Source organism: Nomascus leucogenys, chromosome 10 (assembly GCF_006542625.1).
Source record: "Nomascus leucogenys isolate Asia chromosome 10, Asia_NLE_v1, whole genome shotgun sequence".
Lineage (NCBI taxonomy): Eukaryota > Metazoa > Chordata > Mammalia > Primates > Hylobatidae > Nomascus > Nomascus leucogenys.
The window spans coordinates 51,128,710-51,256,956 of record NC_044390.1 but is presented as its reverse complement, the minus strand read 5'-3'; the positions used below and the strand labels follow the sequence as shown (position 1 = coordinate 51,256,956).

The 128,247-nt window shown below is 40.3% G+C and overlaps 1 protein-coding gene across 3 annotated transcripts; it reads left to right on the top strand.

The window, feature by feature from the left end:
* Nucleotides 1–11,497: 11,497 nt before the first annotated feature.
* Nucleotides 11,498–97,054, top strand: ZNF253 (zinc finger protein 253). 3 transcript variants are annotated; one of them, XM_030820307.1, is made up of 5 exons: nucleotides 11,498–11,578; nucleotides 24,213–24,339; nucleotides 24,841–24,933; nucleotides 39,171–40,473; nucleotides 94,561–95,805. In XM_030820307.1, the coding sequence occupies exons 1-5, from the start codon at nucleotides 11,576–11,578 to the stop codon at nucleotides 95,543–95,545; spliced, it is 2,511 nt and encodes an 836-aa protein (XP_030676167.1). In that variant the 5' UTR covers nucleotides 11,498–11,575; the 3' UTR covers nucleotides 95,546–95,805. The 3 variants fall into 3 exon arrangements, with proteins under 3 accessions (XP_030676167.1, XP_030676166.1, XP_030676165.1); XM_030820306.1 differs by lacking the exons at nucleotides 24,841–24,933; nucleotides 39,171–40,473 and adding an exon at nucleotides 82,017–82,112 and having other exon boundaries at nucleotides 94,272–95,805; XM_030820305.1 differs by lacking the exons at nucleotides 11,498–11,578; nucleotides 24,213–24,339; nucleotides 24,841–24,933; nucleotides 39,171–40,473 and adding exons at nucleotides 68,794–68,947; nucleotides 81,386–81,512; nucleotides 82,017–82,112 and having other exon boundaries at nucleotides 94,272–97,054.
* Nucleotides 97,055–128,247: the final 31,193 nt, after the last annotated feature.

Here is a 128,247-nt window from a genome sequence, read left to right as displayed (position 1 = left end):
TGAGCCACCACGCCCAGCCACAAGTTCTCAATTCTTAAGGGACATGGCGATAATTCATGCTCAAGAGGAACTCTACAAACCTGAAAGATGCAACAGTGCTTTTACCACCACCTCCAACTTTTCTACACATAAAAATAAATTATACTAGTGTGAAACCATAGAAATGTATGAAATGTGACAAAGCCTTTATATGGTTGCCACACTTGATTGTAGGTAAGATGATTCATACTGCCAAAACTCCTACAAGTGTGAAGAATGTGACAAAACTTTTAATCAGTGCTTATACCTTATTTCACAGGGAAGCTATTATCTTTGAGAAAAATTGTACAAATATAGAGTATGGAAAAACCATTAATGCCCATCACATCTTACTCAACAGAAGGTTCATAGTTCATAAAAGCATTAAAAGTGCAATTACTGTCAAAAAATCTTTCAGAAAACATAAGTGAAGAAGAGTATTTATTCTGAAGACAAGCATTACAAATATAAAGGGGGTTGTAGTACCTTTACTTGTATTTGCAGATCTTATTGCACACATTTTGTATTAGAGGAAACCTGTAAAGCAGTTGCTCAAGCTTTGTTCAACATCTGGAAATGTATATTGAAGAAAAGTCCTGCAAATGTAATGAATTTGGAAACACGTTTTTTTGTTTTTTTTTTTTTTCAAAAACTACAGCTTAGGAAACACCAGAAGTTTATACCAAAATATATTTTTGCAGATGCAGTAAATTAAAAAAAATTTAATTCAAATTTGATCGTATGTAAATATCAGAGAATTTATGGTAGAATAACTAAGGTACTGACACTTCAGAAATTACACTAAATCAGAGTGCTGAGTATAAAAACTAATCTACAACTAAAGTTGTTAGATAAATTATTTGTGGCCGACTGCAGTGGCCCACGCCTGTAATCCCAGCACATTGGGAGGCGGAAGCGGGCGGATCACCTGAAGTCGGGAGGTGAGACCAGCCTGAACAACATGGAGAAACCCCATCTCTACTAAAAATACAAAATTAGCCCAGCATGGTGGCACATGCCTGTAATCACAGCCACTTAGGAGGTTGAGGCAGAATAATTGCTTGAACCTGGGAGGCAGAGGTTGCGATGAGCCGAGATCATTGCACTTCAATATGGGCAACAAGAGCAAACTCCGTCTCCAAAAAAAAAAAGAAAAATAAAAATTATTTGTATGTAACTTTAAAAGGAGTAGATTTTTGGAAGCACTGTGATTACATTGAAAGTATACTTGTTCTCTGGCTGGGCACAGTGGCTCCCGCCTGTAATCCCAGCACTTTGGGAGGCCAAGGTGGGCGGATCACAAGGTCAAGAGATCCAGACCATTCTGGCCAACATGGTAAAACCCCATCTCTACAAAAAATACAAAAATTAGCTGGGCATGGTGGTGCACACCTGTAGTCCCAGCTACTCAGGAGGCTGAGGCAGGAGAATCACTTGAACCCAGGAGGCGGAGGTTGCAGTGAGCAGAGATCATGTCATTGCACTCCAGCCTGGTGATAGAACAAGACTCCGTCTCAGAAAAACAAAACAAAACAAAACAGTATATGTGTTTCCTTGAAAAACAATTTTTGAAAAGTGAATAATGATGTAATACAGCTTTCAAATTACTTTATGCTGTTTTTTTATTCCTATTGTATTCACATGTGAAAGCATGTGATCAATTGTTGCTGCATCAGAGATATTAGAGATACCTTTTTATTAGTTAAGCATTATTTATGACCTTTTCTATAAAAGTAAGGACATTAAAATGTAAGATGCGGCCGGTAGCAGTGGCTCACACCTGTAATCCTAGCACTTTGGGCGGCTAAGGCGGGCGGATCACCTGAGGTCAGGAGTTTGAAACCAGCCTGGCCAACATCGTGAAATCCTGTCTCTACTAAAAATACAAAAATCAGCCAGGCATGATGGCAGGCACCTGTAATCCCAGCTACTCAGCAGGCTGAGGCAAGAGAATCACTTGAACCCGAGAGGTGGAGGTTGCAGTGAGCCAAAATCATGCCATTGCACCCCCGCCTGCGGGACAAGAGCAAGACTTCATCTCAAAAAGAAACAAACAGAAAAATGTAAGATGCATGATGAAAATATAAGTGGAGAGGCTCTTTGTAGTTAACCTACATTGAGTAATGTATAAGGTAGGTGTTCAGAATAATACTTTTCTACATTATAGTGAGAGAAATTATAGTTAAAAGTATATTAAAATAAATTAGTATATTATTTTGCTAATTGTACTTTTACGTAATAAAACGCAGTACGTTTAAATATTGTTGGATTATGTGTAAACATTATTTTATTTTATTTTTTACCATGTTAAAACTATTGTGTGTTTAATGAAGCATTTTTATGCCTCTGCCTTTAACCTATCCCATCTTACTCAAGGGTGTAGGTAAAAGATGGTAGCAATATACTATTTGGTACATAGTGGAATAACATCTCTAGTAATCACTTTGCCAGTGGGTTTAAACTGCAAATGCATTTAAGAATATTGTTCCCATAGGTTAAATTTTTATTCTTTTTCCTTATTGAAATTTATTATTAGTATTCGTGGGTATATTGTATGTGTATATATTTATTCCTTATATGGCATATTTTGATTCAGGCCTATAATATGTAGTAATTACATTAGGGTAAATAAGGTATCCATCTCCTCTAGCATTTGTCCTTTGTATTACAGTGTAATTGTACATTTTTAGTTATTTTTAAATGTACAATTAAATTACTATTGACTACCGGGTTATTTTTATGGTCATAATAATTATACAGAAATATAAATAGAATACGGCCAGGCCCAGTGGCTCATGCCTGTAATCCTAATACTTTGGGAGGTGGAGGCAGATGGATTGCCTGAGGTCAGGAGTTCAAGACCAGCCTGGCCAACATGGTGAAACCCCATCTCTACTAAAACTACAAAATACAGCTGGGCATGCTGGCACATGCCTGGATACTGAGGCAGGAGAATCGCTTGAACCCGAGAGGTGGAGGTTGTAGTGAGCAGAGATCACACTGCTGCATTCCAGCCTGGGCAACAGAGTGAGACTTGATCTCAAGAAAAAAAGAACTAGAAATCCATACATACTCCTGAAAGATTATTAATAAATATTTGTTATATAGTTTTCTTTGAACATGTGGTCCCTCTGCCTGCAAACATATAGACTTTTAGTGTTAATTTACATAGAGTTTAATATACACATATTACTCTGAAGATAAACCTTAGGTGTAAAAAAATTATGAAGTCAGTATTTTTGTATGAGTTTGTATATATTTTCAGAAGAAAAGAACAATTATTGGAACAAAACAAATTATTTTAATAAGATGGCTAACAAAAAAACGAAACACCTCATGAATGCTGAAAGCAAATCTATACTTTCTGCTTTATCTTGAATTTATTAATGTAAAATTTTATGGCTTATGGTTCAGATTCTCCCCAGAATCTGCCTATTAAAGCACAGCAGCTTTGTCTCCAGAAATAACGCTCTTGAGTACAACAATAAAAGCCCTCTTCAAACAGAAAACAAATAATCATTTTTAACACTTATTATAATGAAAATTTAACCAAAATTGAATAATTGGATATATTTTTATTCTATGTGTGTGAATGTATAAAATGGCGCATAAAGGAAAAATAATTTAAGCCAGAAAAAAGATGTTAATATTTGTAATGAATAAAACTGGAAAATAATTATTATTTCCAGATATCTTTATGTAGATAACAAAAGCCAGCAGAAATACTTCTTCTTTTTTTCCTGATATGGAGTCTCACTCTGTCTTCCAAGCTGGAGTGTAGTGGTGCAATCTTGGCTCACTGCAACCTTTGCCTCTTGGGTTCAAGCAATTCTCCTGCCTCAGATTCCTGAGTAGCTGGGATTATAGGTGTGAGCCACCATGCCTGGCTAATTTTTGTATTTTTAGTGGAGACGGGGTTTCACCATGTTGGCCAGGCTGGTCTCAAACTCCTGACCTCATGATCTGCCCACCTCAGCTTCCCACAGTGCTGGGATTACAGGTGTTAGCCACCATGCCCGACAAAAGACTATTTTAAAATTTTATTCAGGTGGGTAGGCAACATTCTAAGATAATACGCTGGATCCCAATCTGTTGCACACCTGCTGTGTAATACTTTCCTCTTGAGTGTAAAAACGTGTGACTGTGGTGGGAAATCACTCATGAAATTAGGTTACTTATGTGTTGACTTTGTGTTATCAAAATGGAGATTATCCTGATTGTGCTAAACTTAATCAGAGGTGTTTCTAAGAGAAAGAGACACATCATAGAAAAACACCCCTGCTGGCCTGAAAGTAAGTGACTTCTAGGTGGGCCATGTTGTAAGCTGCTTATGGTGGCCACATGGCAGGAAACATATTTGTATATTGTCGTTCCTGCCTCCTGCATGTTACTTCTAGTAGGGAGAATAAGAGGATCCTATGGCAGAGGGAAAAAAAAGGGGATCTCATTCATGCAAGAAATAATCACCTCTCATCTGGGATAGCTGAAAAGAAGCAGGAGATCCCAACAGGACCACATTAATAGAGGAAAAGGGTAACCTGGGTAAAAGTCCTCACTGTCATTATGGAACAACATTTAGTAAACTGTAGTGAATGACCAGCTCTGGGATACCAATAGTCTACCAACAAGGCTGAACTCATTCTAATTCAATCAGCATGTCTGCACAATTCTGGTGACCCAGGTTTACACTATTCATTACAGAAATACCATAAGGACCAGTGGGTAATATCCTAGAATTGAACTTATTTCAAAATGCATACCTAATTGTTTGTTTTCACATTTGAAAAACCTTAAAAACAATGAATTTATAAATAATTAACTTCTAATTATAGAGGATTCTACCGTACTATAATACAAGATTAAACTGTAAACACCTTAACATGAATATTGAATGCATGATTAGTTATGTAGATAGTTTCTTTTAGATTAACATGACAAAAGTAACAATTAGAGAAAACATTTGAAATGGAATAAAATTAATCAAAATCACATCTTTTCAATGGCTTGGCATAACTGCCGTACTTATGGAAATGGCCAGATGACTAACAAGAAACAAAGAGAAGATTTTGGCTTTGCTCAATGATTGTTTTTGACCTTTTGAAATCTAAAATCCTGACTAAAGTATTCAAAGGGAATATTTTATAGGTGGCTTCCCAGGGTTTCCAAGGCAATGAAAGAAAAATTTTGATAGGCAGGAAAATGCACACTATACACACATATTGCTCTTCTCTGATTTGCTTTAACACTGAAAAAGATTGTAAATGTAGTCTCAATTTAGAGTAACAAAAGATTTGTTTTTCAAAAAAGCAAATGTATAAAATTAATGAGTAACAGATGCCACTAGCTTCTAAAAACTAGTATGACTAAATTCAGTAATTATCTAGCCATGCAAATAACAGCCCAATTAAATGAAGACCCTAATAGGTGCATGTGGAAAGCATTGCTGTGCAGTGTGGTGCCTCCACTCAGCATTGTCTTCTGCCTCTTTACAGAGAAACCAATTTCCCCTGAGTGACTCAGGGTGCATACTGGGAACTGAGAATGCTGTGCTCAGAGTGATTACTGAAAACATGGTTAACACACCTCTTCCATATGATAATAAAATGATATAAATCTTACTCTGCCTCAGAAAAGCTTTTAGTAAAAGATTATAGTATTCAATTTAGGTTCATGGAAAATTTAATATTCCAGATAATTCAGACACTTAAATGTCAATGAAATCCCATAAAACATATTTGAATAAGGTAAAGTCTTCTTAGCTAAGAATTTTATATTACTGGTAAAGTTAGAAAACCAGTACTTTAAACCAATTAACAGTATTTGACACGTGAGTAGCACCTAAACAAGTGCTCTTCATCATCATTGTTCATGTTCCTTTTTTTTTTTTGAGACGGAGTCTCGCTCTGTCTCCCAGGCTGGAGTGCAGTGGTGGGATCTCAGTCACTGCAACTTCCGCCTCCTGGGTTCAAGCGATTCTCCCGTCTCAGCCTCCCGAGTAACTAGGATAACAGACGCGCACCACCATGCCCGGCTAATTTTTGAATTTTTAGTAGAGATGGGGTAATAGAGTAGTAGAGACTGCAAAGACAGAAAGATGGTCACCGAAATTAGTCCACAAGTAGAAAAATTTCCAGCACCATGTCATACATAGTTCATCCTAAATCCACCTGGATATTGAAGAGGCCATCTGTGTATGCTAATTGCTTATATTCAATGGCAAATAAACTTTTCACATCTTCATAACAGAAGGTAGTTTAGCAGCTGGAAGCGAGGTGCCTGCTGAAGGTAGGCTTTCACTCTGCTACAAAAATGGTAGAATAGGGTTCTTTCTTTATTTGGCTATTTACATTTTAGAGCAGAGGCCCTGTGCTCCCAGGGATTGGGCTACAGCACTCCTGCTTGCTTTCTCCTGGTTGCTAGTGTCCTCTGTTGACCTCTACCATCTCCCACTGAGGCACAGCCCGTAACACAGCTCACAGTTTACGTGAACCCCATTTGCCACAGCAGCACTCTAGTGTCACATCAGAGAGTGAAGCCTGAGCTGTAGGATGAGAGCCTGCAAACCTCGTGGGTAGAATTACACCTTCACAAGAATGGGAATGTTAGTGTTTCAGCCTCAGTTTCTAGTTATAATGGTGACAAGGAAAAAATACTGCTGAATTTCCAGCATGAGTCCAGATAGAGATAGCTCCAAAAGTTCTCACTGTGACAGCCCACCCCATTCAGAAACCATGGGATACTAATAGGTTTTCTGAAACAGACACCCAAAGCATTGGAGAGAAAAACAGATCTCCATCTAAGCAAGATTATTTTGAGATAAAAAAGTTAAAATGATCTTAAGAAAAAGCTCAGATTAGCCGGGCGCGGTGGCTCACGTCTGTAATCGCAGCACTTTGGGAGGCTGAGACGGGTGGATCATGAGGTCAGGAAATTGAGACCATAACGGCTAACATGGTGAAACCCCGTCTCTACTAAAAACACAGAAAATTAGCTGGGCATGGTGGCAGGCGCCTGTAGTACCAGCTACTTGGGAGGCTGAGGCAGGAGAATGGTGTGAACCTGGGAGGCAGAGGTTGCAGCCAGCGGAGATTGCACCACTGCACTCCAGCCTGGGTGACAGAGTGAGACTCCGACCTCCTCCCAAAAAACAAAAAGCTCAGATTAGATATCAGATTGATCATGTCAGCCAGAAAATATTTTCCTAAAAGCAATTTATCTCTAAATACCCAAAGTGCACACCTACTCTGAGCATGAGAAATATGAGCATTATGAAGAAAGGGATATATTTTCAGAAGAATTTTATATACTTTTCAATCTCCACTGTTTTCTCATCTCCTAGTCATTGAATGGGGGTTCTGTATTGAAATACATCTGACAATTTCCAACAACCCTTTTTGATGAAGAAATAAAATCTGACTGTGTTTATATAGTGGAATATATTAGAATTTGCAACATAATTAACTGAAGAGCTATTATGGTGTTTGGGTGGCCACAGCACCTGTCTTTATTTGTCCTGTAATAACAGCATAGCAATTTAATGAAATAAAAGATACTAAAATTGTGTTTACTCATAGTTATCCCTATCGAATAAAGTAATAAACATGTCAGACTAATATCTACTGTAACAATTTGGTAGCAAATTTTTTTTGTATATTACATTTAAATATCTAACTATGAATAATTTTAATAAACTAACCATAATATATGTAGCTTTTTTTTTTGAGACAGAGTCTCACTCTGTCATCCAGGCTGGGTGTAACACTAATATCTACTTACTGTAAAAATTTGGTAGTAAATTTTCTTTGGATATTAGATATAAATATCTAAGTATGAATAATTTTAATGAACTACTCATAATGTATGTAGCATTTTTAAAAACTAAAACTAGAGTTCAGTTAAAACACTTTATATTTTGAAAGTATAAATAACAACATTAAAATAACCATTTAAGTGATTCATTCAAACTAAGTAGTGCAGCTTTATAGTCATAACATTGTAGAAAATACTGTTTATGGCTTATGCCTGTAATCTCAGCATTTTGGGAGGCTGAGGCAGGTGGATCACCTGAGGTCAAAAGATCAAGGTCAAACTGGTGAATATGGTGACACCCCATCTCTACTATAAATACAAAACTTAGCCAGGCATGGTGATGCACGCCTATAATCTCAACTACTCGAGAGGTTGAGGCAGGAGAATTGCTTGAACATGGGAGGCAGCAGCTGCAGTGAGCCGAGATTACGCCACTGCACTCCAGCCTGGGCAACAGAGTGAGACTCTGCCTCAAAAAAAGAAAATACAGTTTAATTGATATGAATGCAGGTTGACTACAAACATTACACATAACTATGTTAATTATTCTGAAGTAATAAATAGAAAGCAAGGTACAGACTCCACTGTTCAGTGTATAAACTAAACTGTTCTTGCTTTTGCAGTGTAAGTACTTTAGCCTGCAAACATTGGATAATTTTCTTGGATAATCAGGTTTCTGCCAAATAAACTTAGTATCTTTTTGTGTTTATCATTCTGTATTACTAAATTTAGTCCTATCTTTGTGCTAAACTTCTGTGTGCTCTTAAAATTAGCTTTTATCGGCTAGGCACGGTGGCTCACGCCTGTAATCCTAGCACTCTGAAAGGCTGAGGTGGGCAGATCACATGTGGTCAGGAGTTCGAAACCAGCTTGGCCATCATGGTGAAACCCCGTCTCTAGTAAAAATACAAAAAATTAGCTGGATGTGATGGTGCGTGCCTGTAATCCCTGCTACTCGGGAAGCTGAGGCAGGAGAATCGCTTGAACCTGGGAGGCAGAGGTAGCAGCGAGCCAAGATCGTGCCACCACACTCAAGCCTGGGTGACAGAGTGAGACTCCATCTCAAAAAACAAACAAACAACAACAAAAAAGCTTTTATCTAAACAAATCTGTGTCTACTTTGATGGACTAAGAATGAAAAAAATTAATTTTTTGGAAGCACAAGCAAAGCAATAAATCTGAAGTACTAGATAAAGATAACCTGGAGTCAGAAAAAATGACAAAAGTTTTATTTAGCTGTTAATATGATTTACATATATTTCAAAAAAGCAGAGAAAGATAACTACATATAACCTAAATCCCTGAACAAAAGAGAGAATAGCAAAATATTTTTTGGAACATTTTAAAGAGTTTTTGAACTCTTGGACATCAGAATTTTGCAACACTGCATGCACTTGAAAGAATGTTTATGGGGGAGAAACCAGAAGAGAGAAAGATGTTATATAAAATCCATGAGTGCACAAGACCAATGAAATAGGATAGAGAGCCCAGAAATAGTGCCACCTTCCTACAACCATCAAATTTTTGACAAAGCTGACAAGAGGAATGCTGAATTCTTTCTTTAATAAATGGTGCCGGAATAACTACCTAGCACTATGTAGATGACTGAAACTGGACCCTTTCATTATTACACTATATACAAAAATCAACTCAAGATAAAGACTTAAATGAAAAACTTAAAATTATAAGAAATCCTGCAAGATAACCTAGGAAATACCATTCTAGACACAGAAACTGGCAAAGACTTCATGATGAAGCTACCAAAAGCAACTGCGACAGAAGCAAAAATTGACAAATGGGACCTATTTGAACTTAAGAGCTTCTTCACAGCAAAGGAGACTATGAATACAGCAAACAGACAACCTACAGAATAAAAAAATATTTGCAAACTTTCCCTCTGACAAAGGTCTAATATCCAGAATTTATTAAGAACTTAAATAAGTTTACAAAAACAAACAAACAAATGAGGAGAGGTCTCAGGAAGCTTCGGTGCAGTCTGGGACCCTAGCTCTTTTGTAATGAGTTGTTCGGCATGAGGCTTAGTCACGAGGGCCCTTCGCAATTGGGCTCAAGGAACACAAAACGATCAACTTGTTTTTATGATTGTCCATTGATTTCAATATCGAATGTATAGGAATAGATTGAAATAGAGATTTCTATGAAACAGTGCTGAATGAACGCCTCAAGTGGCTCACACAACCTGTTCCGGGACTTGGTGACCATTGTGTCCATGTTCAACGAGTTCAAATTTAATATTTAACTTTTCCTCCACACCAGACTATGGAGGACTCACCACCAGACCAAGAAGCAACAGGCTGGGCTCCAGAGTCGGACACCACACTCATCCGACTATGGAGGGTTCACCACTACACTGGGAAGCAACAGCCTGGGCTCCAGAGTCGGTCACCCATCCGTGCACAGATGAGGAGAGGTCTCATGAAGCTTCAGTGCAGTCTGGGAACCCAGCTCTTTTTGTAACAAGTTGTTTGGCATGAGGCCCAGTCATGAGGGCCCTTCCCGACTGGGATCCAGCAACACAAACAGGTCAACTTATTTCTTTTGTGATTGTCTATTGTTTTTCAGTAACTTATAGGAATAGATTGAAATAGAGATTTCTCCAAAACAGCGCAGGATGAACACCTCAAGGGGCTCACATAACCTATTCCCGGACTTGGTGACCATTGTTTGTGTCCAAGTTCAATTGAGTTCAAATTTAATATTTAACTTTTTCTCCACAAATTCCCCTGTCTTGATGAATTGGTTCTGTTTAGGCAAAGGGCAAGGTGAACCTCTTGGGCCTTACATAACCTCCGCCTTCTGGGTTCAAGCGATTCTCCTTCCTCAGCCTCCGGAGTAGCTGGGACTACAGGTGTGCACCACTACGCCTGGCCAAGTTTTCATATTTTTAGTAGAGATGGGGTTTCACTATGTTGGCCAGGCTAGTCTTGAACTCCTGACCTCAAGTGATCCACTCACCTTGGCCTCCCAAAATGTTGAAATTATAGGCGTGAGTCACCGCGCCTGGCCCTAAATGATTTCTTTCTACCACCTGTAGCAGTTTGAAATTACTTAGTTTCAATTGGAAAAATAAAAAGAATGTGGATAAAAATAAAATATAAAAAGTTAAAAAAAATTACAAGAGATTACAAAATATATATGTAAATCTAGAGTGGTCAAAAATGACAAATTTGATTTATTTATAAGGTTTTATTAAAATTAGCTTTAATTGACAATACACTATTACCAAAGTTAAAGTTGATTTTCTCTGGAACAAAAATTTTAGGTATTATTAATATAACAGGAAAATACTTCTGTTCACCTTTTGCATACATTCAAAAAGAGAGAGAGTAAAGAAGAGATAGAATTTTCCCATGCTCTGTGGTGGGTCTGGCTCAGCTCAAGGAGGAAGTCCTGTCTGAAAAGGCTGCAGCTTAGGCTGTTACTCTTTCTTCACTCAGCCCTGCATCTGATCACATGTACTGTCACTCAGGGCCTGAGGGGGCGGGGGATTAAGCATTATCCAATCAGGGACGCTGGGCTGGAAACCGTCCAATCAGGCAAGCAGCTGGAGCGAAGAGGACGGCTTCCGGGTTTGGCGGGGCCTTTGTCTCCCTGCTGCCAGAGCTCTAGGTCTCGTGTTCACTGCTGTGTGTCCTCTGCTTCTAGAGGCCCGGCTTCCGTGGCCCTGTGTCCTGCAGGTATTGGGAGATCCACAGCTAAGACGCTGGGACCCCCTAGAAACCTAGAAATGGTGAGAGTGCCGGGTCCGACATCCCGAGAGAGGGGGAGGGGCTGGGGGGAACGGGTGGGAAGTGGCTGTGGCAGGACTCAGGCCTCCCCTCAGTCAGCTCCACAATCTGCGCCCCGAGTTCCCCTTGCCCACCTCCGCCTCAGCCATAAGATGGCGGCTGCGCTGACAGTCGGGCTCCCGGGCGTCCTGTCTCTTCCTTGTGCAGTGACTGTGCCCTGGCCTGGAGCCCTGCCCGGGCCGCTCTGCACCCACAGGTCTCTCCCAGATTGTGCAGGGACCAGGGGAGCGTAGTCAGGAGAGATTCCTGACTCGGGGTGCGGGTTCGTGAATGGGAAGAGCTTTGGTCCGTGGGGTTCGTAGTGTCTCTTTTCTCCTATTAAAAATTCGTGGGGCCGGGCGCGGTCGCTTGTGCCTGTAATCCTAGTACTTTGGGAGGCCGAGGCGGGCAGATCAGTTGAGGTCAGGAATTCAAGACCAGCCTGGCCAAAATGGCGAAACCCCATTGTTATGTGCGCGTCCGTGTGAGAGACCACCTGAGCAGGCTAAGTGTGAGCAACAAGGCCGTTTATTCACTTGGGTGCAAGTGGGCTGAGTCCGAAAAGGGAGTCAGCGAAGGGTGGTGGGAATGGAACTGGTTTTATAGGTTTGAGGTAGGTAGTGGAAGGTTACAGTTAGGGGCAGTTTTTTCGGGCAGGGGAAGAATGTCACAAGGTGCATAGTCAGGTGGGGGGAGGTCACAAGGCACAATATCACAAGGTGGATTGATTAGTTAGGGTAGGGCAGGAACATATCACAATGGTGGAATGTTGCAAGATGGGTTAATCAGTTAAGACAGGAATTAGCTGTTTCTTCTTCTTTAGTGGTTCTCCTGTTGCTCCAGGCTTTGTGACTCCAGGAGACCTGTACGTGTGGCTCACAAAGGGGTCACAGTGGCTGGACCATGGTGTAGTCCGTTCAGAGGACCTTACATTCCTGTCTTTTTATGTTTAATAAAGCAAAATGAGAAAGAAAACGAGAAAGAATAGTGTAATGTTGGGGTCAAAATTTTGGGGGTGGTATGGAGCGGTGATGGGTGATGTTTTGGGGTGATGGGCAATGTTCCTCAAGGCTACTTTGAGCGGGGTGAGGGGTGGTGTGGGAACCTAAACTTGGAGAGATTAAACTGAAGAAAGATCTTGGGGTAGGGGGTGATATCGTGGGGTTGTCAGGAGGAGCATTTGCCGTATTGATTGATTAGTAATAGCTTAAGTGCGATTTTGTATAAACTGAGAGATTAGCCTGAAAAGACAGGGTCCGAACAAGAGGAGGAGAAGGATGAGTGCGAAAAGGCCTGTTAGTGGAAGGAGCCGTGAAGCTAGGCTAGAGAATGGCCAGGTAGGTCCAGAGTAATTATTTGCCTCATTTGCAAGTTTTTGAGCTCTGTCTTTAAGTTTTTTGATGTTATCGTATACGAGGCCAGATTGATTTAAGTAAAAGCAGCATTCTTCATTAAAGAATAGGCAGAGTCCTCCTTTTTCAGCAGTAAGCCGATTGAGGCCTCGGCGATTTTGGAGGACAACTGCACCCAAGGAATCGACCTGGGCTGGAGGGCAGAAAGTGTTTGAGTTATATCGGTAAGGCTAGCGGAGAAGTCATTGGAGAGACTGCGAAAAGTGGTGATGGAAGTTGTAAGGCCTGCTACTCCTGTTCTGATTGAAGCGGCAGAGACTCCTAGTCCTACAAGCAGGGGAATTAATGGAATGACTGTTTTGTCATGCTCAGGTTAAGAGGGGAATGGGTAGATGTTCGCTACCATTTGCAAACTGGATTTCGGGAGTAAGAAAAACTAGAGTACAGGTGCCTTTCCAATTGGCACGGAGGCACATGTAGGTGGAAGAGCCACAGAGAAAAAAAGAGTCCTTGAGGCATGCAAAACTGGAAGTACAGAGTAAAAAGGTGAGAGTGTGTTTTTGAAGTGGGGCCCTGTACCCAGACCCCTAGGGATCCAGCAAGGGCAGCAGCTGTTAAAGGTTGTAGTGGGGTTTGGTAGGGTAGTTGTGTAGAGGGAAAAGTTCTGTGTTCATGGTGTATGAGGAAGCGTTTGGTGTCCATAAGCAACCATTCGCTGTTGTTTATAAGACTAGGTATAAGCAAGCAAGAAGAAGGACCTGGAGGGGAATCTGACGAACAGGGGGAGAATAGCCAAGGATAGAGCGAGAGGCAGGGTGGGTGTCTTCCTAGACAAAAGTTGCTACTGATGTGTTTTAGACCATCAGTGCTGAGGGAGGGTTTTTCTGTAATATGAAGCTGGAATGCGCCAATGTTTTGATTAATGCGTGTAGTAGGACCTTGGAGGAGAGAGTAAAGGAGCATAAGGAAGATGGGAAGTTACCTAAGGGAATTCCAGCAGGCAGTTGTCTGGAGATGCATAAGGGAGCAATAATGGGGATAGTTGTCTGTGTAGTGAGGGGTCCAAAGACAGGGGGTGTGGAATTGACATAGGAGGACAGATTTTTTTAGGTATGTATGGAGGAGAGCAGCAGCCTGTTGATATGAAATATCTGGGGAGTGTTTACTGAATTTTTACAGGAAGTAGAGAAGTTGTTCAGGAGGGTAAAATGGGGGTCATTAAAAGGGGTTTGGAGGTGTAGGGAGATGGAGGAGGTTGCCCAGTCAGCTGGTAGGGCAGGGAGAGCTGTGTAGTAGGAAGAAGAGAGGGAAATGCATAGCCAACAATTTTTGGCCAAGGAAGGAACAGGTTGGGTGGGAAGGACAATCTGATTAATGAAGTGAAGGTCTTGGACTAGCCTGTAGGATTTATCTGGTTTTTGAACAAGTAGGATGGGAGAGTTTTAAGGGGAGTTGGTAGGAACTAAGTGGCCACGCTGTAGTAGACAGGTAATAACAGGCTTTAGGCCCCTTAAAGCCTGTCGTGGGATGGGGTATTGGCATTGAGCAGGAGAGGGGTGGTTATGTTTTAATGGGATGATAAGGGGTGAATGGTCAGTTGCAAGGGAAGGAGCAGGAGCAGAGGTATCCCATACTTTAGGGTTGAGGTGGGAAGATGAAAGGGGAGGTTTCCAGGGAGGGTTGGAGTTGGATAAAAGGGTAGCTCTGAGATGTGGCTGTGGTCCAGGAATAGTCAGGGAGGCAGATAATTTAATTAAAATATCTCAGCCTAATAAGGGGACTGGGCAGGTGGAGATAACTAGGAAGAAGTGCGTAAAGGAGTGTTGCCCGATTTGACACCAGGGTTGGGGAGTTTTAAGAGGTTTAGAAGTCTGGCCGTCAATACCCACAACAGTTATGGGGGCAAGGGAAACAGACCCTTGAAGGTAATGTGGAGTGGGTAGCCCTCATATCGATTAAGAAGGGGACGGACTTACCCTCCACCATAAGAGTTACCTGAAGCTCGGCGTCCATGATGGTCCAGGGGGCTTCCGCGGTGAAGCCCTTGAACTAGGCAAGAGATCATATAGTCCCACCTGGCTATGCCTTGGTCCCCTGCCTGGTAAGTTCATCAGGGATCTTCACAGGGTACTGCCCTAGCACCTTCTTGGAGGCCAGGCTCAAGGCACCAGCGGTCATCAGCATAGGATTGAGCTAGGGTCCAAACCTGCTCTCGCTCTTCAGGAGCAAGTGTAGAGGTGAGGATGACATTTAAGTCATTCCATGTAAGATTATAGGACTGGGTTAAGTATTGGAATTCCTGAATATATTTGGTGGGGTCTGATGGAAAAGAACCTAGACGTTGACTGATCTGGGAGAGGTCAGACAGGGAGAAAGGGACATGAACCCGGACTGTTCCTTCGGCTCCTACCACCTCTTGAAGGGGAAATTGCTGGGCAGGGGCAGGGTGCCCAGTCGTGGGGCCAAATTGCAAGCCAGACTGGGTGTGAGGAGGGGTGGTGGTGAATGGGGGATAAGGGGGGTGGGCTATGGGTAGAAGAGGAACTAGGTTCAGAGGGGGAATTAGGGCCAGGTTCAGATATGTGGGGGAGGGAAGATCGGAGGGGTCAGCATCGTGGGTGGAAGAAGAAGGGGCAGACGCAAGGGAGATAAGGAAAATTTGGGAGGGCTCGCGTTGGGAGCAGAGGCTAGGGAGAGATCATACTGTAAAAACTGCCTGGACATAGGATACTTCAGACCATTTGCCCATTTTGTGACAGAAATTGTCTAAGTCTCGCAAAATAGAGAAATCGAAAATGCCATTTTCTGGCCACTGAGAGCCATTGTCTAATTTATATTGGAGCCAGGCCACGCTACAGAAAAAAATGAGACATTTAGGTTTAGGTCGGGTGAAAGCTGAAGAGGTTTGAGGTTTTTGAGGACACAAGCCAGAGGGGAAGTAGGAGGGATGGAGGGCGGGAGGTTGCCCATGATAGAATAGGGAAAGATTGAGGGGAAAGAAAGAGACAAGGAATAGAGCAACCACTGGGATCTTCAGTAGGTGTCCCCAGTGGAAGTCCTGGGTTGTACGGTGGGTGAATGGCCAAGGCAGGTGTCCCCAGCATTGACCAAACACTGAGGGAAGACTGTCTTCCCAAGGAGAGTCCGTGACGAATGTTGGATTTCAGAAACACGGACAAAAGGAGGTTCCTTGTCTGGAAGAAAGAGAGAGATGAAGAGAGACTGAGGCAGCTTACCAGATCTGTAGGCAGGAGTGGGGTCATTTGCAGGGGCGGGTCTGAAGTCCCAAGGTCGAAGGGAGTCTCTTTGAGGGAGAGCCCCGGGGGAATAGGGCATAGGTCTCCTGGAGGACATCCCCTATCCCCGGCCTTCAGCAACAAATGTTATGCATGCGTCCGTATAAGAGACCACCTGAGCAGGCTTAGTGCATTTTTTGGTAAGTTACTACATTAAGGGAAACAATTCAGGCTTAAGCAACTATAAACTGCCAATTAAACTCTGATTACATAACCAGGAAATTTCCACCTAGATTGTACAAATTCAGAAGCTATGTACTATACCTAACCAATTATTGATTTTGGTTTTCTTCATCATACATTTTATAAATGTCTTTTCTTCAAGACACTAAGCCTAAGTCATAATGGAAAGGGTGTTTTTTTCTATAAACTGTTTCTGTAGCACACAAAGGATGGAGAATTGTATTAATCACAAATATTTTCCAGGATTATCTATGTGTTTCATCTTCCCCCATCTCTTTTCTTTGTTCTATGCATTTCTTCCATTTGGCTTTTCCTGGGCTGCATCTCACATATTAAACTAGTAAACATAACTACAGTGTTTTGCTGAGTTCTGTGAGTAGCTCTACCAAATTATTGAACTTCAGGGTGGTTATGGGACTCCCCAGTGTTTAAATAGTAGCTCAGAAGCTTAAATGAGCCCATGGGGTTTGTGACTGGCATCTGCAGTGAGGACAATATTGTGGGACTGAGCCCTGAATCAGGGTCTGTGTTGACTGTGGGTGGTGTCAGAATTCAAATGTTAGACAATAAGTTGGTGTTGGAGAATTGTTTGATGTTCAGCAAACTACAGATTTGGTGCCAGAAAAAGATATCACGGAGGCCTGGCCTGGAGTAAAACTCTGGGTGTTTGGGAATGGGAGGCTCTGCTCTCCTGTACACAGGTTGTCACACTGCCCATTGTCCTGTGATTTCAGGTCTTCTCCCAGGGTGACAGAGGACCGAAAACTTAGAAGAAAGGAGCTCTGATGACAGACTCCCTTTTCCCACAGCTGCCACCACAGGATTCCCACCCACTCACGAACACACACACTAGACATTGATGTGTCCACACACCTCCCAGGACTAGAAATAGGCACCACCCTCAGGAACTTCATTATGGCATTTTTGATGCTAGTATTTCTTGTCAAGAACCCACAGTGTCTACAAGTGTCCTGGCATTTCCCCACCCCCAGACACTGAATCTGCAGCATCAACTTGTTTTCTTCACCATCCTAAGGTTCTGGACCACCTGTTCATAATCTCATCTGCCTGCGTGCACAAAGAAATGAATCAGGGTACAGCCCCACCTGGGCCACTATCTGTAGCAAAAATCAGTCCTTTCACCTTCATTGCACTCTTTCCCATCCAGGGATTTTTTTTTCTTTTAGCTTTTATTTTTGGTTCAGGGTACACGTGGGTGGGTTATACAGCTAAAATTATGTCATGAGGGTTTGGTGTGCAGATTATTTTGTCACTGAGATACTAAGCATAGCACCAAACAGGTATGATTTCTGATCCTCTGAGTCCTCCCACCCTCCACCCTCAACTAGGCCTCAGTGTCTGTTGTTCCCTTCTTTGTGTTCATGTGTTCTCATTATTTAGCTCTTACTTGTAAATAATATGCATTTGGTTTTCTGTTCCTGCATTAGTTTTATAAGAATAATGGTCTCCAGCTTCTTTGATGTTATTGCAAAGGACATGATCATTGTTTTTTAATGGCCATAGGGTCTTCCGTGATGTTTATGTACCGTATTTTGTTTTTACTAAATCTTTTATTTTATTTCACTTTATTTTTGGAGACAGGGTGTCACTTATTGCCCAGGCTAGAGTGCTGTGGTGTGATATTTCCTTACTTCAGCCTTAACCTCCCAGGCTCAAGCAATTTTCTCCTACCTCATCCTTTCAAGTAGCTGGGACTACACGCGTACATTACCGTGCTTGGCCAATTTTTCTTTTTGTATTTTCCATGAAGACAGGATTTTGCCATGTTGCCTAGGCTGGTCTCAAACTTAAAAGCTCAGGCAATCCGCCTGCCTTGGCCTCCCAAAGTGCTGGGATTACAGGCATAAGCCACTGCGTCTGACCATACCATATTTTCTTTATCCAGTCTACCATTGATAGGCATTTAGTGCCTGTCCATGTCTTTGCTATTGTGAATAGTGCTGCAATGGACATGCATGTGGATGTGTCTTTATAATATAATAATTTATATTTCTTTGGGTATATACCCAATTCTGAGATTCCTCGTTCAAATGATAATTCTGTTTTTAGTTCTGTGAGGAATCGCCACCTGCTTTTTACAGTTGTTGAACTAATTTACACTCCTGCCAGCAGAGTATAAGCATTTCCTTTTCTCTGCAACCTTGCCAGCATCTGTTATTTTTTGACTTCTTAAAAATAGCCATTCTGATTGGTGTGATGTGGTATCTCATTGTGGTCTCTCTTTTAATTTCTCTATTGATTAGTGATGAGCATTTTTTATATGCTTGTTAGCTACATGTATGTCTTCTTTTGAAAAGCATCTGTTCATGTTTTTTTTTTTGCCTACCTTTTAATGAGATTGGTTTTTTCTTGTAAACTTATTTAAGTTCTTAATACATTCTGGATATTAGACCTTTATCAGAGGCAAAGTTTGCAAAAATTTTCTTTTATTCTGTAAGTTGTCTATTTACTCTCTTGATAGTTTTCTTTGCTATGAAGAAGCTCTTTAGTTTAAATAGGTCCCATCTGTCAATTTTTGCTTTTGTTACATTTGCTTTTTGTAGCTTCATCATGAAGGTTTTGCCAGTTTCTATGTCTAGAATGGTATTTCCTAGGTTATCTTGCAGAGTTTCTTGTAATTTTAAGTTTTATATTTAAGTCTTTAATTTATCTTGTTGATTTTTGTATATGGTGTAATGAAGGGGTCCAGTTTTAGTCTTCTACATAGTGCTAGCTAGTTATTCCAGCACCATTTATTAAAGAGAGAATTCTTCCCACATTTGTCTTGTCAGCTTTGTCAATAATCTGATGATGGTAGGAGGGTGGCAGTATTTCTGGGTTCTCTATTTTGTTGCATTGGTCTTGTGCACTCATAAATTTTTTATAACATCTTTCTCTCTTCTGCTTTTTCCCCCATAAACATTCTTTCAAGTGCATACCGTGTGTAAAATTCTGATATCCAAGAGTTCAAAAATGTTGAACTAAATGTTCCCAAAAAGGGGGTTGGGGGGCTAAGGGAGGGACAGCATTAGGAGAAATACCTAGTGTAGATGATGGATTGGTGGGTGCAGCAAACCACCGTGGCACGTGTATACCTATGTAACAAAACTGCAAGTTCTGCACATGTACCCCAGAACTTAAAGTGTAATAAATAAATAAAAAGTTTCAAAAAAATTTTGCTAATCCCTCTTTTCTAAAGGGATTTAGATTATATGTAGATGTTTTTTCTCTACCTTTTTGAAGTATATGAAAATCATATTAACAGCTAAATAAACCTTTTGTCATTTTTTTGGGTCCAGATTATCTTTATGTAGTACTTCAGATTTATTGCTTTGTTTTGGCTTCTGAAAAGTTTATTTTTTTTATTTTTATTCCTTTAAATTAGACACAGATTTGTTCAGATGAAAGCTCATTTTAAAAGCACACAGAAGCTTAGCAAAAAGATAGGATTAAATTTAATAATACACAATGATAAAGACTAAAAGATACTAAGTTTCTTTGACAGAAACCTCATTATCCAATGTAATGATCCAACATTACAGACTGAAGTACTTATACGGTAAAAGCAAGCACAGATCAGTGCATAAGCTGAATAGTGGAGTCTGTAGTTGTACCTTGCTTTCTATTTATTCAGAACAATTAGCATAGTTATGTGTAATGTTTGTAGACAACTTGCATTCATATAAATTAAATAATACTTTCTGTTTTTTTGAGACGGAGTCTCACTGTTGCCCAGGCTGGAGTGCAGTGGTGTGATGATCTTGGCTCACTGCAACCACTGCCTCCTGAGTTCAAGCGATTCTCCTGCCTCAGGCTCCCGAGTAGCTGGGATTACAGGCATGCACCACTATGCCCGGCTAATTTTTTGTATTTTTAGTAGAGATGGGATTTTGCCATGTTGGTCAGGCTGGTCTCAAACTCCTGATTTCAGGTGATCTGCGTGCCTCAGCCTCCCAAAGTGCTGGGATTACCTGTGTGAGCCAAAAACATTATTTTCTACAATAGTATGAATATAGAGCCACAATTTTTACTTTGAATGAATCACTTAAATGGTTATTTTAATATTGTTATTTATATTTTTGAAATATAAAGTGTTTTAACTGAAGGATAGTGTCAGTTTTTAAAAATACTACATACATAGCCAGGCGCGGTCACTCACACCTGTAATTTCAGCAATTTGGGAGGCTGAGGCAGGTCGATCACCTAAGGTCAGGAGTTCGGGACCAGCCTGGCCTACTTGGTAAAACTTAATCTGTACTAAAAATGAAAAATTAGCCAGATGTGGTGGCACATGCCTGTAATCCCAGCTATTTGGGAGGCTGAGGCAGGAGAATCACTTGTATCCAGGAGGTGGAGGTTGCAGTGAGCCAAGATCACACCATTTCACTCCAGCCTGGGTGACAGAGTGAGACTCTGTCTCAAAAAAAAAAAAAGCTACATATATTATGACTAGTTTATTAAAAATATTCATAGTTACATATTTATATGTAATATACAAAGAAAATTTACTACCAAATTGTTACAGTAGATATTAGTTTGACATGTTTATTAGTTTATTCAATGGGGAAATTATGAGTAAACACAATTTTAGTATCTTTTGTTTCACTGAATTGGAATGCTGCTATTACAGGAAAAATAAAGACAGGTGATGTGGCCACCCAAAAACCATAATAGCTATTCTATTAACTATGTTACAAGTTCTAATATATTCCACTATATGAACACAGTCAGATTCTATTTCTTCATCAAAAAGTGTTGTTGGAAGTTGTCAGATGTATTTCAATATAGAACTCCATTCAATGGCTAGGAGATGAGAGAGCAGCAGAGATGGAAATAAAACTTTATTAAATTCCTCTGAAAATCTGCCACCTTTTTAAATAATGCTCATGTTTCTCATACTGAGAGTAGCTGTGCACTTTGAGTGTCTAGAGAGAAATTGCTTTTAGGGGAATAGTTTTTGACTGACTTGATCTATCTTATATCTAATCTGAGCTTTTTCTTAAGATCTTTTGAACTTTTTTCTCTCAACATAATCTTGCTCAGATGGAAATCTGTTTTTCTCTCCAGTGCTTTGGGTGTCTGTTTCAGAAGTGCTATTAGTATCCCATGGTGTCTGAATGGGGTGGGCTGTCACAGTGAGAACTTTTGGAGCTATCTCTGTCTGGACTCATGCTGGAAATTCAGCAGTATTTTTTCCTTGTCACCATTATAAGTAGAAACGAGCTGAAACACTGCTCCCATTCCAATTATTGTGAAGGTGTAATTCTACCCAGGAGGCAATGAGCCAAGGAGAGCAACATCCGCATTGACAGGGAACTTGTTTAAAACACCCAATCATGGACCCTTTTCAAACCTCCAGAATCACATTATATAAAGTGGGGCCAAAATTACCAAGTGATTTGTAAGCTGGTTAAAGCTTGAGAGGCAATGCTTAGCTTAGTGGTTATCAGCCCAGGCTTCTCATGAGGATCACATGGCCAATTTGCAGAAATGTCTTGTGCTCTCCCCACAGCTTCTGTTTATTGTTGTGGGTGGAAGCATCCATGTTGTTTTAATGAAGGGCCTCATGTGACTCTAAGGTGAGGCCAAAATCAAGTATGAGGGCTTCAAAATACATTCATGAGAGTTAAGTTCCACCTTTTCACTAAAGGGTGGTTACAGGACCTGTTCTGTTTGAGTTTGGTAGGAACACGTCAGTGTGGTGCATATTTCCATTACTGTAGCAGAAATTGCTGGTGTCTGTGGCAGGCGAGGGTACCTGAGGGGACAGGAAAGGATAAATTTATATTTTTATCTGCGTGGAGCAGATCATTGTTCCTGAATCACTTCTGTTTTAAAGGACAGAAATGGTTGGACTTTTTTTTTCTGCCAGTTGATGTCATGCTAGCAGGTAAACATGTGGTGCTGACACCTTTAAGGGCATATTCTCCAGATGCAGGTGTAATTTGTCCAGAGAATCTCATCTGAGAAGGAATTCCATAGAAGCAGGAGAAAGCAAAAAAGTGGCTTTTCTGTCTCAGATCAAGAGCTGTGTCCACTGTGCCTCCTCGAATGCTATGCACTTAGTACTCAAAAACATTTACTTCTCTACTTCTGTTTTTTCTTTCTAATGAGTTTGGTTTAAGTACTTGGGTTTTTTTGTTTGTTTGTTTGTTTGTTTGCCCAGGCTGGAGTGCAATGGCCTGATCTCCAGCTCACTGCAAACTCCACCTCCCGGGTTCAAGCAATTCTCCTGCCTCAGCATCCCGAGTAGCTGGGATTACAGGCAATGTGCCACCGCACCTGGCTAATTTTGTATTTTTAGTAGAGACAGGGTTTCTCCATGTTGGTCAGGGTGTTCTCGAACTCCCAGCCTCAGGTGATCTGCCCGCCTCAGCCTCCCAAAGTGCTGGTATTACAGGCATGAGCCAGCGTGCCTGGCCGGTTTAAGTACTTCTTAAAATTCTTATGAAGTCAAGGGTCTCTGATAAATATTTCCTTCCTATACCTTAGAGCCTTCTCAACATTCGCTATGTCATAGCTTCTTATATGCCATGCAGAATTCTCAGCAAGAATTTATGATCTGCAATATTAAAAATGTTCCCATTATGGCTGTTGAACATTGAAAGATGTGGATACTCAAGATTTCTATTGGAGAAAACCGTGGTCCTTAGTAAGGATGGAAAACATACAATGTTGAGGCTCCATCTGTGTGTTCCATTAGCTCTGTTGCAGAACAGGATTAGGGAAATGCTTATTTAAATGGGATGGCATTTATTATCCAGAAAGTTCTAAAAAAAAAATTATTCGGAGATACCTGCCCTCTAGGATGCTAAATGAAGCCTATTACTATAAATTACAGAACATAAAAGTTATATGTATTTTGACGTTTGCATAAAACATGTTTCTTTACGGTTTAATTCAGATTTTATTTACTTTCTTTGGGAGGAATATTTCAACAGTGATACTGTGTTCTTCTGTGTGTATTAGTACATCATAAAAATTTGGCCTGGTGCAGTTAATAATTAACGATTCGCTTGGAGAAATAGTTCTCTGACGGATTTTTTTTCACTATACACTTAATTATTTTTGTCTTCATTATTAAGTGACTTTATGCAGCTGATGTGCATAAACCATCACCTTTAATCTGGCAGCTGTCCTTTTTCCTTATTTTTTTTACTACATATTTTTCTTCAGAAAATGAAGGCTCTTATCTTCATTTACAGGCCAGAAAAACTGGGAAAAACAGTTACTGGATGTTTGACAAAATATCGTTCTTGGGCCAAAAACATGGGCATTATTGATGAGCTTATTAGAAATTCAAAAAATCAGACTTTATTCCAGATCTTCCAGAGAGAAAAAAAACCTGCATAATAAAGTCTTCAGCTTATTGTGTATATTAAAATTTGAGAGACACCTTTTAACTCAAGATGTCTTTTCCATCTAAAAAATATTCACAACTCATTTTGTATGATGTAAATATAGCACTCAAAAATGTACATGTTTGTGTTCTTGGCCTTAATTTTATACTTTATTATCTAGAAAAATATATATGAAGTGATGTTGTGGATCTTGTGCTGCTCTTTTTTCTCAGAGTTAGAGAATACATTAGAGAATATTTCTGTGTTAAAAATTATTTTATTGGATAATTTTAGTCAGTCCTATAAGTCAAAATCAGTTCTCTTTACTCTCTCATTTCACCTTTAATCAAATTAAAAATTCTGCTCATGGCCCTTTAGTAAAAATGTGTGTGTGTGTGTGTGTGTGTGTGTGTGTGTGTTTTTCAGGAACCTTTGCAATTTAGAGATGTGGCCATAGAATTCTCTCTGGAGGAGTGGCATTGCCTGGACACTGCACAGCGGAATCTATATAGGGATGTGATGTTAGAGAACTACAGACACCTGATCTTCCTTGGTGAGGATAACTTTAATACATAATTTGTAATATACCCTAAAGGTTTCATTTCTCTTTTTTGTAGAATGTTTTTTAGTAATTTATTATTGCATAAAAGAGTTTCAGATGCCCTTTTTCCAGAAAATCTTCAGAGTTTGTTTATTTAGAAAACAATTTATTCAAGATGTTTCTTCTGAATCCAAACTTTCCACGTTCCTGAGTTGAGCTGTATTTTTCACTCTAAATTAATGGTAATTCCAGAAGTTAGTGGCATAAAATATTGTTGCCCCCACCTGAAAATCTCATTGCTTCCACCAATATTTGATTCAGTGGTACCAGGTAATAAAATTAAGAAACCTAAAAAGTGGAAGTATTTTCTAAATATTTAGAAACTTCTGTTATAACTTAGTATTTTGGTATTAATTTACTAGAATATTTTATTACATCCTCTGCTGAGCACATTACTAGCTTGTAATTGGAGTATATGAGCAAGATTCATGTTACTTATTTTTAATAAAACAGGTATTGTTGTCTCCAAGCCAGACCTGATCACCTCTCTGGAGTATGGAAAAAAACCTTTGACTATGAGGAGACATGAGATGATTGCCAAACCCCCAGGTAGGTGCGAGTGAAAATGAATACAACAGATGATACAGGTAAGAGGTCCCAAGGTCAAAGAGAAAGCCAGTCCTTAAAATGTGATTTGAGAAGCTGTTTTCCAAAGGAAATAGTTCCTGGGCAGCTGTTTTTTTTGTTTGTTTTTTAAATTAAATTTTGCTTCCACAAAGGAACATCTTCTGTCTTATGCTTTTAACTTCTCTAAGGATTCTACTTTTCTTTCTTCAAGCTCACAGTGACAGCCAAAGTCCTGTTCATGACATAAAAGAGACTGCACAGGCTGGGCGTAGTAGCTCATGCCTGTACTTCCAGAACTTTGGGAGGCTGAGGCAGGTGGATCACCCTGAGGTCAGAAGTTCGAGACCAGCCTGACCAATATTATTTTGAGGACACACACATATCTGCATGATTTTGAGAAACGAAAACTATTTTTTAATTTCTCTTTTTGCATCAGCTCTGAAAGGTGTGAAAGTAGTAGTTTCTGTTGCATTTTTTTTTTTGTTCATTTTTCTGCACAGTTTATTCTGTTTTTATTACCATAAAGTCTTGAAATGTAGTTTGAAATTATACATATGGCCTGGGCGCAGTGGCTCATGTCTGTAATCCCAGCACTTTGGGAGCCGCGGCGGGCAGATCACCCGAGGTCAGGAGTTCGAGACCAGTCTTACCAACATTGTGAAACCCCGTCTCTACTAAAAATACAAAAATTAACTGTGCGTGGTGGCAGGTGCCTGTAATGCCAGCTACTCAGGGGGCCGAGGCAGGAGAATCGCTTGAACCTAGGAGGTGGAGGTTGCAGTGAGCTGAGATCACACCATCACACTCCAGCCTGGGGGGTAAGAGTGAGACTTTGTCTCAGAAAAAAAAGAAAGAAATTATAAGTATGATATTCTTCTGCTTTGTTCTTTTCCTCAAGATTGCTTTGGCTATTCAAAGTTTGTTGTAGTTTCATATAAATTTTAGAATTGTATTTTGCATTACTGTGAAAAAAATACCACTACAATTTTGATAGGAAGTTTATTGAATCTATAAATCACTTTGGATAATATGGCACTTTATTAATATTCTTTCAATCCATAGACATAAAATATTTTAAAACTTACTTGGATCTTCTCTAATTTTTTAATTTTTTTTATTATAAAGATTTTTTACCTTCTTGGTTAATTTTTTTCTCAGAAATTTATTATTTACTGCTATAGTAAATGAGATTTTTTTCCTCTATTTTATCAGATACGTTGTTTTAAGTGTATAATACTTCTAAGTGTATAAGACGACGTATCTGATACTATAGCTGGGCACGCTCACGCCTGTAATCCCAGCACTTTGGGATTACAGGTGGATGACCTGATGTCGGGAGTTCGAGACCAGCCTAACCAATGTAGAGAAACCCTGTCTCTACTAAAAATACAAAAATTAGCTGAGTGTGGTGGTGCATGCCTGTAATCCCATTTACTTGGGAGGCTGAGGCAGGAGCATTGCTTGAACCTGGAAGGCAGAGGTGGCAGTTAGCTGAGATTGCACCACTGCACTCCAGGCTGGGCAACAAGAGTGAGACTCCTTCTCAAAAAAAAAGTGTATGAAACCCTACATATACTTGTATGTTAATTTTATATTTTGCTAATTTACTGAGTATATTTATTAGTTTACATAGGGTTTAATATACTTTTTACAGTTTTTTAAATATACGATTGTATGATCTTCAAACAGCAACTTTTTACTTATTTTTTTTCAATTTCAATAGTTTTTTTATTTCTTTGACTAATTCTTCTGTGACATACTTCCTGTGCTACATCAAAATAGATACATTGGCCAGGCTCCACGGCTCACACCTGTAATCCCAGCACTTTGGGAGACCGAGGTGGGTGGATCACCTGAGGTCAGGAATTCAAGACAAGCCTGACCAATATGATGAAACCCCATCTCTAGTAAACATACAAAAATCAGCCCGGTGTGGTGACATGCGCCTGAAATCCCAGTTGTTTGGGAGACTGAGACAGGAGAATTGCTTGAACCTGGGAGGCGGAGGTTGCAGTGAGTGGTTAATATAGTTTTGTATTGGTGTCTGAATTTGATGGAGCAAACACCTCTTCAAGTTTTCATAAACTGATTTCAAAAGGTAAAGATCTTCTTTTATTGGTCCCTTAGGGTGATGAGATGCCCTCTGAGTTTGTAGTGAAGAGGGGTTATAGCTTGTTCACAAGGCTGCTGGGTTTGCACTAGTGTCCACCCTTAGTTGGCTTGTTACAGGGGCTTGGGTTGTTGTAATTCTCATTTTATTTTTGGACAGACTGAATATCCTTCAGGACTTTGCTCCATAGGGCAGACACTAGGGCCTGTTTTTGCAGTCGGGTCTGCATATGGTGGGCCTTGTATCAGGATGTAGATGAATATGGCTTTCAGTGAGTACCAGAGAGCATTTCCTCAGATAACTGTGTCCATTTCTGTTAGGCAAAGCTGACCACAAACTGTGGCTCAGGTAACTGAAACTGAGTCATTGAACCGCTTTGGGGACCCCAGTAAAGGCCAAGATCTGCAGTTCTGCCTGCATGGCTGTAAATGGGTGCCTTCCTCCAGGTCTCTGGAATGGCATGACCTCTCCCAGACTGTGGCTGGGAGGAGTTTAGGATAGTTACAAAGTAAGTTCAGAATTCTCAGTGGGACCAGATTGGATGAACCTTATCTGGTCTATAGACAAGAAAAGGGGTCCTGTAGTTTCCCATCTGAATGAAGGCCTGCCTTTTGAATATAACACTTCTCAATCTCAAGCTTTAATAGCGTTTCACAACTCCCTCCTTGGATCTCAAATATCTCTTAGAGGCACTTATTTTGGTGATGGCATCTTGCTACATAACACAGGCTGGTCTCAAGATCCTGACCTGAAGCAGTTCTCCACCCTTAATGTACCATGTAGCAGTCATTACAGGTGTGAGCCATAATGCCTAGGTTTCTAATAAAGGCATTTTTGTCAGGGGTGGCTGGCATTTTGTTGCTGTAAGGGGATATGAAAATAGGGCACTTTTAGTCTTTTCATCTTACTGATATCACTCTCTCTATACATTTTTGCTTTCTATTTTCTATTTCAAATTTGTCTGTTTTCTATTTCAAATTTTAGATTCAGATATTTAGGACAATATACTAGAATTTGCATGTATGCCTGAAGTAAATTAGATAATTAGTAGGCACTCCATATTTAGCAAAATAGTTACTTAGAAATTTAAGTTTGCTGCAGGCAAAAAGGAATTATAAGATTTTCATCTATTTTCTTCAGCCTATATCTAAATAATAACATAGTTTATTTCCTAATATTTATTTTGCATACAGAAGGCCTAACCCTATTCTGCACTATATATATATATAGGTCCAAGCAATTCGCATGCCTCAGCTTCCCTGTAATCCCTGGGACTACAGGCATGAGCCACTGTGCCCAGCCTCAGCTGATATTCTTAGCTGATATTTGATGGTAGTTTTATCTTGTCTAAGTGAGTAGTCATGGAGATAGTTTTACCACATGTTTGATGATGAATATATATTTCCTTTTGTGAGAGAAATACTTTTGTGATTTGAAGGTAATTTTCAAAAAGATTTATAATTCTGTATTTTTTTCAGTTTTTCTTTAAAAGATTGTTTTAAAAACACATAACATAAATTTTATCATCTTTAATCTACTGAAGTGTACATTTCAGGGCCAGGCATGGTTGTGGCTCTCATCTGTAATCCCAGGATTTTGCGAGGCCAAGGCAGGAGGATCCCTGGAGCCCAAAAGTTTGAGACCAGCCTGGGCAACATATGGAGACCTCTCTCTATAAAAAAAAAATTAATAATAGCCAGGCATGGTGGTGTGCACCTGTGGTCACAGCTACTTGGGAGATTGAGGGGGAGTCAAAATTGTGCCAGTACACTCCAGCTTGGGTGACAGAGTGAGACCCTGTCTCAAAAAAAAAAGCTGTTCATTTTAGACATGTTAAGTATATTCACATTGTTTTGCAAAAGACTTCTAGAAACTTTACATCTTGTAAAACTAAAACTCAGTACCCATTAAGAAACAACTGCTCATTTTACCCTCTGTCCAGCCCTTGACAAGACAAACTTTCCACTTTCTAAGATTTTAACTACTAAAGATACCTCATATAAGTGGAATCATACAGTATCCATAATTTAGTTACTTAATTCAGGTGACATAATATTCTCAATGTTCATCTTAAAATGTGACAAGACTGTTATTTTTAAGGTGGAATAATATTCCATTGTATGTATATGTTACATTTTTTGATACATTTATAAATCAAGAGATATCTGGGTTGCTTCAGCCTTTTGACTTTTGTAAATACTGGTATAATAAACATGGATTTTCAAATACGTCTTCCAGGTCCTGTGTTGCATATTTTGTTTCTTTTGTTGTTTGTTATTTTTATTTTTATTTTTTTCTGAGATCTAGTCCCACTCTGTCACCCAGGCTGGAGTGTAGTAGTGCGATCTCGACCCACTGCAACCTCTGCCTCCTGGGTTCAAGCGGTTCTTCTACCTCAGCCTCCCACGTAGCTGGGATTACAGGCGCATGCGACATCACCCAGCTAATTTTTGTATGTTTAGTAGACATGGTGTTTCACCACATTGGCCAGACTGGTTTTGAACTTCTGACCTCAGGTGATCTGCCCACTTCTCCCTCCCAGTGTGCTATGATTACAGGCTTGAGCCACTGTGCCTGGCCTGTGTTACATATTTTGGATGTAGATTTATAAATGAGGAACATTTCAAACATTTTAAAATAATGGCTGCATCTTTGTTTTCCACCAGTAATCAACGGGGGATTCATTTTTATTACATCATCAACAGATTTCTTTTTTCTTTTTTTTTTTGGAGACGGAGTCTTGCTCTGTTTCCCAGGTTGGAGTGCAGTGGCGCAATCTCAGCTCACTGCAAGGTCCGCCTCCCAGGTTCATGCCATTCTCCTGCCTCAGCCTCCCGAGTAGCTGCGACTACAGGTGCCCGCCAACATGCCCGGCTAATTTTTTGTATTTTTAGTAGAGACAGGGTTTCACCGTGTTAGCCAGGATGGTCTCGATCTCCTGACCTCATGATCCGCCCGCCTTGGCCTCCCAAAGTGCTGGGATTACAGGCATGAGCCACCACGCCCGGCCTAGATTTCTTGTTTTTAAAAAAATTTGTAGTGGCCATTATAATGGGCATTAGGTGATTTTGTTTGTCATTGTGTTTTTTTTCTTTCTCTGCAAATTAGTAATTTTGTGTGTCCTTTCAAATGCATTTTCCCATTTGTGTTTTTTTTTGATGAAAACTTTGTCCATTTCTAAATCAAGTTATTCAACTATACTGTTTAGTTTTAAGAGTTGTTTGTATATTTTGAATATTAACTCCTTTAACATGTAATATACAAATGTTTTCACCCATTTTCTAAGGGACGTTGTCACTCTTGAATTTTTTTTTTTTTTATTATACTTTAAGTTTTAGGGTACATGTGCACAACGTGCAGGTTAGTTACTTATGTATACATGTGCCATGTTGGTGTGCTGCATGCAGTAACTCGTCATTTAACATTAGGTATATCTCCAAATGCTATCCTTACCCCCACCCCCTTGGATTTTTTTTTGATGTGCAGAAATTTTGAAGTCTATTGTAGTTAAACTTTTATTTGTTACTTAGGCATTTAATGTCATATCTAAGAAAATAATGCCAAGACCAGTGTCATGTCTTTTTCTTGTATTTTTCCTAAACAATTTGTTAGTTTTTTATGTCTAAGTATTTTATTTAAAATGTTTTTATATCATTCAAGGAAATAATGCAACTTTATTTTATTAGTGTTGATACTGTAGCTTTTAACTGTTGGTTGTATTGACATCTTTGAAAAATGAAATTTTTTGACCCCTGAGCAAGAATATGTTGAAGAGTGTATTTTATATTCACATATTTTTTAATTTGCCAGTTTGACTTTTGCCTTTAATTCCTAGTTTTATTCAGTTTTTGTTAGAAAACACACAGTGTATAATTTTAGTATTTTTAAATTGATTTGTTGTTGTTTGGAGACAAGATCTTACCATCACCCAGGCTGGAGTGCTGTAGCATAATTTTGGCTCACTGTAGCCTCTGCCTCCTGTGTGCTTGTTTGTAGTGTTAGGATCTCACTGTGTTGCCCAGGCTGGTCCCAAACTTTTGTCCCCAAGGGATCCTCTTTCTTTGGTCTCCCAAAGTGTTAGGATTATAGGCAAGAGCCACTGCACCCAGTCAGTATTTTTAAATTTAATAAAACTTGCTATGTGTCCTAACAGAATACACTAGATGACATTAAGAATATTGTATATTAATTTGGTTTTGATTGGAATGTTTTGTATGTGTCTGTGAAGCATAGTTGGTCTATAATATGGTTTGGATGTCCATGTTGTCCAAACCTCATGCTGCAATATAAATCCTCAATGTTAGATTTGGGACCTGGTGGGACACATTCGGATAATGGGGGTAAATTTTTCATGAATGTCTTGGTACATCCTCTTGGTAACCAAAAAGTTTACACTGTGAATTCAGATAGAGCTGGTTCATTAAAAGAACCTGGCTCCTTTACCTCACACTTGCTCTCTTACTGTATAATATGTCCAGTTACTCTTTACCTTCTACCAAGATTGTAAGTTTCCTGAGACCTTCACCAGAAGCAGATGCTGGCACACACTTCTTATACAGTCTGCCAAACTGTGAGCCAAATAAAACTTTTTTCTTTATAAATTATGCACTCTCAAGTATTCCTCTGTGTGCAAAATAATTAATATAGTCGATAATGTTGTCTGTTTTCTCTTTCTTATTTTTTCTCTGAATTTTCTATTATTGCAAATGGAGTCTTGATGTCAACAATCATTATGTTGCTATGTATGTCTTGCTTCACTTTTGTCAATATTTGCTTTATATATTTTGAACCCTGATGTTATACACACATATACATATAGATAGATAAATGTTATAATTATAGATTCCTGCTAAGTCAACTCACTTTACCATAAGATATCAATCTTTGTCTCATGGTAGTGCTTGACTTAAGGCATATTATGTATAATATAATTATGACAACGTCACTCAATTGTGGTTACTATTTTTATGAAATATACGTTTTTTTCATTCTGTTACTTTCAGCCTATTTGAGTCAATGCTAAAATGAGTCTCTTGTAGGCAGCATACTGTATGCTTTTTAAAAACCACTCAGGCATTTATTTATTTTCTTTTTGTGACGGAGTTTCACTCTTGTTGCCCAGGCTGAAGTGCAATGGCGCGATCTCAGCTCACTGCAACCCTCTGCCTCCCTGGTTCAAGCAATTCTGCCTCAGCCTCCTGAATAGCTGAAATAACAGGCACCTACCACCACACCCAGCTAAATTTTTGTATTTTTAGTAGAGACAGAGTTTCATCATGATGGCCAAACTTGTCTTGAACTCCTGACCTCAGGTGATCCACCCACCTTGGCCTCCCAAAGTTCTGGGATCACAGGCGTGAGCCACCGCACCCGGCCTCATTTATTTTTGAGATAGGGTCTTGCTCTGTCGACCAGGTTGATCTGCACAGCTCACTGCTGCCCGAACCTCCCAAGCTCAGATGATCATCTCATTTCAGCCTCTCAAGTAGCTGGGTTACAAGTATGTGCCATCACACCCGGCTAGCTTTTTTGTATTTTTTTTTTAGAGGCAGAGTTTTGCCATGTTGCCCAGACTGGTCTTGAACTCCTGGGATCAAGTGATCAGCCCACCTTGGCCTTCCAAAGTTTTAAGATTACATTTCATTTTATTAAGTTTTTAAATTAATTTATATTTTAAATGATTTGTTAAAGAAATGAAGTTGTTATTGCTAGTTATATTATTGTTTTATGTGTTTCTAGTAGTTATATTTTTCTCATTTCCTGTTCTACTGTCTTAATTTTCATTTAGTTTTTTACTGGCATGCTTTGATAATATTTTCTTTTGCGTACTTTCTATAAATATTATCTTTGTAAACATCTTGAAAACTGGAGATTACACACATCTTAAAACAATATATTTTAATCTCCTAAAAATTCCATTGAATAAAAAAGTATGCCTGTTTATTTTCCAGTTTGTTATTGATATTAAAATTATTATATATGGTATATCTATGAACAGATTTATACAGATTTCCATATTGTGTTTTATAGTCTATAAAAGAACTTTAGAGGTTTTATATACCATTTGCGCTTCCCGGGTTCAAGCAATTCTCTTGCTTCAACCTCCCAAGTAGCTGGGATTACAGATGCCTGCCACCACTCCCAGCTAATTTTTTGTATTTTTTTTTGTACTTTTTTTTTTTTTTTTAAGGAGACGGAGTTTCCCTCTTGTTGCCCAGGCTGGAGTGCAATGGTACGATCTCAGCTCACCACAACCTCTGCCTCCTTGGTTCAAGCAATTCTCCTGCCTCAGCCTCTCAAGTAGCTGAGATTATAGGCACCTGCCACCACACCCGGCTAATTTTGTATTTTTAGTAGAGACAAGGTTTCACCATGTTCGTCAGGCTGGTCTTGAACTCCCAACCGCAGGTGATCTGCCTGCCTTGGCCTCCCAAAGTGCTGGTTTTACAGGCGTGAGCCACTGCGCCTGGCCTATTTTTTTTTTCTTTTGAGATGGAGTCTCGCTCTGTCACCCAGGCTGGAGTGTAATGGCATGATTTTGGCTCACTGCAACCTCCACCTCCCGGGTTCAAGTGATTCTCCTGCCTCATCCTCCTGAGTAGCTGGGACTACATGTGTGTGCAACCATGCCCAGCTAATTTTTGCATTTTTAGTAGAGACGGGGTTTCATCACATTGGTCAGGCTGATCTCGATCTCCTGACCTCAGGTAATCCACCCGCCTCGGCCTCCCAAAGTGCTGAGATTACAGGTGTGAACCAGTGCACGCAGCCCCATGTGGTGTATTTTGTAGGACTGTGCTACTGGCGCCCGGCCATGGCACTTTTCAAACACCAGTCTTTTCTGTTTCTAAGAATATAACTGCTTTATATATCTATACAATCAGCCGGGCGCGGTGGCTCACGCTTGTAATCCCAGCACTTTGGGAGGCCGAGGCGGGCGGATCACGAGGTCAGGAGATCGAGACCACGGTGAAACCCCGTCTCTACTAAAAATTAGCCGGGCGTGTTGGCGGGCGCCTGTAGTCCCAGCTACTCGGAGAGGCTGAGGCAGGAGAATGGCGTGAACTGGGGAGGCGGAGCTTGCAGTGCGCCGAGATCGCGCCACTGCACTCCAGCCTGGGTGACAGAGCAAGACTCCATCTCAAAAAAAAGAAAGTATGTCTCAGTTGGGTGCGGTGGCTCATGCCTGTAATCCTAGCACTTTGGGAGGCCAAGGTGGGCGGCCACCTGAGGTCAGGAGTTTGAGACCAGCCTGACCAACATGGAGAAACCCCGTCTCTATTAAAAATACAAAAAATTAGCTGGGCGTGGTGGTGCATGCCGGTAGTCTTAGCTATTCTGGAGGCTGAGGTAGGAGAATCACTTGAACCTGGGAGGCAGAGGTTGTGGTGAGCCAAGATTGTGCCACTGCACTCCAGTCTGGGCAACAAGAGCGAAACTGCGTCTCAAAAAAAAAAAAAAAGTATGTGTCTTGATTGGAAAGATGATTATATATATATTTAAATAGTTTTCTGAAGGAGAAAAACTTACTAATGTTATTTATTTATTTGTTTATTTATTTATTTAGAGACAGAGTCTCACTGTGTTACCCAGGCTGGAGTTCAATGGCTTGATCTTGACTCACTGCAACCTCTGCCTCCTGGGTCCACGGGATTCTTCTGTCTCAGCCTCAGTCTGTTGCTGGGATTGCAGGTGCCCACCACCATGCCCAGCTAATTTTTGGTATTTTTAATAGAGACGGGTTTATGTCATGTTGGCCAGGCAGTTCTTGAACTCCAGACCTTAGGTGATCTGCCTGCCTTGGCCTCCCAAAGTGCTGGGATTACAGGCATGAACCACTGTGCCTGGCCAATGTTACTTTATTAATTGTTTTATTTGATTCTTATATCTTTGTCTCCCATGTTCTCTTTCTGTCTTTTTATTTTTGTATTGATTTGCTTTCAATTTTTTTATTTTCTTTATGTATCTATACAAATATATATATATATATATATATTTTTTTTTTTTTTTTAATGGAGTCTCACACTTTCACCTGGGCTGGAGTGCTTTGGTGTGACTTCGGCTCACTGCAACTTCTGCCTCCCAGGTTCAAGAGATTCTCCTGCCTCAGCCTCTTAAGTAGCTGGTATTACAGATGCCCGCTGCAACACATGGCTAATTTTTTTTTGTATTTTTAGTAGAGACGGGGTTTCACTATGTTGGCCAGGCTGGTCTCAAATGCCTGACCTCGTGATCCACTCACCTCAGCCTCCCAAAGTATTGGGATTACAGGCATGAGCCAGTGCACCTGGAAATATACAGATACTTTCTTAGTGGCATCTTGGGGATTACATAAAACCTCTAAAAGATCCAACAGTATATTATAATGTAAAAAATTAACTTCAGTTGCATGCAAAAATTCTTCATCATTACATCTGCCTTCAACTGTTACTGATTTTACTAATTGTATTTTTATGTTATATATTCATTAACAGATGTTTATAATTTCCCTACTTTTAAATTTTAGGGAATAAAAGTCTTTTCTGCACCATTATAATGATAAGTAAGAAATACCTTTTTTTATATGTGCATATCTTTTCCGGAAAGTTACGTATTTTCATTTGATTATGTGTTTTCTTGCATTATGTTATTTTCAGTGGAAGAAACTTCTTTCAGCATCTTTGATATGTAGGGCATATGCAGTGCCAATATACTTTCTCAGGATTTGGTTATTTTTGGAAGGACTTCTTTTTATTTGGTAGTACAATTTTGCTGATGATATTCTCACTTGACAGCTTTTTAAATTATAACTTTAACAATATCAGTTTTTCTCTGACCTGCAAAATTTTTTTTGATAAATTCACTGGTTATTGTGACAGTTTGGCATGGTTACTATTTGAGACCATGATTACGACAGTTACTGTTACCACTTGAGACCCTCATTACAAGACTGAAAGAAGGGGGATGAACGTAGAAATGAAAACTTAAGACCAAAGAAACTGTTTTAAAGAAGGGGAACTGGGAACCAGGGAAGAAGAGTGCTCCCTGCTTCTAGTGAGCAAAGGCAGCCCCGGAGCTTCCACAGCTTTTCGTATTTATTGGGCAGAAAGATCAGGGAGGAGGAGGTAATGATTGGTCAGCTGCTTAATTGATCACAGGTTCACATTATTGCTAACAGGCTTCAGATGTACCTAATCACAAGAAACACTGAGCTTGGGGCGTGACTGCTCTCAACATTCCTTCTGGATGGCAGACACAGTTTGTGTGTTTGCCAATATTCTGCATTTATGAGAACAGTTTGCTGTTTACTCACATAGCTTCCAGTGATATACTGAGTTGATCACGACCCTCACTCTTTCGGCCTGCAACAAGTTATCTCATGAGACTATGCTTATAAATGACACAGCATTTTTATCTTGCAGCTCCCAAAATTCTCTTCTGTGATTTTTGAAATTTTGCTTATAGGTGTGTTTGTGATAAATATCTTTATGTGTATCCTAGTTTGCTTGTTCAGGTTTTTCATGTTTACATTATCTTTTAAGAAAATTTTCAGTTATTTTTGTATTTTTTATATCCACAATTTTGTTTTTTGGCATTTTAATATTTTTTCTTGTTATCCTCATTTTTCTGATCTTCAGTAGTTGTCTGTTTTCCTATTTCGCTTACTGAATATTATTCAATTTATTTTATTTATTTATTTACTTACTTATTCATTCATTTTCTGAGATAGTCTTGCCCAGGCTGGAGTGCAGTGGTGCGATCTTGGCTCACTGCAACCTCTGCCTCCTGGGTTCAAGTGAGTCTTTTGCTGCAGCCTCCCAGTAGCTGGGATTACAGCTGTGTGCCACCACACCCAGCTTATTTTTGTATTTTTAGTAGAGACGGGGTTTCACCATGTTGGCCAGGCTGATCTTGAAATTCTGACCTCAAATGATCCACCCACCTGGGCCTCCCAAAGTGCTGGGATTACAGACATGAGCCACCGGGCCCAGCCTATTTCATTTTACTTTTGAGACAGTCTTGCTCTGTTGCCCAGCCTGGAGTTCAGTGTACAATCTTCACTCACTGCAAACTTCCCCTCCTGGGTTCACCAATTCTCGTGTGTCAGTCTCCCAAATAGCTGGGATTTCAGGCACATGCCACCACACCCAGCTAATTTTTGTATTTTTAGTAGATACAGGGTTTCACCATGTTGGCCAGGCTGGTCTCAAACTCCTGACCTCACGTGATTTTCCCACCTTGGCCTCCCAATATGTTAGAATTACAGGAATGAACCTCCAAGCCTTGTGTGTTCAATTTATTCTGAATTTTTAAAATTACTTTATACATTTTTTGAGGCTGCTTTTGAAAATTTTATAATTTTTTTGATGGGGCTATGTTGCCCAAATATTTTGTATACATTGTAATCTTTGAGTGAGATTCAGATATTAACAAAAAGGGACCTGTTACAATCTTTATAATATAGCTTTGTCCTGGCATAGTCTGAAATCAATTGTCTTGACTAGAGAGTCTGGGAATTTCTCAAATACGTTTTTAGGATGTGTCTTGTCTAAAATGTTGTGTTTATTGTTTAGTTAAATTGGCTTATTCATATTTCTTCTTAATAATCAGTAATCACTTGCTACAGCCATTCCCTGTTTGGGTTACTGCAGTTTCTCTGCTTCTGTAACATTTACCTTTAGACTCAGCAGACTCAAACTGTCATTCCAACATATATCACTATTTCTTTCAGTGTTTTATGTCATGGGAGACATTAACCAGTGTCTAAAAAATTTCCCAGGAGCCAAAAATAAAGATGTATGTGCCAATTTTTTTCTTTTTTTAAAAAAAAAGAAACCAGGAGTTGGCAATTTGTGTGTGTGTGTGTGAGAGAGAGAGAGAGAGAGAGACAGTCTCACTGTTATGTAGGCTGGAGAGCAGTGGCATAATCTTGGCTCACTACAATCTCTGCCTCCACAGTTGAAGCAATTCTCCTGCCTCAGCCTCCAGGTAGACAGGATTACAGGTACCTGTTACCATGCCTGGCTAATTTTCTGTATTTTTAGTAGAGATGGGGTTCTTCATGTTGGTCAGACTGGTCTCACACTCCTGACTTCAGGTGATCCACCTGCCTTGCCTTCCCAAGGTGCGGTGATTAAAGGCATGAGCCATCATGCCTGGCTGGCAATTTACTTTTTTTTTTGTGAGATGGAGTCTCGCCCTGTCACCTAGGCTGGAGTGCAGTGGTGCAATGTCGGCTCACTGCAAACTCGGCCTCCCTGGTTTACACAATTCTCTGCATCAGCCTCCCAAGTAGCTGGGATTAAAGGTGCCTGCTACCATGCCTGGCTAATTTTTTGTATTTTTAGTACAGACAGGTTTCATCATCTTGGCCAAGCAGGCCTTGAACTCCTGACCTCATGATCCACCCACCTTGGCCTCTCAAAGTGCTGGGATTACAGGTGTGAGTCATCACATTCAGCCAGCAATTTACTTTTAAAAGCACAATGTTGTCTGGGCGCGGTGGCTGACGCCTGTAATCCCAGCACTTTGGGAGGCCAAGGCAGGTGGATCATAAGGTCAGGAGATTGAGACCATCCTGGCTAACACAGTGAAACCCTGTCTCTACTAAAAATACAAAAAAATTAGCTGGCCGTGGTGGTGGGCACCTGTAGTCCCAGCTACTTGGGAGGCTGAGGCAGGAGAATGGCGTGAACCCAGGAGGCAGAGCTTGCAGTGAGGCAAGATCACGCCACTGCACTCCAGCCTGGGCAACAGAGCAAGACTCCGTCTCAAAATAAATAAGTAAATAAATAAGTAAATAAATAAATAAATAAATAAAAGCACAGTATTATACTGGACAGTAGGAAGAGCTGTGTTGGATATAACAGAGCTTTTTCTTCTATGTGGCTATTTCATTCTGCTCACGTGGGGACCTTCACACACTTAACTCATTTATAAATTATTTTACACATGTATTTTGGTCAGTACGTTTTTGTTACATTTATGTGTCCAGGAAGAAATTAGAGCTGGTGGTTTTTTGCTATGTCATCTTGCTCATGTAGTTTGTATAATTTTATAGGTTAGATTTGTAAAGTATATTTATCTGAGTCTAGCAATTGAAGTAATGTGATTTTACTGTTTCTTTCTGTTATGTGTTCTCATTTTGCCCAAGACCTTTGGCCAGAGCGGAGCATAAAAGATTCTTTCCAAAAAGTGATACTTAGAAGATATGAAAAATGTGGACATGACAATTTACAGTTGAAAAAAGGCTATAAAAGTGTGGATGAGCATAAGCTGTGCAAAAGAGGTTATAATGGTCTTAACCACAGTTTGACAACTACCCAGAGAAAAATATTTCAATGTGATAAATATAAGACAGTCTTTCAGAAATTTTCAAATTCAAACAGACCTAAGATACGACATACTGGAAAAAAATCTTTCAAATGTATAGTATGTGGCAAAGCTTTTAACTGGTCCTCAAACCTTACTACACATAAGAAAATTCATACTGGAGAGAAACCCTACAAATGTGAAGAATGTGGCAAAGCCTTTAAGCAGCCCTCAAACCTTGTGACACATAAGAAAATTCATACTGGAGAGAAACCCTACAGATGTGAAGAATGTGGCAAAGCATTTAAACAGTCCTCAAACCTTACTACACACAAGAAAATTCATACTGTAGAGAAACCCTACAGATGTGAAGAATGTGGCAAAGCCTTCAAAAGGTGCTCACACCTTACTGTACATAAGGTAGTTCATACTGGAGAGAAACCCTACAAATGTGAAGAATGTGGAAAAGCCTTTAAGCACCCCTCATACGTTACTACACATAAGAAAATTCATACTGGAGGGAAACCCTACAAATGTGAAGAATGTGGCAAAGACTTTAAGTACACTTCTACCCTTACTGCACATAAGAGAATTCATACTGGAGAGAAGCCCTACAAATGTGAAGAATGTGGCAAAGACTTTAAGTGCACTTCTAATCTTACTACACATAAGAGAATTCATACTGGAGAGAAGCCCTACAAATGTAAAGAAGGTGAAAAGCTTTGCCACATATCCTCACACCTTACTACACATAAGATACTTCATACTGGAGAGAAACCCTACAGATGTAAAGAATGTGGCAAAGCTTTTAACCATCCCACAATACTTTTTTCACACAAAAAAATTCATACTGGAGAGAAATTCTACAAATGTGATGAATGTGGCAAAACCTTTACCTGGCCCTCACTACTCTCTAAACACAGGAGAACTCATACTGGAGAGAAACCCTACAAATGTGAAGTGTGTGGCAAAGCCTTTACTGCATCCTTAACTCTAACTGAACATAAGAGAATTCATACTGGAGAGAAACCTTACAAATGTGAAGAATGTGGCAAAGCTTTTAACTGGTCCTCATACCTTCATAAACATAAGAGAATTCATATTGCACAGAAACCCTACATAGTGAAGAATGTGGCAAATATTTTAAATGTTCCTCCACTTTTAATAAGCATAAGATAATTCATACTGGAGAGAAACCAGATGAATATGGGAAAGCCTTTAACCAGCCCTCAACTCATTACTAAGTATGAGAATTTATATGGAACATAAACTCATACAAATATAACAAATATAAAAAATGTGACAAAGCTTTTAAAGGAAGTTCTCAACCCTTATTACATGTAATTCATACTGGACAGAAACCCTACAAGTGTGAAGAATGTGGCACGGCCTATAAGAAGTTCTCAATCCTTTTTTTTGTTTTTTGTTTTTTTTTTGAGATGAAATTTCAGTCTTGTCACCCAGGCTGGAGTACAATGGCATGATCTTGGCTCACTGCAACCTCTGCCTCCTGGGTTCAAGCCATTCTCCTGCCTTAGCCTCCCAAGTAGCTGGGATTACAGTTGCCCACCACCACGTCTGGCTAATTTTTTGTATTTTTAGTAGAGATGGGGTTTCACAATGTTGGCCAGTCTGGTCTCGAACTCCTGACCTCAGGTGATCCACCCGCCTTGGCCTCCCAAAGTCCTGGGTTTACAGGTGTGAGCCACCATGCCTGGCTACAAGTTCTCAATTCTTAAGAGACATGGTGATAATCAGTGCTGAAGAGGAAATCTACAAACCTGAAAGATGTGACAGTGCTTTTACCAACACCTCCAAATTTCCTATACATAAAAATAAATTACACTAATGTGAAACCCTAGAAATGTATAAAATGTGACAAAGCCTTTATATGGTTGTAACACTGATTGTAGGTTAGATAATTCATACTGCCAAAACTCCTACAAGTGTGAAGAGTGTGGTAAAACTTATAATCAGTGCTTACACCATATTTCACAGGAAAGCTATTATCCTTGAGAAAAATTGTACAAATATAAAGAATATGGAAAAGCCATTAATGCCCATCACATCTTACTCAATAGAAGAAGGTTCGTAGTTCATAAAAGCATGAAAAGGGCAATTACTGTCAAAAAATCTTTCAGAAAATATAAGCCTTTAGAGTGAAGAATATTTATTCTGAAGACAGCCATTACAAATATAAACTGGGTTATAGTGCCTTTACTTGTGTCACACATCTTATTGAACACATTTTGTACTAGAAGAAAACCCTGAAGCAGTTGCTCAAGCTTTGCTCAACATCAGAATTTATATTGGAGAAGAGTCCTGCAAATGAATTTGGAAAGCCTTTTTTTTTTCAAAAACTACAGCTTAGAAAACACCAGAGAGTTTACACTAAAATATATTTTTGCAGATGCAGTAAATATAAAAAAATATTTAATTCAAAATTGATTCTATGTAAATATCATAATTTACAGCAAAATAACTAAGGCACTGACACTTCAGACATTACACTAAATCAGTGTTGAGTATAAAAACTACAGCTACAGCTGTTAGATAAATTATTTGTATATAACTTCAAAAAGAGTAGATTTTTTTGAAGCATTGTAGTTACATTGAAAGTGTAGTTGTTTCCTTGAAAGAACAATTTTGAAAAGTGAATAAGTATGTAATATAGTTTTCATATCCTTTTACTTTATGCTGTTATTTCTGTTGTGTTCACATGTGAAAGCATGTGATCAATTGTTGCTGCATCAGATTAGAGATTGTTTACTAATTGGGTGTTACTTAGAACCTTTTCTATAAAAGAGTAAGAACATTAAAATCTACGACGGATGATGAAAATGTAAGTGGAGCACCTCTTTGTAGTTAACTTATACTAAGTAATGTATAAGGTGGGGGTTCATGTTCTCATTTGTATTATCGTACCCTATAACTTCATGTTGACACTTTGCTTTGTCTTTTGGATGGCCTAACCTATGTTAACATGTACGCAGAACATCTTAAAACTTCTTTTTCAAAAGTTATAATGAATTAGTTTATTAGTAACAGATAAAAAAAAGTTGGGGTTCAGAGTAATATTTTTCTACATTATAGTGAGAGAAAAATTATTATAGTTAAAAGTATTAAATTAGTATATTTTACTAATTGTACTTTCATGTAATAAAATGTAGTACACTTAAAAACTGTTAGATTGTATGTGAACTTTATTTTTTTACCATGTTAAGACTATTGTGCATTTAATGAAGCATTATTATGCCACTAACTTTAACCTATTTAACCTTACTCAAGGTTGTACATAAAAGATGGTAGAAATATACTATTTGGTTCATAGTGGAATAACATCTCTAGTAATCCCTTTGCCAGTGGCTTTAAACTGTAAATCAGCTGAAGAATATTTTCCCACTGGTTAAATTTTTATTCTTTTTTCTTATTGAAATTAATTATTAGTATTTGTGGGTATATAGTATGTGTATATATTTATGCCTTATATGGCATATTTTGATTCCAGCATACAATATGTAGTAACTACATTAGGGTAAATAAGGTATCCATCACCTCTAGCATTTATCTTTTCTGTTACAAAGAGTGTAATTAACACTTTTAGTGTATAATTTAGTGAGGCGGGTGGATTGCCTGAGGTCAGAGTTCAAGACCAGCCTGGCCAACATGCTGAAATCCCGTCTCTATTAAAAATTCAGAAATTAACCAGGCATGGTGGTGCAAGCCTGGAGGCTGAGGCAGAAGAATCGCTTGAATCCCTTAGGTGGAGGTTGCAGTGAGCTAAGATCATGCCACTGCACTCTGGACTGGGGAATAGAGCGAGACTCTATCTCAAAAAAAAGTGAAAGAAATAAAATCCTTACATTCTTAGTCCTGAAAAATTATTAATAAACAATTGTTATTTAGTTTTTTTTGAACATGTGGTCTCTCTGCCTGCAAACATATACACTTGTAGTTTTAATTTACATAGAGTTAAATATACACATGTTACTCTGAAGATAACTTTAGGTGTAAGAAAATTATGCAATGAGTAAGTGTGTTTGTGTGAGTATGAGTTTGTACATATTTTCAGAAGAAAAGAGCAATTATTGGAACAAAATGAATTATTTTAATAGGGTGACTAATAAACACCTTGAAAATGCTGAAAGCAAGTCCACACTTTCTGCTTTGTCTTGAATTTATTAATGTAAAATTTTATGGCTTATGTCTCAGATTCTCCCCCAGAATCTGCCTATTAAAGCACAGGCAATTTTGTCTCCAGAAATAACACTCGACTACAACAATAAAAGCCCTCTTCAAACAAAAAATCATTTTTAATACTTATTTTAATGAAAATTTAACCACAATTGAATAATTGGTATATTTTTATTGTTCTGTATAAAACAGTACATAAAGAAGCCAGAAAAAAAGATGTTAATATTTGTAATGAATTAAAACTGGAAAGTAATTAATTATTATTTGCAGGTGATATCTTTGATTATGTAGATAAGAAAAGCAGCAGAAAGACTTTTAAAAGTTTATTCAGGTGGGTAAGCAACATTCTAAGATAATACCCTGGATTCCCAGTCTGTTGCACACCTGCGGTGTAATACTCTCAAGTGTAAAAATGTGAATGTGGTGGGAAATCACTCATGAAGTTAGGTTACCCATGTGTTGACTTTATGTTTATCAAAATGGAGATTATCCTGACTGTGCTAAACTTAATCAGAGGTGTTTTTAAGAGAAAGAGACACATCATAGAAAAACACCCCTGCTGGCCTGAAAGTAAGTGACTTCTAGGTGGAACATGTTGCAAGCTGCTTATGGTGGCCACATGGCAGGAAACATGCTTGTATATTGTCATCATTCCTGCCTCTTGCATGTTTCCAGTAGGGAGAATAAGAGGATCCTATGGCAGATGGAAAAAAAGGGAATCTCATTCATGCAAGAAATAATCACCTCTCATCTGGGATAGCTTAAGAGAAACAGGAGACCACAAAAGGACCACATTAATGGAAGGAAAAGGGTAACCTGGCTAAAAGTGCTCACTGGCATTAAGGAACAACATTTAGTAAGCTGTAGTGAACGATCAGCCTCTGGGATACTGATAGTCTACCAACAAGGCTGAACTTATTCTAATTCAATCAACATCTCTGCACCATTCTGGTGACCCAGGTTTACACTATTCATTACAGAAATGCCATGAAAACCAGTGGGTAATGTCCTAGAATTGAACTTACTTCAAAAGGCATACCTTTTTGTTTTCACATTTGAAAAACCTCAAAAACGCCAGGCGCGGTGGCTCACGCTTGTAATCCCAGCACTTTGGGAGGCCGAGGCGGGTGGATCACGAGGTCAGCAGATTGAGACCACGGTGAAACCCCGTCTCTACTAAAAATACAAAAAAATTAGCTGGGCGTATTGGCGGGCGCTTGTAGTCCCAGCTACTCGGAGAGGCTGAGGCAGGAGAATGGCGTGAACCCGGGAGGCGGAGCTTGCAGTGAGCCGAGATCGCGCCACTGCACTCCAGCCTGGGCGACAGAGCAAGACTCCGTCTCAAAAAAAAAAGAAAAAAAAAGAAAAACCTCAGAAACAATGAATTTATAAATAACTTCTAATTACAGAGGATTCTACTATACTATAATAGATTAAACTGTAAACAACTTAATATGAATATTTCTTGAATACATAATTAGTTATGTAGATAGTTTCTTTTAGATTAACATGAAAAAACTATCAGAGAAAACATTTGAAATGAGATAAAATTAATCAAAACCACAAGTTTTCAATGGCTTGGCCTAATTGCCATGCTTTTGGAGATGGCCAGACGACTAACAAGAAACAGACAAGATTTGGCTTTGCTCAATGATGGTTTTTCACCTTTCGAAATCTAACATCCTGGCTAAAGTATTCAAAGGGAATATTTTATAGGTGGCTTCCCAGAGTTTCCAAGGCAATGAAAGAAAAATTTTGATAGGCAGGAAAATGCACACTATATACACACATTGCTCTTCTCTGATTTGCTTTAATACTGAAAAATTGAAGATTGTCATCTCAATTTAGAGTAAATTAACAAAAATTTGTTTTTGAAAAAAGCAAATGTATAAAATTAATGGGTAACAGATGCCATTAGCTTCTAAAAAGTAGTATGACTAAATTCAGTAAGTATCTAGCCATGCAAATATCAGCCCAATTAAATTGAGACCCTAATAGGTGCATGTGGAAAGCATTGCTGTGCAGTGTGCTGCACCTCCACTCAGCATTTTCTTCTGCCTCTTCACAGAGAAACCAGTTTCCCCTGAGTGACTCAGGGTGCCTACTGGGAACTGAGAATGCTGTGTTCAGAGTGATTACTGAAAACATGGTTAATACACTTCTTCCATATGATAGTAAAATGTTATAAATCTTACTCTGCCTCAGAAAAGCTTTTAGTAAAAGTTTATAGTACTCAGTTTGGGTTCATGGAAAATTTCAATATTCCAGATAATTAAGACACTTAAATGTCAGTGAAATCCCATAAAACATATTTGAATAAGATAAAGTTTTCTTTGCTAAGAATTTTATATTACTGGTAAATTTAGAAAACCAGTACTTCAAGCCAATTAGCAGTGTTTGACATGTGAGTCGCACCCAGACAAGTGCTCTTCATGATCATTGTTAAAGCAGCAATAACACCACGTGCTTTCCTGGGAGCTGCTGGCCTGTTTTCCACTGATATAAAGTGGAGAAGGCATTGAAATGGCAAAGGAGTGTGATGTAAGTTGAATACTTATATGAAACGAAATTTTAAATAAAAAATAGCACTTGATGTTGTACAACTATAGGTGAGACTATTAGTGTGAGGTCATATTTTTACTTATATTGACAAAATAACCACAATGTTCTTATTTAGAATAATATTGCTTTTCTGCTGTATATTTGCTAGCTTTTGATAAAATACTATGGGAGCTCCATAGAAATCAACAAAATGAAACATTTTACCAGAAGCATTACTGATGCCTATTAGCTTTCTATGAAAGATTTATACTTTTTTTCAGTGTCTTATTTATTGCTTAGAAGTGGCTCTCCTGCCAGAAAACTGTTGTCAGCTGTACCCATGTTGACTAATAGTGAGTAGAAGTGAAGTGGATAAAAAGCAAATGTGTCTTCTCTGTATCATTTTTCATCCATTGGTTGAAGAACAGAAGGATGCAGAAGATGAAAGAAAATATAGTATCTGAAAAATCATGAAGCTCTGTTAACCAGACAAAAATCCCCATAGTGGATGCGTGTTTATTTTGTTTTTTTTTAAATGTACTGTCTACTTCTATGAGTTGAATTTTTTTTTTTTTTTTTTTTTTTTGAGATGGAGTCTCTCTCTGTTGCCCAGGCTGGAGGGGAGTGGCACAGTCTTGGCTCACTGCAACCTCCAAATCCCGGGTTCAGGCAATTCTCCTGCCTCAATCTGTTGAGTAGCTGGGATTACAGGCACGCGCCACCACCCCCAGCTAATTTCTGTGTTTTTAGTAGAGACGGTTTCTCCAGGTTGGTCAGGCTGGTTTTGAACTTCCCATTTTGTGATTTGCCTGCCTCGGCCTCCCAAAGTTCTGGGATTATAGGTGTGAGCCACTGCACCGGGCAAGTTTAATTTTTTTTTTTTTACACTTTATATGGAAATAGGATTATGTGGGCTGGGCCCGGTGGCTCATGCCTGTAATCCCACCAGTTTGGGAGGCCGAGGTGGGTGGATCACTTAAGGTCAGGAGTTCGAGACCAGCCTGGCCAACATGGTGGTAGGAGCCTGTAATTTCAGGTACTGAGGCGGCTGAGGCAGAAGAATCGCATGAACCCAGGAGGCAGAGGTTTCAGTGAGCCAAGATGGTGTTACTGCACCATCGCCTGGGCAATAAGAGCTAAACTCCGTCTCCAAAAAAAAATATAGGATTTTTGTGTGTGTGTTTTTCTGTGCTGGCTTATTTTACTTAGCATAATATTTTTTAGGTTCATGAATGTTGTAGCAAATAACAAGACTTTCTTATTTCTAAGGGCTGAATAGCATTTCATTGTGTACATACACCACATTTTCTTTCTCCACCTATTGATGGACACTTAGGTTGGTTCCATACCTTAGCTATTGTGAGTAATCCCTTCCTTCTTTTTTTGTTTTTGGTTTTGTTTTGTTTTGAGACGAGTCTCGTTCTGTGGCCCAAGGTGGAGTTCAGTGGCTTGATCTCGGCTCACTGCAACCTCCACCTCGCAGGTTCAAGCCATTTTAGTGCCTCAGCCTCTGCGCCTGGCCAAAAATATATTTTAAATAAAATACTTATGACAGGGCGTGGTGGCTCACACCTGTAATCCCAGCACTTTGGGAGGCCAAGGTGGGCAGATAATCTGAGGTCACGAGTTCGAGACCAGCCTGGCCAACATGGTGAAACCCCGTCTCTACTAAAAAATACAAAAAAAATTAGCCGGGTATGGTGGCAGGTGCCTTAATCCTAGCTACTTGAGAGGCAGAGGCAGGAGAATTGTTTGAACCCGGGAGGTGGAGGTTGCAGTGAGCTGAGATAAAGCAATTGCACTCAAACCTGGGGGACAAGAGTGAGACTTATCTCAATAAATAAATACTTAGATATAAACTAACATCTTGTAGAAAAAAAAAGAGAAAAAGACATGGCATTGGTCTTGGCACCATTTCCCTAGATACCACATTAAATGCATGAGCAACAAATAAAAGTTTAATTACACTAGACTTTAAAATTTCTGCACATCCAAACAAAATTGAAGAGTGACAACGTCCCTTAGAAAATGGGTGAAAACATTTGCAAATTACATGTGAAAAAAGTGAATATTCAAAATATATAAACTCAAAACTAAACAATAAAGTTAAATAACTTGATTTAAAAATGGAGGAACAAAATTTTCATCAAAAAGATACCAAAAAGGACACACAAATTGGGTACATGGGCTCACGCCTGTAATCTCAGCACTCTGGGAGGCTGAGGCGGGTGGATCACCTGAGGTCGGGCATTCTAGACCAGCCCGAGCAACATGGAGAAACGCCGACTATACTAAACACAAAATTAGCCAGGCGTGGTGGCATATGCCTGTAATCTCAGCTACTCAGGAGGCTGAGGCACGAGAATCGCTTGAACCCAGGAGGTGGAGGTTGCAGTGAGCCAAGATCACACCACTGCACTCCAGCCTGGGTGACAGAGTGTGACTTTATCTCAAAAAAAAAAATTTGTTAGATAACTGCAATATTTAACTGTTACTGTGTACTCATCAAATGCAGATATTTTGAATCATTGGCATGAACTGTGTGGCAGTAAGATTTCAGAGAATATGGAGTATAATTATAATATTCTAATGAGAAACTTTTAATAAGCATTTAAAAGAAACGAGTTACTTTTTATGTTTTAAATATATGCTATTCTTACACAGAATGAAACTGCTGTAATCCAACTTCAGAAGCAAAGAATAGCCTTACATTGTTAAATACAGAAAATACATAGATACATACATGTGTATATATATATATATATGTATTTGGCAGAATAGGGTTAGACCCTCTGATATGCGAAACAAATATTAGGAAATAAACTATGGTATTATTTAGACACAGGCTGAAGAAGGTAGATGAAAATCCTATAATTCCTTTTTGCTTGCAGCAAACTTAAATATATAAGTAACTATTTTGGTAAGTGTGGAGTGCCTCCTAATTATATAATTTACTGCAGGCATATCCTACAAATTCTAGGATATTGTCCTAAATATCTGAATCTAAAATTACAAATTTGAAATAGAAAATGGAAAGTAAAAATATTTAGGGAGAATGACATCAGTAAGATGAAAAGATTAAAAGTGCCCTATTTTCATATCCCATCACGGCAAAAAAAAGTCAGCTATTTCTGACAAAAATGCCTATATTGGCCAGCCGGGGTGGCTGATGCCTTTAATCCCAGAAATTTGGAGGGTCAAGGCTGGAAGATCACGAGGTCAGGAGTTTGAGACCAGCCCAGCCAACATGGTGAAGACCCATTTCTAATAAAATACAAAAAAATTAGCCGGTTGTGGTGATGCATACCTATAATCCTAGCTACGCAGAAGGCTGAGGCAGGAGAACTGCTTGAACCCAGAAGGTGGAGGTTGCAGTGAGCTGAGATTGCCCCACTGCACTCCAGCCTGGGTGGCAGAGCGAGACTCCATCTCGGAGAGAGAGAAAAAAAGACTTTATTCGAGAACCAGGCATTATAGTTCACACCTGTAATGACAGCTACATGGTACATTAAGGTTGGAGAACTGCTTCAGGCCGGGATTTCGAGACCAGCCTGGGTTATGTAGCAAGGTGACATCTCCAAAATAAGTGCCTGTAAGATTTGAGATCCAGGGAGGGAGTTCTGAAACACTGTTAAAGCTTAAGGCTGAGAAGAGTTCTATTCAGAAGGCAGGCCCTCATTCAGGTGGGAAACTACAGGGCCTACAGGTCTTGGCCTTTACTGGGGTCCCCAAAGCAGTTCAATGACTCAGCTTCAGTTACCTCAGCCACAGTTTATGGCCAGTTCTGCCTACGTAGAAATCCACACAGTTACCTGAGGAAATGATCTCTGGTACTCAGTGAAAGCCATACTTACCCACATCCTGATACAAGGCCCACCGTATGCAGACCTGACTGCAAAAACCTGCCCTAGTGTCTGCCCTACAGAGCAAAGTCCTAAAGGATATGCAGTCTGTCCAAAAATAAAATGGGAATTACAACTACCCAAGCCCCTGTAACAAGCCAACTAAAGGTGGACCCTAGTGCAGGCCCAGCAGCCTTCTGACCAAGCTACAACCCCTCTTCACTGCAAATTCAGAAGGCATCTCATCACCCTAACGGCCCAATGAAAGAACAACTTTACCTTCTGAAATCAATTTATGAAAACTTGAAGGAGTGTTTACTCCATCAAATTCAGACACCAAGACAAAACTAGATTTTGCCCATTGTCAATGGCTCTATTTTAATGTATCACGGGAAGTATGTGGCAGAAGAATTAGAGAAATAAAAAAATGCATTTAAATTCAAGAAAAATAAGTAAAAGTTGCTGTTTGTAGATCATAATATATATATATATATATATATTTTTTTTTTTTTTTTTTTTTTTTTTTTTGAGATGGAGTTTTGCTCTTGTAGCCCAGGCTGGAGTGAAATGGCACGATCTCAACTCACCACTACCTCTGCCTACCGGGATTAAGCGATTGTCTGGCCTCAGCCTCTCGAGTAGCTGGGATTACAGGCATGCGCCACCATGCCCAGCTAATTTTTGTATTTTTAGTAGAGATGGGGGTTTCTCCATGTTGGCCAGGCTGGCCTTGAACTCCCGACCTCAGGTGATCCACCCACCTCGGCCTCCCAAAGTGCTGGGATTACAGGCATGAGCCACTGCACCCAGCCCATACAACTTTATATTTGAAAAAGCATAAACAGTATATTAAAACTTGTCTAAACTAATAAATACACTCAGTAAATTAGCCAAATACAAAATTAACATAAAAGTATATGTATGGTTTCATACACTTAAACTATCTGGTAAAATAGAAGAAGAGGCTGGGCAGAGTGGCTCATGCCTGCAATTCCAGCACTTTGGGAGGCCGAGGAGGGTGGATCATCTGAGGTCAGGAGTTTGAGATCAGCCTGGCCAACATGCTGAAACCCTGTCTCTACTAAAAATACAAAAATTAGCTGGGTGTGGTGGCAGGCACCTGCAGTCTCAGCTAGTCGGGAGGCTGAGGCAAGAGAATTGCTTGAACCCTGGAGGTGGAGGTTGAAGACAGCAATAGTGCAAGACATCATGTCAAAAGAAAAAAAAAAAAGGAAAAAAAATCTTATTTACTATAGCATTAAATAATAAATTTGTGAGAAAAAATTAAGGAGGTAAAAAAATCCTTACAATAAAAAAAACGAAAAAATTAGAGATCACAATAAATTTTAAATTATTTTATGTGTATTAATTGAAAGAATAAGTATTGTTAAAGTGCTATGTTATCCAAAGTGATTTATAGATTCATTAAACTTCCTATAAAAATTGCAGTGGTATTTTTTTCACAGTAATGGAAAATACAATTCTAAAATTTACATGAAACTAAAATAAACTTTGAATAGCCAAAGCAAACTTAAGGTAAAAGAACGAAGCAGGATATCATACTTACAATTTCAAACTATATTTCAAGACTATATAGTAATAAAAACAGAATGGACTGTGCAGAAAAATGTACAAAAAAAATGCAACGGGATCTACTACTCTCACACATTTCAGTCCCAATGCAAAAAGACAACTTAAAAAATAGTTTTAGTTCTCGAAATCATGCAGATACTTGTGTGTCCCAAAAACAATGAATAATAAGCCAGTGCCGTCTTTTATATGCCATTAAGAGGACTTTGACTTTCAGTGTAAACTTGAAGCTCACCTAAAGAAAAGAATCCTTAAGAGAATTTAAAAGTGTAAGACAGGGCTGGGCGCAGTGGCGCATGCCTGTAATCCCAGCACTTTGGGAGGCCAAGGCGGGCAGATTGCCTGAGGTCAGGAGTCCCAGGCCAGCCTGACCAACATGGAGAAACCCCTTCTCTAATAAAAACACAAAATTAGCTGGGCATGGGGGCACAGGCCTGTAATCCCAGCTACTCGGAAGGCTGAGGCAGGAGAATCACTTGAACCCAGGAAAGGGAGGTTGCAGTGATCTGAGATCGTACCATTGCACTCCTGCCTGGGCAACAAGAGTGAAACTCTGTCTTAAAAAAGAAAAAGCATAGTCGGGCACGGTGGCTCACGCCTGTAATCCCAGCACTTTGGGAGGCCAAGGCGGGCGGATCACATGTTTTGGAGCTGGAGACCAGCCTGGCCAATATGATGAAACCCCATCTCTACTAAAACTACAAAAATTAGCAGGGCATGGGGCGGGCTTCTGTACTCCCAGCTACTCGGGAGGCTGAGGCAGGAGAATTGCTTGAACCCGGGAGGTGGAGGTTGCAGTGAGCAGAGATTGCGCCACTGCACTCCAGCCTTGGCGACAGAGCGAGACTCGGTCTCAAAAAAAATAAGAAGATGCCCTGTGTGAGAGCAAAATTTAAGAAAAGAAAAAAGAAAAACTGCCTAGGAACTATTTCCTTTGGAGCACAGCTTCTCAAATCACATTTTTTTTTTTTTTTTTTTTTTTGAGACGGAGTCTCGTTCTGTCTCCCAGGCTGGAATGCAGTGGTGCAATCTTGGCTCACTGCAAGCTCCGCCTCCCGGGTTCACGCCATTCTCCTGCCTCAGCCTCTCCGAGTAGCTGGGATTACAGGCGCCCGCCACCACGCCCGGCTAATTTTTTGTATTTTTAGTAGAGACGGGGTTTCACCGTGGTCTCGATCTCCTGACCTCGTGATCTGCCCGCCTTGGCCTCCCAAAGTGCTGGGATTACAAGCGTGAGCCACCGCGCCCGGCCCCAACTCACATTTTAAGGACTGGCTTTCTCTTTGACCTTGGGACCTCTTATGTGTGTTGTCTGTTGTATTCATTTTCACTCGCACCTACCTGGGGGTTTGGCAATCATCTCATGTTTCTTCACAGTGAAAGGTGTTTTTCCTTCCTCCAGACAGGTGATCAGGTCTGGCTTAGAGACAACAATACCTGTTTTATTAAAAATAAATAACAAGAATCTTCCTCATATTCTCCAATTACAAGCTAGTACTGTGCTCAGCAGAGAGGATGCGATAAAATATTCTAGTAAATTAATACCAAAATACTAAGTTATAACAGAAATTTCTAAATATTTAGAAAATACTTTCAATTTGTAGATTTCTTAATTTTGCTACCTGGTACTACTGCATCAAAAATTGGTGGTGGCAATGAGATTTTCAGGTGGGGGCAACAATATTTTATGTCACTAAATTTCTGGAATTACCACTAATTTAGAGTGAAGAATACAGCTCATCTCAGGACTGTGGAAAGTTTAGATTAAGATAAAACCTCTTGAAAAAACTATTTTCTAAATGACCAAATTCTGAAAATTTTCTAAAAAAAGAGGATCTGAAACTCTTTTTTTTTTTTTTTTTTTGAGATGGAGTTTTGCTCTGTTGCCCAGGCTGGAGTGCAGTGGCACGATCTCGGATCACTGCAACCTCCACCTCCTGGGTTCAAGCAATTCTTTGCCTCAGCTTTTTGAGTAGCTGGGATTACAAGTGCCTGCCACCACGCATGGTTAGTTTTTTTATTTTTAGTAGAGACACGGTTTTATCATCTTGGCCAGGTTGGTCTTGAACTCCTGATCTCGTGATCCACCTGCCTTTGCTTCTCAAAAGTGTTGGGATTACAGGTGTGAGCCACCACACCCGGCCCTGAAACTCTTTTATGCAAAGAATAAATTACTAAAAACATTCTACAAAAAAGAGAGAATGAATTATGTATTCAAGTTATCCTCATCAAAGAAGACCAGGTTTCTGTAGTTCTCTAACATCACATCCATATAAAAATTCTGCTGTGCAGTGTCCCGGCAATGCCACTCCTCCAGAGAGAATTCTATGACCACATCTCTAAATTGCAGTGGTCCCTGAAAAACACACACACACACATTTTCACCAAGTGGCCATAGGCAGAATTTTTAATTTGACTTAAGGTGAAATGAGAGAGTAAGGAGAACTGGTTCTGACTTATAGAACTGACTAAAATTATCCAGTAAAATAATTTTCAACACAGAAATATTCTCTAATGTATTCTCTCACTCTGAGAAAATAGATCCACAACATCAGTTCATCTATTTTTCCATATAATAAAGTATAAAATTAGGGCCATAAACATGAACGTGCATTTTTGAGTGCTATATTTTCATCATACAGAATGAGTTGTGAACATTTTTCAGATGGAAAAGACATGTTGAGTTAGAAGGCACATCTCAAATTTTGTTTTGTTTTGAGATGGAGTTTCAATCTAGTTGCCCAGGCTGAAGTGCAGTGATGTGGTCTCAGCTCACTGCAACCTCCCCTCCCCGGTTCAAGCGATTCTCCTGCCTCAGCCTTCTAAGTAGCTGAGATTATAGGCATGCACCACCACACCTGGATAATTTTGTATTTTCAGTAGAGATGGGGTTTTCTCTATTTTGGCCAGGCTGGTCTCGAACTCCTGACCTCGGATGATCTGCCCACCTCGGCCTCCCAAAGTGCTGGGATTACAGGCATGAGACACCGGGCCAGGCCAATTTTTTTGAATTTCTAACAAGCTCACCAGTAATGCCAATATTTTGACCCAAGAAGAATATTTTGTCATACATGCAGTAAGTGGAACAGCCTGTGTTTTTCCCAGTTTTTCTAGCCTGTAAACAAAGATAGGAGCCTTCATTTTCCAAAGAGAAATATGTAGAAAAAAATAAGAAAAAAGGACAGCCACCAGATTAAGTGTGATGCTTTATGCACATCAGCTGCATAAAGATACTTAATATCAAGAGAAAAATAATTAACTCTATAGTGAAAAAAATCCATCAGAGAGCTATTTCACCAAGTGAATCATTAACCATTAACTGCACTAGGACAAATTTTTATGATGTACTAATGCACACAAAAGAACACAGCATCGCTGTTGAAATATTCCTCCCCAAAAAAGTAAATTATAGTCTGAATTTAACCATAAAGAAACATGTTTTATGCAAACTTCAAAATAGAGATAACTCCTATGTTCTGTGATTTTAAGTAGGCTTCATTTAGCACCCTAGAAAACAGGTATCTCCTAATTATTTATTTCAGAATTTTCTGGGTAATAAATGCCATCCTGTTTTAATAAGTTGTTTGTTTTTTTTTTTTTTTGAGATGGAGTCTCACTCTGTCACCCAGGCTGGAGTACAGTGGCACGATGTCCGCTTACTGCAACCTCCGCCTCCCAGGTTCAAGAAATTCTCTGCCTCAGCCTCCCAAGTAGCTGGGATTACATACGCCTGCCACCACACTCGGATAATTTTTGTATTTTTAATAGAGACGGGGTTTCTTCATCTTGGCAAGGCTGGTCTTGAACTCCTGACCTTGTGATCCACCCACCTTGGCCTTTCAAAGTGCTGGGAATATAGGTGTGAGCCACCGCGCCAGGCCTAAATAAGCATTTTGTTAATCCTGTTCTGCATAGAGCTAATGGAACACACTGTTGGAACCTCAACATTACATGTTCTCCATCTTTACTAAGGACCACAGTTTTCCCCAATAGAAATCTTGAGTATCCACATCTTTCCATGTTCAACAGCCACAAAGGGAGCATTTTTAATACTGCAGATCATAAATCCTTGCTGATAATTCTGCATGACATATAAGAAGCTATGATGTAGAGAATGTAGAGAAGGCTCTGGGATATAGGAAAGAAATATTTTTCAGAGACCCTTGACTATCATAAGAATTTTAAGATGTAGTTAAACCTAACTCATTAGGGAGAAAAACACAAGTAGAGAAGTAAAGTTTTGTTAAGTACTAAACACGTGGCAGTCCAGGAGGGAGAGTGGACAAAGCTCTTCATCTGACACATGTTTACCTGAAGAAAAGCCATTTTTTTCTTTCTCCTGCTTCTATGGAATTCCTTCTCAGATGAGATTCTCCAGACAAATTGCACCTGCATATGGAGAATATGCCTTTAAAGGTGTCAGTACCACATGTTTACCTGCTAGCATGACATCAAATGGCAGAAAAAGACAGAAAAATTTCATTCTTTTCTGTCCTTTAAAACAGAAGAGATTCAGGAACAATGAGCTGCTCCATGAAGTTAAAAATATAAGTTTCTCCTTTCCTGTCCTGAGGTGCCCTCCCTTGCCACAGACACCAGCAATTTCTGCTACAGTAATGGAAATATGGAAATATGCACCACACTGACCTGTCCCTACTAAACTCAAAAAGAACAGGCCCTGTGACCACCCTTTAGTGCAAAGGTGGAACTTAACTCTTATGAATGTATTTTGAAGCAATCATACCTGATTCTGGCCTTACCTTAGAGTCACATGAGGCCCTTCATTAAAACAACATGGATGCTTCCACCCACAACAATAAACAGAAGCTGTGGGGAGGGCACAAGACATTTCTGCAAATTGGCCATGTGATCCTCATGAGCAGCCTGGGCTGATAACCACTAAGCTAAGCATTGCCTCTCAAGCTTTAACCAGCTTATAAATCACTTGGTAATTTTGGCCCCACCTTATGTAATGTGATTCTGGAGGATTGAAAAGGGTCCATGAATGAGTGTTTTAAACAAGTCCCCTGTCAATGCTGATGGTGCTCCCCCTGGGCTCATTGTTAGCATTAGTTAGAGAAGCAGGCACAGCACAGGGTTCCTTACACTCAGCACTCGTGTCACAACCTAATATTTCTGGTACAAATAAGGACAATGCATGTCCATCCTAAAGTTTTATATTCTTTGCTGGCTCTTTAAAGTTTACAGAGAAAACAGAAGGCAGCAATGTCTCAATAATTCTGTATTTAAAGAAAAACATGGGTCGGGCCCTGTGGCTCACACCTGTAATTTCAGCACTTTGGGAGGCCAAGGCAGGTGGATCACAAAGTCAAGAGATGAAGCCCATCCTGGGCAACATGGTGAAACCCCGTCTCTACTAAAAATACAAAAATTAGCTGGGCGTGGTGGCAGGCATCTGTAATCCCAGCTACTCGGGAGGCTGAGACAGGAGTATCGCTTGAATCTGAATGGCAGAGCTTGCGGTGAGTCGAGATTGTGCCACTGCACTCCAGAATGGGTGACAGAGTGAGACTTCATCTCAAAAATTAAAAAGTAATTAGAATAACAATTCTTCTGTTCATAAATATCCCTCATGTGTAGATGTCAGAAATCACAACAATATAAAGAAAGTGGCCCAAATAAAGCTTAAGATTATGGACACATCTATTTATTGTACCAACCATATGATGCACACTTCAATTATTTATCCAGTTGCTAGTCTAGACTAAAAGTTTCTGGGTTGTAGGAACCATGACTACTTCATGGTTTTTTTTTTAATGGCCATATGAAATGGAAGCAACTAGTTTATCTATTTGGGTCTCCAGATCTCCTCCTTCTTTATCATCCAAGTACCAGGAAACTGGATAAACTCTTATCTGGGTACCAACCAAAGACACCTCTTGTATGAGGGGATGAACAAACACATATGACTCATTTCTCTAACACTGAGACAGAAGCAGAATTAACCATTTTTGTCAGCCTGACACAATTCTGTTCTGGACATCCTCAAATGCCTCAAAGACACACACCTAGGTTATTATGAGATTATTAGATATCATTGGGCTGATGGCCCAATGATAAGCCAGGCTGCAGACTCAGGCTGTTTCTGAATAGAAAATGGAAATGCGCTGGTGGAGCTCCAGAACCTGGATCACCTGTTCTGCTTTGCTACCTGTTGGGTAGAAGAAAGAACAAAAATACTCTACTCCAGTATCACATTTTACAGGTCAATATAGTTGTGGTCATGGCTCTGTATACTTTGTGGCCTTGTTCTCTCACTCCTAAGATGCTTATTTACACTTATAGATTCTTCCATCAGATTCTAGTTCCTCCTGGAGCCTCTCACATAACTGTAGCAGGTCAATGAACAAGATGTGAAAAATCTCACAGAGCCACCTTCCCAAATGGGAGCTGTAAGTTGTCTATGCTGACATCTCACAAGGCACAAAATGCCTTTTGTTAGTTTTCCGCACATTCACAATCTAAAGTCCGGCCCTTTTTAGTAAATCCCAGGCAGAGGCCAGACCTTATCTGCAGATTCTAGGTAGGATCCACCTGGCTCTGCATCCTTTGGTGTTACAGCAAGTGGAGTACAATCCGAGGAGATCCCCTCATAGAGGCTGCTCTAGCACATTCTAAATGATGAGTCTACATGAAAGAAAAAAAGCTGACACAACATGAATATAAGTAGACAGTTTATTTGGGTCAAGCTTAAGGATAATCTGGGAGCAAAGATTCAAGTTGTCTGGAATCTACACTTTGATTGGCATCAGTTACAAGACGATTTGTAAAGACAACGAGAGAAGAACAGATGGTAGACACAAAGTTGTTTGTCAGAAATTTTTATGTATTTACAGAAATAGCATTTATTATTGATTAGATATATATAGTTATGGTTTAGCGTATGGGATATAATGTCCAATGTGTCATTATTAGTTTAATTTATAGCTACTTGTGGCAATCATGAACAGTTTCAAGAGATGAATACATAGTTCAAAGGAGGGAGAAATAACTGCATTTTCATTTTCATGTCTCTGAGTTTGGTAACCAAAGGACTTGCATTTTTTAGATTAAAGTTTTTTATTTCCCAAATCTCAAGACCTAAATTCAAAATTTGGAGCTGCAGATTTAGGGTCTGAAGGGCTGGAGTAGCAGCAGATGTTACCTGAATATTTGTGAGCACTTTAGCAAGAGGAGAAAGGGGAACGTGGAGATTCTCATGTCTCTATGTCTACTAATGCACATGTTACTTTGATTGGGTTTCTGGGCTACATAGTTTTTGTATCAGTTTCAGGCCTGAAGATACAAGTCATTGATAGAGGTAAAATGGTTGATTGCTCCCCTGTGAAGTCTGTAGAAATGTGGTCTAGCCTCTCTAGAAGTGACTGTAGAGGACTATAGATACCAAATAGGCTGAGACACAATTCTGCCTGCATATTTAGGGAACAGCATGCACTTTGCTGCACAAGTGTGAGTTGACTGGAAGCCTGAGAGGGAAAGTCCCCTCTAGAGTAAATTCTGGTTGGCACCTTATGTGTTTATATCATGTCTGGTAATTCTAGACAGTGTTTGGAAACAATAATTAAAAGAAAAATTTTCTCCACCCCAGAGAAACTCCACAATAATAGAACAGAAAGAAAATGGTTTCATTACACAACTGAACTTAAATGTGACATGGATCATCATCAGTCTGCTTAAGGGATCGCAAAGACAGAAAGATGGTCACCATAATTAGTTCACAAGTAGAAGAACTTACAGTACCATGTCATACATAGTTCATCCTAAATTCACTTGGAGATTGAAGAGGCCATCTGTGTATGCTAGTTGCTTATATTCAATGACAAACTTTTCACATCTTCATAACAGGAAGTAGTTTAGTAGCTTGAATCCAGGTGCCTTCTAAAGGTAGGCTTTCATTCTGCTACAAAAATGGTTGAATAGGGTTCTATCTTTTTGGCTATTTACATTTTAGAGCAGTGGCTCTGTACTCCCTGGCATTGGGTTACAGCATTCCTGCTTGCTTTCTCCTGGTTGCTAGTGGCCTTTTTTTTTTTTTTTTGAGACGGAGTCTCGCTCTGTCGCCCAGGCTGGAGTGCAGTGGCACAATCTCGGCTCACTGCAAGCTCTGCCTCCCGGGTTCACGCCATTCTCCTGCCTCAGCCTCCCGAGTAGCTGGGACTACAGGCGCCTGCCACCATGCCTGGCCTGGCTAATTTTTTGTATTTTTAGTAGAGACACGTTTTCACCATATTAGCCAGGATGGTCTCAATCTCCTGACCTCGTGATCTGCCCATCTTGGCCTCCCAAAGTGCTGGGATTACAGGCGTAAGCCACCACGCCCGGCCTAGTGTCCTCTCTTGACCTATAACATCTGCCACTGAGGCACAGCCTGGAGCACAGCTCATATTTTATGTGAACCCCATTTGCCACAGCAGCACTCTAGTGTCACATCAGAGAGTGAGGCCTGAGCTGCAGGAGGAGAGCCTGCAAGCCTCATGGGTAGAATTGCACCTTCACAATCATGGGAATGTGATTAGTGTTTCAGCCCCAGTTTCTACGTATAGTAGGGACATGGAAAAAATACTGCTGAATTTCCAGCATGAGTCCAGATAGAAATAACTCTAAAAGTTCTCGCTATGAAAGCCCACCTCATTTAGACACCATCGGATATGAATAGGGCTTTTGAAACAGACACCCAAAGCACTGGAGAGAAAAACAGATCTCCATCTGAGCCAGATTATTTTGAGAGAAAAAAGTTCAAAAGATCTTAAGGAAAAGCTCATATTATGTAATCCCAGCACTTTGGGAGGCCGAGGTGGGCGGATCACAAGGTCAGGAGTTCGAGACCAGCCTGACCAACATGGTGAAACTCCGTCTTTACTAAAAATACAAAATTAGCTGGGAGTGGTGGCACACGCCTGTAATCCCAGCTACTCGGGAGGCTGAGGCAGGAGAATCGCTTGAACCCAGGAGGCAGAGGTTGCAGTGAGCCAAGATCGTGCCATTGCACTCCAGCCTGGGTGACAGAGCAAGACTCCATTTCAAAATCTCAAAAAAAAAAAAAAAAAAAAAAAAGAAAGAAAAAGCTCATATTAGATATAAGATTTATCAGCCAGAAAATATTCCCCTAAAAACAATTTCTCTCAAAACACCCAAAGTGCACAGCTACTCTCAGCATGAGAAACATGAGCTTTATGAAAAAAAAATGCTTCCAGGTGCGGTGGCTCACACCTGTAATCCCAGCACTTTGGGAGGCCAAGGTGGGCGGATCACGAGGTCAGGAGATTGAGACCATCCTGGCTCACATGGTGAAACCCTGTCTCTACTAAAAATACAAAAAATTAGCCGGGCGCCGTGGTGGGCACCTGTAGTCCCAGCTACTCAGGAGGCTGAGGCAGCAGAATGGCATGAACCCGGGAGGCGTAGCTTGCAGTGAGCCGAGATAGAGCCACTGCAGTCCGGCCTGGGTGAAAGAGCGAGGCTCCGTCTCAAAAAAAAAAAAATGCAGTTTTTCAGAAGAATTTTATAGCTTTTTTTTCCATCTTTGCTGGTCTCTCATCTCCTAGCCATTAAATTGGGGTTCTATATTGAAATACATCTGACAACTTTCAACACACTTTTTGATGAAGAAATAGAATCTGACTGTGTTCATATAGTGGAATATATTAGAACTGGCAACATAGTTAACTGCAGAGCTATTATGGTTTTTGGGTGGCCACATCACCTCTCTCCTGTAATAACAGCATTTCAATTTAGTAAAATAAAAGATACACAAATTGTGTTTACTCACAATTTTCCCTATTGCATAAAGTAATAAACATGTCACACTAATATCTACTGTAAAAACTTGGGAGTAAATTTTCTTTGGATATTAGATATAAAGATCTAAGTATGAATAATTTTAATGAACTGGTCATAATGTATGCAGTATTTTTAAAAATTGCAACTACATAGCTGGGCATGGTGGCTCACGTCTGTAATCCCAGCACTTTGGGAGGCTGAGGCATGTGGATCACCGGAGGTCGTGAGTTTGAGACCAGCCTGACCAACATAGAGAAACCCTGTCTCTACTAAAAATACAAAATTAGCTAGGCCAGGTGTGGCACATGCCTGCAATCCCAGCTACTCAGGAGGTTGAGGCAGGAGAATCCCTTGAACCTTGGAGGCGGAGGCTGCAGTGAGCCGAGATTGCACCATTGCACTCCAGCCTGGGCAACAAGAGCGAAACTCCATTTCAAAAAAAAAAATGTGCAACTACAGTTAGGTGCAGTGTCTCACACTGTAGTCCCAGCACTCTGTTAGGCTGAAGCATGTGGATCACCAGGTCAGGAGTTCAACACCAACCTGGCAAATATGGTGAAACCCCGTCTCTACTAAAAAGACAAAAAAAATTACCTTGGCGTGGTGCAGCGTGCCTGTCATCCCAGCTACCCGGGAGGCTGAAGCAGAAGAATCGCTTGAACCCAGGAGGCAGAGATTGCAGTGAGCCAAGATCAAGCCACCACACTCCAGCCTGGCTGAAAGAGCAAGATTCCGTCTCGAAAGAAAAAAAATTGCAACTATACTTCAGTTAAAACACTTTATATTTCAAAAGTATAAATAAAATAACCATTTAAGCGATTAATTCAAAGTAGTGTGGCTTAATATTCATAGGATTGTAGAATACAGTGTTTATGGACGGCCGGGAGCGGTGGCTCACGCTTGTAATCCCAGCACTTTGGGAGGCCGAGGCGGGCGGATCACGAGGTCAGGAGATCGAGACCACAGTGAAACCCCATCTCTACTAAAAATACAAAAAAGTAGCCGGGCGTGGTGGCGGGCGCCTGTAGTCTCAGCTACTCGGAGAGGCTGAGGCAGGAGAATGGCGTGAACCTGGGAGATGGAGCTTGCAGTGAGCCGAGACTGCACCACTGCACTCCAGCCTGGGCGATAGAGCAAGACTCCGTCTCAAAAAAAAAAAAAAAAAAAAAGAATACAGTGTTTATGGCTCATGCTTGTAATCCCAGTACTTTGGAAGAGTGAGGCAGGTGGATCACCTGAGGTCAAGATCAAGCTGGCCAACATGGTGAGACCCCATCTCTACTGAAAATACAAAACCTTACCCAGGCTTGGTGGTGCATGCTTGTAATCCCAGCTGCACGGGAGGCTGAGGCAGGAGAATCACTTGAACCCAGGAGGTGGAGGTTGCAGTGAGCTGAGATCAAGCCACTGCATTCCAGCCTGTGCAACAGAGGGAGACTGCCTAAAAAAAAAATTGAGGTCAAAATAAGTAAACAAATCTTTTCAAGGTACAGATCCAATCACCCACCCCATCCTGTTCACTTACATGTGCAATAACCACCCTTCCAGGAGACACTGCACTATGCCCCAGTGAGTGCCCCAGGTGCATTTTACTTTGTAAGTTATTTACGCCATCTCACTGGGGTCAGTTTTTTTTCTTTTGGAGTGTTTTTTCACTATTGTTTTCACTATTTTTCTGCCCCTCCCACAAGATAATCCAGAAGACAGAAATTATTTGTTTTCCCCTCAATACCAGCATCTGATTGACTGACTAGCAATGTGTCTCCAAGAAATGGAAGCTAGGTTGGGTGAAGAAAATCTTCAGGTCTCAAGGATTTAGCTTTTCAAAAAAAAAAAAAGTGCACCAGAAGATGCCTTTCAGCCCCAAGGCTGCCACCTGCTCCCTTGAAAGTCTACACTCCATACTTCAGGTGGTCCTATGGGAGAAAATGACCCAAGAGATAATAGTCACTAGACACATAGCCATAGCCATGGTGGGTATCTTGGTTTATTCCCAGAAAGTACTAAAACCCAGGACCAGAAAAAAACTGAAGGATAGCTGAGGACACGTCATCCTACAAAGTTTCCAAAGGGTAATCTTGGCCCAAAAACATTCCGGTAAGTTCTCTGGAAAAATAAAAGAAAAAGAGGAGCCAGGCGTGGTGGCTCACACCTGTAATCCCAGCACTTTGGAACGCGGAGGCGGGCGGATCACAAGGTCAAGAGATCGAGACCATCCTGGCCAACATAGTGAAACTTCTCTAGCTGGGCATGGTGGCATGTGACTGTAGTCCCAGCTACTCAGGAGGCTGAAGCAGGATAATTGCTTGAACCTGGGAGGCGGAGGTTGCAGTGAGCCCAGATCGCCCGACTGCGCAACTGCAGGACCTCACTCCAGTCTGGCAACAGAGCGAAAACTCCATCTCAAAAAGCAAAACAAAAAAAAAAAAAAAAAAAGAAAAAAGAAAAAGACACAAATATTTTTTACAATACAGTGTCAGGGGATTATTCTGTGCTTTCTTCTCCTGGGAAATATTTACAAACGGAAAACAAATCTTTTCAATAGTGTTATGCCATGCTTTTTAAAGAATGATTAATTGAGGTACATGGGGTACAACTCGAGGCCCTGCTTGGGACACATGTGAAAAATGCCAGGGAAAATCAGTCCCCTGTGAGGTGTGAAAATAATTAATTGCACTTTTTGTTAAATTACTACATTAAGGGAAATAAAATTCAAGGTTAAACAACTATAAACTGCCAATTAAGCTCTGAATACATAACCAGGACATTTCCACCTACGTAACTATACCTAACCAACTACTGAATATGGTTTTCTTCATCATGCACCTTATAAATGTCTTTCCTTCAAGCCCCTACCATGGACCACAGACTACAAACTATAGCTGGGTGCTCTACAATTCTTGAATCACTCTTTGATTAAACGTTTGATATTTTTGCGGTGACTCGTAATTTTTTTTTTTTTAGACAGAGTTTTGCTCTGTCGCCCAGGCTGGAGTGCAGTGGTAAGATACCAGCCCCTGCAACCTCCGCCTCCTGGGTTCAAGCGATTCTGTCACCTCTGCCTCCCGAGTAGCTGGGACTACAGACATTCGCCATCACACCCAGCTAATTTTTGTATTTTTAGTAGAGATGGGGTTTCCTCATTTTGACCAGGCTCGTCTTCAACTCCTGACCTCAAGTGATCCGCCTGCCTCGGCCTCCCAGTGCTAGGATTCCAGGCGTGAGCCAACGCGCAAGGGCCCGTACGTTCTTAATAGGAGAAAAGGGAAACTGTGAAGACCACGCACCAAAGCTCTTCCCATTCATGAACCTGCATCCTGTGTCAGGATTCTCCCCTGAGGACCCTCCCGTGGTCCCTGCACGATCCGGGAGACACGTGGCGTTGTGGGTGCACAGCTGCCCGGAGAGGGCTCCAGGCCAGGGCACAGTCACTGCGAGGGGAAGAGACAGGACGCCCGGGGGCCCAGGTGTCAGCGCAGCCGCCATCTTACGGCTGAAGGGGACTGAGGCCGAGCTAGGCAAGGAGAACTTGGGGCGCAGATTGTGGAACTGACTGCGGGGAGGCCTGAGTCCCACCACAGCCACTTCCCACCGGTTCCAACCAGCCCTTCCCCTACTCTCGGGATGTCGGACGGCACTCTCACCATTTCCAGGCTTCCAGGAGGACCTGGCGTCTTAGCTGTGGATCTCCCAAAACCGTCAGGTCACAGGGCTGGGCCTCTAGCAGCAGAGGACACAGAGTAGTGAAGATAAGACTGGGAGGTTCAGGTGCAGCGAGAGACAAAGGCCCCGCCAAACTCGGAAGTCGACCCGTTCGCTCCAGCTGGGTGTCTGTCTGATTGGACGGTTTCGAGCCCAGCCTCCCTGATTGGATGATGCTTAAGGCCTCGCCCCCTCAGGCCCTAGTGAAAGAAGATGTGATAAGATGCTGGGCTGAGTATGAAAGAGTCACAGCCTAAGCTGCATCTTTTTCAGGCAGGGCTTTCTCCCTGAGCTGAGCCAGGCCCACCCCAGAGCATGGGAAAATTCTCTTTTTTACTCTCTCTCTTTTTGAATGTATTCGAAAGGTGAACGGAAGTATTTTGCTGTTATATTAATAATACATACAATTTTTGTTCAAGAGAAAATCAACTTTTACTTTGGTAATAGTGTATTATCAATACTAAAGCTAATTTTAATAAAACCTTATAAATAAATCAAATTTGTCATTTTTGACCTCTCGAGATTTGCATATATATTTTGTAATCTCTTGTAATTTTTAAACTATTTATATTTTATTTATATCTACATTCTTTTTATTTTTTCAATTTGAAACAACCTTTAAGTAATTTCAAACTGCTATAGGAGATAGAAAGAAATCATTTAGGGACAGGCACGGTGGCTCACACCTGTAATCCCAGCACTTTGAGAGGCCAAGGTGGGCAGACTACTTGAGGTCAGGAGTTAAAGGCCAGCCTGGCCAACATGGTGAAACTCCATCTCTACTAAAAATACAAAAATTTAGCCGGGCATGCTGGTGCACACCTGTAGTCCCAGCTACTACAGAGGCCGAGACAGAAGAATCGCTTGAACCCAGAAGGCAGAGGTTGTGTAAGGCCCAAGGGGTTCACCTTGCCCTTTGCCTAGACAGAGCCGATTCATCAAGACAGGGGAATTTGTGGAGGAAAAGTTAAATATTAAACTTGAACTCAATTGAACGTGGACACAAACAGTGATCACCAAGTCCAGGAAGAGGTTGTGTGAGACCTTTGATGCATTCATCCAGTGCTGTTTTGGAGAAATCTCTATTTCTTTCTATTCCTATACTTCACTTATTGAAAAACAATAGACAATCACAAAAACAAGTTGAACTTTTTGTGTTCCTTGAGCCCAGTCGCTAAGGGACCTCGTGACTGGGCCTTATGCCAAATAAAAGAGCTGGGGTCCCAGACGGTGCCGAAGTTTCATGAGACCTCTCCTCGTCTGTGCGTGGACGAGTGGCCGACTTTGAAGCCCAGGCTTTTGCTTCCTGGTCTCGTGGTGAATCCTCCACAGCCTGGGGAGTGTGGTGTCTGACTCTGGATCCCAGCGCTGGAAACTCAAGGACTTCCCATATCCCAGTTCTCCCCCTTGTCATGCTCCATCTGGTGAGTTTTGGGGGAACTCATGACCCAAGTCATAATAGGAATTTCAGGCCTCATAAAGACATCGTGGTTGAAGCAGAGGAATTCTGTTTCCAGCAAAGCGCTATAGCAAGCTGACAATTGCTTCTAGAAAGAGCTATAAGCTTTGCTGGCCTATGACAGTTTCTGGGTCCAAAACCTGAAATGTACCTCTTTCCATCTTGTTTCTGTCTAATGTTCCAATTAGCAGGTTGATCTAGGACAGTTACTTGCAGTTCTACTGGCCCATCCCATATGGACCATAGATCCAAGGCCAGCTGCACCACTTGTTTAGCTTGTTCAAAAGCCACACTCTCCTTCTCTCCCCAGTGAAAGTCATAGCGTTTTCTAGTGACTGCATGCAGAGGTTGTAAAATGTTACCCAAGTGGGGAATATGATGTCTCCAGAATCCAAACAAGCCAATAAATTTCTGAGCCTCCTTTTTAGTGGTAGGGGTTTCAAATTCTAGTATTTTAGCCTTAGCCTTTGATAAAATGGACTATTTCCCTCCATTCCAGATGAGGAGAGGTCTCATGAAGCTTTGATGCAGTCTGGTATCCTAGGTTTTGTGTAATGAGTTGTTTGGCAGGAGGCCCAGTCACGAGGGCCTTCCGCAACTGGGCACAAGGAACACAAAAAGGTCAACTTGTTTTTGTGATTGTCTATTGTTTTTCAATAGCTAATGTATAGAAATAGATTGAAATAGAGATATCACTGAAACAGCTCTGAATGAACAACTCAGAAGGCTCACACAACTTGTTCCGGGACTTGGTGACCATTGTTTGTGTCCACGTTCAACTGAGTTCAATTTAATATTTAACTTTTCCTCCACAAATTCCCCTGTCTTGACGAATCATCTCTGTCTAGGCAAAGGGCAAGGTGAACCCCTTGGGCCTTACACAACCTCCACCTTCTGGGTTCAAGTGATTCTCCTGCCCCAGCCTCTGGAGTAGCTGGGACTACAGGTGTGCACCAGCACGCCCGGCTAATTTTTTGTATTTTTAATAGAGATGGGGTTTCACCGTGTTGGCCAGGCTGGCCTTTAACTCCTGATCTCAAGTAGTCCACCCACCTTGGCTTCCCAAAGTGCTGGGATTACAGGCGTGAGCCAACGCACCTGTCCCTAAATGATTTCTTTCTATCTCCTACAACAGTTTGAAATTACTTAAAGGTTGTTTCAAACTGAAAAAATAAAAAGAATGTAGATATAAATAAAATACAGTTAAAAAAATTACAGGAGATTACAAATTATATATGTAAATCTTGAGAGGTAAAAAATGACAAATTTTGTTTATTTACAAGGTTTTATTTATTTATTTATTTATTCGTTTTTGGAGACGCAGTCTCACTTTGTCACCCAGGCTTGAGTGCAGTGGTGCGATCTCGGCTCACCACAACCTCTGCCTCCTGGGTTCAAGCCATTCTCCTGCCTCGGCCTCCTGAATAGCTGAGACCACAGGTGCATGCCACCACACCCGGCAAATTTTTTGTATTTTTAGTAGAGACAGGGTTTGACCGTGTTAGTCAGGATGGTCTCGATCTCCTGACCCAGTGATCTGCTTGCCTCAGCCTCCCAAAGTACTGGGATTACAGGCCTGAGCCACCGCACTTGGCTTTACAAGGTCTTATTAAAATTAGCTTTAGTATTGATAATACACGATTAACAAAGTAAAAGTTGATTTTCTCTTGAACAAACATTTCATGTATTATTAATATGACAGCAAAGTACTTCTGTTCACCTTTTGAATACATTCAAAAAGAGAGAGAATACGAGGTAGAACTTTCCCATGCTCTGGGATAGGATGCTCAGCTCAGGGAGGAAGCCCTGTTTGAAAAGGCTGCAGCTTAGGCCAGGCGTGGTGGCTCACGCTTGTAATCCCAGCACTTTGGGAGGCCGAGGCGGGCGGATCACCTGAGATCGGGAGCTCGAGACCAGCCTGACCAACATGGAGAAACCCTGTCTCTACTAAAAGTACAAAAAATTAGCCGGGCGTGGTGGCGCATGCCTGTAATCCCAGCTACATGGGAGGCTGAGGCAGGAGAATCGCTTGAACCTGGGAGGTGGAGGTTGCGGTGAGCCAACATCGTGCCATTGCACTCTAGCCTGGGTAACAAGAACGAAACTCCGTCTCGGGGTGGAGGAAAAAAGAAAGAAAGAAAGAAAAGGCTGCAGCCCAGGTTGTCACTGTTTCTTCACTCAGCCCAGTATCTGATCACATCTGTCACTCAGCGACTGGGGAGGCGGGGCCTTAAGCATTATCCAATCAGGGACGCTGGGCTGGAAACCATCCAATCAGGCACGCAGCTGGAGCGAACCGCACGGTTTCTGGGGGCCTTTGTTTCTCGCGGCAGCCGGAGCTCCAGGTTTATCCTCTGTGTTCTGTGTCCTGTGCTTATAGAGGCCCATCCTCTGTGGCCGTGTAACCTGCAAGTATTGGGAGAGCCACAGCTAAACCCCGGGACCCCTGGAAGCCTAGAAATGGTGAGTGCCAGGTCCAACATCCCGGGAGAGGGGAGAGGCTGGCTGGAACCGGTGGGAAGTGGCTCTGGCAGGGCTCTGGCGGGACTCTGCCTCCTCACAGTCAGCTCCGCAATCTGCCGCCGGAGTTCTCCCTGCCCAGCTCGGCCTCAGTCCCCTTCAGCCATAAGATGGCGGCTGCGGTGACATCCGGGGCCCGGCACAGTGACTGTGCCCTGGCCTGGAGCCCTCTTTCAGCAGCTCTGCACCCGCAGCACCGCGTCTCTCCCAGATCGTGCAAGGACCACGGGAGGGTCGTCAGGGAAGAATCCTGACTCGGGGTGCGGGTTCATGAATGGGAAGAGCTTTGGTCCGTGGGGTTGTTAGAAACAAGCGCTTGGTGCCGCAAAACAACACAAAACAAAAAACTACCCAGCACTTAGAAAAGTTCACAGGAAGGCACATTTACTTCTGAAGAAGGGTGCTGCTCGCGTCCGTCCAGATCGCAAGAGCACACCGAAGAAAGGAAGGTGTTTTTTTTTGTTTGTTTTTTTGAGGCAGAGTTTTGCTCTTGTTGCCCAGGCTAAAGTGCAATGGCGCGATCTCGGCTCACTGCAATCTCCGTCTCCCGGGTTCAAGCGATTCTCCTGCCTCAGCCTCCCGAGTAGCTGGGGTTACAGGCATGCGTCACCACGCCCGGCTGATTGTGTATTTTTAGTAGAGATGCGGTTTCACCATGTTGGTCAGGCTGGTTTTAAACTCCCGAACTCAGTTGATCCGCCCGCCTCGGCCTCCCAGTTTGAAAGGGATTTTTAACCGTAAACGCCGTTATTGTCTCTGTGTCCTTCCCCCATTGGCCGGGGTCTGACCTCACAATCTAGGCTGACCCGATTGGCTACTTTCCAAATAAGGAAGAGGTTCGGGTCGCAGATTGGAACTGGCGGTTTGGATTGCAAAGAGGTACAAAAAAGTTGGTCCTAAGAACAAGGAACAAGAAAGTTAGGCCTTTGAAGAGGAATCTATTATATCTGCCAGGGTTCACAGTTTCTCTTTTCTCCTATTATAAATTTACGGAGCCGGGCGCGGTGGCTCACGCCTGTAATCACAGCACTTGAGGAGGTCGAGGTGGGTGGATCACGTGAGGTCAGGAGTTGAAGACCCGCCTGGCCAAAATGGGGAAACCCCATCTCTACTAAAACTACAAAAATTAGCTGGGTGTGATGGCGAATGTCTGGTTTTCTGTTTCTGCATTAGTTTTCTGAAATAATGGTCTACAGCTTTATTGATGTTATTGCAAAGGACATGATCATTTATTTTTAAATGGCCAGAGAGTATTCCATAATGTTTATGTACCATATTTTGTTTTTACGAAATCTTTTATTTATTTTATTTTATTTTTGGATACAGAGTGTCACTTATTGCCCAGGCTAGAGTGCTGTAGAGTGATATGGCCTTATTTAGCCTCAACCTCCCTGGCTCAAGCAATTCTCTCCTACCTCATCCTTTCAAGTAGCTGGATCTACACGCTGGTGTTACCACGCCTGGCCAATTTTTCTCTTTGTATTTTCTGTGGAGACAGGATTTTGCCATGTTGCCCAGGTTGATCTTAAACTTCTAAGCTCAGGCAATCCACCTGCTTAGCCTCCCAAAGTGCTGGGATTACAGGCATGAGCCACCGCATCTGACCATACCATATTTTCTTTATCCAGTCTACCACTGATAGGGCCTGTCCATGTCTTCGCTATTGTGAATAGTGCTGCAATGAACATACATACGAATGTATCTTTATAATACAATAATTTATATTTCTTTGGGTATATACCCAATTATGAGGTAGAGTATAAGCATTCCCTTTTCTCTGCAACCTTGCCAGCATCTGTTATTTTTTGACTTTTTAAAAATAGCAATTCTGACTGGTGTGATGTGTTATCTCGTTGTGGTTTCTCTTAATTTCTCTAATGATTAGCAGTGAGCATTTTTTTCCATATGCTTGCTAGCCACATGTATATGTTCTTTTGAAAAGCATCTGTTCATGTTTTTTTGGCCTAATTTTTAATGAGATTTTTTTTTCTTGTAAACTTGTTTAAGTTCTTAATAAATTCTGGATATTAGACTTTTGTCAGAGGCAAAGTTTGCAAATTTTTTTTATTCTGTAAGTTGTCTGTTTACTCTGTTAATAGTTTCCTTTGCTGTGAAGAAGCTCTTTAGTTTAAATAGGTCCCTTGTCAATTTTTGCCTTTGTTGCAATTGCTTTTGGTAGCTTCATCGTGAAGTCTTTGCCAGTTTCTATGTCTAGAATGGTATTTCCTAGGTTATCTTGCAAGGTTTCTCACAATTTTCAGTTTTTCATTTAAGTCTTTAATTAATCTTGAGTTGATTTTGTATATTGTGTAATGAAGGGGTCCACTTTCAGTCTTCTACATAGTGCTAGCTAGTTATTCCAGCAACATTTATTAAATGGAGAATTCTTCCCACATTTCTCTTAACAGCTTTGCCAAAAATCTGATGATGGTAGGAGGGTGGCATTATTTCTGGGCTCTTTATTCTGTTGCATTGGTCTTGTGCACTCATGAATTTTTTTTATAACATCTTTCTCTCTTCTGCTTTTTCCCCCATAAGCATTTTTTCAAGTGCATAGAGTGTGCAAAATTCTGATGTCCAAGAGTTCAAAAACTGTTTTAAAAGTTCCAAAAAAGGGGGTTGGGGGGCTAGGGGAGGGACAGCATTAGGAGAAATACCTAGTGTAAATGATGGTTTTATGGGTGCAGCAAACCTCCATGGCACGTGTACCTATGTAATAAACCTGCACGTTATGCACATGTACCCCAGAACTTAAAGTATAATAAATAAATAAAAAGTTTAAAAAATATTTTGATATTCTCTCTTTTGTTAAGGAATTTAGGTTATATGTAGATACTTTGCTTTTTTTTGCAATATATGTAAATCATATGAACAGCTAAATAAACCCTTTGTCATTTTTTCGGGTCCAGATTATCTTTATGTAGTACTTCAGAATTATTGCTTTATTTTTGCTTCTGAAAAGTTTATTTTTTTCATTTTTAGTCCTTTAAATTAGACACAGATTTGTTTAGATAAAAGCTCATTTTAAGAGCACACAGAAGCTTAGCAAAAAGATAGGATTAAATTTAACAATGCAGAATGATAAAGACTAAAAGATATTAAGTTTCTTTGACAGAAACCTGATTATCCAAGGTAATTATCCAATATTTGCAGGCTGAAGTACTTATACTGCAAAAGCAAGAACAGTGCATAAACAGTGGAGTCTGTAGTTGTATCTTGCTTTCTATGTATTACTTCAGAACAATTAGCATAGTTATGTGTAGGGTTTGTAGGCAACCTGCATTAATATAAATTAAACTTTTTTCTTTTTTTGAGGCGATGTTTTGCTCTTGTTGTCCAGGATGGTGAGCAATGGTGTGATCTTGGCTCAGGCAAACTCTGCCTCCCAGGTTCAAGCAATTTTCCTGTCTCAGCCTCCTGGTAGCTGGGATTACAGACATGAGCCACCAGTCCCAGCTCATTTTGTATTTTTAATAGAGATGCGGTTTCTCCATGTTGGTCAGGCTGGTCTTGAACTCCCGACCTCAGGTGATCTGCCTGCCTCAGCCTCCCGAAGTGATGGGATTACAGGCATGAGCCACCATGCCTGGCCTTTTTTTTTTTTTTTTTTAAAAAAAAAAAAAACAGTCTCACTCTTGCCCAGGCTGGAGTGCAGTGGTGTAATCTCGGCTCACTGCAATCACTGCCTTCTGGGTTCAAGTAATTCTCCTGCCTCAGCCTCCCGAGTGGCTGGGAATACAGGCGTGCACCACCATGTCCGGCTACTTTTTTGTATTTTTAGTAGAGACAGGATTTTGCCATGTTGGTCAGACTGGTCTCGAACTCCTGACCTCAGGCGATCCACCTGCCTCAGCCTCCAAAAGTGCTGGTATTACTGGTGTGAGCCAAAAACAATATTTTCTACAATAGTATGAATATAAAGCCACAATACTTACTTTGAATGATTCACTTAAATGGTTATTTTAATATTGTTATTTATACTTTTGAAATATAAAGTGTTTTAACTGAAGTATAGTTGCAGTTTTTAAAAACGCTACATACATTGCCAGGTGCAGTGGCTCACACCTGTAATTCTAACACTTTGAGAGGCTGAGGCAGGTTAGTTACCTGAGGTCAGGAGTTTGACACCAGCCTGACATGGTGTAACCCCATCTCTACTAAAAATAAAAAATTGGCTGGGTGTGGTGGCACGCGCCTGTAATCCCAGCTACTTGGCAGGCTGAGGCAGGAGAATTGCTTGTTCCTGGGAGGCAGAAGTTGCAGTGAGCTGAGATCGCACCATTTCACTCCAGCCTGGGTGACAGAATGAGATTGTGTCTCAAAAAAAAAAAAAAGCTATATATATTATGACCAGTTCATTAAAACTATTCATAGTTAGATATTTATATCTAATGTCCAAAGAAAATTTACTACCAAATTGTTAGAGTAGATATTAGTGTGACATGTTTATTACTTTACTCAATAGGAATAATTATGAGTAAACACAATTTTATTATCTTTTATTTCACTAAATTGGAATGCTGCTATTACAGGAAAAATAAAGACAGGTGATGTGGCCACCCAAACACCATAATAAGCTATTCAGTTAGCTATGTTGCAAGTTGTAATATATTCCACTATATGAACACAGTCGAATTCTATTTCTTCATCTTAAAGTGTTGTTGGAAATTGTCAGATGTATTTCAATATAGAACCCCCATTCAGTGGCTGGGAGATGAGAGAGCAGCAGAGATGGAAATAAAACTTTATAAAATTACTCTGAAAATCTGCCCCCTTTCTTCGTAATGCTCATGTTTCTCATGCTGAGAGTAGCTGTGCACTTTGGGTGTTTAGAGAGAAATTGCTTTTAGGGGAACATTTTCTGGCTCATTTGATCAATCTTATATCTAACCTGAGCTTTTTTTAAAGATCTTTTTTACATTTTTCTCTCAAAATAATCTGGCTCAGATTGGAGATCTGTTTTTCTCTCCAATGCTTTGGGTGTCTGTTTCAGAAGCCCTATTACTATCCCATGGTGTCCAAATGAGGTGGACTGTCACAGTGAGAACTTTCGGAGCTATCTCTATCTGGAGTCATGCTGGAAATTCAGCAGTATTTTTTCCATGTCACCATTACAAGTAGAAACTGGGGCTGAAACACTGCTCCCATTCCCATTATTGTGAAGGTGTAATTCTACCCACAAGGCCTGCAGGCTCTGCTGCTGCAGCTCAGGCCTCACTCTCTGATGTGACACTAGAGTGCTGCTGTGGCAAATGGGATTCACATAAACTGAGCTGTGCTCTGAACTGTGCCTCAGTGGCAGATGTCATAGGTCGAGAGAGGACACTAGCAACCAGGAGAAAGCAAGCAGGAGTGCTGTAGCCCAGTGTCAGGGAGTACAGAGCCACTACTCTAAAATGTAAATAGCCAAAAAGATAGAACCTTATTCAACCATTTTTGTAGCGGAGTGAAAGCCTACCTTCAGCAGGCACCTGGCTTCAAGCTGCTAAACTACCTCCTGTTATGAAGACGTGAAAAGTTTGTCATTGAATATAAGCAGTTAGCATACACAGATGGCCTCTTCAGTCTCCAGGTGAATTTAGGATGAACTATGTGTGACACGGTGCTGGAAATTCTTCTAATTGTGGACTACTTATAGGGATCATCTTTTTGTCTTTGGAGCCTCTTAAGCAGATTGACGATGATGCATATCACATTCAAGTTCAATTATGTAATAAAACCATTATCTTTCTTTTGTCTTATTGTGAAGATTTTCTGGGGCTGGAGAAAATTTTTCTTTTAATTATTGTTTCCAAACACTGTCTAGAATTACCAGACATTATACAAACACATAGGGTGCCAACCAGAACTTACTCTAGAGGGGACTTTCCCTCTCAGCTTACTTCTAGTTGGCTCAGAGTTGTGAAGCAAAGTGCAAGCTGTCCCCTAAATATGCAAGAAGAATTGTGTCTCTTCCTATTTGGCATCTATAGTCCTCTACAGTCACTTCAAGAGAGGCTAGACCACATTTCTACAAACTTCACTGGGCAGTGATCAATTGTTTTATCTCTCTTAGAATGACTCTTGCATCTTCAGACCTGAAACTGATTCAGAGATCATGGAGCTCACAGACCGAATCAGAGTAACATGTGTGCATTGAGTAGATGTGTAGACATGAGAATCTCCACTTTCCCCTTTCTCTTTTTGCTAAAATTCTTACAAATGTGCAGGTAATACCTGCTGCTACTCCAGCCATTCAGGTCCTAAATCTGCAGCTCCACATTTTGAATCCAAGTTTTTGAGATTTGGGAAATAAAAAACTTTTATTTGACAAATGCAAGTCCTTTTGCTTATCAAACTCAGATGTAAAAAAAAAGTGCAGTTATGTATTTCTCCCCCCTTTGAACTGTGTATTCATCTCTTGAAACTGTTCACTATTGTCACAAGTAGCTATAAATTAAGCTAATAGTGCCACATTGGACACTATATCCCATACCCTAAACCATAACGATATATATATATATATATATATATAAAATCAATGTTATTTCTGTTAATAAATAAAAATTTCTGGGCCGGGCGCGGTGGCTCACGCCTATAATCCCAGCACTTTGGGAGGCCGAGGTGGGCGGATCACGAGGTCAGGAGATCGAGACCATCCTGGCTAACACAGTGAAACCCCATCTCTCCTAAAAATACAAAAAATTAGCCGGGCGTGGTGGCGGGCGCCTGTAGTCCCAGCTACTCGGGAGGCTGAGGCAGGAGAAGGGCGTGAACCCCGGGGGACGGAGCCTGCAGTGAGCCGAGATCGCGCCACTGCACTCCAGCCTGGGCGACAGCGAGACTCTGTCTCAAAAAAAAAAAAAAAAAAAAAATTCTGACAACTTTGTATCTGCCCTCTGTGTCCCTGTTTTGTTGTCTTTACAAATCATCTTGTAACTGCTGCTAATCAAACTGTAGATTCCAGACAACTTGAATCTTTGCTGCCAGGTTATAATCCTTAAGCTTGACCCAAATAAACTGTCTACTTATATTCATGTTGTGTCAGCTTTTTTTTTCTTTCATGTAGACTCATCATTTAGAATGTGCTAGAGCAGCCTCCATGAGGGAATCTCTCCTCTGATTGTACTCCACTTGCTGTAACATCAAAGGATGCAGAGCCAGGTGGATCCTACCTAGAATCTGCAGATAAGGTCTGGCCTCTGCCTGGGATTTACAAAAAAGGGCCGGACTTTAGATTGTGAATGTGCGGAAAACTAACAAAAGGCATTTTCTGTATTGTGAGATGTCAGCATAGACATAGCCCCCATTTGGAAGTGTAGCTCTGTGAGATTTTTCACATCTTGTTCATTGACCTGCTACAGTGATGTGAGGGGCTCCAGGAGGAAATAGAATCTGATGGCAGAATCTGTAAGTGTAAATAAGCATCTTAGGAGTGAGAGAACAAGGCCACGAAGTATCCAGAGCCATGACCACAACTATATTTACCTGTAAAATGTGATACTGGAGTAGAGTGTTTTTGTTCTTTCTCTTACCCAAGAGCTAGCAAATCAGAACGGGGGATCCAGGTTCTGGAGCTCCACCAGTGCAGTTTTTTATTTAGAATCAGCCCGAGTCTCTCCAGCCTGACTTATCATTGGGCCATCAGCCCAGGGACACTGGGAATTCTCTCACAATCTCTTAGGTGCATTTGAGGTATTTGAGGATGTCCAGAGCAGAATTGTGTCAGGCTGAAAAGTGTGGTTAATTCTGCTTCTGTCTCAGTGTAGGAGAAATGAGTCATCCTGTGTTTGTTCATCCCCTCATACAAGAGGTGTCTTTGGTTGGTACTCAGATGAGAGTTTCTCCAGTTTCTGGTGCTTGAATGATAAACAAGGATGAGATCTGGAGACCCAAATAGAAAAAGTATTTCCTTACATTTCATGTAACCATTAAAAAAATTAAGCAGTCATGGTTCCTACAATCCAGAAACTTTTAGTCTAGATTAGCAACTGGATAAATAATTGAATTATGTGTCATATGGTTGGTACAATAAATAGATGTGTCCAAAATCTTGGGCTTTATTTAGGCCACTTTCTTTATGTTGTTGTGACTTGTGATGTCTACACCTGTAGGGATATTCGTGAACAGAAGAATTGTTATTATAATTAATTTTTGGTTTTTTGAGATGGAGTCTCTGTCGCCCAGGATGGAGTGCAATGGCGGGATCTCAGCTAACTGAAACCTTAGCCTCCCGGGTTCAAGTGATACTCCTGTTTCAGCCTCCAGAGTGTCTGGGATTACAGGTGCCCACCACCACGCACAGCTAATTGTTTGTATTTTTAGTAGAGATAGGGTTTCACCATGATGGCCAGGCTGGTCTTTAACTCCTGACCTCAGGCGATCTGCCTGCCTCGGCCTCCCAAAGTGCTGGGATTACAGGCGGGAGCCACCGCGCCCGGCCACATAAGTTTATTTTTTAATAAAATTACCCTACAAAGGCCTGGTGCAGTGCCTCACACCTGTAATTTTAGCACTTTGGGAGGCCGAAGTGGGCGGATCACAAAGTCAGGCGTTCCAAACCAGACTGGCCATTATGGTGAAATGCTGTCTTTACTAAAAATACAAAAATTAGCTAGGCATGGCGGCACACGCCTGTAGTTTCAGCTACTCGGGAGGATGAGTCAAAAGAACAGCTTAAACCTAGGAGGCGGAGGTTGCAGCGAGCGGAGATCATGCTAGTGTGCTCCAGCCTGGGCGACAGAGCAAGACTCTGTCTCTGAAAAGAAAATAAAAATTACCCTAGAAAACCTTTGGGGATTTGTTTAAATTGCATAGTAGTGTATAGTATAAAGTTGACAGGGCCGTGGCTAGAAAATATAAAAATTACAGAAACAGGCCAGGCGCACTTTGGGAGGCCGAGGCGGGCGGATCACGAGGTCAGGAAATCTAGACCATCCTGGCTAACACGGTGAAACCCCGTCTCTACTAAAAATACAAAAAAATTAGCCAGGCATGGTGGCGGGCGCCTGTAGTCCCAGCTACTCGGGAGGCTGAGGCAGGAGAATGGCGTGAATCCGGGAGGCGGAGTTTGCAGTTAGCTGAGATCACGCCACTGCACTCCAGCCTGGGCAACAGAGCGAGACTCCATCTCAAACAAACAAACAAAAAAATTACAGAAACTCTGAGATTTAAGTTTCTTTTAGGTAAGCTTAGAAAAAACAAAGCTGGAAGTACCGTAGTGGCATAGAGAACAGAATTCTACATAGGGTTCTCACCCTATCCTAGATCTGTTAAGATTCACCCTTTTTGGAGGCCTTATTTAGGTCTGACCATACCCTGGAGTCTTGCCTCACAGAACTGATTAGAAGAGACCAGAGTTTTGGTTGGTGAATCCTGCTGCCTTTCTAGAGCTGGTGCTTAGAATTTACTGAAACTCAAAAGCAGATAAATCAGAAAAACAAAGTATGCATTAGAGGGTGTTAGCTTTTAAGTTTTCTGTGAATCCAGTGCTAACAGAGACATTCTATTTAGCAACTTGGTTTCTATTCCTGCAGATCCAGTAGTTGCTCCACAAGTCACAAAAAAAGTAAATATAAACAGAATAAAATTTTCTCTAAAGTACATTAAACTCTCTCTTTTTTTTTTGAGACGGAGTCTCTCTCTGTCGCCCAGGCTGGAGTGCAGTGGCGCGATCTCGGCTCACTGCAAGCTCTGCCTCCTGGGTTCACGCCATTCTCTCACCTCAGCCTCCCGAGTAGCTGGGACTGCAGGCGCCCGCCACACGCCCGGCTAATTTTTTTGTATTTTTAGTAGAGACGGGGTTTCACCATATTAGCCAGGATGGTCTCAATCTCCTGACCTCGTGATCCGCCCACCTCGGCCTCCCAAAGTGCTGGGATTACAGGCATGAGCCACCGCGCCCGGCCATTAAATAAACTCTTTCTTTATCTTGAAATCTGTCTACATTTAGCTTTTATTCTATATAATTTTTTTAAAAAGTTGATGATGGAGAAACAGAAGAAGAAATAAAAATGCTGGGCCCTTTATCTAAATCCTGGAAATTATTAAACCCTTAGTACCAGGTTCCAGGGTGTTATGAGAACTAAATCACATAATGTGTTATGCCCAGCACAGTGCTCTGTATCATACTCTTGAGCACATAGTACCTGCTCAATAAACATTGCATTAGTACATGGGTACATGTTTTTTAAATATAGACCTATTCAGACATTGCTGCTTTCTGTTTCTTCTGTAAACTTTAAAGAGCCAGCAAAGAATATAAAACTTTAGGGTGGAGATTAGTTGTCTTTATTTGTACCAGAAGTATTTGTGTTGTGACAAGAGTGCTGAGTGTAAAGGACCCTGTGCTGTGCCTGCTTCTCTAACTAATGCTAATAATGAGCCCAGGGGGAACAACGTCAGCATTGACAGGGAACTTGTTTAAAACACTCATTCATGGACCCTTTTCAAACCTGCAGAATAATATTACATAAAGTGGAGTCAAAATTAACAAGTGATGTATAAGCTCATTAAAACTTTAGAGGCAATGCTCTCATTCATGAGAGTTAAGTTCCACCTTTGCACTAAAGGGTGGTCACAGGGCCGGTTCTGTTTGGGTTTGGTAGGGACAGGTCAGTGTGGTGCATATTTTCATTACTGTAGCGGAAATTGCTGGTGTCTGTGGCAGGGGAGGGCACCTGAGGACAGGAAAGGAGAAACTTATATTTTTATCTTCATGAAGCAGCTTATTTTTCCTGAATCTCTTCTATTTTAAAGGACAGAAAAGGGTGGACTTTTTCTGTTTTTTTTCTTTCTTTCTGCCATTTGATGTCATGCTAGCAGGTAAACAGGTGGTGCTGACACTTTTAAGGGCATATTATCAAGATACACGTGTAATTTGTCCAGAAAATCTCATCTGAGAAGGAATTCCAGAGAAGCAGAAGGAAAAAATGTGGCTTTTCTGTCTCAGATCAAGAGCTGTATTCACTCTGCCTTCTCGAATGCTATGCATTTAGTACTCACAAACATTTACTTCTCTATTTTTGCTTTCTTTTTCTAATGAGTTTGGTTTAAATACTTGTTAAAATTCGTATGATAGTCAAGAGTCTCTGTAAAATATTTATTTTCTATACCTTAGAGCCTTCTTTTTCTCTACATTTGCTGCATCATAGCATCTTTATATGTCATGCAGGATTCTCAGCAATAATTTATGATCTGCAATATTAAAAATGTTCCCTTTGTGGCTGTTGAACACGGAAAGATGTTCTATTGGGGAAAACTCAAGATTTCTATTGGGGAAAACTGTGGTCCTTAGTAAAGATGGAAAACATATAATGTTGAGGCTCCATCTGTGTGTTCCATTAGCTCTATGCAGGATAGGATTAGGGAAATGCTTATTTAAAAGGGATGGCAGTTATTACCCAGAAAGTTCTGAAAGAAAATTAAGATACCTGCTCTCTAGGGAGCTAAATGAAGCCTACTTAAAATTCCTACTAAAAATTACAGAACATAGTAGTTATCTGTATTTTGAAGTTAGCATAAAACATGTTTCTTTATGGTTAAATTCAGATTTTATTTACTTTCTTTGGGAGGAATATTTCAACAGTGATGCTGTGTTCTTCTGTGTGCATTAGCACGTTATAAAATTTTGTCCTAGTGCAGTTAATGGTTAATGATTCACTTAGTGACATAGCTCTCTGACAGATTTTTTTTTTACAATAGAGTTAATTATTTTTCTCTTCATTAAGTATTTTTATGCAGCTGATGTGCATAAACCATCACATTTAATTTGGCATCTATCCTTTTTTCTCTTTTTTGCTACGTATTTTTCTTTGGAAAATGAAGGCTCTTATCTTTGTTTACAGGCCAGAAAAAATGGGAAAAACACAGGCTCTTCCATTTACTGGATGTTTGACAAAATACCGTTATTGGGCCAAAAACATTTGCATTAGAGATGAGCTCGTTAGAAGTTCAAAAGGTCAGACTTTATGCCAGATCTTCCGGAATAAAAAAGAAAAACCCTGCACAACAAGGTCTTCAGCTTATTGTGTATATTAAAATTTGAGAGGTGCCTTCTAACTCAACATGTCTTTTGCATCTGAAAAATATTCACAACTCATTCCATATGATGCAAATATGACACTCAAAAATGTACATGTTCATGTTCATTCCCTTAATTTTATACTCTATTATCTAGAAAAATATCATATATATACTGATGTTGTGGATCTTGTGCTGCTCTTTTTTCTCAGAGTTAGAGAATACATTAGAGAATATTTTTGGGTTGAAAAATATTTTATTGGATAATTTTAGGCAGTCCTAAGAGTCAGAACCAGTTCTCTTTAGTCTCTAATTTCACCTTAAGCCAAATTAAAAATTCCACTCATGGCCATTTAGTAATTATGTGTGTGTGTTTTCCAGGGACCATTGCAATTTAGAGATGTGGCCATAGAATTCTCTCTGGAGGAGTGGCATTGCCTGGACACTGCACAGCGGAATCTATATAGGGATGTGATGTTAGAGAACTACAGTAACCTGGTCTTCCTTGGTGAGGATAACTTTAATACATAATTCATAATATACCCTAAAGGTTTTATTTCTCTTTTTTGTAGAATGTTTTTTAGTAATTTATTCTTTGGATAAAGGAGTTTCAGATCCATTTTTTCCAGAAAATCTTCAGAATTTGTTTATTTAGAAAATAATTTCTTCAACAAGTTTAATCTTAATCCAAACTTTCCATATTCCTGAGTTGAGCTGTATTCTTCACTCTAAATTAATGGTAATTCCAGAAATTAGTAGCCTAAAATATTGTTGCCCCCACCTGAAAATCTCATTGCCACCACCAATTTTTGATTCAGTAGTACCAGGTAGTAAAATTAAGAAACCTACAAATTGAAAGTATTTTCTAAATATTTAGAAATTTCTGTTATAAATTATTATTTTGGTATTAATTTACTGGAATATTTTATCACATCCTCTCTGCTGAGCACATTACTAGCTTGTAATTGGAGAATATGAGCAAGATTCATGTTATTTATTTTTAATAAAACAGGTATTGTTGTCTCTAAGCCAGACCTGATCACCTGTCTGGAGCAAGGAAAAAAACCTTTAACTATGGAGAGACATGAGATGATTGCCAAACCCCCAGGTAGGTATGAGTGAAAACGAATACAACAGACGACAGATAAAAGGTCCCAATGTCAAAGAGAAAGCCAGTCTTTAAAATGTGATTCTGGAAGCTGTGTTCCAAAGGAAATAGGTCCTGGGCAGCTGTTTTGTGTTTTTTGTTTTTTTTTTAATTTTGCTCCCACAAAGGGGCATCTTCTGTCTTATGCTTTTAAATTCTCTAACAATTCTACTTCTCCTTTGGTGAGCTTCCTTCAAGTTCAAAGTGAGAGCCAAAGTCCTCTTCATGGCATGTAAAAGACTGCGCGGGCTGGGCGTGGTGGCTCACACCTGTACTCCCAGAATATTGGGAGGCCAAGGCACGTGGATCACATGAGGTCAGAAGTCGTGATTAGCCTGACCAACATGATGAAACTCTGTTTCTACTAAAAATACAAAAATTAGCTGGGCGTGGTGGTGGGCACCTGTAATCCCAGCTACTTGGGAGGTTTGAGTCAGGAGAATCACTTGAACCTAGGAGGTGGAGGTTGCAGTGAGCCGAGATCATGCCATCGCACTCCAGCCTGGACAACAGAACGAGATTCCATCTCACAAAAAAAAAAAAAAGAGAGAGACTGCACAATCTGGCTGCTTTTCCATTGTTTTGGGAACACACAAATATCTGCATAATTTTGAGAAACTAAAACTATTTTTTTAAGTCCTCTTTTTGCATCAGGTCTGAAATGTGTGAGAGTATTAGTTTATCTTGCATTTTTTTATTTTTCTGCACAGTCCATTCTGTTTTTATTACTATAAAAGTCTTCAAATATAGTTTGAAATTATAAGTATGATATTCTTCTGCTTTGTTCCTTTTCCTCAAGATTGCTTTGGCTATTCAAAGTTTATTTTAGTTTCATGTAAATTTTAGAATTGAATTTTCCATTACTGTGAAAAAAATGCCACTGCAATTTTGATAGGAAGTGTGTTGAATCTATAGATCACTTTGGATAATATGGCACTTTATTAATATTTATTCTTTCAATCCAAAGACATAAAATATTTTAAAATTCATTTGGACCTTCCCTTTTTTATTGATTTTTTTATTGTAAAGGTTTTTTACATCCTTGGTTAATTTTTTTCTCTGAAATTTATATTTAATGCTATAGTAAATAAGATTTTTTTCTCTATTTTATCAGATAGTTTGCTTTAAGTGTATGAAACTGTAGCTGGGTGCAGTTTAAGTGTATGGAACCATAGCTGGGGGTGGTCTGCCATAGTACTAGATCACGCCTGTAATCCTAGCACTTTGGGAGACCAAAGTGCATGGATCACCTGAGATCAGGAGTTCGAGACCAGCCTGACCAACGTAGAGAAACCCTGTCTCTACTGAAACTACAAAAATTCACTGGGCATGGTGGCGCATGCCCGTAATCCCAGCAACTCATTAGGCTGAGACAGGAGTATCACTTGAACCTGGAAGGCAGAGGTTGCAGTGAGCCGAGATCACCCCATTGCACTTCAGGCTGGGCAAAAGAGTTAGACTCCTTCTCAAAAAAAAAAAATAATAAATAAATAAATAAATAAATAAATAAATAAATAAAGTGTATGAAACCATACATATACTTGTATGTTAATTTTATGTTTTGCTAATTTACTGACTGTATTTATTAGTTTAGACAGGGTTTAATGTACTGTTTATGGTTTTTTAAATATATGATTGTATAATCTACAAACAGCAACTTTTTACTTATTTTTTTTTTCAATTTCAATGGATTTTCTTTATTTCTTTGACTAATTCTTCTGCCACATACTTCCAGTGCTACATTAAAATAGAAGCATTGGCTGGGCTCCCTGACTCACACCTGTAATCCCAGCACGTTGAGAGGGCAAGGCAGGTGGATCACCTGAGGTCAGGAGTTCGAGACAAGCCTGACCAATATGATGAAACCTCGTTTTTACTAAAAATACAAAAGTTAGCCAGGTGTGGTGACATGCACCTATAATCCCAGCTCCTCAGGAGGCTGAGATAGGATAATCGCTTGAATCCGGGAGGCGGAGGTTGCAGTGAGCTGAGATCAGACCATTGCACTCCAGCCTGGGCAACAAGAGCGAAACTCTGTCTCAATTAAAAAAAAGAAGCATTGACAATGGGCACAATACAGTTTTGTATTGGTATCTAAATTTGGTGGAGCGAACACCTCTTCAAGTTTTCATAAACTGATTTTAGAAGGTAAAGATCTTCTTTTATTGGGCCCTTAGGGTGATGAGATACTCTCTGAATTTTTAGTGAAGAGGGGTTATAGCTTGGTCACAAGGCTGCTGGGTCTGCATTTGGGTCCAGCTTTAGTTGGCTTGTTACAGGGTCTTGGGTAGTTGTAATTCCATTTCATTTTTAGACAGACTGAATATCCTTTCAGGTTCAAGCAGTTCTAATGTCTCAGCATTGCAAGGAGCTGGGATTACAGGTGTGAGTCACTGTGTCTGGCCTTAGTGTAGGTTTCTTAACATCAGTTTATTGTGTCTTGGTTTTACTTTTGTATTACAGTTTTAGACAATATGCAATTCTGTTTGTACACTTTAAGTCAATTTGAGGTTTAATTAAGAGATAAATTGCCGGGCATGGTGGCTCATGCCTGTAATCCCAACACTTTGGGAGGCTGAGGTGGGTGGATCACGAGGTCAGGAGTTCGAGACCAGCCTGGCTGACATAGTGAAACCCCGTCTCTACTAAAAATACAAAAAATTAGCTGGGCATGGTGGCGGGCATCTGTAATCCCAGCTACTTGGGAGGCTGAGGCAGGAGAATCGCTTGAACCCGGGAGGTGGAGGTTGCAGTGAGCCAAGATCGCATGATTGCACTCCAGCCCAGGCAACAGTACGAGACTCCGTCTCGAAAAAAAAAAAAAAGATAAATTATGCATGTTTATTACAATCAGATTACATATGTATGTGTGTTTATCTATAAATATGACCCCAATTTTAGTTATGGCTTATCTTATATTCTTTCTTAGCTGATTTTCGATGGTAGTTTTATCTTAAGTGAGCAGTCATTGAGATAGTTTTATTTTTTCCATGTGTTTAATGATGAATATATATTTCCTTTTGTGAGAAAAACACTTTTGTGATTTGAAGGTAATTTTCAAAAGGATTTATAATTCTGTATTTTTTTCCGTTTTTCTTTAAAACTTATTTTAAAAACACATAACATAAAATTTACTGTCTTAAATCTATTGAAGTGTACATTTCAGGGCCAAGCGTGGTTGTGGCTCTCTGTAATCCCAGGATTTTGTGAGGCCAAGGCAGGAGGATACCTGGAGCCCAAAAGTTTAAGAGCCGCCTGGGGAACATATGGAGACCTCTCTCTATAAAAAAATTTAATAATAGCCAAGCATTGGTGGTGTGCACCTGTGGTCCCAGCTACTTGGGAGATTGAGAGGGAGTCAAAATTGTGCCACTACACTGCAGGTTGGGGGACAGAGTGAGACCCTGTCTCAAAAAAAAGTTGTTCATTTCAGGCATGTTAAGTATATTCACAGTTATGCAAAAGACTTCTAGAAACTTTACATCTTATAAAACTAAAACTTAATTCCCATTAAGTAACAACTGCTCATTTTACCCTCTCTCCAGCCCTTGACAGACAAACCTTCAACTTTCTGTTTTATGATTTTTGACTACTTATGATACCTCATATAGCTGGGTGTGGTGGCTTACACCTGTAATCCCATCACTTTGGGAGGCTGAGGCAGGCAGATCACCTGAGATTGGGAGTTTGAAACCAGCCTGACCAACATGGAGAAACCCTGTCTCTACTAAAAATACAAAAAAGTTAGCTGGGCATGGTGGCATATGCCTATAATCCCAGCTGCTTGGGAGGCTGAGATAGGAAAATCGCTTGAACCTGGGAGGTGGAGGTTGTAGTGAGCCAAGATCGGGCCATTGCACACTCCAGCCTGGTCAACAAGAGTGAAACTCCGTCTCAAAAAAAAAAAAAAAGATATCTCATATAAGTGGAATCATATAGTATCCATAATTTTGTTACTGGTTTAATTCAGGTGACATAATATTCTCAATCTTCATCTTAAAATGTGACAAGATTGTTATTTTTAAGGTGGAATAATATTCCATCATATGTATATGTTACATTTTTGATATGTTTATAAATCAAGAGACATCTGGGTTGCTTCAGCCTTTTGACTTTTGTGAATACTGGTACAATAAACATATATTTTCAAATATGTCTTCCAGGTCCTGTGTTACATATTTTGTTTCTTTTGTTGTTTGTTGTTTTTATTTTTATTTTTTTTTTGAGATTGAGTCTCCCAGGCTGGAGTGTAGTCGTGCAATCTTGGCACACTGCAACCTCTGCCTTTGGGGTTCAAGCAATTCTCCTACCTCAGCCTCCCAAGTTCCTGGGATTACAGGTGCACGTAACATCACCCATCTAGTTTTTGTATTTTTAGTAGACATGGTGTTTCACCATGGTGGCCAGGCTGGTTTTGAACTTCTGACCTCAGGTGATCTGCCCATCTCGGCCTCCCAGTGTGCTATGATTACAGGCTTGAGCCACTGCACCTCGCCTGTGTTACGTATTTTAGATAAAGATTTATAAATGAGGAACATTTCTAACATTTTAAAATAATGGCTGCATCATTATTTTCCACCAGCAGTCAACATGGGTTTCATTCTTACTGCATCATCAACAGATTTGGTGTATTAAAAAAAATTATAGTGGCCATTCTAATGGGTGTGAGGTGATTTTGTTTGTTATGTTTCTTTTTTCATTTCTCCACAAATTAGTAATTTTGTGTGCGCTTTCAAATGCATTTTCCCATTTTGTGTATTTTTTTGAGAATTTGTCCATTTCTAAATCAAGTTATTCAAATTTACTGTTTTAAGAGTCATTTATATATTTTGAATATTAACTCCTTTAACAAGTAATATGTAAATGTTTTCAGCTATTTTCTAAGGGACGTTGTCACTCCTGAAATTTTTTTCTTTTGGAAATTTTTAAGTATAGTGTAGTTAAACTTTTTTGTTCTTTTATTTGTTGCTCAAACATTTAATGTCGTACCTAAGAAAATGGTGCCAAGACCAATGTCATGTCTTTTTTTTTTGTATTTTTTCTTTCTTTCTTTCTTTTTTGAGACGGAGTCCTGCTCTGTCACCCAGGCTGGAGTGCAGTAGCGCAATCTCAGCTCACTGCAAGCTCTGCTTCCTGGGTTTACGCCATTCTCCTGCCTCAGCCTCCCAAGTAGCTGGGACTACAGGCGCCCGCCACCATGCCCGGCTACGTTTTTTGTATTTTTAGTAAAGACGGGGTTTCACCGTGTTAGCCAGGATGGTCTCGATCTCCTGACCTCATGATCCGCCCGCCTTAGCCTCCCAAAGTGCTGGGATTACAGGCATCAGCCACCGTGCCCGGCTTGTTTTGTATTTTTTCTAAAAGATTTGTTTATTTTGTCTAAGTATTTTATTTAAAATATATATATATTTTTTTATTTTTTTTGAGATGGAGTCTCGCTCTATCGCCCAGGCTGGAGTGCAGTGGCGCGATCTCGGCTCATTGCAAGCTCCGCCTCCCTGGTTCACGCCATTCTCCTGCCTCAGCCTCTCCGAGTAGCTGGGACTACAGGTGCCCACCACCACGCCCGGCTAATTTTTTTGTACTTTTTAGTAGAGACGGGGTTTCACCGTGGTCTCGATCTCCTGACCTCGTGATCCTCCCGCCTCGGCCTCCCAAAGTGCTGGGATTACAAGCGTGAGCCACCGCGCCCAGCCTGAACAATGAAATTTTTTGACCCCTGAGCAAGAATATGTTGAAGAGTGTGTTTTATATTCACATACTTTTGAATTTGCCATTTGACTTTTGCTTTTAATTCCTAGTTTCATTCAGTTTTTGTTAGAAAACACACAATGTACAATTTTAGTCTTTTTAAATTTTGTTGTTGTTGTTGTTGTTTTGAGACAAGATCTTACCGTCATCCAGGCTGGAGTGCAGTAGCATAATTTTGGTTCACTGTAGCCTCAGTCTCCTGGGCTCAAGTGATCCTTTCACATCAGTTTCCTGAGTAGCTAGGACTACAGACATGCACTACCATGTCTGGCTAATTGTGTGCTTGTTTGTAGTGTTAGGATGTCAATATGTTGCCCAGGCTGGTTTCAAACTTTTGGCCCCAGGGGATTCTGTTACCTTGGTCTCCCAAAATGTTAGGATTATAGGCAAGAGCCACTGTTCCCAGTCAGTATTTTAAAATTTAATAAAACTTGCTCTGTGTCCTAACAGAATACACCAGATGCAAATAAGAATATTGTGTATTATCTTGGTTTTGACTGGAGAGTTTTGTATGTGTCTGTGAAGCCTAGTTGGTCTATAACATGGTTTGGATATTCATGTTGTCCAAACCTCATGCTGCAATATAAATCCTCAATGTTGGTTGTGGGACCTGGTGGGACACGTTTGGATCATGGGGGCAAATTTCTCATGAATGGCTTGGTATATCCTCTTGGTAACCAAAACCTTTTCATTCTATTAGTTCAAATGAGAGCTGGTTCATTAAAAGAACCTGGGTCCTTCACCTCACACTTGCTCTGTCTCTTACCATATAACACGTCCAGTTACTCTTTGCCTTCCACCATGATTTTAAGCTTCCTGAAATCCTCACCAGAAGCAGATGCTGGCACACACTTCTTATACAGTCTGCCAAACTGTGAGCCAAATAAACCTTTTCCTTTATAAATTATGCACTGTCAAGTATTCCTCTATATGCAAAATAATTAATATAGTCTATAATGTTAGCTAAGTTTTCTGTTTCTTATTTTTTATCTGAATTTTATATTTATTATTGCAAATGGGGTCTTGATGTCTACAATTATTATGTTGCCATGTGTGTCTTGCTTCACTTTTGTCAATAGTTGCTTTATATGTTTTGGAGCCCTGATGTTATATACACACATTTATATAAATAGATAAATATTACAGTTATAGATTCCTGCTAAATCAACTCACTTTACTATAATATCAGTCTATGTCTCATGGTAGTACCTGACCTAAGGCATATTATGTGTAATATAATTACGACCACATCATTCAATTGTGGTTGCTATTTTCATGGAATATACATTTTTTTTTTCATTTTTTATTTTCAGCCTATTTGACTCAATGCAAAATGAGTCTCTTGTAGGCAGGGTACTGTATGCTTTTTAAAAAACCACTCAGGCTTTCTATTTCTTTTTTTATATATAATTTTATTTATTTATTTATTTATTATTTATTTATTTTTTTTGAGACGGAGTCTCGCTCTGTCACCCAGGCACCCAGGCTGGAGTGCAGTGGCGCGATCTCGGCTCAGCGTCTGCCTCCTGGGTTCAAGCAATTCTCCAGCCTCAGCCCCCCAGGTACCTGGGAGTACAGGCATGTGCCACCACAGCCAGCTAATTTTTTTTTTTTTTCGAGACAGAGTCTCGCTCTGTTGCCCAGGCTGGAGTGCAGTGGCGCGATCTCGGCTCACTGCAAGCTCCACCTCCCGGGGTCACGCCATTCTCCTGCCTCAGCCTCTCCGAGTAGCTGGGACTACAGGCGCCCGCCACCACGCCCAGCTAATTTTTTGCATTTTTAGTAGAGACGGGGTTTCACCGTGGTCTCGATCTCCTGACCTCATGATCCACCTGCCTCGGCCTCCCAAAGTGCTGGGATTACAAGCGTGAGCCACCGTGCCCGGCCATATTTATTTATTTATGTATTTATTTATTTTCTTTTGTGACGGAATTTCACTCTTGTTGCTCAGGCTGAAGTACTATTGTGCGATCTCAGCTCACTGCAACCTATGCTTCCCGGGTTCAAGCGATTTTCCTGCCTCAGCCTTCTGAGTAGCTGGGATTAAAGGCATCTGCCACCACACCTGGCTAATTTTTTTGTATTTTTACTAGTGACGGGATTTCACCATGATGGCCGGGCTGGTCTTGAATGCCTGACCTCAGGTGATCTATATATTGTCCTTCTTTGTCTTTTTGAAGTTTTGACTTAAAGTACATTTTATAAAATATGACAGTTTTTGACTTAAGATGTAGCTTGTGTAATATTATTTTGACCTGTTCTGCTCTCATTTTGTTAATATTTACATGAAATTTCTACTTCCATCTTGCCACTTTCAGTCTTTGTCATCAGACCTCAGGTGACTTGTAGAAAAGCAAGTTGGATCTTGATTTTTAATTTTTTTTTTTTTTTTTTAGAAGAAGTCTCACTCTGCCACTCAGACTGAGTGCACTTGTTCAAGCGATTCTCCTACCTCAGCCTCCTGAGTAGCTGGAATTACAGGCATGCACCACCATGCCTGGCTAATTTTTGTATTTTTAGTAGAGATGGGGTTTCACCATGCTGGTCAGGCTGATTAAATTTTTTTAATAAACCTTTTTATTGAAAGTATGTTTCTTGACTGGAAAGATAATTATATATATTTAAATAGTTTTCTGAAAGAAAAAAACTAATGTTATTTATTTATTTATTTATACTGAGACGGAATCTTGGTCTGTCATACAGGCTGGAGTGAAATGGTACAATCTTGGCTCACTGCAACCTCTGCCTCCCAGGTTCAAGTAATTCTCCTGTCTCAGCCTCCTGTGTAGCTGGGATTACAGGCACCCACCACCGTGCCTGGCTAATTTTTGGTATTTTTAGTAGAGATGGGGTTATGCCATGTTGGCCAGGCTGGTCTTGGACTCCTGACCTCCGGTGATTCATCCGCCTTGGCCTCCCAATGTGCTGGGATTACAGATGTGAGTGACTGCGCCTGGCCAATGTTATTTTATTAATTGTTTTATTTGATTCTTTTATCTTTGTCTCTTTTTCTCTGTTTTTTTTTTTGTGTTTTTTTAATTTTTGTATTGATATGCTTTTAATTTTTTTTCTTATTTTCTTTCGTGTATCTAGGCAGATATTTTCTTAGTGGTATCTAGGGGATTACATAAAACCTCTAAAAGATCCAACAGTATACTTTAATGCAGTAAAATATTAACTTCAGTTGCATGCAAAAATTCTTCATTACATCTGCCTTTAACTTTGTTATTGATTTTGCTAATTCTACTTTTTATGTTATATATTCATTAACAAAGGTTATAATAATTCCTCTACTTCTGTCTTTTGCATTTTAGAGAATAACTAAAAGTGTTTTCTGTGCCATTATGATAATAAGTAAGGAATTCTATTTTTGTATATGTGCATATCTTTTCCAGAAAGTTATGTATTTTCATATGATCATGTGTTGTTTTCTTTTATTATGTTATTTTCAGTGGAAGAAACTTCTTTCAGCATCTTTGATAGGTAGGGCATATGCAGTGCCAATATACTTTCTTAGGATTTGGTTATTTTGGAAGGACTCCTTTTTATATGGTAGTATGATTTTGCTGATGGTAATATTTTCTGCAAAAATTTTTTTTGATAAATTCACTGGTTATCTTATAAGACTATGCTTATAAATGACACATCATTTTTATCTTGCAGTACCTAAAATTCTCTTCTTATCTGTGATTTTTGAAATTTTGCTTTTAGGTGTGTTTGTGATAAATATCTTTTTGTGTATCCTGGTTTGTTCAGCTTCTTCATATTTACATTATTTTTTCTTTTAAGAAATTTTTAAGTTATTTTTTGTATTTTTTATAGCCACAATTTTTGTTTTTTTCTATTTTAATATTTTTTCTTGTTATCCTCATTTTTCTGATCTTCAGTAGTGGTCTGTGTTCCTATTTCACTTACTGAATATCATTCAATTTCTTTTATGTTATTTATTTATTTATTTATTTATTTATTTATTTATTTATTTTCTGAGACAGAGTCTCACTCTATCGTCCAGGCTAGAGTTGCAGTGGCATGATCTTGGCTCACAGCAACCTACCCCTCCCAGGTTCAAGTGAGTCTCCTGCCTCACTCTCCCAGTAGCTGGGATTACAGGTGCATACTGCCACATTTGGCTGATTTTTGTATTTTTAGTAGAGATAGGCTTTCACTCTGTTGGCCAGGCTGATCTTGAACTCCTGACCTCAAATGGTCCACCCACCCCAGCCTCTCAAAGTGCTGGGATTACAGGCATGAGCCACTGTTCCTGTCCTATTTTGTTTTTTTTTGAGACAGCCTTGCTCTGTTGCCCAGCCTGGCCAGCAGCGGTACAGTCACTCACTGCAACCTTCCCGTCTTGGGTTCAAGCAATTCTTGTGTGTCAGTTTCCTAAGTAGCTGGGATTACAGGCACATGCCACCACACCCAGCTAATTTTTGTATTTTTAGTAGTTACAGGATTTCACCATGTTGGCCAGGCTGGTCTCAAACTCCTGACCTCATGTGATTTTCCTACCTTGGCTTCCCAATGTGTTAGAATTACAGGAATGAGCTTCCAAGCTTGGCCTGTTCAATTTATTCTGAATTTTAAAAATTACTTTATACACTTTTTATGGTCACTTTTGAAAATTTTCTAATTTTTTTGATGGGCCATGTTGCCCAAATATTTTGTGTACATTGTAATCTTTGATTGAGATTCAGGCATTAACAAAAAGCTACCTGTTCCAATCTTTATAATATAGTTTTGTCCTTGTGTAGTCTGAAATCAATTGTTTTGGCTAGAGATTCTGGGAGTTTCTCAAACATGCTTTCAGGATGTGTCTTGTCTAAAATTTGGTGTTTATTGTTTAGTTAAATCAGCTTATTCATATTTCTTCTTAATAATCAGTAATCACTTGCTATAGCCATTCCTGTTTGGATTACTGCAGTTTCTCTGCTTCTGTAACATTTACTTTTAGACTCAGCAGACTCAAACTGTCATTCTAACATATCACTATTTCAGCATTTTATGTTATGGGAAACATTAGCCGGTACCTAAAAAAGTTCATAGATGCCAGATATAAAGATGTATGTGCCAATATTTTTCTTATTTATTTATTTATTTTTGAGACGGAGTCTTGCTCTGTCCTCCAGGCTGGAGTGCAGTGGCGCGATCTCGGCTCACTGCAAGCTCTGCCTCCCGGGTTCTCGCCATTCTCCTGCCTCAGCCTCCCGAGTAGCTGGGACTACAGGCGCCCGCCACACGCCCGGCTAATTTTTTTTTTTGTATTTTTAGTAGAGACGGGGTTTCACCGTGTTAGCCAGGATGGTCTCGATCTCCTGACCTCGTGATCCGCCCGCCTCGGCCTCCCAAAGTGCTGGGATTACAGGCTTGAGCCACCGAGCCCGGCCTATTATTCTTATTTTTTTAAAAAAACCAGGAGTTGGCAATTTATATTTGCGTGTGTTTGTGTGTGAGACAGAGTCTCACTCTCTTACCTAGGCTGGAGAGCAGTGGCATAATCTTAGCTCACTACAATCTTCGTCTCCACAGTTGGAGCAATTCTGCCTCAGCCTCCAGGTAGCTGGGATTACAGGTACCTGTTACCATGCCTGGCTAATTTTCTGTATTTTTAGTTGAGATAGGGTTTCACCATGTTGGTCAGGCTGGTCTCAGTCTCCTCACCTTAGGTGATCCACCTGCCTTGCCTTACCAAAGTGCTGGGGTTACAGGCATTAGCCATCATGCCTGGCCAACAATTTAATTTTTTTTTTTTTTTTTTGAGATGGCGTCTCGCTCTGTTGCCCAGACTGGAGTGCAGTGGTGTAATCTTGGCTCACTGCAGGCTTTGCCTCCCTGGCTCAAGCAATTCTCTGCCACAGCCTTCCAAGTAGCTGGGATTAAATGTGCCCGCCACCATGCCTGGCTAATTTTTTCTATTTTTAGTAGAGACAAGGTTTCACCATCTTGACCAGGCTTGTCTTGAACTCCTGACCTCATGATCCACCCACCTCAGCCTCCCAAAGTGCTGTGATTACAGGCATAAGCCACCATGCCCAACTGGCAATTTACTTTTAAAAGCACAATGTTATACTGGGCAGCAGGAAGAGCTGTGTCGGGTATAACTAACAGAGCTTTCTTTTTCTTCTATGTGGCTATTTGCATTCTGCTCACCTGGGGCCCTTCACACACTTAACTCATTTATAAATTTTTTACAATTTTATTTTTGTCAGTATGTTTTTGTTACATTTATATGTCTAGGAAGAAGTTAGAACTGGTGGTATTTTGCTATGTCATCTTGCTTATGTAGTTTGTATAATTTTATAGGTTAGATTTGTAATGTATATTTATCTGAGTCTAGCAATTGAAGTAATGTGTTTTTATTGTTTCTTTTAGTTATAAGTTCTCATTTTGCCCAAGACCTTTGGCCAGAGAACATACAAGATTCTTTCCAAATAGGGATGCTGAGAAGATATGAAAAATGCAGACATGACAATTTACAGTTAAAAAAAGGCTGTAAAAGCTTGGGTGAGCATAAGGTGCACAAAGGAGGTTATAATGGACTTAACCAATGTTTGACAACTACCCAGAAAAAAATATTTCAATGTGATAAATATGGAAAAGTCTTTCATAAGTTTTCAAATTCAAACACATATAAGATAAGACATACTGGAATAAATCTTTTCAAATGTATAATATGTGGCAAAGCTTTTAAACGGTCCTCAACCCTTACTACGCATAAGAAAATTCATACTGGAGAGAAACCTTACAGATGTGAAGAATGTGGCAAAGCTTTTAACCAATCTGCAAACCTTACTACACATAAAAGAATTCATACCGGAGAGAAACCCTACAGATGTGAAGAATGTGGCAAAGCCTTTAAGCAGTCCTCAAACCTTACTACACATAAGAAAATTCATACTGGAGAGAAACCCTACAAATGTGAAGAATGTGGCAAAGCCTTCAACCGATCCACAGACCTTACTACACATAAGATAGTTCATACTGGAGAGAAACCTTACAAATGTGAAGAATGTGGCAAAGCCTTTAAGCACCCCTCACACGTTACTACACATAAGAAAATTCATACTAGAGGGAAACCCTACAAATGTGAAGAATGTGGCAAATCCTTTAAGCACTGCTCTAACCTTACTATACATAAGAGAATTCATACAGGAGAGAAGCCCTACAAATGTGAAGAATGTGGCAAAGCTTTTCACCTATCCTCACACCTTACTACACATAAGATACTTCATACTGGAGAGAAACCCTACAGATGTAGAGAATGTGGCAAAGCTTTTAACCATTCCACAACCCTTTTTTCACATGAGAAAATTCATACTGGAGAGAAACCCTACAAATGTGATGAATGTGGCAAAACCTTTACCTGGCCCTCAATCCTCTCCAAACATAAAAGAACTCATACTGGAGAGAAACCCTACAAATGTGAAGAATGTGGCAAATCCTTTACTGCATCCTCAACTCTAACTACACATAAGAGAATTCATACTGGAGAGAAACCTTACAAATGTGAAGAATGTGGCAAAGCTTTTAACTGGTCCTCAGACCTTAATAAACATAAGAAAATTCATATTGAACGAAACCCCTACATAGTGAAGAATGTGACAAATCTTTTAAATGTTCCTCCACTTTTAATTAGCATAAGATAATTCATACTGGAGGGAAACCCTATGAATGTGATGAATGTGGGAAAGCCTTTAACCAGCCCTGGACTCTGGCTAAATATGAGAATTTATATGGAACATAAACCCTACAAATATTAAGAATATGACAAAGCTTTTTAAGGAAGTTCTCAACCCTCATTACACATAATTCATACCAAACAGAAACCCTACAGGTGTGAAGAATGTGGCAAAACCCATAACAAGTTCTCAATTCCTTTTTTTTTTTTTTTTTTTTCGAGATGGAGTTTCACTCTTGTCACCAAGGCTGGAGTGCAATGACATGATCTTGGCTCACTGCAACCTCTGCCTCCTGGGTTTAAGCCATTCTTCTGCCTCAGCCTCCCAAGTAGCCGGGATTACAGGTGCCCAACACCACGCCTGGCTAATTTTTTGTATTTTTAGTAGAGATGGGGTTTCACAATGTCAGCCAGGCTGGTCTCGAACTCCTGATCTCAGGTAATCCACCTGCCTTGGCCTTCCAAAGTGCTGGGGTTACAGGCGTGAGCCACCATGCCTGGCTACAAGTTCTTAATTCTTAAGAGACATGGTGATAATTCATGCTGAAGAGGAAATCTAGAAACCTGAAAGATGCGACAGTGCTTTTACCAACACCTCCAAATTTCCTGTACATAAAAATAAATTATACTAGTGTAATACCCTAGAAATGTATAAAATGTGACAAAGCCCTTATATGATTGTCATACATGATTGTGGGTGATATAATTCATACTTCCAAAACTCCCATAAGTGTGAAGAATGTGGCAAAATATTTTATTAGTGCTTATACCTTATTTCACAGGAAAGCTCTTATCCTTGAGAAAAATTGTACAAATACAAAGAATATGGAAAAGCCATTAATGCCTACTCACATCTTACTGAACAGAAGAAGGTTCTTAGTTAATAAAGCATTAAAAGCGCAATTACTGTCAAAAAATCTTTCAGAAAATAGAAGTCTTTAAAGTGAAGAATGTTTATTCTGAAGACAGGCATTACAAATATAAAGGGGGTTGTAGTGCCTTTACTTGTGTCACAGATCTTAGTGCACACATTTAGTACTAGAGGAAAACCCTGAAGCAGTTGCTCAAGCTTTGTTTGAGGGAATCAAGGGAATTTATATTGAGAATAGTACCGCAAATGTAATGAATGGAAAGACTTTTTTTCTTTTCCAAAAACTACAGCTTAGGAAACACCAGAGGGTTTATACCAAAATATATTTTTGCAGATGCAGTAAATACAAAAAAATATTTAATTCAAAATTGATTCTATGTAAATATCAGAGAATTTTCCATAGAATAATTAAGGTGCAGACACTTCAGACATTACATTAAATCAGAATGTTCAGTATAAAAACTAATCACAGCTACAGATGTTAGATAAATTATTTCTATATAATTTTAAAGTGGATTTTTGAAGCACTGTAATTACATTGAAAGTATATTTGTTTTCTTGAAAAAATCTTTTTGAAAAGTGAATAATGATATAATACAGCTTTCACATTGCTTTATGTTATTTTATTCCTATTGTATTCACATGTGAAAGCATGTGATCAATTGTTGTTGCATTGGAGATATTAGAGATTGTTTTTTATTAGTTGGGCATTATGTATGACCTTTTCTATAAAAGAGTAAGGACATTAAAATGTAAGATGCATGATGAAAATAGAAGGGAGAGGCTCTTCGTAGTTAACTGATATTAAGTAATGTGTAAGCTGGGGGTTCATGTTCTCATTTGTATAATCACATCCTATGACTTAATGTTGATGCTTTGAATGTCTTTTGGATGGTCTAACCTGCATTAACATGTATGCAGAACATCTTAAAACTTTTTTCAAAAATCATAATGAAATATTAATAAACAAAGATAAAAAATAAGGTGGGGTTTCAGAGTAATCCTTTTCTACATTATACTGAGAGAAAGAAATTATTAATTATAGTTAAAAATATTAAAATACAGCCAGATATATTTATTAGTTTAGACAGGTTTTAATATAATGTTTATGGTTTTTTAAATATAAAGTTGTATGGGATGGGCGCAGTGGCTCATGCCTGTAATCCTAGCACTTTGGGATGCTGAGGCAGATGGATCACTTGAGGTCAGGAGATTGAGACCAGCCTGACCAACATGGAGAAACCCCATCTCTACTAAAAATACAAAAATCAGCTGGGCATGATGGCACATGCCTATAATTCCAGCTATTCAGGAGGCTGAGGCAAGAGAATTGCTTGAACCTGGGAGTTCTCGGACCTGAAGTGATCCGCCCACCTTGGCCTCCCAAAGTGCTGGGATTACAGGCATGAGCCACCCCACCCTGCCTATTTTTTTCTTATTGAAATTTATTATTAGTATTTGTGGGTATATTGTATGTGTATATATTTATGCCTTTTATGGTATATTTTGATTCAGGCATACAATATGTAGAAATTTCATTAGGGTAAATAAGATATCCATCACCTCTAGCGTTTATCATTTGTATTACAAACTGTAATTATACACTTTTAGTGCAGGATTTAGTGAAGCAGGTGGATTGCCTGAGGTCAGGAGTTCAAGATCAGCCTGGCCAACATGGTGAAACCCCGTCTCTACTAAAAATACAAAAATTAGCTGGACATGGTCGCGCACACCTGGAGGCTGAGGCAGGATAATCGCTTGAACCCCGGAGGGAAGGTTGCAGTGAGCTGAGATCACACCACTGCACTCTAGCCTGGGTGACAGAGCGAGACTCCATCTCAAAAAAAGAGAAATATAAAAAAAATCTTACATTTCTGAGTCCTGAAAAGTTATTAATAAATATTTGTTATATAGTTTTATTTGAACATGTAGTCCCTCTGTCTGCAAACATACAGACTTTTAGTGGTAATTTACATAGAGTTAACTATACACAAATTACTCTGAAGATAAACCTTAGGTGTAAGAAAATTATGAAGTAAGTGTGTTTGTGTGTGTGTTTGTACATATTCTCAGAAGAACAATTATTCAAACAAATTGTTTTAATAGGGTGACTAATAGAAAACTAAACATCTCAAAAATGCTGAAAGCAAATCTATACTTTCTGCTTTGTCTTGAATTTATTAATGTAAAATTGTATGGCTTATGGTTCGGATTCTTCCCAGAATCTGCCTATTAAAGCACAGGCAACTTTCTCTCCAGAAATAACACTCTTGAGTGTAACAATAAAAGCCCTTTTTGAAAAGAAAACAAAAAATCTTTTTAACATTTATATTAATAAAAATTTAACTAAAATTGAATAATTGGGTATGTTTTTATTGTTCTTGTGTGTGTGAATGTATAAAACGGTACAAAAAATAATTTAAGCCAGAAAAAAGGTTAGTTAATATTTATAATGAATAAAACTGGAAAGTAGTTAATTATTTTTTTTTAGTCTGTTACTTGTGATTATTTTATTTTATTATTATTATACTTTAAGTGTACATGTGCACAAGATGCAGGTTTGATACATAAGTATACATGTACCATGTTGGTTTGCTGCACCCATCAACTCATTTACATTAGGTATTTCTCCTAATGCTATCATTCCCCCAGCCCCCCACCCCCCAACAGGTCCCGGTGTGTGATGTTCCCCACTCTATGTCCAAGTGCCGAGTTGAGTTCCCACCTATGAATGAGAACATGCAGTGTTTGGTTTTCTGCCTTTGTGATAGTTTGCTGAGAATGGTGGTTTCCAGCTTCATCCATGTCCCTGCAAAGGACATAAACTCATCCTTTTTTATGGTTACATAGTATTCCATGGTGTATATTTGCCACATTTTCTTAATCCAGTCTATCATTGATGGACATTCGGGTTGGTTCCAAGTCTCTGCTATTGTGAATAGTGCCACAGTAAACATATGTGTGCATGTGTCTTTATAGTAGCATGATTTATTTTAATTAGATCCCATTTGTCTATTTTGGCTTTTGTTGCTATTGCTTTTGGTGTTTTTGTCATGAAGTCCTTGCCCATGCCTATGTCCTGAATGGTACTGCCTGGGTTTTCTTTGAGGGTTTTTATGGTTTTAGGTCTAATACTTAAGTTTTTAATCCATCTTGGGTTCATTTTTGTATAAAGTGTAAGGAAGGGATCCAGTTTTAGCTTTCTACATATGGCTAGCCAGTTTTCCCAGCACCATTTATTAAATAGGAAATCCTTCCTCATTTCTTGTTTTTGTCAAGTTTGTCAAAGATCAGATGGTTGTAGATGTGTGGTGTTATTTCTGAGGACTCTGTTCTGTTCTATTGGTCTATATATCTGTTTTGGTACCAGTACCCTGCTGTTTTGGTTACTGTAGCCTTGTAGTATAGTTTGAAGTCAGGTAGTGTAATGCCTCCAGCTTTGTTCTTTTTGCTTAGGATTGTCTTGGCTATATGAGCTCATTTTTAGTCCCATATGAACTTTAAATTAGTTTTTTCCAATTCTGTGAAGAAAGTCATTGGTAGGTTGATGGGGATGGCATTGAATCTATAAATTTCATGATATTGATCCTTCCTATCCATGAGCATGGAATGTTCTTCCATTGATTTGTGTCCTCTTTTATTTCATTGAGCAGTGGTTTTTTAGCTCTCCTTGAAGAGGTCCTTCACATCCTTTGTAAGTTGGATTCCTAGGTATTTTATTCTCTTTGTACCAATTGTGAATGGGAGTTCACTCATGATTTGGCTCTCTGTTATTGGTGTATAGGAATGCTTGTGATTTTTGCACATTGATTTTGTATCCTGAGACTTTGCTGAAGTTGGTTATCAGCTTAAGGAGACTTTGGGCTGAGATGATGGGGTTTTCTAAATATACAATCATGTCATCTGCAAACAGGGACAATTTGACTTCCTCTTTTCCTAATTGAATACCCTTTATTTCTTTCTCTTACCTGATTACCCTGGCCAGAACTTCCAACAGTATGTTGAATATTGGTGAGAGAGGGCATCCTTGTCTTGTGCTGGTTTTCAAAGTGAATGCTTCTAGTTTTTGCCCATTCAGTATGATATTGGCTGTGGGACTGTCATAAATAGCTCTTATTATTTTCAGATACGTTTGATCAATACCTAGTTTATTGAGAGTTTTTAGCAAGAAGGCTGTTGAATTTTGTCAAAGGCCTTTTCGGCATCTATTGATATAATGTGGTTTTTGTCGTTGGTTCTGTTTATGTGATGGATTACGTTTATTGATTTGCCTATGTTGAACCAGACTTGCTTCCCAGGGACTAAGCCAACTTGATGAGCTTTTTGACGTGCTGCTGGATTTGGTTTGCCAGTATTTTATTGAGGATTTTTGCATCAATGTTCATCAGGGATATTGGTCTAAAATTCTCTTTTTTGTTGTGTCTCTGCCAGGCTTTGGTATCAGGATGATGCTGGCCTCATAAAATGAGTTACAGAGGATTCTCTGTTTTTCTATTGATTGGAATAGTTTCTGAAGGAATGGTAACAGCTCCTCTTTGTACCTCTGGTAGAATTTGGCTGTGAATCTGTCTGGTCCTGGACTTTTTTTGGTTGGTAGGCTATTAATTATTGCCTTGGCCAGGCACAGTGGCTCATGCCTGTAATCCCAGCACTTTGGGAGGCCAAGGCAAGCAGATCACGAGCTCAGGAGATTGAGACCATCCTGGCTAACACGGTGAAACCCTGTCTCTACTAAAAATACAATAAATTAGCTGGGCATGGTGGCACGTGCCAGTAATCCCAGCTACTCGGGAGGCTGAGGCAGGAGAATCACTTGAACCTGGGAGGCAGAGGTTGCAGTGAGCCGAAATCACAACACTGCACTCCAGCCTGGGTGACAGAGTGACACACCATCTCAAAAAAAAAAAAAAAAAAAGAAAAAAATTACTGCCGCAATTTCAGAGCCTGTTATTGGTCTATTCAGAGATTCAACTTCTTCCTGGTTTAGTCTTGGGAGGGTGTATGTGTCCAGGAATTTATCCATTTCTTCTAGATTTTCTAGTTTATTTGAGTAGATGTGTTTATAGTATTCTCTGATGGTAGTTTGTATTTCTGTGGGATCGGTGGTGATATCCCCTTTATCATTTTTTATTGCGTCTATTTGATTCTTCTTTCTTTTCTTCTTTATTAGTCTTGGTAGCAGTCTATCAATATTATTGATCTTTTCAAAAAAACAGCTCTTGAATTCATTGATTTTTTGAAGGGTTTTTGTGTCTCTCTTTCAGTTCTTCTCTGATCTTGGTTATTTCTTGCCTTCTGCTAACTTTTAAATTTGTTTGCTCTTGCTTGTCTAGTTCTTTTAATTGTGATGTTAGGGTGTCGATTTTAGATCTTTCCTGCTTTCTCTTGTGGGCATTTAGTGCTATAAATTTCCCTCTACACACTGCTTTAAATGTGTCCCAGAGATTCTGGTATGTTTTGTCTTTGTTCTCATTGGTTTCAAGGAACATCTTTATTTCTGTTTTCAATTCTTTATTTACCCAGTAGTCATTCAGAAGAAGGTTGTTCAGTTTCCATATAGTTGTGCAGTTTTGAGTGAGTTCTAATTTGATTGCACTGTGTTCTTAATCCTGAGTTCTAGTTTGTTTGCACTGTGGTCTGAGAGACAGTTTGTTGCGATTTCTGTTCTTTTACATTTGCCGAGGAGTGCTTTACTTCCAATTATGTGGTCAATTTTAGAATAAGTGTGATGTGCTGAGAAGAATGTATCTTCTGTTGATTTGGGGTGGAGAGTTCTGTAGATGTCTATTAGGTCAGCTTGGTGCAGAGCTGAGTTCAAGTCCTGTATATCCTTGTTAACCTTCTGTCTTGTTGATCTGTCTGATATCAACAGTGGGCTGTTAAAGTCTCCCATTATTATTGTGTGGGAGTCTAAGTCTCTTTGTAGGTCTCTAAGGACTTGCTTTATGAACCTGGGTGCTCCTATATTGGGTACATATATATTTAGGATAGTTAGCTATAGGTTACCCAGAAAAGGGTAACCTAGGTAAAAGTGCTCACTGGCATTATGGAACAACATATAGTAAGCTGTAGTGAATGATCAGTCTCTGGGATATTGATAGTCTACCAACAAGGCTGAACTCATTCTAATTCAATCAGCATATCTGCACCATTCTGGTGACTGAGGTTTACGCTATTCATTACAGAAATACCATGAAGACCAGTAGGTAATGTCCTAGAATTTAACTTATTTCAAAAGGCATACCTAATTTTTTTTTCACATTAGAAAAACCTTAAAAACAATGAATTTATAAATAATTAGCTTCTAATTATAGAGGATTCTACTATACTGTAATAGAAGATTAAACTGTAAACACCTTAATGTGAATATTTCTTGAATACATAATTATGTAGGCAGTTTCTTTTAGATTAACATGAAAAAACTAACAATTAGAGAAAACATTTGAAATGAGATAAAATTAATCAAAACCACATCTTTTCAAAGGCTTGGCATAATTGGCATGCTTTTGGAAATGGCCAGATGATTAACAAAAAACAAAGACAAGATTTGGGCTTTGCTCATTTGACCTTTTGAAATCTAAAATCCTGGCTAAGGTATTCAAAAGGAGTATTTTATAGATGGCTTCCCAGGGTTTCCAAGGCAATGAAAGAAAAATTTTGATAGGCAGAAATATGCACGCTATATACACACATTGCTCTTCTCTGATTTGTCTTAACAGTGAAAAATTGAAGATTGTAAATTTAGTCTTACAGTAAAATTAACAAAAGATTTGTTTTTGAAAAAAGCAAATGTATAAAATTAATGGGTAATAGATGCCATTAGTTGCTAAAAAATAGTATGACTAAATTCAATAAGTATCTAGCCATGCAAATAACAGCCCAATTAAATTGAGACCCTAACAGGTGCATGTGGAAAGCATTGCTGTGCAGTGTGCTGCACCTCCACTCAGCATTGTCTTCTGCCTCTTCACAGAGAAACGAATTTCCCCTGAGTGACTCAGGGTGCATACTGGGAACTGAGAATGCTGTGCTCAAAGTGATTACTGGAAACATGGTTAATACATCTCTTCCATATGATAGTAAAATGTTATAAATCTTGTTCTGCCTCAGAAAAACTTTTAGTAAAAGATTATAGTACTCAATTTGGGTTCGTGGAAAATTTCAATATTCCAGATAATTCAGACACTTAAATGTCAATGAAATCCCATAAAACACATTTGAATAAGATAAAGTCTTCTTAGTTAATAATTTTATATTACCAGTAAATTTTAGAAACCAATACTTTAAGGCAATGAGCAGTGTTTGACACGTGAGCAGCACCTAGCCAAGTGCTCTTCATGATCATTGTTAAAGCAGCAATAACACCACGTCATTTCCTGGGACCTGCTGGCCTGTTTTCCACTGATATAAAGTGGAGAAGGTATTGAAATGGCCAAAGGAGGGTGATATAAATTGAATTTTTATGTGAAACAAAATTTTAAATAAAAAATAGCATTTGATGTTGTACAACTATAGGTGAGATTTAGTGTGAGATCATATTTTTACTTATATTGATATAATAATTCACAATATTGTTATTTAGAATAATACTTCTTGTTTGCTCTATATTTGCTAGCTTTTGATCAAATCTTATCCGAGCTCAATAGAAATGAATGAAATGAATCTTTATTTTACCACAAGCATTGTTGATGCCTATGCTTGTTTTTCTTAAAATCCATTAGCTTTTAATGAAAGATTTAGACTTTTTTTAGTGTGTTGTTTATTTTATTTATTTATTTATATTTATTTATTTATTTAGAGACAGAGTCTTGCTCTGTCGCTGGAGTGCAGTGGCACAATCTCTGCTCACTACAACCTCCACCTCCCGGATTCAAGCAATTCTCCTGCCTCAGCCTCCTGAGTAGCTGGGATTACAGGGGTGCACCACCACACCCAGCTAATTTTTGTATTTTTAGTAGAAACGGGTTTTCACCATGTTGGTCAGGCTGGTCTCAAACTCCTGACCTCGTGATCCACCCGCCTCAGCCTCCCAAAGTGCTGGGATTACAGGCATGAGCCACCGCGCCCGGCCCAATGTGTTGGTTTATTGCTTAGAAGTGGCTGTCCTGCCAGAAAACTGCTATTCTCAGCTGTAACCACATTGACTAATAGTGAGTGGAAGTGAAATGGATAAAAAGCAAATGTGTTTTCTCTATATCTTTTTTCATCCATTGGCTGAAGAACAGGAGGATGCAGATGAAAGAAAATATAATCCCTGAAAGATCATGAAGAAGCTCCCTTAACCAGACAAAAAACCCATGGGGGATGTATTTTGTTGTTTTTTCATTATTGTACTCTCTACTTCTATGATTTAAAAAAAAATTTTTTTTTTTTGAGACAGAGTTTTCCTCTGTTGTTCAGGTTGGAAGACAGTGGCGCAATCTCGGCTCACTGCAACCTCCACTTCCCGGGTTCAAGTGATTCTCCTGCCTCAGCCTTCTGAGTAGCTGGGATTACAGGCATGTTCGACCACACCTGGCTAATTGTTGTATTTTTAGTAGAAATGGGGATTCACCATGTTGGTCTCGAACTCCTCACCTTGTGAGTTGCCTGCCTCGGCCTCCCAAAGTGCTGGGATTTCAGGCGTGAGCCATTGCCCCCGGCAAGTTTAAATTATTTTTAACATTTCACATGGAAATAGGATTATGTGGGCCGGGGGTGGTGACTCATGCCTGTAATCTCACCACTTTGGGAGGCCGAGGTGGGTGAATCACTTGAGGTCAGGAGTTCGAGAACAGCCTGGCCAACATGGCAAAACCCCGTCTCTACTAAAAATATAAAAATTATCCGGCCATGGTTGTGGTCGCCTGTAATCCCAGGTACTGGGGAGGCTAAGGCAGGAGAATTGCTTGAGCTCAGGAGGCGGAGGTTGCAGTGAGCTGAGATGATGTCACTGCACCACTGCCTTGGTGACAAGAGCTAAACTACCTCAAAAAAAAAAAAAAGTAGGATTTGTGTGTGTGTGTGTGTGTATTTTTCTGTGCTGGCTTATTTTGCTTAGCATAATATTTTTTGGGTTTACGAATGCTGTTGCAAATAACAAGACTTTCTTATTTTTAAGGGCTGTATAGCATTGCGTTGTGTACATACACCACATTTTCATTCTCCATTCACCTACTGGTGAAACCTTAGGTTAATTCCATATTGTAGGAATTGTGAGTAATCCATTTCCTTCCTTCTCTCTCTTTTTTGTTTTCGTTTTTGTTTTTGCTTTGTTTTCTTTTGTTTGAGATGGAGTTTCATTCTGTTCTCCAAGCAGAAGTGCAGTGACACTGCTCACTACCGTGAGCCGAGATTGCGCCACTGCACTCCACCTTGGGTGACAGAGTGAGACTCCATCTCAAAAAATAAATTAAGGCTGGGCACAGTGGCTCACTCCTGTTATCCCAGCACTTTGGGAGGCCGAAGTGGGTGGATCACCTGAGGTCGGGAGTTTGAGACCAGCCTGACCAACATGGAGACACCTCGTCTCTACTAAAAATACAAAAAAATTTATCCGGGCATGGTGGCTCCTGCCTATAATCCCAGCTACTGGGGAGGCTGAGGCCAGAGAATCGCTTGAACCTGCGAGGCAGAGGTTGTGGTGAGCTGAGATCGCACCATTGCACTCCAGCTTGGGCAACATGAGCAAAGCTATGTCTCAAAAAAATAAAATACAATAAAAACCAAAAATAAATAAATAACATATATATAAATAAAATTATATAAAGAAAAAAATAGAGTGCCTGAGTGGTTTTTTAAAAAGCATACACTATGCTGCATCCAAGAGATTCATTTTAGCATTGAGTCAAATAGGCTGAATGTAACAGAATGAAAAAAATGTATATTCCATGAAAATAGAAACCTCAATTGAGTGAGGTAGTCATAATTATATCATACATAATATGCTTTAAGTCAGGTAGTACTGTGAGACCACGACTGATATTATATTATGGTAAAGTGAGTTCATTTCGCAGGAATCTCTAATTATAATATTTATCTATCTATATGTATATGTGTATGTAACATCAGGACTTAAAATATATAAAGCAATTCTTGACAGAGTAAAGCAAGACATACATAGCAACATAATAATTGTAGACATTAAAGCCCCATTTGCAATAATAAATGGAAAATTTAGATTAAAAATAAGAAACAGAAGCTGGGCACGGTGGCTCTGGACATTCAGCCTATTTGACTCAATGCTAAAATGAATCTCTTGGACACAGCATAGTGTATGCTTTTTAAAAAACCACTCAGGCATTCTATTGTTTTCTTTATATAATTTTATTTATAAAAAGTGCTGTAATCCCAGCACTTTGGGAGGCTGAGGCGGGTGGATCACGAGGTCAGGAGATCGAGACAATACTGGCCAACACGGTGAAACCCTGTCTCTACTAAAAATACAAAAATTAGCCAGGTGTGGTGGTGGGCACCTGTAGTCCCAGCTACTTGGGAGGCTGAGGCAGGAGAATGGCGTGAACCCAGGTGGCGGAGCTTGCAGTGAGCCGAGATTGCGCCACTGCACTCCAGCCTGGGCGACAGAGCAAGACTCCATCTCAAAACAAAACAAAAACAACAACAACAACAACAAAAAGAAACAGAAAACTTAGTCAACATTATAGACTGAATTATTTTGTATATAGAGAAATACTTGACAGTGCATAATTTATAAAGAAAAAAAGGTTTATTTGGCTCACAGTTTGGCAGACTGTGTAAGAAGTGTTTGCCAGCATCTGCTTCTGGTGAGGATTTCAGGAAGCTTAAAATCATGCTGAAAGGTAAAGAGTAACTGGACCTATTATATGGTAAGAGACAGAGCAAGTGTGAGGTGAAGGAGCCAGCTTCTTTTAATGAACCAGCTCTCATTTGAATTAATAGAGTGTAAAGTTTTTGGTTACCAAGAGGCTATACCAAGCCATTCATGAGAAATTTGCCCTCATTTGAAATTTGCTCTCTTTTGAATTAATAGAGTGTAAACTTTTCAGTTACCAATAGGATGCACCAAGCCATTCATGAGAAATTTGCCCCCATGACCTAAACGTGTTCAACCAGGTCCCACAACCAACTTTAAGGATTTATATTGCAGCATGAGGTCTGGAGAACATGGACATCCAAACCATATTATAGACCAACTTGGCTTCACAGACACATACAAAACTCTCCAGTCAAAAGCAAGAAAATACACAATGTTTTTATTTGTATCTGGTATATTCTGTTAGGACACAGAGCAAGATTTATGAAATTTAAAAATACTGACTGGGAGCAGTGGCTCTTGCCTATAATCCTAACCTTTGAGAGACTGAGGTAAGAGTATCCATTGGGGCCAAAAATTTGAGACCAGCCTGGGAAACATAGTGAGATCCTAACACTACAAACAAGCACACAATTAGCCAGACATGGTAGTGCATGTCTGTAGTCCAAGCTACTCAGGAAACTGAGGTGAAAGGATCACTTGAGCCCAGGAGGCTGAGGCTACAGTGAACCAAAATTATCCCACTGCACTCCAGCCTGGGTGATGGTAAGATCTTTTCTCAAAACAAGAAATCAATTTAAAAGATTAAATTATACACTGTGTGTTTTCTAACAAAAGCTAAATGAAACTAGGAATTAAAACCAAAAGTCAAACTGGCAAATTTAAAAATATGAGAATATAAAACACTCTTCAACATATTTTTGCTCAGGGGTGAAAATATTTAATTTATTAAAGATGTCAATACAACCTACTATTAAAAATTGATACAAAGTTGTTTGTGAGAAATTTTTATATATTTACAGAAACAGCATTGATTATTGATTAGATATATATTGTTATGGTTTAGGGTATGGGATATAGTGTCCAATGTGGCATTATTAGTTTAATTTATAGCTACTTGTAAAAATAGTGAACAATTTCAAGAGATGAATACATAGTTCAAAGGGGGGAGAAATACATACCTACAGTTTCATTTTTAACATCTCTCTGAGTTTGATAACCAAAAGGACTTGCCTTTTTTAGATAAAAGTTTCTTATTTCCCAAATCTCAAGACCTAAATTCAAAATTTGAGCGGCAGATTTGGGGCCTGAATGGCTGGAGTAGCAGCAGGTGTTACCTGCACATTTGTGAGCACTTTAGCAAGAGGAGGAAGAGGAAAGTGGAGATTCTCCTGTCTGTGTCTACTCAATGCACCATGTTATTCTAATTGAGTTTCTGGGCTACATAGTTTCTGTATCAGTTTCAGGTCTGAAGATACAAGAGTCATTGAAAGAGGTAAAATGATTGATTGTTGCCCTCTAAAGTTTTGTAGTAATCTGATCTAGCCTCTCTAGAAGTGACTGTAGAGGACTATAGATACCAAATAGGCAGACACTATTCTGCCTGCATATTTAGGGGACAACATGCACTTTCCTGTGCAAATGTAGGTTGATTGGAAGCCTAAGAGGAAAAGTCCCCTCTAGAGTAAATTTTGGTTGGCACATTATGTGTTTCTATCATGTCTGGTAATTCTAGACAGTGTTTGGAAACAATAATTGAAAGAAAAATTTTCTCCAGCCCCAGAGAAACTCCACAATAATAGAACAGAAAGAAAATGGTTTCATTACACAATTGAACTTGAATGTGACATGCATCATAGTCAATCTGCTTAAGAGACCACAAATATAGAAAGATGGTCACCATAATTAGTCCACAAGTGGAAAAATTTTCAGCACCATGTCATACATAGTTCATCCCAAATCCACCTGGATATTGAAGAGGCCATCTGTGTATGCTAATTGCTTATATTCAATGACAAATAAACTTTTCACGTCTTCATAACAGGAGGTAGTTTAGCAGCTTGAAGCCAGGTGCCTGCTGAAGGTAGGCTTTCACTCTGCTACAAAAATGGTTGAATAAGGTTCTATCTTTTTGGCTATTTACATTTTAGAGCAGTGGCTCTGCACTCCCTGGCACTGGGCTACAGCACTTCTGCTTGCTTTCTCCTGGTTGCTAGTGTCCTCTCTCGACCTATAACATCTGCCACTGAGGCACAGCCCATAGCATAGATCACACTTTATGTGAATCCCATTTGCCACAGCAGCACTCTAGTGTCACATCAGTGAGGGAAGCCTGAGCTGCAGCAGCAGAGCCTGAAGGCCTCCTGGGTAGAATTACACCTTCACAATAATGGGAATGTGAGCAGTGTTTCAGCCACAGTTTCTACGTATAGTATTGATGTGGAAAAATACTGCTGAATTTCCAGCATGAGTCCTGTTAGAGATAGCTCTAAAAGTTTTCAGTGTGACAGCCCGCCTCATTCAGACACCATAGGATACTAACAGAGCTTCTGAAACAGACACCCAAAGCATTGAAGACAAAAACAGATCTTTATCTGAGCCAGATTATGTTGAGAAAAAAGTTCAAAAGATCTTAAGAAAAAGCTCAGATTAGATATAATATAGATCAAGTCAGTCAAAAAATATTCCCCTAAAAGCACTTTCTTTCTAGACACCAAAGTGCACAGCTATGCTAAACATGAGAAACATGAGCATTATGAAGAAAAGGGGGCAGATTTTCAGAGTAATTTTATAAAGTTTTATTTCCATCTCTGCTGCTCTCTCATCTCCTAGCCATTAAATGGAGTTCTAGGCCGGGCACGGTGGCTCACGCTTGTAACCCCAGCACTTTGGGGGGCTGAGGCGGGTGCATCACAAGGTCAGGAGATTGAGACCATGGTGAAACCCCGTCTCTACTAAAAATACAAAAAAAAAAAACTTAGCCGGGCGTGGTGGCGGGCGCCTGTAGTCCCAGATACTCGGAGAGGCTGAGGCAGGAGAATGGCGTGAATCCGGGAGGCGGAGCTTGCAGTGAGCCGAGATTGCGCCACTGCACTCCAGCCTGGGCGACAGAGCGAGACTCCGTCTCAAAAAAAATAAAAATAAAAATAAAAAAAATAAATGGAGTTCTATATTGAAATACATCTGAGAACTTCCAACAACTGTTTTTGACGAAGAAATAGAATCTGACTGTGTTCATATAGTGGAATATATTAGATCTTGTAACATAGTTAACTGAAGAGCTATTATGGTGTTTCAGTGGTCACATCACCTGTCTTTATTTTTCCTGTAATAGCAGCATTCCAATTTAGTGAAATAAAAGATACTAAAATTGTGTTTATACATAATTATCCCTATTGAATAAAGTAATAAACATGTCACACTAATATCTACTGTAACAATTTGGTAGTAAATCTTCTTTGGATATTAGATATAAGTATCTATGCATAATTTTAATGAACTAGTCATAATTTATGTAGCATTTTTAAAAATTGCAAATATAGCCAGGTGCGGTGTCTCACACCTGTAATCCCAACACTCTGTGAGGCTGAAGCGTGCAGATCACAAGGTCAGGAGTTTGAGACCAGCCTGGCCAATATGGTGAAGCCTTGTCTCTACTAAAAATACAAAAAAAATTTAGCCAGGCATGATGGAGCATGCCTGTTGTCCCAGCTACCCAGGAGGCTGAGGCAGAAGAATCACCTGAACCCAGGAAGCAGAGGTTGCAGTGAGATGAGATGGCACCCCTGTGCTCCAGCCTGGGTGAAAGAGTGAGACTCCATCTCAAAAAAAAAAAAAAAAAAAATGCAACTATACTTTAGTTAAAACACTTTATATTTCAAAAGTATAAATAACAATATTAAAATAACGATTTAAGCAATTCATTCAAAGTAAGTATTGCAGCTTTTATTCATACAATTGTAGAAAATACTGTTTATGGCTCATGCCTGTAATCCCAGCACTTTGGAAGAGTGAGGCGGGTGGATCACCTGAGGTTAGGAGATCAAGATCAAGGTGAGACCAACATGGTGAGACCCCATCTCTACTAAAAATACAAAAACTTAGCCAGGTATGGTGGCATGCAGCTGTAGTCCCAGCTACTTGGGAGGCTAAGGCAGGAGAATCACTTGAATCCAGGAGGCAGCAGTTGCAGTGAGCTGAGATCAGACCACTGCACTCCAGCCTGGGCAACAGAGCAAGACACCATCTCAAAAAAACAAAAACAAAAAAAAAAACTTTAACAAGTTTACAAGAAAAAAACAAACAACCTCATTAAAAAGTAGGTAAAAAATATGAACAGATGGTTTTCAAAAGAAGACATATATGTGGCTAACAAGCATATGAAAAAAATGCTCATCGCTAATCATTAGAGAAATTAAAAGAAAAACCACAATGAGATACCACATCACAACAGTCAGAATGGCTATTTTTAAAAAGTCAAAAAATAACAGATGCTGGAAAGTTTGCGGAGAAAAGGGAATGCTTATACTCCACTGGTGGGACTGTAAATTAGTTCAAGAACTGTAAAAAGCAGTGTGATGATTCCTCACAGAACTAAAAACAGAATTATCATTTAACCCAAGAACCTCATAATTGGGTATACATCAAAGGAAATATAAATTGTTATAAAGACACATCCACATGCATGTTCATTGCAGCACTGTTCACAATAGCAAAGACATGGACAGGCACTAAATGCCTATCAATGGTAGACTGGATAAAGAAAATATGGTATGGTCAGATGTGGTGGCTCATGCCTGTAATCCCAGCACTTTGAAAGGCCAAGGCAGGTGGATTGCCTGAGCTTAGAAGTTTTAGACCAGCGTGGGCAGCATGGCAAAGTCCTGTCTCCACAGAAAATACAAAAAGAAAAATTGGCCAGGCATAGTAATGCACACATGTAGTCCCAGCTACTTGGGAAAATGAGGTAGGAGAGAATTGCTTGATCCTGGGAGGTTGAGGCTAAAGTAATGCAGTATCATGCTGACACTCTAGCCAGGGCAATAAACCTGTCTCCAAAAATAAAATAAAATAAAAGATTTAGTGAAAACAAAATATGGTACATAAACATCATGGAATACTCTGTGGCCATTATAAAAAAAATCATGTCCTTTACAATAACATCAGTGAAGCTGGAGACCATTATGCTTAGAAAACTAATGCAGAGGCCAGGTGCAGTGGCTCACATCTGTAATCCCAGCACTTTGAAAGGCCGAGGCAGGCAGATCACTTGAGATTGGGAATTTGAGACCAGCCTGACCAACATGGAGAAACCCCGTCCCTACTAAAAATACAAAATTAGCTAGATGTGGTGGCGCCCACCTGTAATCCCAGCTACTCGGGGTGCTGAGGCAGGAGAATCGCTTGAACCCAGGAAACGAAGGTTGCAGTGAGCTGAGATTGTACAATTGCGCTCCAGCCTGAGTAGCAAGAGCAAAACTCCTTCACAAAAACAAAACAAAACAAAACAAACAACAAACAAACAAAAAACTAATGCAGAAACAGAAAACCAAATGCATGTTATTATTTATAAGTAAGAGCTAAATAACAAGAACACATGAACACAAAGAGGAGAACAACAGACACTGAAGTGTAGTTGAGGGTGGAGGGTGGAAGTACCAAGAGGATCAGAAAACAGACCTGTTTGGTGCTATGGATAGTACCTCAGGGACAAAATAATCTGCACATCAAACCCCTATGACATAATTTTAGCTGTATAACAAATCCACATGTGTACTCCAAATCAAAAATAAAAGCTAAAAGGAAAAAAAATATCTGGGTGGAAGAGAGTGCAATGTAGGTGAATGGACTGATTTTTGCCACAGATAGTGGCCCATGTGGGGCTGTATTCTGATTTATTTCTGTTTGCATGCAGGCAGATGAGATTATGAACAGGTAGTCCAGACCCAAAGTTGGTGGAAAAAACAGGTTGCTGCTGCAGATTCAGTGTCTGAGGGTGGGGAAATGCCAGGAGAATTGTAGACACTGTGGGTTCTTGGCAAGAAACACATGGATCAAAAGTGCTATGGTGAAGTTCCTGAAGATGGTGCCTAGTCCTGGGAGGAGTGTGGAAACATCAATGTCTAGTGTGTGTGTTTGTGAGTGGGTGGGAATCTTGTGGTCGCAGCTGCAAGAAAAGGGGCTGTGTCATGAGACCTCTTTCCTCTAAGTTTTCAGTCGTCTGTCACCCTGGGAGAAGACCTGGAATCACAAGACAATGGGCAGTGTGACAGCCTGTGTACAGGAGAGCAGAGCCTCCCATTCCCAGACACCCAGAGTTTCATTCCAGGCCACGCCTCTGTGATTTTTTTTTCTGGCACCAAATCTGTAGAGTTTGCTGAACATCACACAATTCTCCAATGACAACTTATTGTCTAACATTTGAATTCTGACACCACCCAGAGTCAGCACAGACCCTGATTTCGGGCTGGGTCCCACAACATTGACCTCACTGCAGATGTTAGTCACAAATCCCCTGGGCCTATCTATGCTTCTAAGTTACTGCTGAAAAATTGGGGACTCCCATAACCTCCCCGAAGTTCAATAATTGGGTAGAGATACTCACAGAACTCAGCAAAACACTGTAGTTATGTTTACCAGTTTCATATATAAGATGCAGCCTAGGAAAAGCCAAATGGAAGAAATGCATAGAACAAAGAAAAGAGATGGGGAAAGATGAAACACATAGATAATCCTGGAAAATATTTGTGATTATTAAAATTCTCTATTTTTTGTGTGCTCAAGGAACAGTTTATGAAAAAAAAAAAAAAAAACCCTTCCCATTGTGTCTTAGAGGTGCTTTCTTTCTTTTTTTTTTGAGACAGAGTTTCACTCTTGTTATCCAGGCTGGAGTGCAATGGTGAGATCTCGGCTCACTGCAAACTCCATCTCCTGGGTTCAAGTGATTCTCCTGCCTCAGCCTCCTGAGTAGCTGCGATTACAGGCATGTGCCACCATGCTGGGCTAATTTTGTATTTTAGTAGAGACGAGGTTTCTCCATGTTGGTCAGGCTGGTCATGAACTCCTGACCTCAGGTGATTCGCCCAACTCAACCTCCCCAACTGCTTGGATTACAGGCATAAGCCACCACACCTGGCCAGATGGTGCTTTCTTTTCTTACCTGTCACACAGCCAGACACACACTGAACATTTTCTCCTTTTTCTCATTAAAAAAATCAGCTGAATTTGTCTTCAGTGGTCAAAATAAAATATTTCTTTCTTTCTTTCTTTTTTTTTTTTGAGCTGGAGTCTCGCTCTGTTGCCCAGGCTGCAGTGCAGTAGCATGATCTCAGCTGACTGCAACCTCTGCTTTCTGGGTTCAAGCAATTCTACTGTCTCAGCCTCTGGAGTAGCTGGGATTATAGGTGCTGGCAACAATGCCCGGCTAATTTTTGTATTTTAAGTAGAGACAGAGTTTCACCACGTAGGCCAGTCTGGTCTTGAACTCCCGAAGTCAGATGATCCACCTCCATCTTCTTCCCAAAGAGCTGGGGTTACGGCCATGGGCTACCACACCTGGCCTAAAAGAAAATATTTCTAAATCAAACTTTACTTATGTTTATCTTTCTCCTTCAGGCTACAGACCTTTGAGCTACCCTCAGTCTGAGTCAACACACAACTCCACTTTATGTCCTTTAAAGAACATGCTGACTTCAGTGTAAAACATTCTCTAGGCCAGGTGTGGTGGTGCATGCCTGTAATCCCAGTACTTTGGGACGCTGATGTGGGCAGATCATGAGGTCAGGAGTTCCAGACCAGATTGACCAACATGGTTAAACCCCGTCTCTACTAAAAACACAAAAATTAGCTGGGGGTGGTCATGCATGCCTATAATCCCAGCTACTCAGGAGGCTGATGCCGGAGAATCACTTGAACCCAGGAGGTGGAGGTTGCAGTAAGCTGAGATTGCACCACTGTACTCCAGCCTGGGGAACAGAGGGAGACTCTGTCTCAAAAAACAACAACAACAAAAACAAAACAAACAAACAAAAAAACCAAACACATTCTCTGATCTAAAATCTGACTTTTTCACCCTCCATTTGCCATTCCCCTCCCACCTCCTTTCTAGTCTTGTTTGCTCCTTGCTAGGAAAGAAATTCCTTTTCTGCCTATATCTTTGCAAGCCAGAAAGATCTTACAGTTACTTGGTACTTCCTCCTGTTGCAATACATTTTTGGAATTCATTTTTTTTTTACATAAATCTAACGTTTTTATTTTACAAAGTCTAGAAAGTGCCTCAAAACAATGACAACTTCATCATCAATAAGACCCTCCCAGTTTCCTTTCGTCTTAACCTTAACTGCATCTGCTTGTGGGGCCCCAGCTTTCCAGGGCTCTGTAGCTTCTCTCAGAATAAAGGCTCCTTCTATGGCTGGGGTGAGCAGGCTGAGAAATCTGCAGGCGAGGCTTTCCAAAAAAAACTGGGCGTTAGGCCGGGTGTGGTGGGTCACGCCTGTAATCCCAGCACTTTGGGAGGCTGAGGCGGGTGGATCAAGAGGTCAGGCGTTTGAGACCAGCCTGGCCAACATAGTGAAACCCCATCTCCACTAAAAATACAAAAAATTAGCCGGGCGTGGTGGTAGATGCCTATAATCCCAGCCACTCGGGAGGCTGAGGCAGGAGAATCACTTGAACCCAAGAGGCATAGGTTGCGGTGAGTTGAGATCGAGCCACTGAATTCCATCCTGTGCAACAGAGTGAGACTGTCTCAAAAACAACCAACCAAACCAAACAAAACAAAAAACCACAAACAAACAAACAAAAAAACACCTGAGGTCAAAATAAGTGAACCAACATTTTCAAGGTACAGATCCAATCACCAACCCCACCCTGTTCACTTACATGCTCAATAACCACCTTCCCAGGAGTCACTGCACTATGCCCCAGTGAGTGTGCCAGGTGCATTTTACACCATCTTACTGGGGTCAGATTTTTGTCTTTTGGTGCTTGTTTTTTTTTTTTTTTTTTAACAAATTTTTCATGATTTTTCTTTCACTATTTTTCTGCCACACCCAAGAGAATCCAAGGGGCATAAATTGTTTTTCCCTCAATACCAGCATCTGATTGGCTGCCTAGCAATGTGTCTCCAAGAAATGGAAGCTAGGTTGGGTGAAGACAATCTTCATGTCTCAAGGGTTTAGCTTTTCCAGAAAAAAAAAGTATACCAGGAGATGCCTTTCAGTCCCAAGGCTGCCACCTGCTCCCTTGAGAGGCTACACTCCATACTTCAGGTGGTCCTATGGGAGAAAATGACCCAAGAGCTAATAGTCACTAGACACTCTAGCAGACATAGTCATGGTGGATATCTTAGTTTATCCCCAGAAATTACTAAAACTCAGAACCAGAAAAAAAACTGAATGTTGGCTGACAACACAGCACCCTATAAAGTTTCCAAAGAGTAATCTTGACCCAAAAACATTTTGGTAAGTTCTCTGGCAATATAAAGGAAAAAGAGGAGGCCGGGCGCGGTGGCTCATGCCTGTAATCCTAGCACTTTGGGTGGCCAAGGCGGGTGGATCACCTGAGGTCAGGAGTTCGAGACCACCCTGACCAACATGGAGAAACCCCATCTCTACTAAAAATGCAAAAAAAATTAGCCGAGCATGGAGGCACATGCCTGTAATCCCAGTTACTCGGGAGGCTAAGGCAGGAGAATCGCTTGAACCCAGGAGGCGGAGGTTGCAGTGAACCGAGATTGCGCCATTGCACTCCAGCCTGGGTGACAAGAGTGAAAACTCCATCTCAAAAAAAAAAAAAAAAAAAAAGGAAAAAGAGGCACAGATATGTTTTACAATACAGTGTCAGGGTAGTATTCTTTGCTTTCTTCTCATAAGAAATATTTACAAACAGAAAACAAATCTTTTCATTAGTGTTACGCAATGCTTTAAAAAAATTATTAATTGCCGGGCGCGATGGCTCACGCCTGTAATCCCAGCACTTTGGGAGGCCGAGGCGGGCGGATCACGAGGTCAGGAGATCGAGACCATCCTGGCTAACAGGTGAAACCCCGTCTCTACTAAAAATACAGAAAAATTAGCTGGGCGTAGTGGCGGGCGCCTGTAGTCCCAGCTACTTGGGAGGCTGAGGCAGGAGAATGGCATGAACCTGGGAGGCGGAGCTTGCAGTGAGCCGAGATTGCGCCACTGCACTCCAGCCTGGGCGACAGAGCGAGACTCCGTCTCAAAAAAAAAAAAAAAAAAAAAAATTATTAATTGAGGCACATGGGGTACACTTTAGGCCCTGCTTGGGACACATGTGAAAAATGCCAGGGATAATCAGTCCCCTATGGGGTGTGAAAATAATTAAGTGGCAGGCAATTAGACTGAGGAGGCTCTAGTCCCCCGATTTCTACTTCTAAAAAAAAAAAAATCTAAACTCAAGTGCATTTTTTGGTAAATTACTACATTAGGGGAAACAAAATTCAGGCTTAAACAACTATAAACTGCCAATTAAGCTCTGAATACATAACCTGGGAATTTCCACCTTGATTGTACAAATTAAGAATCTATATAACTATATCTAACCCATTATTGAATTTGGTGTTCTTCATCATGCACCTTATAAATGTCTTTTCTTCAAGCCCCTCCCATGGACAACAAACTACAAAGGATAGCTGGGTGCTCCACAATTCTTGAATCACTCTTTGATTAAATTATTTGATATTTTGGCGGTGACTCACATAATTTTTTTTTAAGACCGAGCCTGTCGCCCAGGCTGGAGGGCAGTGGCGTGATCTCAACTCACTGCAACCTCCGCCTCCCAGATTCAAGGCATTCTCTCACTTCTGCCTCCCGAGTAACCGGGGCTACAGACATTTACCATCACACCCAGCTAATTTTTGTATTTTTAGTAGAGATGTATTTTGGCCAGGCTGGTCTTGAACTGCTGACCTAAAGTGATCCGCCATCCTCGGCCTCCCAAAGTGTTGGGATTACAGGCGTCAGCCACCGCGCCAGGCCCCACTAAATTCTTAATAGATGAAAAGGAAACGATGAACCCCACAGACCAAAGCTCTTCCCAGTCATGAACCCACACCCCGAGTCAGGATTCTCCCCTGACGACCCTCCCCGTGGTCCCTGCACAATCTAGGAGAGACGTGGCGCTGCCGGTGCAGAGCTGCCGGGAGAGGGCTCCAGGCCAGGGCACAGTCACCGCGCAGGGAAGAGACAGGACGCCCGGCGCCACGGCTGTCAGCGCAGCCGCCATCTTATGGCTGAAGGGGACTGAGGCCGAGCTGGGCAAGGAGAACTCCGGGCACAGACTGTGGAGCTGACTGCAGGGAGACCTGAGTCCCGCCACAGCCACTTTCCACTGGTTTCAACCAGCACCTCCCCCTCTCTCGAGATGTTGGACCGGGCACATTCACCATTTCTAGGCTTCCAGGGGGTCCCGGAGTCTTAGCTGTGGATCTTTCAATACTGCAGGTCACAGGGCCACAGAAGCTGGGCCTCTAGGAGTAGAGGACACAGAGCAGTGAAGACTAGACCTTCAGCTCCGGCTGGCTGCAGGGAGAGACAAAGGCCCCGCCAAACCCGAAGCCGTTCTGTTTGCTCCAGCTGCGTGCCTGATTGGACGGTTTCCAGCCCAATGTCCTCGACTGGATAATGCTTAAGGCCCCGCCCCCTCAGGCCCTGAGTGACAGAAGATGAGATGAGATGCTGGGCTGAGTGAGGACAGCCTAAGCTGCAGACTTTTCAGGCAGGGCTTCCTCCCTGAGCTGAGCCAGGCCCAAAATTCTCTTTTTCACTCTCTCTCTTTTTGAATGTATTCAAAAGGTGAACAGAAGTATTTTGCTGTCGTATTAATAATACCTACAATTTTTGTTCAAGAGAAAATCAACTTTTATTTTGGTAATAGTGTATTATCTACACTAAAGCTAATTTTAATATAACTTTATAAATAAATAAAATTTGTCATTTTTGACCACTCCAGATTTATATATATTACAGAATATATATATAATATATATATAATATATATATTCTGTAATCTCTTGTATTTTTTAACTTTTTATATTTGTATTTACATTCTTTTTAGTTATTCAATTTGAAACAACCTTTAAGTAATTTCAAACTGCTATAGGAGATAGATAGAAATCATTTAGGGCCAGGCACAGTGGCTCACACCTGTAATTCCAGCACTTTGGGAGGCCAAGGTGGGAGGATCACTTGAGGTCAGGAGTTCAAGACCTGCCTGGCTAACATGGTGAAATCCCATCTCTACTAAAAATACAAAAAAATTAGACAGGTGTGCTGGTGCACACCTGTAGTCCCAGCTACTCCAGAGGCTGAGGCAGGAGAATCGCTTGAACGCAGGAGGCAGAGGTTGTGTAATGGCTCAAGGGGTTCCCCTTGCCCTTTGCCTAGACAGAGCCAATTCATCAAGGCAGGGGAATTTGTGGAGGAAAAGTTAAATACTAAATTTGAACTCAATTGAACGTGGACACCAACAATGGTCACCAACTCCCGGAACAGGTTATGTGAGCCCCTTGAGATGATCATCTGGCTCTGTTATGGAGAAATCTCTATTTCAATCTATTCCTATGCGTTAGTTATTGAAAAACAATAGACAATTGCAAAAAAAAAAAAAAAGTTGATGTTATCGTGTTCGTTGGCCCTAGTCGCCGAGGGCCTTTGTGACTGGGCCTTATGGTAAACAACTCATTACAATAAGAGCTAGTGTCCCAGACACCTGTGCACAGACTGCACAGACGGGTGGCTGAATCTGGAGCCAGAGCTGTTGCTTTGCGGTCTGGTGGTAAATCCTCCATAGTTTGGTGAGTGTAATGTCTGACTCTGGAGCCCAGGCTGTTGCTTTGTCACTTGTATACCAATTCTTGGTCAGTAGCAAATGGTCTTACTAGCTGGATGCCCCAATGGTAATGAAACAAATGGTTAATTGGGAATAAAGAAGTCTGAAGAAAACAATACTGGGAAGATAGCTGAATCCTGGCACACACAATTATTATCGCTGTTTTCCATGTTGATGCAAATGTGTCTCTGCTTTCTCTTGACAGGTTATTTAATAAGCAGGAAGATCAACAGGCCAAAATTTACACCATAACTGCAAACTTGAATGCGGATGAATGGATTACAACGTGTTCAAGCCTTGGAATGGGGGCCATTATAATGTATGGTGGTTTAATTGATAGCAATTATGGGCAAGAGATAAAGGTCATTTTATACAATACCACTCCAGATTCTTTTGCTATAAAACCACAGATGCAGGTTGTTCAATTGTTAGTGGCACCTTGTCAACGATTAACCCCTGAGGAAATCTCTGCCACAACAGAGGCTACATACAGAACTGGGAGATGAGATCCACTGGTATAGGTAGCTTAAATCCTGGAGCCAAAATGTGGGTACAGCATTCATCAGATCCCACTCCTAAGGCTGGTGACCTTGTAGCTATGGGGGCAGAAAATAAAGGCACAGTACAATTTCCTAAAGATGAGAAACAGTATCGTGTTCTCCTCTGTTTTTGTCATTACAGGGAGTAGCCTGTCTACTAATTAACAGCACCTGTGTCTTTGTGTCTGAGGCCAAGGGAAAATTCATCAACTGGGTAGCCACTGCTGCAACAGAAGCCAAACGCAGTCAATGTTGGCAATATGTTGAGTTGCTGGAGGCCACCTGGAATGGGCTATCTTGGAGAATTTTCCCTGACAACATTTCTGTATGGCTATGTCATTACCAATGGGGCCATAACAACAACACTTGCAATCCAACCTGGACTTCCTTTGATCACACTAAGCAATCTATGTTTGCCAAGTCAAAAAAAGATGAACTCTACCCTCACCTTGCGTTGAAAGCCTTGGTATCCTGCCCAATATGCCTGGAAAGGAATATATTGAGAACTTGCTGTGCAGGTGGCCAGATTCAATATAGCGTCCCCTTTGTCTGGAGGTCTTAAATGGAATTTCTCCAGACAATTGTCAACACATACTCCAAATCGACAACATTGCACTCAGTGAAACACAATCTCTTTCTTACTTTAGTAACACATTGTTACACTATGATTACAGTAGCTCCATTGCTGTCCCCTTGGGGGGCTGTTGGTATGCAGATCCTGTGGATGGTGATACCTGTCCCTGTATTGAATGGGGGGATGAACTTGGGGGTGGCCATTAATTCCATTCACCATCGGGGATAATATTCCCCTACCCAGTAATCTAGATGCTTCCAAACATCACTAGTTATGAATGTGCCGGCCTCCTTGGTGATGGTATTTTATAACAGTATTCTCCCTTGCTGCTGGTACAATCCTGCTTCAGCAACAAATTAAAATATTAACCTTATATATGGAAAAATCTCTTAATAATAGTAGCACTGAACTTATGTTGTTATCAGATGAATTTGCTCAGCTGCGTACTGTTGTGTTGCAAAATCAAATGGCATTAGATATGCTTACCGCAGCCCAAGGAGGGGTTTGCGCCTTACTGCATACTGAATGTGGTGTGTATATCCCTGGTAATTCTCACAATATTACATCCCTTGCAAAGCCATGCTGAGTGTGGTTTTAATTAACTGTGCTTTTAATTCTCCCGTGCTTACCCAGTATCTGTAATCTATTTCAACTTTGCCTTCCCAATTTATCTGTAAGAGTATTTTCCTACAATTGAGTATCCAACTGAGGTCAAATGTGGAGGAAAAGTTACATATTAAATTTGAAATTAATTGAACATGGACACAAACAGTGCCCACCAAGTCCCGGCACAGGTTGTGTGAGCCCTTGAGACAATCATTCAGCACTGTTTCAGAGAAACCTCTATTTCAATCTATTCCTATACATTAGTTATTAAAAAAAATAGACAACCACATAAAAACAGCTTGACCTTTTTGTGTTGCTTGAGCCCAGTTGCGAAGGGCCCTCATGACTGGGCCTCATGCCAAACAACTTGTTACAAAATGAAATAGGGTCCCAGACCGCACCAAGGCTTCAAGGGACCTCTCCTTGTTTGTGCACGGATGGGTGGCCGACTCTGGAGCCCAGGCTGCTGCTTCCTTGTATGGTGATGAATCCTCCATAGTCTGGTGAGTGTAAACATATTTATCTCTTTTCCCTTCTCCCCTTCCCATTGCAATTTGCTTATTATATCTGCATTGCCGTTTACGTGGAATAAAGCTTGTTTACCCTTAAAGTTATGGTGTATGTGTCTTTTCTTCTCCCCTCACGCATTTCCTGCACAGAACACCATATTTCTCAGAGGCTTTGTTTGTTCCTGTTTATTCTTTTTTCTTTAATCTTGTCTGCATGCTTTATTTCACCAAGGTGGTTTTTCAACTCTGATATCCTTTCTTCTGCTCCACCAATTCGGCTATTGATACTTTTGTATGCTTCATGAAGTTCTTGTTCTCTGCTTTTCAGATCCATCAGGTCATTTATGTTCCTCTCTAAACTGGTTATTCTAATTAGAAGTTCTTCTAACCTTTTATCAAGGTTCTTAGCTTCTTTGCATTGGGTTAGAACATGTTCCTTTAGCTCAGTAGTTTGTTATTACCCATCTTCTGAAGCCTGCTTCTGTCAATTCACACATCTCATCCTCTGTCCAGTTCTGCACCCTTGCTGAAGAGACATTTTGATCATTTGGAGGAGAAGACGCACTCTGGCCTTTCAGCGTTTTTTTGTTGATTCTTTCTCATCTTCGTGAGTTTGTCTAGTTTCAATATTTGAGGCTGCTGATCCTTGAATTTTTTTTTTTTTTTGAGATGGAGTTTCACTATGGTTGCCCTGGCTGGAGTGCGATGGTGTGATATTGGCTCACCGCAACCTCCACCTCCTGGGTTCAAGTGGTTGGCCTGCCTCAGCCTCCCAAGTAGCAGAGATTATAGGCATGTCCCACCATGCCTGGATAACTTTGTATTTTTAGTAGAGACAGGGTTTCCCCATGATGATCAGGCTGGTCTTGAACTCCTGACCTCAGGTGATCTGCCTGTCTTGGCCTCCCAAAGTGCTGGGATTACAGGCTTGAGCCACCAAATCCAGCCTAATTTTTGTATTTTTTAGTAGAGATGGGGTTTTGCCATGTTGGCCAGACTGGTCTCCTGACATCATGATCCACCCACCTTGGCCTCCCAGTGTATTGGGATTACAAGTGTAAGCCACCAGGCCCGGCCTTGGATGGGGTTTTTGTGGGTACTTTTTTTTGGGTTTTTGATGCTTTTGCTGTTGCTTACTGTTTGTTTTTCTTTCAATGGTCAGATCTCCATTCTGTAGGGCTGCTGCAGTTTGCTAGGGATTTACTTCAGGCCGTTTTTATCTGGTTCACTCCCATGCCTGGAGATATCACTCAAGGAGGTAGAACAGCTAAGAAGAGTGCTTGCTCCTTCCTCTGGGATCCCTGACCTCAAGAGGCAGGAATCCGATGCCAGTAGGGTCTCTCCTGTTTCTCTGAAACAGCTCTGGATGAATGCCTCAAGGGGCTCACACACCCTGTTCCGGGACTTGGTGACCATAGTTTGTGTTTACATTCCACTAGTTCAAATTTAATTTTTAACTTTGACTCCACATCAGACTGTGAAGGATTCAGCAACAGACCAGGAAGCAACAGGCCTGGCTTCAGAGTCAGAAACTGCACTCATCAGACTCTGGAGGATTCAACCACCCGACTGGAAAGCAACAGCTTGGGCTCCAGAGTCGGCCACCCATCCGTGCACAGACGAGGAGAGGTCTCATGAAGCTTCAGTGCTGTCTGGGACCCTAGCTTTTTTTGTAACGAGTTGTTTGGCATGAGGCCCAGTCATGGCGGCCCTTCGTGACGGCTCAAGGAACACAAAAAGGTCAACTTGTTTTTTTGTGATTGTCTATTGTTTTTCAATAACTAACATATAGGAATAGATTGAAATAGAGATTTCTCCATATCAGTGCTGGATGAATGCCTCAAGGGGCTCACATAACCTGTTCCAAGACTTGGTGATCATTGTTTGTGTCCACGTTCAATTGAGTTCAAATTTAATATGTAACTTTTCCTCCACAAATTACCCTGGATTGATGAATTGGCTCTCTCTAGACAAAGGGCAACGTGAACCCCTTGGGCCATTACACACCCTCCACCTGCTGGGTTCAGGAGATTCTCTTGCCTGAGCATCTGGAGTAACTGGGACTACAGGTGTGCACCAGCACACTTGGCTAATTTTTTGTATTTTTAGTAGAGATGGGGTTTCACCATATTAGCCAGTCTGGTCTTAAACTCCTGACCTCAAGTGATCCTCCCACCTTGGCCTCCCAAATTGCTGGGATTACAGATATGAGCCACCATGCCTGGCCCTAAATGATTTCTTTCTATCTCCTATAACAGTTTGAAATTACTTAAAGGTTGTTTGAAAAAGTAAAAAGAATGTAGATAAAAATAAAATATAAAAAGTTTAAAAAATTACAAGAGATTACAAAATATATATGTAAATCTTGAGTGGTCATAAATGACAAATTTGAGTTTATTTATAAGGTTTTATTAAAATTAGCTTTAGTATTGATAATACAGTATTATCAAAGTAAAGGTTGATTTTCTCTTGAACAAAAATTTTATGTATTGTAAAATACAATAAAATTTCTTTTAAAATTTTATTGTATAAATATAAAATTCCCTGTTAACTTCCTTGTTCTTTGTTCTCAAATTCAACTTTTCTTGTTCTCCATGCTTCCTTGCCCCTACTTACTATAACAATCTTTCTTCCCATCAGTTCTAATCAATAACTCACATCTGTTTTCTTGGTTACTCACTCTGCACCCATTCCACCTTTTAAAACCACAGGTCCCACTAATGTGACTCGTATATCCCCCTTCCCTTCATTATTTGGAAAAATATTCACAAATAGCCAATCGGGTCAATTTAGATTGTGTGGTCTGACCCCAGTCCATGGGGGAGTGATACAGATGTAGAGATTTTGTGTTAAAAATAAAAAACTTGGCTGGGTGTGGTGGCTCATGCCTGTAATCCCACCACTTTGGGAGGCCAAGGTGGGCCGATCATGAGGTGAGGAGTTTGAAACCAGCCTGACCAACATGGCGAAATCCCATCTCTACTAAAAATACAAAAGTTAGTTGGTCATGGTGGCACGAACCTGTAATCCCAGCTACACATGAGGCTAAGGCAGGAGAATTGCTTGAACCTGGGAGGTGGAGGATGCAGTGAGCTGAGATTGTGCCACTGCACTCCAGCCTGGGCGACAGAGTGAGACTTCATCTCAAAAAGAAAAACAAAATAAAAACCTTTTCTCTCCTTTGTTCTGGGTGCTCTTGCAATTGTGATTGACACAAACAACACCCTCTGCAGAAGTAAACTGCCTTACTGAATAATCTTTTGCCTGAGTGCTGGTTTCACTTTGTGACATCAAACATTTTACTTTCAACAATTCTGGGGGCTCATCTGGGATTCTGATTCTCCTCCAGGGAAGGGTCTTTGGTCACCTCCCAGGGGGAGACACGTCACACTGCCTTGTTGCAGTAGCCCCAGGGGCTAGAGATTGAGACCCATTCATTGTGACGTATAAATCTGGACTCTCAGCAATGCAGAAAGAAAAAGGCTCGCAATAGCGTGGCGATCAGGTAACTCTGTGCACAGGTCAAGGTAAAAAACATCACATGGGTGACAAAGTATCTCCTTGATGGTTGGGATTCTGGAGGTTGAGAGTCTGTAAATGATCACAAGTGCTACTGCTTGTGGTGCTGCTTGTGGGAATGATACTAAGCACTACAGCTGTGCAGAGTGAGCGGGACCTATCTGTAGTTCCATGGTCTCCTCATACGGCTTGTGGCAGATCCTGCCATGGGACTTATACTGGCACGCCAATACTAAGAGAGACCTAAATTCCCATGAGAAAAGCAGCCAGAGTGGACAAAGTGAAAGAAAGGTGCAAGGAGCCTCCAGCAGGCAGTACTAAATTATAGGCAAGAAACCTCTATTATGAGGGATTGAGACTTAATAAGCCTCCAGGTAAAAAATAGGCAAGAAATCTTTAGTATGAGAGATTGAGCCTAACCAGGACCCAATATGGGAATTACTCCAAACAAAACAGGGGGTAGAAAAGATAACTATAATAACAATGATATTCCCCCTGATATCCCCCTAGGTCTCATGTTAAAATATTGGAAAAATAGGCTGGGTGAAGTGGCTCACACCTGCAACCCCAGCACTTTGGGAGGCCAAGGCAGCAGGAACACGAGGTCAGGAGTTTGAGAGCAACCTGGCCAACATAGTGAAACCCCCATCTCTACTAAAAATACAAAAAAATAGCTGGCCATGGTGTTGTTGTATAATCCCAGCTACTTGGGAGGCTGAGGCAGGAGAATTGCTTGAACCCAGGAGGCAAATGTTGCAGTAAGCCAAATTCATGCCACTGCACTCCAGCCTGGGCGATAGTGCAAGACTCTGTCTCAAAAAAAAAAAAAAAAAAAAAAAAAAAAAAATATATATATATATATATATATATATGAAAAATAATGAAAGGACTAAACATAAGACAAAACAACAAATGATAAAATATTGCTGGCTGGGTGTGGTGGCTCACGCCTGTAATCCCAGCACTTTGGGAGGCTGAGGCGGTTGGATAACCTGAGCTCAGGAGTTTGTGACCAGCCTGGGCAACAGGGTGAAACCCAGTCGCTACTAAAATACAATAAAAATTAGCCAGTCATGGCAGCGTGCCCCTGTAGTCCCAGCTACTTGGGAGGCTGAGGCAGGAGAATTGCTTGAACTCAGGAGGTGGAGGTTGCAGTGAGCCGAGATAGCACCACTGCACTCCAGCCTGGGTGACAGAGTGAGACTTCATCTCAAAAAAGAAAAAAAAAATTGCATTTGATTTGGACTCAGGAACCCATCCTCAAACCCTCAATCTTCTGGCCAAAGTTTGGGTCGAATGAGGATGTGATGTGTCAAATTCTAATTCAATAGGCATGATCTTGGCTCACTGCAAACTCCACCTTCCAGGTTCAAGCGATTCCCCTGCCTCATCCTCCCGAGTAGCTGGGATTACAGGCATGCACCACCACGCCCAGCTAATTTTGTTTTTAATTGAGACAGGGTTTCTCCATGTTGGTCAGGTTGGTCTCGAACTCCCGACCTCAGGCGATCTGCCTGTTTTGGCCTCCCGAAGTGCTGGGATTATAGGTGTGAGCCACTGCACCTGGCCAAAAGTCCAGTTTCTCAAGAAAAACTGGACTATGCTCTTCGTTAGAGACAGGGACTTGTCCTCCTTTTTCCCTTAAAGACAACTAGGGAAAAACCTAATCTAGCACCCCAAAATAAAAAGCCAGAAAAGCCAGTTCCCATGCCTAAAGACTCCAGCACGTGGGATCCCCTGGACTATCTTCCCTGCTCAGTGTCCCCCGAAGGCAGCCATTGCCATCCCAGATCCCTCTCCAGATTCTTCCCCTGCTCACATTATTCCTCCTCTTTATAATCCTACATCACCCCATGACCCTATTCTCTCAGCCCAAGTACCCCTCCCTAAAGGGACTCCAATATGAGTTAAAACAATGTAAAAGGAATATCCAGAATTTCCCATTTCCCTCCACACTTAAAAATCATCCCCAACTCTCTTCCCCTTAAAAGAGGTAACCCAAGGCGGGGGAGCTTTTGGCTTCATAAATCCTCCCTTGTCCAGTTCAAAAGTTCGAAGTTTAAAAAGAGAAACTTAAGCTGTTGTTAGATGACTCTTTTGGAGTGACAGATCAAGTTAATCAATTCTTAGGACCTCAGTTATACACTTAGGTCGAGCTAATGTCCATCGTAGACATTCTGTTTTCAAGGGAGGAAAGAAGCATAATCCGTAGGGTTGCTATGGCAATTTGAGAATGTGGACACCCTCCCAGTCAAAACATTCCTACTGCAGACCAGAAATTCCCCACCCAAGATCCCTGGTGGGACAATAGTAACACAGCTCACTGAGAAAAAATGCATTATCGAAGGGAAATGATAATAAAATGAATTAGGTAATCAGTATCCCGAACTCAAAATCTCTCCAAAGCATTTAATATACAACAACAACAA

Excerpts from the sequence above, each read along its gene's own strand:
- ZNF253 (XM_030820307.1), top strand. Across the intron at positions 24,340-24,840 it reads CAGACACCTGATCTTCCTTG|GTATTGTTGTCTCCAAGCCA; the intron begins GTGAGGATAACT and ends TTAATAAAACAG. Across the intron at positions 24,934-39,170 it reads TGAGATGATTGCCAAACCCC|CTGTTATGTGTTCTCATTTT; the intron begins CAGGTAGGTGCG and ends TACTGTTTCTTT.